Consider the following 144,179-nt stretch of genomic DNA (forward strand, 5'->3'; position numbering starts at 1 on the left):
AAGATGAATACTTTAAAAATGTGTACAGACATTGTAGTGATAGGTGTGTAAGCCACAAGAAAACTTGGACAGAACACAGCAACACTTACTTTCACAAAACCAGCAAAGCAACAGCAACAAACAACCACCTAAACAAACCCCACCAAAACTCCAACCACCATCAAAGCCACAGTTCTAAAACCAGAAAGTCATGTTTCAGAAAGGTAATACTAGTTTTGGGCAAAGTAATGGTAGGTTTCATTTATGGTTTCGAGCTACCAAAATAAGTAGAATAAGCTGTTGCGATTGCCTACCTATACAGGGAGGAAATAAACCACATCAGGATTAACAGGTACAGAATTTTCACCAGCTAATGCAAAATTTGTGCTGCAGGTTAAGAGCCAGAAAAATCCTTTGGCAAGTATTTCAGCGTAAATGTGCTGCCTTATTAATACAGTATTTTTTTACTAGTATTTATCTTCTTCTCTTGCTTCTCTCCATCCATACTTAATTTCTGTTTCTTGCTGTCCTGTTTTCTTTGATGTCTATTTTTCCCTAAAGCAGAGCTTCAGAATTATATCATGATCAGAAGGACATTCTAGGTAACTTGGGTGCATTTGTGACCGAGCTGGAAGAGTTCAGTTCTCTCTACTACCCAAAGGAGAGGGAAGTGAAAATTCAAACTGTACTCTTTTTTCCCAAGGGTTGGTGTGCTCTTTCTGTTACACAGAGTTGGAGCCGTTCTGCCAGCTGATTCCCACACATTTCTCATGAGGGCAGACCCTGGCACAGTGACTCTCCTGATCCTGCACTTAAAATGAATCACCAGCAGAGCAAACAGCTATGGAGGCAGCATGGATCCACAGCCCTGCTCCTTCATGTTGAATTCATCCAGCGTGGTAGGGCTTAAGCCAAGGATTTCACTTCAAAGAGTGACTTTAGCATCTGAATTAAAACACACTCTCAACAGTTTGTGCAACCACTTGGCTGCTGGCTCACCCAGGTGGCTTCCAAGGGGCAGAGCGCTGCTCCCGCCACATCTGGAGCAGCACAGCTGTCCTGCAGCCAAACCCTCCTGCTCGCAGGCGCCTCTCCAGTGCTCCAAGTGCAGCCAGGAGCCAAGGATAGGAGTACAAAGAGCAACAAACAACTGGACTTTTTCTTTTCATACCATCAGATTAGCAATAGGAAGTTCCGGCAATTTTTGGACAAGCTGCACCAGAAGTTTTCCTTGTGTTGGGAAGAAACTCTCTAACTCAATTTGGCTTTTTTAGTTTATAGCCTGACTGAAGCTCTGATGTTCACACAGGATGCAAGGAGGCACCTGCCCATCACCCAGCTGCAGTGGGATCCACAAACCCAACATTCACAAGAGTCTTTGGAAAATACATCCCAAATCCAGAGCTGGCCATAGGTGCAAGGCATTTTTAAAAGATCTCCCAACAAGAGCTTTGTAATTAGGAATTGCCGGAAATTACTCAGACATACTTTGAATTTTAATTTTCCCTCAGTTTCTAATTTAGCCAGAAGGAATCAATTAGTCCCCAGTTAGGAATCTCTACCATCTTTAAAACTTGGATGTTCACAGAGAGCAAATAGCTCTTCATGTAGAAGGTCCCAGCTGAAGGGTGTAAGTGGTGAACTGCATGGAATACCATTTATTTACACTGTTTTGGAAACACGGAAGGTTGAGCTGACCCTCCTATGATTCAAATCTGAGTTTACAGCGTCATTCATCATCTCAGAATGGGTTTGTTCCAGTCTCCTTGAACAAAACTATTTTCTCCTCACATTTGCTGCACAGAATTGGCTGAATTTCAATTCCAAGGTGTATTGTACGAAGAACGGTTTTGGAGTGAAAGATGTCAAACTGGCAAAAATTGAAAACTAGATTGAAATAAAATCTAATTCTTTTAATATAGAAAGTGTTTAGTTTTGCCTCTGTAATATAATTTAAAGTCACATAGCAATCGTGTTTCTTGGCTATGGAGGTAGGTTTCGTCTCTAGCTGGATGAAATAAAGGATTTTAATAAGAAATTATGCAAGGAATAAGTGGAACTTGTGTCACATACAGCAAGAAAATACTTTTCACCTCTGAGCACCGAATATTTGCTGGTGCCAGGGAGATCATTTGTAACAAACTTGCTGGGTGACCCCTGCTTGGTTTTGGTCGTGCGCTAAAACCCACCTTTTATTGTAGCAGGTAATCTTATCAATGACCTAACAAGAGTAGGGACCAAAAAGTCTCCCAGTGCTGTGATTCTGTTGAGCCTCCTTTAGCGTCTGGAAATGGTGAGGGGTGATGAGGGGGGACTGGGAGCACGAGCATCCTCCTGTCAGAAAAATGAGTCTTTCAACTTTTCCTTTCTCCTAGGCTTTCCGCTGCAGAGTCCAGCTGTAAAATCAGGAGCTGGAAGTGGCACTTCCCTCCCGCATTTTGGGCGGGCAGGAGGGGAGGTGGTCCAGCCGCACAATGACAGATTATGCAAATCCTCGCGGAGCATGGAATCAATCAGGGCGGTGGGAGAGGAATGCAGCTCATCTCCGAATTAGCCTCCGCCGTGGCTTCCTCGCGAAGCGTCCCCCGCCTCGGCCGGAATGACATCAGAGCAGCTCCGAGTCCTTGAAAGTCTGCGGGTTGATTAGCGGGAGGAATCGGCCGCTTCTGCCAATCACAGCCCCGCGAAGCCGCCTCGCTACTCCGGGAGATCCGCGGGAGAGGGTGGCTGACTCCGGTACACGGGAGCGCGGCGCGGCGCCGGCGGCAGGACCGCGAGCAGCTGCTCTTCGGGCGATTCAATAGTTCTCGCAGCCTTTCTGCTGGAGCCTGGCGGCTCCCCGGCGTAATCCCCGTGTCCAAGAAGGACGCTGCATTTTGAACGGTGTGCTGAGCAGAGGTTTGAATCATTCCAGCTGGCTGCTCGCTCTGAAAAGGACAGGCTGGGTATAAATGAGATGTGACTGTGCCGGTAGAGTTCAGTGGCTGGGGCTGGAGCAAGAGGAGCCTTCCTGGGATGCTGCTCAGACAGCTGCTGGCAATTGAAAACTCTCCTTAGTTTACCTGGAGCCCTATGAAGAGCTTTGAATAGCAGATGTCTCTTTGCTGCACACTAGGAAGAGAAATCCTTCTCTAGGTAAGCTATTGTTCAGCTTCTGAACCTCTTCTTCTGGGTATACATTCATACAGCCACATAGACAGTGCCTGTACTCAGGGCAGGTATAAATATCCACCAAGTGTGGATATTTTTGAGTGTGTCAAATGATCTGCCTGGAACCTATGCATAGTAAGTACTTCCGAAAGCTGCCTAGAGGCTGGCATTCCAAGGATTATTCGGAAGTTTGAGATAGTCTTTGCCACATTTGCATGCAAGTGCCCCCATGTAAAGGGATGTGCACCCTCCGATGGAAACAGCTGTCTGCCTAAATATGTGAAAGACCACAGAAGGTAGAGCATGGGAAGTTATGTGAGGGGGAAAGGAGGATACAGTTGCTTCTTCAGTCTACTCCACATCCTTTGCTTTTATTTGCTACCGTCTAACAAAGTTCAGCAGAACTACTGTACTAAAATGATATGGTGGAAGCTTTCCATGGAGATATATTAAATATGCACTATTTAAAGTAAGAGTAACTGTACTGTGCGGAAGCCAAAACCTACAGATCTGCTCTCTTCCAGCAGTTTGATAGCAAACAACATCTGTCAGCAACATTTTTTTTTAAACAGCATGATCATCCATAGAGTGGAAGCAAGGATTGTTAGAGGTAGTAAGAGGTAAATGAAGAAATCAGTGTGTGCTCTTCAGATCCTACAGAGCCGGAGTCTCCAGCAGCAGCCCAGCATTTTTATCCTGCAGCTGGCACAGAGGCTCCAAGTCACTGCTGCTGGGAATGAACACTCACAGGAAAATGCTTAGAGGTGAAGAAGTCTCTTCCTACAAGCACTGCACTGTTGTAACCACACATGCCTACGAAACCCCACACTCATGAAGTTCCCTTTTCCCCAGAGAATTTATCAGGCCATTTTTTACTAACTTCTGCAGCTCTCATTCACATTGCTTGAAGCCTCCCTCCCTCCCTCCATGTGAATAAATGCTGCAGAATCTGGCCTACCCCCTGTAGCAAGTTACTCTACCTTTCCTAGCTTCGAATGTTATCAGAGAACAAGATAAAAAGAGAAGTAACTCATTTTCACCCCATTTCTTCAGTAGTTTTAATCGTGATCCTCCTGCCATAAATGTTCAGCCTGTGGAAGGACAGCAGGATCTCCTTGTTCATAAAGTTTCAATAGTTGGCAACGTTTCCAGGTGCTCCCATCTTGCCCCATCCTGTCTGTACACTTTCCCCATGCACGTTTTCCCCTCCACCAAGCTGCACTGTCTGACTTGCTTTCGGAAATGCTGCTCTAAAGGAGGGGCTGGGGGTGGGGTGTGAACTGCCAAGTTGCATTTCACTAAGAAAATTCTTGACTTCGAGTTTTCTCCTGAATCTTATCAATTCAGATAATATGATCTGCTCAATTGGGTTAGATGTTCCTAATGACATTGCTCTGTGCAGAAGTTTAAGACTGTCTATTAGGTTTTGTGCCATTTCCCCAGAACTTGGCCGGGTTTTTTTGATTCATAATAGATGCCTAATGTCTGAAAGCCTCAGAATTGAAAGCAGGAGTATCTTAATGTCTTGTTGACACCACTCTCTTCTGTGAGGCTGGAGAAGCGCTCCTCTAACTTGCATTGTTTCAGAGTGAATCAAATTCAAAGGGTTGCAGTTAAGCAGAGAGTAGGATGCTTCAGTGACTGACCACTTACACACACACACATATATATATACCCCCACATATAAATCCCTTTCAGCCTGAACACCCTGTTAACTCACACCATCAAGTTCTGGAAGTCCTATGAAACATTATGGGTGTTAAGGGGTTGTGATACCTGTTCTATCACTCTTTGTAATGGCCGTGATCAGACTTAGCACCATGCAGGGATCATGAGCTGCTCTAGAGTTCAACTATCATATTCGGTATGAGTGGGATAAAAATATGCTAATAGTAAAGATGGGGTTTTTTAAGGTTTGCAGTACAGGAATTATCCCAGCAGTATAATGAGATACTTCAAGGAAAATGTGGCCATATATTGCAGACCCATGGCAATACTGAGCACAGAAAATGCTGATGAGTTACTATTAGTTGTGACTATGAGCTTTCAGTTAGATAAAAAAAAAAAATTGCATGTAACTATATGTCCCCAGAAAAAGATTCCTCATTTTTCTACGAGCAATAAAGGCAAGCATATAATGAACTTAAAAAAAAAAAAAAAAATTTTGTTCCAAATCATTCTAATTTAGCCCACGAACAATTTTGCTTTGATTGCCTCTATGACCACAGGGCTGGCTGAGCTTCAGCTGCATGCAAACACTGCTGTTTGCTTCCATCAAGTGTTTGGCCTTGCAAAGCTTCCATAATCAGAGAATCTAAGAACAGTTTGGGTTGGGAGGGACCTTAAAAAGTATCTAATTCCAACCCTTTTTCTGCAGCTTTATAGGTGCATCCAGAAACTGCTTTCCGTACCCACAAAATTGGCTTTTCTGAACAAATCAACCCCTGGGCTAAGAGCAGCAAAGCATTGCAAGCTAGGGCCTGGATGGCTGAAGGAAACCGGAATTGTGCAGAAAGCTGGACTTTGCCTGGGGAGTCATTTCAGGAACAGGGCACTGAGCTTAAGGTGAGCCGAGGGCTCTCCACGCTTTTCAAGGTGAGGGGAGCCTAGGTTGAAACCATTTCCAAGTGTTAAGGAGTACAGTGTGAGGTGGCAATTACCAGATCCCTTGTTCTCAGGCCTGGGATGCAGTTGAGGACCATTAGAGCAGGTTGAGGGGCTGGACTCTCAGGGAGAAGGAGGGTCTCTGTGTTGGAAATTGGGTGGAGTGTCAAAGAGTCCTGTCTCCCATTTTGAGACAGCCTGAAGAATGCCCATGTCACTGCAACAAGTCTCTTTCTCCCATTGAGATGTTAAAGCAAGGCCCCTCATGAAGGTAAGCCACCCAGAAGAGTGCTAGATAGAAATTCAGAATCAATTCTCCATCTGTGTCAACATGTAAATTAGGAAAATGGAGCTATTAAAAGCGTCGGGTGCTGGAAGAAAATGAAAATCGTACACGTCAATCCCAAACATTTATTACAACTACTGTCAGGAATAATTACAATGGAATCGGAATTTCTTCTGAAATTAACAGTTGCCATAGAAAAGTAATAATATTTTACCTAAACAGCGCTGCCACCAGAATTACACGGCAACAGCACACCAGTGTAGAGACCATGTCGGTATTTGATGAGGAAAACACATTGGCACCAGAAGCCATGGATGGCCATTTAAACTCAATTCTGAAAGGAACAGAGATGTATTTAAACCTATTTCCTTCCCTCTGGCTACAGAAGGGGTCACAACTGCTCTCCCCAAGTGGAGGCAGAGGGAAAAAATTCATCTTCCATCCTCGTCTGCAAGGGTGGGTTTACAGAGCCAGAGCAAATACAGAAGTAGAAGCCAAGGTAGGGTGGGTTTCCTTCAAGAGGAAGGAAGCAAAAATGAAGGGATTCCCTCTTTTTCCTTAGAAGCTGCTGAAATAAGAACTGTCCTTGGCTTACTTAGCCTGGCCAAGGGAGATCAGGCTGATGCCCCCCACAGCTACAGACTTTTACTAATGGCTGGGTTTTCATCCCCCATGTGTAAATATCATTACCAGACACAAACAGCAGAGAGAATAATGTGGACGGGCTCTTCCCTGAGCAGAGCTCTGCACAAAACCTCCCCTCCTGAAGGGCTGTCCACAGCTACTTATTCCAGCCCGCTCTCTGCCAGGCTCCAGTGAAGGGATTGCATTTAGCTTTTAGTGTATAAATAAGTGTTCTGATAAATAATTAATAGTAGCTGCTGGCCGTAAAAGAGGCGGCTGCTTGGAAAGTTAAAACAGTCTGTCATGAAATATGCACCCACCTCTGTGTTCTACTTTCAGGGGATGTTTTAGCCAACATCTTGTCCTTTTGCATGGGACCATATTGTGCAAAGAGGAGGCCAGAGCTCAAGTTCCAGACCCTCAGGGTATTCTTGAATTTTTTCTCTCTCACTGGGATATAGACGGCCCCCTAAACCCCCAGAGGGGAGGGTAGGCGGTCAGTGATTCGCAGAGAAGTTTCTGGAAAGGAGAGGAAAGTGCAGTGTTCTAGGCTTCTGGGTAAGATACAGAAATTAGACTTACTGATCACATTTGATTTTAAAGCCCTCATAGCTTCTTGGGTTTTTTTAGTTTAAACCAAAGCAGGGCCATCTGCTGGACTGCCTGCACTCTACCCACCTAAATAGCTGGAATAACTACAGGGCATTTTTATTTATTACTACTGTCTAGACTGTATTTGGATTGCAATTTTAAATGGCTTCACTATTCTACCCCCATACAGTCATGGGGTTTAGGGTGGAACTGTGCCTCAGCAGCCTGGTGAATGAATCACCTGCAGAAGGGCATGGTACTATTATTTGTACCTGAAAAATCACAGTTAAAGAGAATTTGGTGATATGCAATGTCCACATGGCAAGCAAAGTGAGCCATGCATGCCTCAAAACACCTGACAGACTCCCATCAGACTATTTTTCAATCAGCCTTGGAGCAAGCTCCATGTGCCTGCATCAGTCATTCTGCATACTCAGATTTTTAACTGAAGGACCTCCTAAAAGGCTTTCTTCTCCATGGAAAAAAATATTTGTGTTCAGGCAGAAAATTAAGTCTCTATGTATATGTTATCTAAAACTGAGCTTTATGGATTACAACATATGGTGTCAAATGATGAGACATAATTTTGTAAGCCCCTTCCATAACCCAGAAAGCCAGGCTGGATTTTCTCTTCCACAGTACACTCTGGAGATTCTTACTGAAAACCAAGTAGAGTTATGCACTCAGCCCCCAGGAGAGGACAGGAATGTAAAGGCAATTCCAGCCTGATTCAGGGGCAGTATGTTCAGAAAGACTGACAACCATTTGGATTTTTTTTATTCCACACTCTACCCCTTCAACAATAAGTTAATGCCTCAGTAGTTCAATAAACAGAGATTTTTCACGAAAGCAAGAGGTTAATCAAAGCCTCTCTATTTCATCACAGAGCTCTAATGGTATTAGTTCTAGTTCCAGTCTCTGAGCTCAGCGTGACTCAACAAAAAATCCCCTGAATTCCCAAGTAGGACTGTTATCCTACTAGTGGCATTTCCAAACTGAACTTTATCTAGATAAAACAAAGCATAGATCTTTCAAAAGGAAACATTTGTTTATATTTTGAACCAAGAGCAAAACAGTATCTATAGGTCACAGATGACACACCAGAAATCTCTAAAGAGATCTTTCATTTGGCTGACAAAGTGGCTTCTCTCAGAGAAACCCCATAAAACAGTGGCAGAAATAAACACAAAGGAATTTAACCAGGGTACAAAGAATAAGAAGAAAAAGGAAGCAAGCACAGCAAACACATTTGCCTGCACATGAAAGTATGAATTTTGCACTAGCTTTCCCAAAAGCATGCTTTGCAATATCCATGCTATACACATCTGAACCAAACATGAATCACCTTAGAACATTTTACAGCTAATGCCCATGTAAAGGTAGAAAAGACTAATATTCCCTCAACAAAGACAGGAAAAACGAAATGCTGAAAAAAATCAGTGGCCTCCAGAGGGCCAAACATGATGGTGGCAGAGACAGAAATCAAAGATTCTACTCCCTGCCTTATCTTCTCACCGTAAAGCATTTTTTCTCTTGACAGACAAACAGCATCCCTCCAGTCATTTCAAGGTAAGAATTTGAATTTGTGTTAATAATCTCGCATAAAACTTCCTCTGGCTTGTCTGCAATACTTAAATACCTTAAAATGAAAGTCTCTTGGGTATTGTAGTATTTTTGTTACATGACCAAATTTCTCTGTCTAGATTAGTTTTACTGACAGCAGCAATATGTGCAGCCATAACGGGTCCCCACAAAAAGCTCATCTTGCCTGTAAAGAACTGGTACTAAGACTCAAAATTTTCTTAAAGAACTGCCTAGAACCTAGTCTCGGCCTAAGACTAGGAACAGACAGGAGAAGTATTATAAACTTCCTGCTCCCGAACTGCCACGCAATAAAAGCAGTGATAAATGCAAGTATTTATGAGCAAGGTGGAAGCGACTGAATTTTCCCCTTTAGAAGCTGTTTGAAAGTCCAAGAAGCGCACACAAAAAAAAGAGGAGGCACACGTGGAGGGTCACCCTGGCTTCACTCGCTCCTTGCTTCACTTCGCTTGAAAGCCACTACTTGCCAAGCCCTGCCAGGCTGTCACCAGCACTGGTGGCTTGGATGGTGCTCCAGCCCACACATCTGCTCTGACCAGAAATTGGTGGGACCAAACTCTGTGTATTCTCCCTCTTTTTCTTCCAAATCCTCTCAAAGATAACAAAACCCTTCAGCCAGTGAGGACAAAGATGGGGAAATGGGACTCCAGCAGAAATTACTTAAAGAATAAATAAAGGGAAGCCATTATAATGAGAATCTAATGTATACAGAGCTTGGAAACTCTGTCTGACTGGCTGGAACCGGGCTTGAGCAAACTCAGAATAAACCTCTGTTTAAATTTCATGTGGCAAACGTGCTGTACTAAAGATTTAAGTACAAAGTCTTTGTTATCTGGGTTTAAATAGACTTCCTGTGCAGTAGCAATAGATCATTACTATGTGACAGCAGTAGTCCCTCTGAAATAAGTTAGTGGCCTCCTTTTAATTCCTAGCACAGATGTGACCACATCTGACTTTCTCACAAATAGTCCCTGTGACAGGATACAGACGGCACAAAACATGTTATTCAGTGAAATATATTGGCAGTGGTGTAAGAGTGGACACATTTTAATTATCTCACATGGTGGCAAACCTTTTTAGCTCCCAGAAATGCAATAGGACAACAGAAAGCGTGGGAAACAATTAAAAGAATTGTTAACAATTTAAAGAATCTACTAAAAAGAAGCATAGTGACCAAATAGTTTAGCTTCTAACAGGCTATCCCAGAGCCTAGGGCTGTATCTCTTTTTTTGTGTAAGAAACCTCCAAAAAGTTTTAATAATCATCCACTAAATCTGTAATCCTTGGTTAATTTTCAAAATCAATACAGAAAATCTGCAGTTATTTGGTTGCTAAAAGAACTACAAAAATGGGTTTTAGCAATTTTTTTTTAATGGCTTAGCTTGTCTATCCAATCAAACCGCATGTACAGAGCTTGGCTACTACATTGATTGACTTTAAGGAGTCCTACTTAGGGAGCCATTCTATTGCACAAATGTTGTCTCTCAGCTGAGTTCACAACACAAATCATTCTATTGGAACTGGAAAGCTAATTGACAGCCGTATGAAAGTGGAAAACAGTACCAGAATAGAGGGACTGTAATAAAACATCTGATACAGCATCTCACAAAAGTTTTATTTGAAGAGTTAAATGAATTCAAATTGGCTTCCATTGAAGCATTAAACTATGAATTGAAAAGTGATGAAGAGCCATTAACCAAGCGAGAGCAGGAGATTTGTTGCATCAAGTCAGGGGGAATGTTTTGTAGGCTGCCTCAGAGCACTGTGTAAAGCCTGCTTTTATTCCCCACCTTCATTCACAAGGACTGGGGCACTGACAGCGTGGTAATTTCACCTGCACTCTCCGTTAATCCCATCGGGAAAGCAAAGCAAGGACTCAGTCCTGCAGGTCACACACATCCCTGATCGCAGGCCCAGCTCCCTGCCATGACCTTTTGGCTCTGTCCTCATGGCCTTGGCAGTAAGCTGCTGACCTTCAGATCATCTCTCAACACCTTCTTTTCAGCCTTTTACTTTAATACACGTGCCATGAGGGTTGTGAACATCTGCTGAAGGGCATTACGCAAGAGCAAGGGGCTGTTGCTCCCAGCTCAGCCATGGGTCCCCAAGTGACCTTGGGAAAGTCAGGCTTGTACCCATTAATGCTATTTAGCTTTTTGAATTTTTGGTGAGTTACTGGTGAAAAGTGGTAGATCTTAATACCATCACTCGTGCTAGATGGACACATTTATTAGAAACTGCATTAAGAAGGTACTTTTAAAATTATATTATTTTAAGTCTGGCCACAGAATTTAAGGTATTTTGCCTGATGACATCAAAATACTATATATATGGTGATAATTTTGGTATCACCGCACAACATCTGGAGCTGCTCAGAGGGTGAGTGTGGTCACTAACACCTACCTGTTGTGATGGTGACTAGAGCCACTGTGTCAAGAAACAAGAAATACTTACATAGATTCTCTCTTGCATGGCTCTCATCAGGCCATACCTAAATTACTGATTTCCAGGAGCTTCCATGCCTGACACTCCAGAGAAACCACCAGTCAGCAATTTCTGAGGAGCTATTACAACTACTCGTTATGTTCAGAAGTACTGATGCGTTAGAGATCCATAAATTGTGCCATTTGGAGGAAGCCTCAGTGAAATACCCCAGATGGATATTTAGGGGGTTTTCTGGGTGGTCCAAATGACCGTGGGACTGTTGGAAGTTAATGGGTCAGAAGAAGGAAGCATTGAGGCTGAACATCAGGCAACACTCAGCAGAAGTGTGGTCTGGTTAAGTCTTAAAGCACATTTCTGCTAGGAGCTAAGCAACATGAAGTGTCACATGTGGGCTGGGGAACCAAAGGATGTGCATATGCATAGGTGTACACTTGTGTGAGAATATCCCGGCGTGTAAAACTCATCTCCAAATCACCCTCCAGCCACTGCTCCACCAGGGAGCCTTTTCACCAGTTCCTGAAATCATCTGGAAAAGTTTAAAGCCAAAGAGAAACAGAAGTCAGCAGGGTCAAACAGCTCCCTTCCAAGTATTGTTTCACGCTAAAATCACACCAGCTTTCATCAAATGCACAAGTTGAAGTATTTCAAACTCTTTGCTTTATATTCATTGATTATCGACTTCACCCTCTGGCATCATTTAGCTTTCTGAAATCACACAAGATTACATGTGCACTATAGACTTGATCAAATGGCTGAAAATACCGAAAAATTGGGGATTAATTTACACATGATTAGTCATTGAAAAGAAACAAAAGAGGTGAAAGTGCTGAGCAGCCTTTCCACTCAGAAATTATAAAATAGAAGTCAGAAGGTCTGCAATAGCCTTTATCAGCTGAGAGGCTGGCCTTATCCTAGGTAAAGAGTTTTCTAACACCTTGTGATGAGCTATGAGAAGCTGGTACCAACATCTCAAGCAAAGCCACATTTACAAACACAAAGCACATTGCAGCTTTGTTAAGTTTGGAAAAGAAAAAACCAGTTACTTTCAAAGAGGATCTAAGTTTTGTGAGCTCAGTCCAAAAATCTCCTGGAAACTTCTGTGAGAGTGAGAAAAGAAAAGTGCTCTTTTTTCTTTCTGCAGTGAATAGAAACGCTGAATTTTTGCTAATGGTCACCAGGAGTCATTTATCACTCAAATCAGTTTGCTTGTTTCTGTAATGAATGAGGAGTCACATGCAAGGAGCAGCAAGGCAGGTACCATGATTCATTGGGCTGCTAGTAAATGACAGGAGTCATACAAGCTTAGAAAGGAAAGAAAAGAGGAAAGGCTTTACATTAGGTTTTTAGCCTAAAGGGGAGTTTTATATATAGACAATAAAGACATTCTGACTTCTGATTTATTCTGGAGTAAGGAAGGGAAAGCTCTGTCCTGCCTCCAGGTGAATTACTCCCAGCAGTGCACTCTGGTGCAGACAGGAGATTAGCAATGGCCACACTGCTGGGGAACAACGAGGGTCCTGCTCCTCTGCTCGGCACTGTCAGCACTGGCACGCTCTGAACTCGCTGCAGACGTGAAGTCCATTAGCTCCATCCTCAGGGTGAATGAACACATCTGATGGCTTAATAGCAATACTTCTACTTTCCATAAGCTGAAGTAGCTCAGAGACCCTTTGCCTACCTATGATCAGAGGTAAGAGGAGCTCCCCAAGCCCACACACCAAGTCTGCCTGTTCAGGCATCAAGCCCTGGGGGAAGCTGTGCCCGTGGGAGCTGGCCCACGAGGGAGCCAGCTTTAATTCCTGATGCACAGTTAACACATGGCATTAATAAGGGGCTGTTTCTCTTCGCTGTCGTGCTATCAGTTTTAAATAGTCAAGTCTTAATCTCCCAATCAATCATCTTCAAAATCAGCACACTTTAGTCATCAATCAAATGCATTTCTGCGGGCAAGCAGGAAGTGTTATTTAGCAAGGAGGCAGCAATTTTTAAACCTCCATTTTTCTTCAGCTGCCTGAATTAAAGAAAAATTAAGAGTCCCTGCAGATGTCTCTGACATCACAACAGAGTTGTACTGCAGAGTTCTGCTCTTGCTGGGGAAAGGCCCCACATTGAGTAAACCAGCTGAACAGACCAGCTCTGGAAGAAAGTAACCTTGATTCCTTGACCAAATGTGCCCAACTTTGGGCTTTACCCCCTTGAAGTCAGTGAATGCTCAGCAGTGACCACAGGAACACAGGACCCTCAAACACCGGTTTCCAAAATGAAACTCCATTAGTAACACTAATTATGAAATATGGCCTATTTCCATGTTTTTCAAATTAATCTAGCACAGGAACTCTCCGAAGATAGTTGAATTTTGGAGGGAATATAAAGCTCTTGAACTTTAAGGAGGAGAGTTTCAAAGGCACAAATGGCACTTAACTTCCAATTATGCCTTGGAAAAAGTCCCACTAATGGCTAATATAGCTGATTTACTTTCATAACCTTTAATTACTTCACACCATTCTTTTTTTTTACTGAACAGTATAATCAGTTCAACAGAGCAGTTCAAACACAATGTGCAGACTAAAAAAGATCTGCTCCAATGCCGGGTTTCCTTATGCAAGTTTAAATTCTTTACCAATTCTGTATATTTAGAGATCGCAATAAGTGGGCATACTTGCATTTGGTTATAACATCTGCATACAACAGATAGTAGCTGGCATTAAATCTGATAATTAGTATTTTATCTGGATCAGATTTTACCAGTGTTATTTGGAGGAAATAGTTAGGGATGAAGACCATAGTTTCGTTTTGGCTGGTATAAAGTATGGGGATTCTCCTATTTTAATAATACAAGCTATAATGTCCGTGAAGTTTACTGTTTTGACAGCTTGCAATACCGGTACCCAGGACATCCAGCAAGACCAAACACTGAGTGGGAAATATGCAATTTTAGATCTCCTCACATGCTATTCCCTTGTGCCACAGGTGGAGGCTGAAACATTGGCTAAGCAATCCAGGGTGATCTAGAGGCACATTTCTTAGAGCAGAAGTCCTGGGTTTTATTTAATTTTAAACATAAGAGTCTTAATTAAGGTGTTTTACGTTCCCTGGGGATTTTCGATGCCTTCTGGCGGGAGCGTGGCCGCAGGCAGGGCTGTGTGCTGGGGAGCGCGGGGAGAGCAGGTGCTGCCTCGCAAAAGCGAGAAGCGATTGCCCTCTAGTGCCCAAAGCAAGCCGAGGCTGCACAGTCCGAGGAAGGGAAGTTCAAGATTTTTCCAAGTTACGTGCCTGTCTCGTGCTGACCGAGCAAGCCTTTTGCAATCAGCTGTTTGGGGGGGACACATCACCCAACCCTGAAGGCTGCCCCTCCCGCGGAGAGCAGGAGTCCTGATCTGATAAGCCCTCGGAGTCGGGCTGAGTGACTCATCAATGTCACCCAAACTCCAACACCGGCTCGCAGAGGATGCTTCACTTGATCCAGTGTTATCTTTTGAGGAAATCTTAATTGGAGGTTTAATAAGAAGTGAAATCCCAGCAAGCAGACAACGGCAGAACAAGGGAAGCACCAAAGCAGGGCAAGTACTCTTAAGATTATCAGGATGACTTCCATTTCCTAATGATAGCTGTGATTTCTTTTGTATTTCTTCTCTCGCACATAAGAAACGAGTAAATGCAGAAGAGGTTTATTATTACTATTTCTGTCCCCACTTCGTTCCCCTCTTGGCCAGTTGTGTGACACAGCAGGGTCACTGATGGAATAGCCCACAATCCAGGGGTATCCATCTCCTAGCAAGCTTCCAGCTGAGGAAGGTAAATCAGATAAGAGCTTGAACCTGGCAGAGCCACAAATGGCCTCAGAAACAACTCCCTCTCTCTAAATGCTTCTTACAAGCATTTTCCAATTTTAGGTGCAAAGCTTAAGATGAATGAATAGTTTGCAGAACAAAAGTCAAAAGTGCAATCTGAGTTAATGGAGGAGGACACATCAACTGATAAGTATCTGCCTGGAAAAAGCATTTCTTCCCTGCAGTTCCAAAATCATTCATAGTTTACTGTCTCGCGTTGTTCCAATAGACAAACAATATAAATAATTCAGAAAGATGTTAATTCCTACTTAAATCCATAGAGCAGCACAGGCTATTTATTTAGTTACCTTTAACTGCCTCTGAATCATACGGTTTACTGTTACCAATGGCAATTTTTCACCAATTTAGGCAGACCTGCCAGGAATTGTACAAGGGCTTCAGAGCAATGAGGTTTAAGCAGCTCGTACTTCATCCATACAGGGCCAGACCAGAGGCCCAGTGCTTTAGCTGGAGGTGTCATGGACCAGCACATGCACCAACTTGCCCACCTAGCACTAAAACAGCTCCCTTGAGGTACTTTTTCTGCTACATAGCACCTCCCATTGATCCCTGATGGAGGCAGAGCCATGCACAGCTGCAGCCTGCAGTTGTAGCAGCCTGCTCATTCACTTGGAATGTCCCCATAGAATCTTTATAGTTCCTAAAATGGACCATGAAGTACTGATTGCTCTGAGTGCAGAATGGAAAAGGGAAAGAAAGTCCTACAAATCTTTCCTCAAACTCCTGTCCTGTCTTTCACTTTGCTCACATTAGTTTCCCAGTCCAACACAGAATTTATCACTTACGCAATTTGAATTTGACATGGAATGTGGTCCCATATTTTACAAAGATTCACTTCGTCCTAATTTTGCCCCTACAATCTTCCATTGCTCCCATTTCCAATAGCAACAATGCATGTTAGATGAGAAATGCTGGTAAGTAGATGCACATCCTCAAAAAGCTATGTTCAGACTTCATTTCTGTACGCTAAGAACATGGGGGAGCTGTTTAATGCAGCTTACCTTAATGCACCGAGAAAGCAAGTGACACTGAGTGCTCCTCGAACTACTCAGAAACTTCCCTCTTTACTAAGATTACCAGTATCAATCACCGGCCTTATTAACGTGTGTTTTTAATTGCGTTATGGATTTTGTTTTACTTACTCTTCTTTTACTTCTTGTTGCAGATAATGTTAAGAGTCCTCTTCATTGATTATTGGCAGCTGCTGCATTCTGAGAAAACCTCTTTCAATTTATCTTTCCGGATCCTTTGACTTCCCACTCCAACAGCTTTACAACCTCCCCGACAGCTTCATAAATGCACTGCAATGGTCACATGAACATCTTGGAAGGGGAACCTCCGCAACTCCTCATTCCTATGGCACTGTAGGAAGAGCACCCGGAAAAGTGGCAAGTCCAGCAGGAGCTGGAAGCCCTGCAAAAGATGAATCTCATCGGGAAGCTACGCAGAAGCTTCCGAACTCTGGTCATTCTCCTGGCCACCTTCTGCTTGGCAAGTATTGTCATCTCTGCCTATTTCCTCTACACTGGCTACAAGCAGGAAATGGCCCTTGTGGAAACCACTGGACAAGCAGAGTGCGAGGACCTCAAACTTCTGCCCTACAGGTCTGCGGAGCTGAGAACACCGAAGCCAATTGATCCCTCTAGAACTGATCCCACTGTGCTCCTGTTTGTGGAAAGCCAGTACTCCCAGCTGGGGCAAGACATCATAGCCATCCTTGAGTCCAGCAAGTTTCAGTACCACATGGTCATTGCACCAGCTAAGGGGGACATTCCCCCTCTCACAGACAATGGGAGAGGGAAGTACACCATTGTTATATATGAGAATATTTTAAAGTACGTGTCCATGGACTCATGGAATAGAGAGCTTCTGGAAAAATACTGTGTGGAATACAGTGTTAGCATAATTGGTTTTCATAAAGCCAACGAGAACAGCTCCCCGAGTGTCAGAATGAAAGGGTTGCCATTACAGCTGTACAACAACGTGGCCCTCAGAGACTGCGTGGTAAACCCTCAGTCGCCCCTGCTGCGCATCACCAAAGCACCCAGGGTGGAGAAGGGCCCCCTGCCCGGCGAGGACTGGACAGTGTTCCAGTTTAACCATTCCACCTACCAGCCCGTGCTTCTGACTGAGCTGCAGCCCGCCAGGCCCACCCCCGCCACCCTGCCGAGGGCTGCTCTCTATGCAACCGTCATCCAAGACTTGGGCCTGCATGACGGCATCCAGAGAGTCCTCTTTGGAAACAACCTGACCTTCTGGCTCCACAAGCTCATCTTTATCGATGCCATCTCTTTCCTGTCGGGAAAGAAGCTCACGCTCTCCTTGGAGCGCTACATCCTCGTGGACATAGACGACATCTTTGTCGGGAAGGAGGGGACAAGGATGAACGTCAACGATGTGAAGGTAAGCGAGAACTGGGGGATACTATCCCAGACACGTGTATGTGCAAATGGGTGTATAAAAAGAGACAAAGCTTGTAAAAGCTGAAAAGCTCCTTTTCCTAGTAAAGGCTGAAAGTACACAAGTGCAGGCAGCAGATACATAAACCACAACCTGAGATTAAAAGCCATTTTGCCCACGTACATACAGAGATGCACATATGACTGTGTATATGTAGGGGCGTACACATGTATGTTGCACATATATATGTATATATAAAAAATACCTTTTAGAAGCCTTTTCCGTATTATTTCTCTCACTATTCCTGTGAAGTAGACAGAACAATACAAGATGGTTGCCTTTTTAAACCTCACCATCACTGAATTTAAAAAGAACAAAAAGAGCAAAAGGAAAAAAAAGAGCCTGAAGAAGTTACAGCCCCGATGTGACTTCTGCGAGTTAGCAGGATAATTTTTCATTACCAGACTAGTAGGTAAGCATTTAAAGTTACCAGTGACAGGGTGGAACCACAGCATGCACTCGAGCAAGTGACATAACCATCTGATAGAGTGAAAGGCCCACTGACTACTCACTGGGGGCTCTTCTACCCTTATTTTCCTGATCTGTACTATCCAGGGACACCATTAAATTTTTTCAGAGTAATTTTCAAAGATGTGTGCAACTTGGAAAGAATAGACAGAACTCAACAGCATGACAGTTATTTCTTGTCATTTTCCACATGTGGGAATCATAGTCAGAGATTAATTGAATCCCTAAGCATGCAATATCACATTATCCAGCCCTTTATTCTGGAGGGTTTTTCCTGTAAATACCCAATGCTTTCAAGAACAATAAGCAAGCCTTTTGTTTTTAAAGGCAGATTTCTATTTAATTTCTAAACCCTTATTTCCATTCCTACAATTTCTATATTCATTTGCCTCCTCATCCAGACCACTGAGGTATCCAAATACCCAGCAAAAGCAGTAGTCTCACATACAATTGAAACAATTTTGCACATCAGAACACCTGGGGTAATTCTATTAGCCAAACCAAGCGTATGAATGCTCATCAGGGCTGATTCTGAGCACCAGGCACTCCAAGCGCCTGGTGTCTTTGAGATCTCAGCACTGTGCACAAGCTCAGTGATCAAGTGCTCTCTCTCTGGAAATATATGGGAAAATGCTCCGAGAAAGGGCTTGTACACAAGAGGAAATTAACTCAAAAGGCAATTGTGAAACAAGTTTTTCAGCAATAGCTTCCCGCCTGCGCATTTTTGAGAGCATCCTTCTGATGTGGTTTGCTCCACTAAGGAAGCCTGTTACTAGTCCGCAGCAGTTCAAGAGCCCCCATCACCAGCAGAGGACTGTCCACACAGAGACATTTGGAGATTCAGAGCAGAGTTCTCACCAGCATCATCTCATTATGCAGGAAAAAACCCAAGTCACCTCCATTATTACCCAACGTTGCTAGGCAAACCTTTCCACCTGTGCTTGGCACAGCAGCCATGCTTCCATGCTTGTTATAGGAGACACAGCAGAAAACTCCACATCCAGGGGCTACAGTAGGAGCTGGATGCTGTTAAAAGCATTCAGCATTATTTTTGTGTGCTGCACACATTTATCCATCTGAAAACCAACCAGTCCACACTGCTCAATATCTAGGCAATAGCAAGGAAAAACATCTGCTAGGATTGAGACCTTGTTAATTTTTTTTTTTCAAGCGATGCATGGTAAGCCTTCTTTTATTCGTTATGCCTGAGCCAGGGTAGGAAGGGAAACTTTCATTCTTCCCACATTTCTCTAGTGCCAAATTAGCAGCCCGCTTTCACCACAAAAACACGAACAGCGCCACTCACAGGACAAATCCTCTCCTCACCTCACACAAGAAATCATGCCACAAACTAACCACGGGGAGAAATTGTCTGCAGGCACAGGCTCAGAACCAACCTTCCCCTCAAGCTCTCTTTCGGGGACAACAAAAAGTTTACCTCCCTTTTCAGGTGAATGTTTCACACATAAATCCACCCTGCAACTTGAACTCCCATAGATGCTTTGTCCTCAGCATCATGGATTTCATTTTGAACCAGTTACCCAGCATGGATTTGTTCCTCAGGGTATTTCACAAACACTTGCTACACAAATCAGTCCGTTCCTATGGCCTGGACATTCCCAGAATACAGTAACCCACAGAACAGAATCCTGCTAATGAACATAGCACCGAAAGCAGAGTGCACTTTGGTTAGTTTACAGAAAAGGATAATTACAGCCAGTTAGAGAACAATCTCCCAAGTCACTGAGGGAAAGAGGCAATTAAGAACCAGCGGACCTGGCTTCACCCCATAAGGCAGAGAAGCTCTGCTTGAGAGGCAAAAGTAACACCTACTCAGGAGGTTGGTGTTTCAGTGATGGCAAAGCATTGCCCTGCCTTTGGGAGGAGTGGCTGTGGCTGCTCATAGAGGGTTCACTTTGCAGAGATACAGGGACTCTCTGCTAGGCTCTCCAAAGGTGCCATACACACCCAAATCCCTTGGGAATGCTTTAGTACCCAGCGAGTCTTCTGGTAACAATATTAGCATGTAACAATAATATACCGAGTAAACCCATGCCTGTGTAATTACTTCTGCAACCCAAATGTTTTTATTCCCTCACAAAGCTGTTTCTCAATTAGGTGCTACAGGGATATATACAGTTTTATAAAGGGTGGCATCAGCTACAGAAACAGAGATTAGAGAACAGGGTTATTATGGGCTCTGTTTACCACGGAAGATCTCCTAGTCCCTGGTGTTAGAAGAGTTGTGCAAGGTCATGTCTGGCTAAGTAATTAACAGGAACTGAGCAGAGCCACAGAAAGCTGTTTTTCCAAGCTTTGTCGAGATCTATCTTGAGCCTAGCAAGCCTCTGCAAATGAATTTCTCCCTTTCCTGCCTGCCAATATATTATCTCAGTGCTTGATTTTAGAGGGCAAAAGAATTCATCAGTTCATTTGCAGAAACAGTGAATTTGTGTACTTATAAATGATACTGGTTCCCAGCCACCCAAGTCCAGTATCACTGGCATCAGTGATTTGGCAAAAAACTCCTGGAAATGTCTTGTTATGCTGTGTCTGGGAGTGCCATACAGAAAAAATACAAAGCTTTCACCTTTAGAGTTTGCTTTTAACTGAGCGCAGAGAGGGCTGCATTATCCAAACAAGGAGTAAGAACTTGCTGAAGTATTTCTATTTTTTCTGTTGCCATGGTATGAGCTAGTACAATATTTACTCACCCAGGAAGAGCTCCACACAGCCACCAGGGCTTCTCCGTCACCTTTCACAAATACACGTTCTATTGTTAACTCAAAAGCCCTGCAAGAGCACAGTGCAAGCTAGGGCATTTACTCTTTAATAAATAAAAGAAATAAAAAAGCCCTCCAAATAAAGCAAAAGGCATTAGCCTTTTGCTTTCTACCCTCCTCTTAGCTCTAGAATTTAGGCTGCAACACATGTTCTGGGTGGACTCGGGAACAACTTGTTTCGCTCTCTTCCCCCACTCTCTTTGCTGGAGCGGATAAGATTATCAAGGACAAATTGCTTGTCCCAGCACCACCATTTCCCACAGCCCCTTTCTCTAAAAGTTGTATTTTTCCTTTCAGTAGTCCCTCTAATTGTCACTATAGGGGTGGGAGCATCCTTGGGCTTTCTGAGCTACTCTAAAATGATGGAGCTGTGCTTGGCCATGTCCTTTGTTGTGTTACTGCTGACTGCAGGCCTTCCTTCTCCTTGCAGCCTGTCTGCGCTCCCCTCTGAGCTCCAGCCCACTTCCTTCAGTGGAAATAAGAATCACATTAGTCGCTGACATCTCCTCACTGCCACAGTCTGCACTTTGTCTTTGACCTTTGCCATCATTAAAATGCCTGGAACATGTAAAGCCTGTGATTTCTGGCTCATTTTAGTGTTTTAAAGCCAAGATTTCACGTTGGAGCTGCATCTTTCCTGGTGATTCCAACTTAAAAAGTACTGGCACAGCAGGAAGCTGAGCTCAACCACTCAATCTCTCCAGCACAGGATTATCCCTGAATTTTGTGCAAGGACAACTGCTTTCAGGTGGAACAACTGGGAGTGTCTGGGCCATATCGCCAGGCATGGCAGAATGGTCAGTCCTGAAATAAAACAGTCACCATGATACCCTTTTAATAATAATAAGCCCCTGCCAGGAAAGTAACCGCACCCATGGCCAGTCTAGGGAGAAGCTGAGTCCAGGAGATGTGTGAGCACAGGAATCCAGAGGAGACAGCCAAGCATTAGTCACTACAGGCTGGGTGACACTTCTGTCACCTTCTAAAGCACTTGAGAGTGACAGTGAAGAACACAATGAAGTGGAGTTCTGGAGCTCCCACTTTTGGATGGTCTTGAAGTCTTTAAAAATGAATTTAAAGAGCAGCTGAGAGGCATTACATGAAAACTTTAATAATCTTTTTAAAAATGGGAGTGCCTGCTCCATTCTGCTTCATCAGAGATGACAGTTCATTCAATATTTGCCTTGTTCGGGTCTCTTGACTCACCCAGTTCTTAGTAATTTGAGTGTTGAATACTGCTCAAGTGCCTTGTCAAGACACATCAGACAAAATGTTTCGTACTTATTTTGTTTCAATAGGGCCTGTTCTTTCATTCAGAATTTCTGTACCAATGTAGTTAAAAACCACAATTCCCTTGCCACCAACAAAACATGTATTCTTCTCCTTGGCAACCTGATGGATTGACTGTCTGTCTGAGTACCCTCCCTGAATTACAATAGATTTGGGGTTCTCTTGTCTGCCAGGTTCCCACTGAAGATTAGGTGGTCTTAACAGTGTTTTATACAGTCTTGCCAGAAAACAGATTCTGGTGGCTCAAATTTTCTACCTCTTGAATTTATTAAACAGTTATGTCCCAAGCAAGATTTTCCTGAATGTTTGAAAACTAACTCACATTTAAAAATATAGAAATGGCAGGTTTTTCAGGTCAAATTCAGAGATTTCTAGTGCTCACACATCCTGCGCCAAGCACCACTGACTTGTGACACGTTCTTCTTCTACACTTGCACTAATTTTCTGGATTGGTACTTATTTCTTGAATCCTTTCTCCAAAATAATTTTCAAGTCATAGGTTGCGTCATACTGGAGTGTATTTCCAGGATACACGTGGTACTCTATTTAATTTAGCTTCACTTAGGGAATCCATAGGATCCAAAAAACACATCTGCTTTACATCCACCCCTCAAGAGACCTGCATTAACCTGACCTTTAAAACAACGTGTATTAGTTAAAAAGGAGCTCTAACAGTTGCTTCTGGCACAGAAAACAGCACTCTGAAATGATGGAATAGCCTTGTAGAAGGGCCAGGCAGTGCAGACTGCAAGAGCAGTCATAATTATTGCCTTAAAAGCACTTGATGCAGCAATAAACACATTACCAGGAACCCATCTATAACACAGCTCCTTCAGGAGCAGTGTTACTTAAGTGACTTTAAATATGCCTTTGTCATCCAAATGGGAGCAGGAGGAACACTTAGAGCAAAAGCTCAATTTAGCACCGTTGGCATTATTCAAATGATGTGCAAGTGGCAGTGCTCAGGAAAAGGGTGGATACAGGGAGGGACGGACAAACAGGTGAGGAATAGAGAAATTCTCCAAGAGAAAAGGAGAAAATTGAGACTTCAATTATTTAGCAATAATTAACTAGGCATTTTCTGTCCAGCTCTGTATCATAATGCAGCATAAAACCAAATATTTGACTATGTCTGGCTTCAAATCCCTAGATAGATTTGTCTGTCCATGCACCCCTATAGCTTTATCTACGTATCCTCACACAAATTAAATCTTAGGGTCTTTGTCTTTTCTATGAATATTGCCGAAGATCCCTTCACTTGCTGCTTTTACTTCCAATATTCTACACCTCCACCTGTCTTCTTCCCATGGAGGCAGAATAATCCAAGGGTTTTTAGGTAAGCGTTACCAAACCCCAGCTTATGCAGAGGGCACAAGAAGAGTCCAGCAAGAGCTGCACCCCAAACACTGAGCATGGTGTCCCTCTAAAGTGCCAAATTACCTTTACTTTGAGATGGACACACTCTGCTAATTGTCATTCCTGAAAGTAAACATCACATGCCAGCAGGTGGGACTTCCAAACTGCTAAATCATCATCAGCAGGTTATGGTACCTCAGAACAGAATAACCCTCAAGCCACACCTCCTGCTCCTGAAAAAACTGCCTTTGGTCAACATCTGGGATGTGCCCATTGCTTCCTGTGAGCTGTGCATTCATCTGCAGGGACATTTAGGCATTCCCAAGGGGCTGCACAATCTTCATAAATGTCTCCTTTTCCTCTGGACATCTATAGAGTCCAAATACTGTTACAGACACATCAGAGCAAATGACCTTCTGAGTCCATCGTTCAACAGGAGTTAGGCATAGCTTGGGAGAGTTGGAATGAGGCATGGGTGGCTTTCAGCAGAGTTTGTTGGAGAAGAGTGCTCTGCATACTTAAATAAAAATTATTTTCGATGGCTATTTATTCATCTCTCAAAAAAAGAAAGTACAAAAATTGTTTTGCCTCATGGGGAATTCTAATATAAGCCTATTTGGTAATTTAAATATGTATTTTGTGTCAACAAAATTTCTAATGTTAAACATGGCAATTTATAGCTTAAACAGTCACACCATTTTATAGCTAATATCTTATAAAAGTTAAGAATTTCTCTCCAGAAATGTCAGGGAGAAAACAAAACAATTTTTATTTAATTCCATTAAGAATTTAGTTTTCAAAAATTTACAAGAAAATGAAAGGATAAGCTATTGACAATTTCCCACAAACCAATGTATTGGCTAATACACTCCGGGGCTTTCTGGGCAGCGTTTTTGTTCGTCAGGATTTGATTTAGTGCAACACATTGCCTGCATTGGAGTGTTCTGACCTCAAACTGCAGCATTTATCATTGATGAGGGGAGCATACAATAAGAAGCTCCCGTATTTCCAGTTGAGGCTGGCACAGAAGGCACCAAGGCAGCCTGACAGCTTCTGTAAGAAACTAAAGTTCTCCCTTTTAGAGTCCAGAGTTTGCCTTCTTTAGGAAATAAAGCCATGGATTAAGTGGTTTTTTCCCCTTCAGAAGCACAAATTATAAATATCCTTTTCCAAGCCATGACAATTTCTCTAAATATTTGTAAACCTTGCTCTCCTCTGTGTTTTTGTTCCTTCTGCTAATTACCAGCACTATTTTAGTCTGCTGTTCACATTTTTCTTCCAGACAGCACCCAAACACAAGTGGGATCTGTGGTGTGATACACACTCAGCTTCTCTAACACATGACATCCCTGCTATTTTTAACACTTCTGATTGAAAAAGGCTGAATCCCTTTTCTCAGAGTTTAATTTTTTTAATTGATGTAGTCATTTAATTGGCATTTTAGCACTTAGTTTTGAAAGCCCACAAACTAAATCTCTTAAAATTAATACCACCTTCACAATCCTTTCTGACCAAGGTATGGAAAAATGCAGAGGGTAGGATTTTAAGTTTTCCTTCCACCCTATTTGTTTAGCCATTTATCCTTACACTAAGTAAGTGGAAAATCCTTCTAAAATGGCAAAGTGGCAAGGCAGAGGAAAATGAAGTTTATATTCTTGTTACTTGATCAACTTGGATTGCACCAGTGAAACAGCTTCCTGTGGCAAAATGTTGATTTATGAAATGCAGAATGTTTCACGTGAATACGATTCAAACACAACTGTGTTTTGGCAGCTCATCTGCTGTGGCAGCCTAAAGGAAAAGGGGGCAGTTTGTAGAATATTAAAAAAAAAAAAAAATTCTAAAGATCATAATTAAATGTAGCTTTGGAATTGCTGATCTTCCAGAAATTAAAAAATGCAAATAACTCACACTTTGCTGACGACTTCTTTAATATGAGAATATCCCAGGAAATGGATATTTCAGGTTATTACTGCCTCTTCATTTTATGTAAAAGCCAGAATTATTAATGTAGTTTTTACATTACATATTAAATCTAAAATACCAACACTGAAGCAATTTCTACGAGCTGTCTCACTATTACACTTGAACTGCCTGGATTGAATCAGATTGAATTAAAGCCATGGGCTTCAGGACCTGTATGTTTTTCACCCCAAAACATCAGCTCTTCAGGTAAAAAGTGGTATAAAAAATGATGGAATTCACATTTCTGACAGGAGACTGTATTTGCCTGCCTTGCCCAAACCTCATGAAATATTGGCTCTTAAAGCTGTCACTGATTCTTGATAGCACAAGTGCTTTTTTGGAGACCCAGTTGTTTTAACAGGGCAAATCACGCGGGCAGCAGGTTGTACGTGGGGAAAAGCACCCTGGTGGAGAACAGGACAAGGGAAGGAGGCTCAAGGGATGAGGATCAAAGTGCTCTGTCCATTTTCCAGTAATATTTTAATCCCTGAGGGCTACAAAGACTGAAGACCTCCATTGTAATAATATTTACTGTAAGTTTTTCAGCAAATTAGCACAAATGTTTGGGAATTAATTGAATATACATGCATAAATAAGCATTAATCTATATGAATCTATAATTAATAGAGATTAAATACTCTATAACCGTATTAATTTAGGCATAAGTGTGAACTGCTGAGGCTATGCTCTGCATGGTCAATAGTAATAATAATGACCATAATAATAATAATAATAATGCATTACATTTTAAAAAGGTAGGTTAAATGCAGAATGTGAATTCTTTAATAAAAAAGCTCTGCATGTGTCTTCCTAGTAACTTATCCCGAGATTTATGTGCATCATAAACAAATATGTCTGTGGTATTATAAAGTGCAATTCCACTGTATTTGTTATTAGGAAAGGGAATACAGTTTCCCATATGCTTTCACTGTTATTTCTGCTGTAACTGGGAACAGGCTGCCAGTACATTATCAGGAAATAAGAGCTACCCATCCCTGCTGTAAATATTCTGAGGTGAGTGTTAAAGACCAGAGGGGATTTCAGGCTGGAAACCTGTGCCTGTAGATCCCCATGTCTGCAAAAGACTGGAAAGAGCCTGCTGTAGGACGGCTAAAACCAGCCTTCTTAAAGGCTTCTGCTCTTAAACTGCTCAAACCCACTGATACTCCACATACAGAAATACTCTGGGTTTAGTCATTTCAGTGGTGCCATCAGCCATGGGGTGTGCTGAACCCCTGCAGAGGAGAGAGGGGACAAAGAAGGGGGAATGCAGAGCCCACGGAAGAGCTTGAGGAGTAAGGAAGGTCTCCCACAGCGGAAAAATACCACCCAGCTTTCAGCTCTTTCTCATCTTACAGCTGCACATTATTTTCAGGATTGGGATGTACACCTTGTCCAACAGTCCTGTTTGGCTAGCAGAGCACTACCCAAGTAAAACCTGCCTCAGCAATTCAGTATTTGTGATTTTTGAACAGCTATTCCCATATAAAATAAAATTATTGCATTACCCCTTCAGCTGTGAGAGTAATAGAAGCTCTCACTTCAGAAATGAGTGGAAATTTAGTGTAACAACTGTAATTAAAAGCTTGATAGTTTGCTGAACATATTTTTCCCAGTTTAATGATCCAGTGTTACATGAATTCATGCTTTACGCTGCAAGTAGCTACAGCTTTGAATGGCAATATTGAGAGAGAAAAGAACAGCCTTTAATGATTAAGATTAAAAGCAACTAGATTTAAAAGTTAACTGCCTCAGTAATGCCACTTTCTGGCTGCCACCACAATGCATATGAATGGCTCTGAAATAGGAAACTGTTTTAAGCAAAACCCAAAACAAACCTTTCCCCCCAACCTTTCTGTGCTTCTTTTGTTTTTCGAGACAATGCTATGCAGGTATTTAATGTGCTGGTAGGATTGGCTCTCTCCCCTGTTCCCAAGTGCTAGAGACCTATTCACCATAAAGGTTCACAGGCAGTGTTCTCCTACATGTGAGAACAGAGAAAAGCCAGGAGCTTCAACTGTTATGAGACTTAGGAAAGGATCACAAACACCACAAACACTGATTTTTCACTGGATTGTTATTGTCAGCCATTATTACTCTTGGAGAACATACTGCTCCTCTAGGGTCTGGGCTGAACCCTCCACCAAGAACTAATCCCTGGGGAAGGCTCCATACACCACGGGAATGTGTTCTCATACGAATGGTAAGTTGGGGAAGGGAATGAGAAATTTCAAAATTATGTTCCCATTCTCTTCCAAGCAGCCAAGAAAACATGTTGTAAAAGACATCGGTAACCACTCCCTGACAAAAAGATGCTTGTTAGAAATGTTCTCTTTCTCTTCCACATAATTCACCTCGTGCACTCAAGCACAGCATTTGTCCTGTGTAATTTAGAAAATCCGGGATGAGGAGCTCAAGGAGAACACAAGCATTCCTTCCTAACAAGAAATACTGCGGGTGCACAGTGCTCAGGGAAATCCAGTACATTCCAACACCAAAAAAGGCTGTTTGTCAGAAGCAGTTTTAGAAGCCCTAGGGATAAGTCTTCCCTGTCAAGAATGATTTAGCAGCATCTAGAAAGAGATGAGCTCCATCAGACTGGAGCAAATTCACCCAAAGCCTCTTTTTCTCTCTGGTGGCTGAAATTGCCTCCCAGACTCCTGGTGACGGGGCAAGGGAGCAGCTACTCTCCTTGCTTCAGCGTCTTTTCCAGAGCCTGGTGAGCCAGGTTATCATCCTCTTCCCTGCTCAGGGAGCTTGGGACCAGCTGCCTTGCTGTGGGCACTTAGGCGAGGTTCAGCTGGCAAAGTCAGGTAGAAGGGCTTCCTGTTAGCAGAAGTTCCCTTCCTAGGAAGTTACTGAAAGGCTTCATCGCTTTGCCGCAATTACATTGGACCACTTGAATTTCTCGAGGGTGCAGGTTTGAGGTTTTTGCCAATCTCTAGTCCAGAGTGATCTGAGGAAGAGCAGTACTTCAGTTTTGCTCTGAGTGTAATTTTTCCCACTTTTTGGAAAGGTGTGGTGATACTTTTGAACCCGAAACATTTCCTTTGCCTGTTGGACTGATTTGTTCTCAATTTGACCTGAAATTACGTAGTTTTATGAAAAAGTAACCTACCGGAGCTTCTGAAATGCTTGATTTCAAATGTGTCAGCCACAGTTGGTGATCTGGATTGATTTTGTTGGACAACATACTGGCTTTTCATGTTTCTATTCAAGAGAATTGAGCAGAAACGCAACATGGGCATTGCCGTTTTGCTTTGGATCTTCCAGCTTCCTCCTCTGGACAGCTCACTATGCTGTCCTCATGCTGGGAAGGATAATAAAGCAGTGATAAGCAAGAGGATTTTCTGGGATGGAGGGATTTTAAACCTGTCCTCGAGGACAATAAAGGTTTTAGCTCCCTCTGCTCTGAACCTGAAGGAGCAGAGGGTGGCAGAAGCACTCTGATCTCTGGTGAAAGAGATGTGGTGTAAAGCAAGAAGAGTTGCCTTGCAATACCCTTTTCATTCCACAGAAACATCCAATTCTAGTTATCAAAACACTGAAGCAAGCTCCCTGGATAATGGAAGACAGCATTACAAAGAAGGAAGAAGGGTCAAAGAAGTTAAGCTCTGCCAGACAAGTATCAAACATCTCAAAAATATTAAAAAGCAACCCTTAATCCTAGTGGTTTTTAAAGCACATCCTTACTCATCAAGATTTTGCAAACTGAAGGTGTCACAATAACTGAGGAAAACAGTACTCCAGACTTCCCTGGTTTCTGATTTTTACGGAGAGGGTGGGCAATGGACAGACTTGCATAGGGAAAAAAACCCCCAAACCTATGGAGGCACCCTCTTAAAGCCACAAGATACATCCATCATTGTGCCAACACGCCCAGTCTGAAACCTGAAGGACAGACCTCTGTTCAGAATATATCACCTGCTCCAATCTCTCCTTTATGATTGAATGTGTGCTGAAAAAAAAAGCTTAATTTCCCACCAAAAAGCATATGCATCAGTTAGTTTTTAAGCAGTAAATTTAAAACAGGAATTTGAGATTGCTGGTAGGTGTTCAGAATTTTGAGATAAATGTCCATGATGAGAACTTTAAGCAAGCTTTATTTTTGTGACAAGTTATCCAAGTGATTGATTTCCAAGGGCAGTAAAGGGATGGAAGACAACTCTGATTAAACCTCAGTAGATCCAAAACCATAAATTAAAGAAGATAAATAAGGTAGCCTCCATTAGTCTAGCCTTTAAATAATTTATAGCAAGTGAGTACCCACCTGTAACAGGTTGTAGACTTTTTTTGTAATTCTTTCTTTTTGCTTAAGGAAGCAAGTCTGAAGCACCAAAGCACAAGAAAAAGAAAGAATATACAACTCAACCAAAATGCAGTTGTTGGTGTTACTTGTCTTTTACCCTATATTTGTATTGTGCCAAGGAGAGGGAGACTTTGATCCTTTTTTTTTCTTTTTGACATGGCCTAAACATGACCTGAGCTAACGCATGACCAAGTCTGGGTTTTTTGTCGGTGACATGCAGCACAATGACTGACACCAGCACTGTTTCCTGCAAACAGGATCATGATGGCTCAACATGCATTTCTTACTAACATACTATTTTAGACCTTGATGTGGCCCCTGTAAAGCCTCAAGATGGTTTTGCCTTTCAGTACTTATTTTAGGGGTTAATTTTGTGATTGATCAGAGCTGAGGTGGGGGTTCTGCCACTGCCTTTCGGGCCTCTTTTTTGATAGCTCTACAGTACAGTTGGAGGCAGGCAAACCTCACCTGCCTCGTGCAGATGTGGATATGGGGAAATATTGCACCTCTTCTGTATTTCATGGGGCTGGCCCCATGTGCTGGCCAGGCTGAACTGCAGCCGTAGGGAGCAGAGCCATTCAAATTAGAACAAGCATTCCTGATCATGTTGTTTCAAAAACTGGACCAATAATCCTTGATCTCCCGCTGGCAGATTGCCTTCGCCTGATTCCCCTGCCTGAAGAACCTTTCTTCAAGAGATTTCTTTTGCTGAAAATGCTTAAGCTTTTGAAAAGTCAGAACTGATAAGAAATAATCTCTAAGCCCCTTCACTGCTCTGCGCAAAGTGCCACCAGCTCCTGTCTCTGCTGCATGATCCTGCAGGGAGGGACCTGCTCAGCCCCGGGCTTGTGCCAGCCCCAGGCTTCTCCACAGCCCAGGGTATTGCCACCTGTGCTCAGCTTGGGCACATACTAATTTTTCCCTTTCCAGGATTTGTCAGCAGATTTGGTTAGTGTTCCCAGAAAATCCTTCCGAATCAGTAATGATTGATACTGGAGACCCTCAGTGCTTTGCCAAAGAGGCTGTAAATCTTCTCAGTGGGTAAGGCTGACACAGAGCAGCAATCACTGCTGGCAGGTGACCACTGCAGCCATTCCCTGCTCCTGCAGCTCCAGCAGCAGGTCCTGTGGATGCCCCCAGCCAAGCCTAATGCCTTCGATCTTCCCCAGAATGGGAAGCAATTGCCTTTACTCATCTGTGTGGTCCCAGTTAAAATAAACCCCGCTTTTTATTCATGCTCTTTATTTTCAGTTTATACTTTCTGCCCTGTTAGACTGCCCCCTTGCTCTTCATTTGAGCTTTTTGCTGCTAGATGCTCTAACAAGGCCAGGAGTTGCTTTTTCCAAGAAGAGAGACCGAATTATCGCCATGGATATTTTATGTATCTGTGCACCTACACATCTGTGGTTGGTCAAGGTGCTCTCACTGCTGGGGTATCTGTGTCACACTCAGCATCATCTCTCTTCTAATACTAAATCAAAAGCCACCTCCTGAGTTCACAGGGATGTTATTCACCACTTAGTCATGAGTGAGTGGTGAATTGGGTGCAGTATCAGCCCATTCATCTCCTTCAGCTGAAACTGGCTTAACCTCTGCTGGGACAGATGCACTCCTCTGGCTCAAATTAAATGCAGGTAGACTCCTCACAGTTTTCTGACTTCAAGACAGAGTTAAAAAACAGCAGCAGAAGTACATCTGATAAACTGGGTATTCCACTCATGGAGGAAAAATCTTTTTTTTCCTCTTTGCAATAAACATACTACACAAATATGTGCAAATCATCACTTTTTTTCTTGCTTCAAGAAACCCACCTATCGTGTCTGACCTCACACAAAGGCAGCTAACTCCAGGGAAATGCTGAACAGACTCAAGTAATAGCTCTACAATAAAAAATAGCTTTGCAGGCAGAGCTGGCTGTGTTCAGCCGCAGCCGAGAGCTCCCTATTAATTATTTATGTGGCACTGTGGATTAGCATGGCGCTTCACGGAAATAAATGCACAAGGAAATGCAGTCCCACCCCTTGTGAAGGCAGGGCCAAAGCCCTGCTTGCCCTGTTGGCTGTGCCCAGTGTTCTGCAGCCAGTACTGGGAGTGGCACCACTTGTGGGAAGGACTGGATGGAAAGTGTCTCTAGGTCTGTGAGGGTTGGCAGTTTCCCTCTGATCTAGCCCCTGAAGTTCCAGTCAGGTTTGGCATGGGGTATAGGGTGAGTGATTACAAAATTCCATCAAAGACTTGACTAACTCCAACCCCTAAACTCCTTTCAAACTCCAGCCAGTAAGTCAATAATGTGGATTCTTTCTGATTCCCACACTCTGGTATTATCTGCTATAAGCATGGGAAGTGGGCTGAAATCCTCACCACACAGAAATCATCAACTCGGCTTCACTGGGATAATAAATTCCTCACCAAGTTGAGCTTTAACAAGTGCAGATACAGCTGAGTTGATTGTCCCCCCTTATGACAGAAATTTATGCTCCAATCTGAAAACTGAAAATAAAGAATTTGGAATCCTGGTCTTGCAGTGACCCCATCAGTGATGTCAGGCTAGACATCACTTCTTTACTGACAGCTTTTCTGTCAGAAAAAAGCAGTGGCTAGTTATTTCACACCTTCCTCACAGTCACTACTATGATTATAACTACTTTGTGGTATTCCTATCAATTCCAATTCCACTGGCTTTGAAAATTGCCAAGACCACAGCAGGCTTAGCCCGATTTTTTTTTTTTTTTATCCTAGCATAGATTTCAGGGAGGGAGCAAGAGCGGGAAGAGGCAATCACAAAATCACATCCTGACAGCAGCTGCTTGCAGTGCAAAGAAACATTGCTGAAAGTACTCTTTGCTTTTTTTTCTTTCCCCAGCTGGAAATTTAGAGCAAAACTATAACTTTGTAGTTCTCCAACTTTCCACAGACCACCAGCAAATTGCTTCACAGAACAGCTTGGGAATGAACCTCAGGGCTATGTAGCTGCACAAGCATTAAGGACACGTGTTAGGGACAAAAATGAATAAATGCACTAAAAGACTTCTTAGTATTATAACAAGTATATGCCATAGAAGCCTGAGAAAACAATTTCGATTGGAAGGGGTTTCTGGAGGTGATCTAATCTAAGCCCCAGCTCAAAGCAGAGGTAATGTCAAAGTTAGGTATGTGCAAATATTTGCACATATTTCCTATCTACAGTATATATAAATAAGTAGTATTGTGTATCTAGTGAGCATATACATATTTTGTGCACACACACCAGAGAGCAGAAACCTGCAGCAGTGGAATCACTATCCAGCACTAGGATCTGCTCCCAAATGAATAATGACTTTGAGTAATGGCAAGTGAGCCTGTTTTTGACAAGATTCTCAGTCATATCCCTCAGAAAGTGATGGGACAGTGTAACCTCGGCCACGTACCCCTGGGATGCTGGGCACTGGTACGTCCTCCCATGCCAGAAGCACTTCCTCAAACGAGTCTGTGCAAGTAAAATAACTCGAGATGACAGCAAATTACAGATACACTGCAAAGCAGGAATATCTAGCTTCCCCTCCTTCCCCTGATCTCCCTACAGACTGAATGAAGAACTTACGTCCTTTCTCACTTGCCCCCCACACTGTGCATTCTTTTCAACAGGCTCTGTAGTAACTTGGGATGGTGTTTCCTTGGGCAGCTCTCCCTCATGGAATGCCCCAGAGGCTGGGTGCTCTGGGCACCACAACCACACAGATCCTGCCACAGAGACAGGAACCTCCAAGATCTGGATGTTTTGCTGCTTCCCAAAACTTACATTCACAGCACTGCCTCTGGAAGGTCACATGTATGAGCAGGAGCCCTAATTAAATGCCAGGCTTTCTGCTCCACACTGGAGTAATGTTGAGTCCTGCAAATCTTGTGTCCCTCCTGTGCTTTTCCTGATGCTCTCAGTTTCTGGGAATGTCCCTGAGATATCTGCAAGTGTCAGGAATTTGGTTCTGTTTTGCAGAAATAGTCTTTAGAGGTGTCATAAAGACATTTTGACAGCTGCAGTTTTCAAGCTGAACAATGTCTATGTTTCAGAGACTGTTAGCATTTTCCTCCACAACCAGATTTTAAGTTCTCACCAGCTGATCTCACAGACACTGGTCCTCTCTTTCCCAAGAACCCTTCCTGTCTCTAATGCTATTACCTGCTGTGGAAGCAGCATGAAAAGCACATGAAATATATATAGAGATATATATATAGGTTAATAGAATGCTAGGAGGACAAGGATCTGTGTATTAATTCCCATAATTAATCCTTTTTTGGTTTAACTGAAGTTTCAGGGATCACCGGTCCCTGTCTGTGCATTTGCACACACACAAACCCACGTCTGCCTGTACCATCTGTCTCCCTACAAACAGCCCCAATACTGAGCCCCAATATTTGCCTCACTTTCCTCAATAAGAAATACAAGATTCCGTTGTGTCGGCTCGATCCGGCTGGCATCTGTTCCTCCTCACCCCCAACACCGTTGCACATGCAGGGAAGGGCTCATGCTTTAGCAGCTCTGTTGATCCACACAGACCTTTGGGTGAGGAGGAAAGCCTCTTTAATTACTTTGGCTGACTTTCAGGTTCTGTTTTGCCTTAACAATGTCTTCAGAAATCCAGTACCGCGTTTTAGCGTTGTTGTCGCCTAGCTTAGATTTGGAGTTTCGTTCCCCAGAGAGACACCTTCTACCTCAGCCTGGCCAGCCCATGCTTGGCATCAAAATCAGGACAAGTCGTTCATTTTCCTTCTCTAAGGATTTGATAACCTCTACACTTCCCTTAGCCAGAGGTGTTTTGACCTTTAATTAAAAGGAAAATTTGTTGTCTTCCACTCAGAAGGCAGCAAATAATGAACTCATTAAAATGAGGTTACTGTTCAGGCCTTAGAGCAATAAGAGCCAAAGTCTCATTAGCAGCTAACAATCCAGAACACAGCACATAAATAAACCTAATATGGCAGAGCAAAATGCCTTGGTGTATTAAATTTGAGCAGAATCAAATGTTTACAGTCAATGATGTCTGGGGCATGAAGTTTTAATGTACTTAATGAAGGAAAGCAAATTGCTTCCTATTAGGCATGAAATGTTCCTGCAGAAATCGCCCCAAAAAGTTTATTATGTAAATGAAGGATAGAGTTATAATTAACAAGGACATAGAAGGAAAATACCACTTCTTCCTAATAGATGCACCAATTATGAAGAATAGAGACACGGCAGCTTCAAATCTACAAAAGGTAATTACATGGATTAATGTAAAAGGCTGCTGAACGCAATATAACGAAGAAACTGTATCTTGTGGGTGTCACAGAGAAGCCTCACTGGCAAAGCAAATAATCAATTAATAAAGTTAAATCTGTGAGTTTTGAGGGATTCCAGGCAATTAAGGGTTTGTATTTGAAAGAACAGCTTAGATTACCTTAAAAAAACCCCCAGTTTTTGCTTAGTCTGGCACAGTAACGTGCCTGTTCGTCCACGTGCAGTGTCCTCCATGGTTCTTTCCTTGGAAAGTGATAATTATTAAGTATGATCTATTTAACTGTCCAAAAATAAACACCTGTGGGTTCAACAGGGAATGCCGGTTGTATTTCCACAGGCATGCAGTGGGGACAGGGATGCGATAGGGACCACTGAGCCCACAGGGAAGGGAGGATTCCTGTGGAACAGGGGACAGCAGGCAGGACCAGGCAGAGTGGGAATAGTGTGGCACACGGCCTTGGGAAGAGAACAGTTTTCCAGCTGTTAAAATTCAATAGCCCTTCTCCATCCTGCAGAACCTTCCGAATAAAATAAAATAAATACCTTCTGCCTCACGTGCAAATCCCAGGAAGGTTTATGGCACTGGGTGCCAGGGATGTGCAGCCTCTCCACCCTTTCGTGAAAGACAGGGAAGGCAGACCCTAATCACCTAAAGAATTTTTTCATGTTAAGGGTGTGGAAGACATTACTTCCCTTCCCCCAAACAGACAAGCTGTGACAAAGTAAGTTTGGACTGGCCTAGCTGACAAGATCTTCTTAGTGTTAAAAAGAGAGGAGGTCATGACAACAAAATTTAGCAGCATATTATATAAATTAATATGCATATATGGAGATTGAAATGGCAAAAAAAAGTCTTTAGGACCAAGCCAAATCCAGTTTGAGCGACAGATTTGCCCTTTAGACAGAGGAAAATGCTTGACACACTGCAGGTTCCAGGATTTACATCTTAATCCTCGCTCTGTGTTTTTAATGAGACCTCTCTGGGCTGGAAGGCTCCTGCCTATCCTGCAGCTCTGTCATCTTAATTGAGATGTGAGGGGAGCAGGAGAGAGGAGCCCAGGTGATGAAATGATGTTTGTTTTGTGCCCCTTCTTGTGCTATATGTTAAGCGATGATAACTTCTCAAGATGTTCTTCCCTCAAAGGAAAATTAAATTGATTTTGCTCAGCCCATCAGTCTTTCTCAACATATCTAAAATGCTCTAGATAGTTTGGAAAACTACATTCTAAAATATAATGACTCAGATTCTATGCTTCTGACTTTAATGGTGTCAATTTAGTGCCAGTTTTTACCAGCTGGGGATTTTCCTCAGTGTCTCAGCTAACAGTGGTGTTCATCTCTGAGGTTTTACATTTTAGTGAACATTTACTTGTTATATATTATGTAAATATAGTCCCCCATGTGAAATTGTCACAGGATTGAAATAATCAACTTACTAAATGGCTGGCAAGATAGGCTGGAAACCACACAGCTACCTTAATATTTAATGCTAAAGCACAAGACTTACTGTCATAAGATTACTTTATTTCCTTTAGTAAGGAAAGGAATTTGCTTGGTGACTGTTGCAGCTGATAAACACTATCTCTGTTTTACATCTTCCTTGCCACACAATGTATTTTTCTCTTTAAAAAAACAAGGCAGTTGCACACTGCCTGAAAGTCTCCTGTATTACACTCACACACCTCAGATGCTGAAACCCTGGTTTCATCGTTTATCCTGCACTGGAGATACTTTTGGTTTATGGTCCCAGGCAGGGGTGCTGGTTGTTGCTTAAATTAGACCAAAGAACTATCTTCCTGCAACATTAAGTGAAATTATGACCATAAAAATTGTAATTTTTTCAAATGAAGGACAACATTAGCTGGACTGGGTGTGTGTGTGCAAACCACTGCAATCATTTTATCTTTGAACTCTGCAGGAACATGAAGGCCCAATCAATAGAAGTGTTATTAATAGATGATAGGAAGAGTTCTCTAGAGCCACATAATGGAGACATGGAAAATTGATGAAAACAGAGTTTATAACCCATTCAGCATTGGCAAGGCCAATAGGGAGATAAATGCACTCCCCATCTCACATGCACCTCACTCAAATTCCATGGGCTGGGGATCCAAAGCAGATCTGTGCACAAGGACCAGCTCTAGAAGCAGTGCAGAGCTAACAACCAATAAGTAAGCATAGATAGCTCACACAGGCTTAACCATTCTCTCTTTCCCTAGTAGCTGGAAATATGTCCAAAACAAAAATTGGACAAGTGGCCAAGACTACCTATTTCTGCTACAAGCAACACCCTTTCATTCCATTTCATTTACAGTGGCCTTATCTTAGCTTGGAGGAGAGAATAAAAATAAACATTAAATTAAAAATTCATTTATGACACGGACACTGCTTCTACCATAGGTCAGCACTGAAGCTTTGCTCATTGACACTTAAGCCTGAATTTGCTATTCAGACACAGCCCAAAATGTTCCAGCAGGTAAGTAAATCCCAACGTCTTCATGCCTGGATGGCGAGTAGTATTCCTAATTTTATTTTGGGTTTTAAGCACATGGTATCAAGCTTCACTAATAACCCAGAGCATGGGTGACTTAGTAATCAGTATATTGCTGCCTCTGAGTGGATGGATCTGAGTCCTACCATAGATCACTGCCCCGATGGATATATGCTGGGCCAAGCCACAGAACCATCACCTCCCTTGTGTACTTAGGCACCATCACTACCTTTTCTAGACCATCGAGCTCTGATGGAACAAATTAAGCTCTCTGTAATAGTCTTATAAAAACGGATGAGCCCGAAATAACATTAACTTTTCTAAATGCATCTTAATTTCTTATTTATTTCAGGCTTTACTAGAGACTCAAAATTTACTGCGCACTCAGGTTGCAAATTTTACCTTCAACCTTGGATTTTCAGGAAAATTTTACCACACAGGTAAGAAGGAACTTTGTGCTCTCAGGTAGCTGCAGTTAAATAGGTGACAGAATTTTAAACCTAGCTTTAAACATTCCCTTTCTAAATAACCCAGTGACTCAGTGGAGCAGTGGGAAATAAGTGTTCCACCATTTCAGTGTCTAATTCAGTGTACAAAGGGTAAAGACACACTATGGGTGAGCTGCTCAGGTACAACAAGGATACCCTTGGTGTTTTCCTGAAAGACGTGTGGTGGTAAATCTCAGGTTTATAAAGGAGGCAAAGTAGCTGCAGAGATCTCTCTAATTCCACAGGAGACAGGACAACATGGAAGACGGAGTAGGGTTTTTCGGTATGATGAAATATAAAAGATTGGGAAAATCATGTCTCAGAACCTCTGAGGAGGCAGAAGCATTTCAATGGGATGCATAAGATTTTGTTATGTCTGTGCAGGTAATCTGTCTCAGGGATCTGCAAATCAGGAGGGATGATAAAAGGAAAGCATAACGAAAAGGAATTTTTACCGAAACCCTGCCCTTTCCACACTCTGTGCAGTAACAAGCTGCACACTTGCACTGTGCTTCTGTGGAAGATGAGGCACTTCCACATCTGCTCCTCCTCCTCATGACTCCTTTCTCATTTTTGCTCCATTTCTCCACAGCACAACCCCCCCCCTTTTAAAAATTTTTTCTTTTCCTCCTCTTTTGCCTTCCCCATTGCTGCACCTTCACTCAGGCTTCCCTCTGCTGCCTCTGAGCCGTGCTGCTCCCTAGTACTGCTGAAGCAAGAAGAGACTCCCTGCAAGGGAGAACCTCCTGTCCTTCTTTCCAAACCCCATACCCTTCCCACCCCTGGAGACCAGCTCCAAAATCCTCAGCTGTCAGCCTATTCAGCCACACTCACTGAGTGATACCAGGGAAACTTATGGAGCAGAGGAGGAGGCAGCAAGAGGATGGGAGGGTGAGTTTAAAGCCTAGGAATGATGCAGTCTCTGCTTTTCTAGACCCTGAGGCAGCTGTGGAGTAAGGCAGGTCACCCTGGCAGAAGGGAGATGAGGAAGCCTCTGAGGAATGAGTAGAGAGAAGGCAACCAAAAGGATCTATTTGTATCACTGTCACTAAGTCCAGGCCGTTTTCCCTTTGTGCAAGCACTTAATGCTGAGCAACTGCTGCCCAGGAAACCTCATGGACTAAAGATACAGGCTGGAGAGCCTGGGGAAAATAAGAGGCAGAGAGAGATGGAATTACCTGCCTGGAGTCATATAACAAGGTAGTGGCAGACCTGTGGTCAGAGAGCAGCTCTGGAAACAGAACTACAGCGTTCTCCTCACTTCATCCTGACCTGCCTGTGTTGTTACTCCTTCTGGAGATAAATTGGACATGCGTGTAACACAGCAAAACAAACAAAAGCAGCTCGAGGCTCTGAGCTGCTCTAAAGCAGGAAGCTGCTTGGTTGTGGCCATCTCCAGAGCAGAGCTGGTATCAGTCATTCGTGTCCTCTATGAGGTAAGGTGATCCATGGAGTAGAGGAGATGGAGAAGGAGATGGTTTTCTTATTAATATTATGACATAGTGGGCAGTGGCTGGCAGAAAACATGCAGCCTTTGTGAAAAACCCACTCCCTGACCTGCCACTATTTTTCCTTCCTTCCTTCATCCCAACACCCTCCACATTGTCACAGGGTTTCTGATACAAGGCTGACCAATTTCAGAGTTGCTACTGCTGTAGAGAGAGAAAAGAGGAGGATGTGCACGTGTGTCCATCCTCCTAAGGCTCTCGAGGCTCCCCAAAACAGCTCAGAACTACTTCCCGAGGTGAAGCGTGCCCTTGGCTCCATTAAGGGCCTGGATGCAGCCGGGTTTTTAACGGAGCACTTCATTTATAGGGTGGGGATGGCCCTTTGGCGCCTCAGCTTAGTGGAAAGGTTTTGGCATACTCCCCACACAATATGCACTTTTTTGACTCATTATAAATAAAGCATGGAAAGGTGCTCTTTAATTACTGTACACGTGGCTTGCTGACCCACGGAGGCTTTTACTATCAGATATTCAATGTGTTTTATTAGTGCACTGCAGCTGCTGTGCCTTATTGACTTCCTTAGTGTGGGATTGTGCTTTCCTTTCCAAAACCTGGATCATTTTAAAACTACAGCAGGGAGATGAGTGTGGGGACGTGTTGGCAGATGAAACAGTTACATGTTTTCATGGAAAGATGCTGCTGACCCATTGGGTATTGCAGTACATCAGGACACATCACCTGGTAGACTCTGCACTGTATTAACACCATTAACAAAAAGAACGAGCAGACCCTGTTAGTTCTGCAACTTTTCACTTGCTCATGCTGCAGCAATTGAAATTAAGACAGCCTCAGAGTTTGTATATAAGATGCACAAGAATATTGGTAGTAGCTTCCAGTTTAGCTTCAGCTTTGAACTCCAAAGAGACTCTAAGTTATGGTTATAGTTTTAAAAATGGGATTAATTATTATGCACAAAAAACCTTTGAATTACTACCTGTGTAAAGTGCACCCTGCATCTCAAAGCAGACACATGCTCACCCTGTTTATAGGTTTTACGCATTTTTCAGATTTAAATGAAGAAAGCTACAGAAAGAATGTTGGTTGTAAAAGAAGTTAAAACCCCAAAATCCCTTGTTTAGCCCCCAATACTCTGAATAAGGGGTTGGGCAAAAAATATTTAAACAATATAAACAACCACCAAATGCTCCATTAAAACTTTGCATGAGTGTTCTTTGAAATAACACTACCTAAGAATTCATAAAACCAAACAACATTCTTTTCCAAGATTTGCAAGAAAAATTAACCTCATAAGCAATGCCACCACCTTAGGTTAAACTTCCAACCTTTCTGCCTCCCCCCTGGCATTACAGGATGGGGTTATACTTCTTTAAAATGGAAAGCATTATGCTTCATCTTGTTTAATTTTTGTTACATTAAAAGAAGTGCAAAGTTTGATTAGTTGTATATCTAAATTTACAGAGAAATTAGTAGGATTTATTTCAAGAACCACACTCTACTTCAAAAATTCATAAGGCACTAAATTATACTTTGACCTAAATCTACTCTGGTTGTAGTTCTTCATGTTTTTCAAACACTCACTTTTATCCTCTTCATCACTAACTTTGGCTTATCCTCAGTTGCCTCACAAATTCCATTTTCTCCCTCCTCTGTCCTATTTTGAAACCTGTGTTAAGTTTCTTCCCTTGCCTGTGCCTGAGTGACTGCAGGTGAAGCACATAGCCCAAAACCAAGCCAGCAGTCATTCCAAAAATGCAGGGCACAGAGGGAGCAGCCGTCAAGCCTTTCTTTTCAGTATGGAATTCCCTAGTAAACAGGGTTGTTTTCTTTTTCCAGTAGCACTCCCATCAGTGGGAGCAGCTTCCTTAGAACTTGCAGAGTGCTACAAAGAGGGGAGCAAGGGGACTCAGTGACTCTGGGAGAAAGTTACAAAGTACTGCTCTCCTTGTGTAGTGGCATTCTTCAAAAACCACTGCAGAAATGGAAAATAAAAGCCAAGAGCTGAAGTGCAGGCACTGAACAGGCATCTCTGGATGTTCCTGCCAAGTAAGCAGTGGCATCCGTGGAGCATTTGCTTCCAGTGAGTTTTGCAAAACATTAAAAGGCCTGTAAGAAGACAGGATTTCTATGTTTGCATCTGGAGACTGATTTTGGCAATTATTTCTTAGACTGAAGCAAAAAAAACCCCATTCAAATGGCAGAGAACACGGAGGAAAGCTTCTAAAAAACAAATGTTGTTGGGTAGTTTGAGGGTGAAGCTACTGGGATGTCACTTTGCCTTTCCAGGCTGGAAAAGCAGGGCAGACATGTGTCCACAGATGGTAGGAACAGCACTGTGTCCTTTCTCAAATGGAAGGTTTCCTTTGTTCCAGCCACACATCCTCACTTCTGCCTGAAGCAGATGCCCTTCACTAACACAGGAGGTTTTATTTGGTTTACTTTAGGATTAAATCTGACCAAAATTGAATACTGAACCCTAAGAAACATTTGGAAGCCTTTTGCCATTAGAGCTTCATGCTTTCCACCTAATTATATTTTGAAATTTGTTTCACACTTTACCAGAAATTATCAGATTTCAATTAACGAAGGCTAATAAAGTCGTAGTTACGAGGAGGATGGAGGGGTGGCATTGATAAGATTTCATTTTTATCCATATGTTGCCTTTAGAGAGAAAGTATTTTGTATTTAACAGGGACATTATTATGAGGACAAAATGGAAAATAACTGATATATACTGAACCTTTTCTTAATACTGATTGAAGTCTTCATTTGTCCAGCTTTCAAAAGACCTGGCAACCAGCATTAGTATTCCTGACACTGTTGTGTCACGTTAAATCCAAGCTGCCAGGTTATGGGCATGAAAAGATAGCGTGACATTAAATTAAAGCAAAGAGAGAAAACGTGGGGGGGGGGGGGGGTGGTTTTTCAGATCCCATATGTTAAAAAAAAATTCTTACTGCTTATATGTAACATTCCCATAGTTTATAAACATAACAGTAACACAGTGAGACACTCAGGCCAAAGACAGTAGGGTTTTTGGCAGCCTCTTCTGTGTTTAAAAAACAATTATGGGCCTTTTTCACTTTTCTAGTATCTCTTTTCTCCCTTTCTTCCCTCTGCAGGGACTGAGGAGGAGGATGAGGGCGATGACCTGCTGCTGAGATCTGTGGATGAGTTCTGGTGGTTTCCCCACATGTGGAGTCACATGCAGCCACACCTCTTCCACAATGAGTCCTCACTGGTGGAGCAGATGATCCTCAACAAAGAGTTTGCAATTGTGAGTAGAAGTTCCCAAGAGATTTACTAGGATGCCTTCACTACCATGGGCATGCTTTCTGCACTGGTTTTATGCTTGTCAATACAATACCTATATACTTCCTCAGGTATGCAAACAGAGGCAGTGAGGTTAGAAACTCACCTGAACCCAGCCTTTTTGTGACTCAAACGGAATTTGGTCTTAGCCTTTCCAGGCTTTCTGGAGAGAGAGCAGTCCTTCCCCAAGCATCCTGGCAAGACCATAGGGATCAGAATCAGTGAAAACACAGCAAATACCAGCTGGCATTCTAAGCTTTAAGAAGCAGTTTGTACACAGGTTACCACCTTCCTAAAGTCTGCTGCAAACATCCTCAGGAAGGCAGGGAGGAATTTGCAGTGAACCCTAAACCTTGTATATGGTTTGGTTTGGGAGAAATCTTGATGCTGACAGAGCCAACATGTGAAGCTACTGGATTTCACTGTGCCTTTTTTAAATGACCTGCTTGAAATATGCTCTTGATATAGCTAACCTCTTGCTAATATTGATAGATAATGGTGCTCTCCTTTTCCTCGTGCTCTTGACTTCCAAGAGCCATCCTCCCCACCTTGCCCACAGAGCTCACAGTACTTGTGCTATTTACAGCCCTTTCAGGGTAATTCTGCTGCCTTATTGAGCACGACAAAGAGAACCTGAAATCTATAACTGCTGGCTTTGGAAAAGGCACTGTGTGGTCTCTGGTGAGGCACAGAAATGCCAAGCAACCAGAGCCACTCACAGAAGCAGAGGGACACAGTGGGGCTTTCTCAGCTGCTTTGGGAACAGCAATCCCAGCCCTTCCCAGCTCCAAAAGGCCAGGCCCCTTCCTCCCATCCCTGACACGAGCCAAGGCACATCAGGACAAAGGCGGAGGCAGATGCCTGAACAAGCAGTTGGAAGCAATTTATTCTCTTGTTTATGAAAATATTTTCCTAACAACCTTTAAAGAAAATTAATTAAAAATGGCTTAACTGTTTACTCGTTATGCCAGACTTCCCCACTTCCCATCTCTTGCTTGGCAGGATGACTTCTTTTCCTTTCTACAGTTCTGCTTCTCTGTCAGCCTCATTTCTGGCACAGCCTGTTCATGCCTTTTGTGTAGCCTGGCCCAGAGACCCATACAGAGCTGAGATTTTAAATGCAAGAGTAATTTTTTAAACAATCCATATCTCAAGAATACACAGCCCCTTCATCTTTAAACTGACAGGGAAATTCTCCTAGTATTTTCAGGAAACATGAAGTCGTCCAGGTCAAGCCACCTTTGGGAGTAAAATCTATAGCACAGCCTGAAAACAGAGCTGGTAATGGAATCTGTTTGTAACTTCAACTCCAGAAAGATAAAGCCCGTGTCCTGAAGGGTAGAGACTCCTTAGGGTGCCTATAAATAAGGAGCTGATGTCAGTGAAAAGCTGCTGTTATTACACTTTTATTTCCTGCTAACACTTGGACAGGGGTTATATGAACCCTTTGACCTTGAATCTATATGAGCTGTACAATTTACTTAGGAGAACATTCCTTTTCAAAAGCCTTCCTCTGAAATTCTCTCTTGTGGGAGAAATTTATCTTCCCGATACGACAGCCTTCCTGATAGCTATCAGAGAGGTCCCAGCCATGACTTCAGAGTGGGTTTGATTCCTCCCTGGCTTTCTCATCCTCAGCATCATGTCTTATTTGAGAAAAAAACTCCCTGTTCTGCAGCTGCACTACTCCGAGCCCTCCAAGTTAAAGCAAACCTCTTTCCATTATTCTTTGATTTCACAATGTGGATCCAGATTTAAATTTGACATCTGGAACAATGCATAGAAGATTTGCTTGCTGTTACACGTTTTGTTTGTTGTCCACTATCTTTATTTAATATTATACTCAGGAGAACACAGCTTGATGCTGGTGCCATTTTCTCTTGCATTTCTCTTTTATTGACCACATCTCCCCACATCCTGTTTTGGCTGCAGATGGAGGTGATACCTTGTGTCAGCTTCTGCAAGGAAAGCTGCAGTAATTATTTGGAAGTGTGATCACATTAATTCTTCACCTAATACGCTATTTCTTTGTTCACTTTTTTTAAACATGGCTAAGAAAGTAACAGGGTCTTCAGGAAGGGAGAGCACATCATTATATCCAAGAACAATAGTCAAGGTGGCTTAAGATCCCAAATAACACACTGAAGTTCTGTGTATTAAGACCTGTTGGCTCCCCTGGCAGATAGATAAAAGCCTTGGCTCTGTTTCCTATGGCTTTATCCACACCTCCTAACAATGCTCTGTAAAATGGGAGCTTACAATTGCAGCTGCCTCAAACAGCTCTGTCACAACACACAGATTGAAATCAGGTATTTAAACAGTTCTGTACACACAGAACAAATTGCTAATTAGGTATCTAATAGCCTTGATTTCAGTGCAGATATAGACACCTCTGTACATGTGGGGCTTAGTAAAAATCAACAGCCTTCAAAGGATTCCCCTCCACATGCATTGCTTGTGAACCAGGGGAGTGCCTTCGACCAGAGCCCTCCAAATTGTTCTATCAATCACTGAGATATTTATCATTTCCACTGTTTCATGCCTACATGGTGAGAGGAAGAAACTCCCATCTTGCATAAATGTCATTGTCCCACCACTCTGGATCTGGCAGGCAGCAGGGGATGCTTGGCCTGGCAAACTCCCTATCCATGTGTACCTGAGTAACAGGCCCCACAGCTGCCCCATCCATAGTCCCATTCCCAAAGTCCTCACTGCCAAATCTCTCATTAACATTGAGATCCTCAGCCTCAGAGGAACAAGGGACAGAGATTTTAACTGCGGTAAAGTAAGTTGCAGGCTACCCAGAGCTTTGCTATCCCAGTGCTATCCTGTTTATGTAAATATGGATGGTGTGTTCCAGAGCCTGCCTAAGGAAATGGGAAACTACAATTATGTTGATTATCAGTTGGGTTTGAGTTGATTGTGTTTTGTGGTTTGCGTTTTTTCTTTATCAGACAATCCCAAAACCCTTTAAAGACACTAATCAACAAAACCTCAGATTAAATTTTACAAACAGATACTTCTTCAAGTATTATTCTCCTTGTTTATAGGCAATGCAATGGATAGAAAGAGAGACAAAAAATTGCTCAAGCAGAAGTCTCTGATAGCATATACTCCAAAAATCAAGCAAACCAAGTTTTCCCTGCCATCAATAACAAGATATTCCTCCTCTCCCTTTTGTACAGCCTTATCTGACAAAAACAAGTAGAATGCATCTAATCCAAAGCCTGTAGCTCTTTATTTCATCCCTTGATTTGTTTGCTCAGTGATTATCTTCTGTGCTCATTTGAGTACAGAGCCCAAAGCACAGTGGAGACAGGGCAAAAACTGTCACTGACTCTACAAGGCAGCTGTGAGCTGATAGGAAGAAGAAAGAAAGATATAAAACTAAATAAATCAATTGAGAACCTGTCTGGCAGCACTCCTTGGCTCCCACCTTCTGCTTATAACAAGCTGCAGATGCACATCAGCACTTCCTCTGCCTGGAACTCATGAGCTGCCCAAACCACAGATACACCATGAGCTTTTAATACACCAATTAAATACCAACAATATGAGGCCCAGTGACCACATAGCTAAGGCAAAGTATCTACATGTGATGAAAAGAGTCTAATTTGTCCCATTATTAATACCTGTTGTTAATGTGGGGAAGGAGAGATGCCCACTGGAGATTGCCTCTAAAAATGGGCTGTAAGTATAGGGATAACATCATCCTGTGCAGCAGGATGAGATTCATTCTGCCTCACCTTGTTTTCTCATGAAGTACTCATTTGCTGCATCACCGACTATCAGACAAAGCCAAAAGGTTTGACAAACTTAGCTGAGGTTGTATTTAGCTTTTTCATCTAATAAAAGCCTTCATACCTGCACTTTGACTGTGTGAAAAGATCTACATAAAATTTTTTAAATTAAATGTTCGCCTTCTTATTTTCTCTGACAATGGCCAATCATAGCTATTTTCCAAACTAAACAAAAAAGCACAAGTTTTGAAATGAAGAAAAAAGCCAATGTACATTTTGAATGAAAAATCAGGAAATTGTTCCTTAGAAGAGATAAGAAAATATGCTCAGTACAGGTATTTCTCATATCTTGACACACCAGTATACTTCTCCTTTAACACATGAGTTTTCACTCCCAAAGTAAGTCTAATTACAAAATGAGAGGAAAAGAAGAAAAGAGCAACAGAAAATTACTGCAAGGGGGCACACAGTATTTAATCTTCCCAGGTGAACTGCAAATAGAACTGCCCAAAGAAAATACAATTATTTGTTAGTTGTTTCTTCTTAAATCCATATTGGATATCTGAGTGCCTGATGTATCTGTGTGATGAACTATGTAGTGTGCAGGTTTTACTCAGAGGCCAATTTGCTTCTCTGTTGAGAACTCATAAAAGCTGCCTTATTTTATTTGTGAATGGCAGATGACCATTTCAGCATTCTGTTGCTATGGCAATTCCAGCATCAAATAGTAGGGAGATAAACAGGATCTTACGCGTATTCATCCAGATCCCCTCTTTGGGATATGTCATCCAGAGCAGTGCTCATCACCAGCCTCAGGGCACATTCACCTTACATCTCTGTTTCTGTGTACTCCCTTCCTCACATTTGGGGCAGGTTTGTGCATTCCAGCTGCGACAGGATGTTCAGGTTAACAGTTGGACAGACTGAGCATCACAGACCTCTCAGGCATGGCAGTAAATGGCCAGATTTAAAGAAATCTTTTGATACAGCTTTTTCCTTTTAACATGTCCGTGGCAAAAAAACCCACAAAACAAAACAGGGTGATTTACCATCTCTCATTATAGAGCTATCCCTCCTTCCACCCTTAAACTGACTCATGCCTCTCAAGTAGGTAACAGCATTAATAAGCTGAAATTATGTTTTGTTCTCAATAAATTACAAGAGAGTTTGGGTTTCTCTTCTACAAGAACAGTCAGTAACCTGAGATCTGTACTGTAAGGAATAGATAATTTTAAGTGGTTGCATTATGTGATGTAGGAATGAGTGTTCCCTACAGATTTAACTTAATTTTTGCTAATGAATCAAAATCCCTTCTTGTTTAAGTACTTGAGGATGCCCAGCAGAACCTGTTGTTCCTGGAATTAAAGGAATCAATGGATAATGTGGGCAAAAGGCAGGGCAAAAAAACCCATAAAATAATCTCGTATTTTAGCCTTTTCCCTCTGCACATCAGTTTTAAAGGAATAGAAAAGAGCTGATGTGCCCTGTAGTACTGGGAGCAAGATGAATTTGTGCCTTCAGAAGAGATTTTCAAGATAGCCTATAGATTATATTCATGAAGATGCACATATTTCCATATAGAAATGGAGCTAAATATAAGTATTTATAAAATGAAAAAGTAGTCCAAGCTATTTTTTATTACTACCTTAATACCATGGAAAAAAAAAAAGGAGGTTCAGAAGATATGAGGAATATTTATTTATTAAATTAGGAAGGAATCTTGCTCCTGTTCCAGAACTGGGAAACAAAATCCCATGTATGCCACTGCAACTTTTTTTTCCCCGTTTACTAGCTTAGTAAATAAGCAACATTGGTTCACTGGATTACCTTTAAAAAGAACCAGACAGGTAGGATGCATATTAAAATAGATGCAATACGTAACAGAACAGGAGGCAAATCTATTCCATGCAACAGCAGTGTAACACGATCCAGGAGGATTACTTCTCGCTGTAGTTGCCAAACTGTAATTCCAGTTCCCTCCTCCTCCCCCCATTTTCAGCTGCAATTAGTACAAGTCTAAGGCCAGCAACTTCTCCAGTGCCACTGTGTGCAGGAAAAAAGCTTTGAATAATTACATGGCTGGTTTTTTTGTATGTTCCTGACTCTCCCCATCCCTCTGGTGCACTGCAGGAGCACGGCATCCCGACTGGCATGGGCTACGCAGTGGCCCCGCACCACTCCGGGGTGTACCCGGTGCACATGCAGCTCTACGAGGCCTGGAAGAAGGTGTGGCACATCCGGGTGACCAGCACAGAAGAGTATCCACACCTGAAGCCTGCACGGTACAGACGGGGCTTCATCCACAATGGCATCATGGTACACTGCATTTCCATGTTCATAGCAATAGTACTGCAGGGACCCCAAAGGGGGCTGTTCTTACTGAGTGCCTCAAGTTTCCCAGCATCGTTAAAATTCCCTGGGATCGAAGAGTTGTAAGGATGCCAAAAGAGTGCATTTGTTAAGCAGTTTAAAGGAGGGGGAAAAAAACAAGGCACACAAATTCAGGCAACTGCAAGAGTATTCCTGAGAAACTAAATGTGCTCGTGGTCCCATCAGCTGCCAACCGAGTCATGGCTGCACTCTGTGAAATCATTAAACTGCCTAAGACCTGTGTTCCAAGCTCTGCTTCATCTTTATGCATGGCAGGATTAGAAATCCTTCACCTGGGAAGGTGAACGGGTGTAAGTAATCTCCTCCAGCACTTCTCTGAGGCTGAAGTTTCAGCTCTGCTCCTGAAATTCCCAGAGCCAGGACTGGGATACCTGCCTGGCTCTTCCAGTCCATGCGCTCGTGTGAGGAGAGAGAAAGCTCCTCCCATGTGCCTAAAAGTGCACAGAGGACAGGAGAACTGATCAAGTTCTTTGGCCTGTCCTACCAGCCAGCTGCACCCCTCTAGAGAGGGGAGACACAAAGATTGGGTGTGCTTAAGTGAAGTGACAAGTATTCCAAGGGTGGTTGAAAGTCCCAAAAGCAGATCTGATTATTGCCTGTGCATACCAAGCCAAAATTGTGATCCCTAAACAAGGCAGAGGGAGTGTCTCAAAACCAAATTCCTGCACAGAGTCCAATTACTGCTGGAACAGACTCAAAATCAGCGTTGTTTCTACACACGTATCCAGATGCTCTGCTAAATGTCAGTTTTGGTTGTTGTTTTATCTGAGTGAAAAAAAAAAACAAAAAACAACAAAAAACCCCCCTGAATTAAGGGAAACAAAAGTCCTTGCCCAGGTCGATTATGTCTCTGCAAAACCTGCAAGCTGCTGTTCTTTTGTTCCCAGGTGCTCCCTCGACAGACCTGTGGCCTTTTCACTCACACTATTTTTTACAAGGAATATCCTGGCGGTCCTCAGGAGCTGGACAAAAGTATCCGAGGAGGTGAACTCTTCCTCACCATTCTCCTGAATCCCGTAGGTACCTTCTTTTGCTCTTTTTCGGACATGCTCACTAACAGGAGGGAGCGAGGGAGGGGAGGAGATCAGTTTGGGAAATAAAAACCAGGACCACTTGCTCAGAGGTAATAAGCAGTTTAAGAAGAAAGGAGAAAAATGTCTTCTGCCAATTTCCACGAAAGCTGTACGTGCAACAATTTCCTGGGAAATGCATTAATTCCAGCTCCTTAGTGTTTCCCAGCCGGAAGCCCGGTCCCCCTGAGAGACTTGTCTGAGGCTGAAACCAACCTGTGAGGGTAGAAAAAGCGGGTCTTGTTCTTTTTTTCCCTTTTTCCACAAGCTTAGCTCCTCAGGCTCTCCTGATACAGCTCAATGGAAGCCCCAGGGCTCAGGCCTGATATCATTCCTCCACCACTGGCTCCTAAAAATAGGTTTTGAGCTGCTAAAAACCTGCCTGGTGCCATTTACAACAGCAGCCTAGAGGTGCAAGGAGGAAGGGAAAGAGCCAAAACCCCCCACATATCAATTATTTTTTCTTGCCATTGTCCTCCCTCCTTCCCATTCCACCCAAACAAGCTGCACTAGGCACAAGATAAATGTCTCTTGTCTTGCCAGGTGGCCTCGTTTTCAGTGAGTTTAAATTGCAGTACTCAGTGGCTCCTCTGCAGAGCTAAAGAAACTTCAGGTGGAGCTGACTCTCAAATCCAGGTCACTTTTATTTAGACAGCTAAATATAGATTTTCGGTATTATACAATTAGATGCTTGTGAGTGAAAATTTTGGCTGGGTAAGTAACAGTGTCTGAGTCAGATTCAGTGGGCTTAAAGAAATGGGACATTTCTATCAGGAATTTTTCTATACTGTACACATGACACATCATTTGAGAATATAATATATCCCTCTTCTTTATCCTGTCTCTCCATTACCTGCAGTTCTCTCAGGCTGGCTTTTCTTCCCATAGTTTCCTTAAGTGTAACTTGGAATTGACCCTGAGCTTTATCATCCTTTGATCAATGCCTGTGCATTTCTCACTCATGTGAAGATTTCCTCAGACTTGGGCAGTGCAGCAGCCTGCAGCACAGCATGTTCTTACCCCACAAGCAATGCTGAGAACAGCCCAAATTCCTCAGCCAATCTATGTCCCAATAACACGAGAGTGCCACAGATACTCATGGTGGTATTTGAAAAACCTTCAATAATCAACTGTTGATTAAACAATTTTTCAAGAGGTTTACAGAAACTCTGTCCCTTCCTCAGGTTGTGGTTAGCAATTTCAGCAAATGTATTACAAATAAGTATTAAGTTCAAATACCAGAAATGTTTGCGCTTCCATGAAGCAATACCACACAGATGGTTAAATCAGAAAGTTCCCAAGGGACACTGCACTGGAATAAAGTTTGCAGAGAGATTGTCAAGGGGATCTTCTGATGGAATTTTTTTTTAAATGGCTTCTGCTGCATACTCTGTGGCTCAGAGAGGTATTTTCACTTTCTAATTTATGAATCCTAAAGATGAGTCATGTCTGGCAGAGATGATTTAGTAGTAGGCAGAGGAGGGATAAATTCCGCCAAGACAGACAGAAATCAACTTCCTTTGAGTTTTAATGAGGGTTATAAGAATCCCAGGCAGACCTTTGCAGAATCCAGCTAAGGCAGCAGGCTGCTCAAGTCTGCAGTTTGGGGTACCTACTCTGTGCATAAACACTTCAAAGCAAAGCTCATTAAAGTTAGTGGGAAAGGCTCAGCAAACAGACGGGGCTTGAAATAAACCCAAACAGTGAAACTCTTTCAAAAGGTATCAATCCAGCTCCCCTCAGAAGGGTTTCCTTCATTTGGAGGCTTAGAGCAATAACAAGGAGCTTCAGATGTATGTGCAAATAAATAGAAATACAGTTTAGGGCAGAAGATGAAACATTATCTTCTTGGACTTTTGTTTTACTATTTCATACAAGTAAGAAAAATTTCAGTTGAAAGTTTCCTATCTCCCTTGCCAGGCCAAAGCAATCAGGGTTAAGTCATAATCATCTTGATGTTATTTACTATGTGATTTGACAAACATCAAAACCCAGTGAGTCACTAAATCTTAATTAGGACAGACCTCCCAAAAGCCATAGCATCAGCACTTGCGCAGCAGCAGCGAAAAGAGAGCAGCAAAACCACCACACTCACTAGAAAGAAGGGAACAGGAAAAAATGACATCTAAAACTTCAATCAACCAAAATGTAAAAAAACTTTACAAAACTGGTTTTGTGCCCAATAATTTTGATAGCAAAAGAAAACTTTTCCCAAGACTGAGATTCTTGTGACAGCATAAATGTCTCTATTAAGTGTAGTAAGACCTTAAGCCAAGAAAACACATTATTACTCAAAATAGTGCATTGCTACTCATGGTGTATCTTCAAAGCCAGAAATTTAATGCCAAAGAGCATCAGACAAGAAGAACACCATGTCCTTAACAGGAATATAACACTACCCAGCTATGTAAATATGTTAGAAAATTCTCTGGTTCTGATCAGCCTTGCGAAAAAATATTTAGATTTTCTGCAGGTGTGCAGCATTCCACAGCTCCGGCAGCTGAAACAAAGTCAACTTGAAACTCGTAAAAATTTACGTTCTGTTTAAAACCATTTTGAACAGCATCACGTCATCTTTTCTCTTCCTAAACCTTTCCAATTCTTTACAACTTTTTGCAATGTTTTGAGATGCTTTCAAAGATACTTTTTAACATTTGCTTCACTGGGTTATGCAAATAGAAAAAAAATTTATGGCATTTCAAGGAGTTCAACATTTCAGTCATTATCAGCCTTTTTAAAATTCTACCTATCATTATTTGCTTAGCTCAATTATGCTTTAGAATATCTTTTTCTTCTCACAGAATACATTCTTAAAATCTCCCTTCCTCATTGTTTCCTTCAGCACTGCTGTGCCACGTTCCTTTCCATTTAAACATCTTCCCATCAACTTCCCAGGCACTTCTGGTTTTGCCACACTCCATGGAGAAAGACAAGTTAACCAGCATTAAAACCAGCCTGCTTTAAGGTGCCTTTTTTTTTTTTTTTTTTTTGTAAAGGGAGTTTGGTGTGGAAGCTGTGGTGTGCCAAGGTATCTCCCAAGGCTCCCAGCATCTGCTGTCATGACCAAACACGGAGCAAGAGGTGGAATGAACAAACGGGATGAACAGAGCAAATCCCTCGCTTTGCTTCCAAATGTAACCCATGAAAATTCGGAATTTCAAAGACCGCATTTGTAACATACAGTCCCCAAAACTGAAACGCTTTCGGCAGGAAAAAAGAAAAAGCAAGTTTCTCACAGGAAAAGTTAGAGAACTCCATTGGAGTTGAAAGGTTTCAGGGGGATTTTCCACATCTGAATGTCAGGCTCCAAACAAAGTGGGTTCTCTGACCGCTGCCCTTCATTCAGTCTCCCGGGAAAAGCTGTGACATGTTTAATGCTTTTACAAACCGTTCTATTTATCACCTCTTCAGCATCCACAAGGTCTCCCACTATCTGTTTGATAGCTCCTCTCCTTTCCTCCCCTGCTCCACAGGCCATAAACAACAGCCATAAACGTTTAACAGCCAAGATAAGCTAATAAATACAGCCCTAAATATTATTGCCTCTACAAACAACAGCGAGAGAGTCATTTCTCCTAAAAAACCCACCTCTTTTAACCAGAGAGCTTTTTATTAAGCCAGCAAGTGACAGCACAAAAGGCACCTCAGTGGAACACTGCAGCAAAAATCGGTGCGTGGGGCTCTGAGGAGACCCAGCAGCACCCACTGGCTCGGTTGAGTTGTCAGTGAATTGGATTTATTTACCAACACGGTGCATTTTTTCCCATTACCTGGTCACCTTGAAAAGCGTTTGGATAACCCAGGATACTGCCTCCCCCTTTCCTGCAGCACCCTTCCTATTCTTCCTTTCTTTGCCTCCTTGTCACACAGCAATTTACCTGGGCTGACTCTTCCTCTCGCAGGACATTTTTGTTCTGTCTCCATTGTCTCCTTTTTAAAGTTCCACCATAAAAATGGGCACAAGTCATTTTTCTCTATATTTTTATATATATAACCCTCCCTAGTCTAGATTTACACCTGCCTCACCACATAGGATCTAGAGTCAGGCATACCCTGCACAACACTTGCCCACAAAACCAACAAAGTATCACGTACTTGCAACTGACAGATCAGGTTAAAAATGGAAAAGCAGCAGAAAAAGGGAGAAGTTAAACGCTTCTTCAGGCTTCTCTTCCCACTTCAATCAAACACCCGTAAGAAGCTTTAACCAGAGGTGAAACGTGGCAGATGAATTTCAGGAAGATTAGCTTCTTTTGCAGGAATTTGGTTGTCAAGAGCAAAATCAGACCTGTGATTGAAAGGTAACTTTGAACTCCCCTCAGCAGAAGCTACAGGCAGCCCATAACAATGCACATTATTATTCTAGCTCCCTCGGAAGTGGCATGGGACGTTTTTAATTCTGAAGGCCACTTAAAGGCATTTCCATTTTTAAACTCTCACCGTGACTAAAGGGTTATTGCTCGTTTCCAGCCTGTTAGATCGACATTCTCCACGTCCCGCATGTGCCACACTTGGAAGATTTTGTTCTTGTTTCCTGCTCTCGCTCATCACAGAGACAGAGGAGAATCACACGTTATTGCTTTGGAATATTAAAAGCAAATGCAGAGAGGGGTTAATTTATACCTTCCACTAGAGACTTGGGAATGTTATTATGAAACATCGTGAGTGTTGATAATATTTTTCTTTTTATTTGCTTTGTTTCTCTGAGCATAGCTGTAGAAGGAATAAAAAATAACCTTGGGCATTGTAGGAAATGTGCTGCAATCCAAAAGTAATTCACAGAGCAGTTCTGCTGAGGGCCCTGTGAGCTGAGCATCTCAGCACATTTTGGGGACAGGAAAAGCAGGCAGGCAACCTCCCCACTAAATAAATGTCAATATTTGTGGAGCTGCAATTATCAGGGTACAGCCCACAGGGAGAGACGTGTCCCTCTCCAACCCGACACGAGGGAAAGGTTCATTCTACCAAATTAAAAGGCAGTTTTGTTAACAAGTTACATCAGAATTTATCTTAATAGTGATAAACACACCAAATCAGCCCAACCTTCCTCATGTTTTTCAATCTTTTCCCCCCTTGGTAAATCATTATTTTTCCCCCTCATCCCACATGGCTACCCCAGCTGCACAGAGCTACTACAGGGAAATATTATCCCATGGAAACTCAAGCCTTCAGCAGCATATTTAGAAACTAATTAGCTTAAAACCCAGAGCATGAAGAAAACGTTTCAAGGATAGCACATCTCCTTTCCTTCTTTCATGACATTTTCCAGCTTTATGAAAGCTGATGCTCCACTCCACATATTTTGATATTTTACCAGAATTACTTCCCAGCAAGTTGGGTGGTGGCAGAAATAGCAATAAATGACTGCGTGTCAACAAGGGGCTTATTGGGGAAAGAGGGAAAGAATCTGTTACCTTCGTGCACACACCATGCAATAGTTTATTAAAGTGTCAGGAGCAAGCCTTTAAGGTGAAAGCAAGCTGACTCAGAATTCTCTGATTATTGAAAATGAATCCTTAATAGAAGTAAATGGACAAGAACAAAATTTCCTCGCTGTGCTCGCCATTCAAAATTAATTGGAAAGTGGATGATTTGAGAATATTATATCCTCTAGTGAACTGAAAATGCTGCATTTTTTTTCTCTGAAACCAAGAGTGGGGAATTAAATTAACTCTGAGGTTTGTTTGCTCAGAGTAGGCCACCAAACTGGATTAATTAATCATCATTTATGAACACTCTATAACCCAGGGCAGTCAGAAAACTGCTAAAATAGCAACATGACACTAGAACCATTATAAAAACAAATGATAAATTTCCTTCATCTCCAAGCTGTATCAACTTGCCAGGCATTTCTTTGCAGTTCAAAAGAAAATATCCTGGAGAAAACTCTTACTTAGTGTTTATAGGGGTGCTCAGAATAAACAGAATGATGATGTACACTTGTTCTGCAACTTCATGTGCTGTGCAGGGTCCTGGGCAGTCATTTCCATAGGAAATGCCAGGATTGCGTTTCCTTCCTCTGCCTGAAGACTACAGGGTGTTGTGTTAGGGATAAAAGACATCATTCATCTGATCATTCCAAACTCAGTTAGAAGCAGATCTTAATTTACCACATCTCTAAGGAGAAATGGCAGAGAATCTGTCATTTATGGGCATTAATCCAAACTAATCATCCTTTGGACTTCTTTTTGCCTGGATGTCCCTTGCCCTCCATAGCTCTGCTTCATGTTAAGCTTGACTTAAGCCAAACCCATTTCAACCTGCTTAATTTCCCGAACTTGAACTTGGGTTTATTCTTGAGTCTGAGCTGAATAGATTTATATATTTTTAGAGAGAGTTTATAGCCTAAGGAAGTCTTTTCAATGAGAAAACACAGATGGCAAGAAAAAAAATACCTATATCATGAATTTCACCAGAAAATGGAAATAACAAGAGGATTGAATTGCTGTAGACTTCTGCAAAGGCTTCCTGGGGCCCACAGATGTGAGTGGCAGCAGCGCATTTGGGCAGAATTTATTCAGCTTTGGCCACAATTAGCTGTGCTGCTGATCACTTACACAAGTGTGACAAATGAACAGACATAAAACATCCATTCAGATTTTCCACCCTCACGCAGCTACACACCAATTGCACAAATTCATCAAAAGCAGCAGTTACTTTTTCACAGGTTCTGAGCTCGTGTGCTAAGAGGAAAAAAAAACAAAATCCATTTTTTCTAATCGCAAGCTTTGAAAAATAATAGATATATTTGAAAAATAGTATTATTTGAAAATTAATGGATATATAACTAATATACGTAACTAATGGATTAGAACTTCCCAACCAATTTTCTTCATCTGGGACCCCACACATCTGTGGTGTCAAAAATGTGTATGACCTGGGAAACAGTGGCTGTGTTGGCATGTATTCATGACTTAGCCTTTGTTTTAGAAGCAAAACTTGGAGAGATAATAGAAAAAAAATAAAATATGAAACCTAGCAACTGTATTCTCAGAAGGAAAGGAACAAGGCACAGGATTGTTCTGTCAATACTAAGGAATTCATTTAATCCTGCCAACTAAACAATGGAAAAGTAGAAAGCGTTCCCGGGTAAATGAGAAACAATTTTGCTCTTCCAGTAGGGAATTTTAAAACAACATAGAGGCTCTGCAGCATTTCTACAGCTGTCCCAAGGCCACTTCCCACCAGTGATGGACAGCAGCTTCCACTCCCATCCTGGGAGCACTCGAGGTGGAGAGCAGACATGGTAACGAATATGGGCATGGGAAATAAAATGCCATTCAATGGTTTTGTTTCCCCTTCAATCAAAGACAAAAATGCTTCTGTCCAAACACTGACTTTGTTGCTTTCTTTAGAGATATTACATTTGGAAAATATTTGATTATCCTGTCAAAAACATTAAAGTATAAACAGATGTGCAGAGTGGAAAGGGAGTAAAAGTAAAAAAAACCAAAAAAAGGGCGATTTTTCAGGCACATAAATGATTTTGCTTCAGCAGCAGAAGGGTCATGAATATGAATAGCGCTGAATTCTAGAGAAACCATTTGTCATTATTAAAATTAGTGCTTTGTCAACACAAAACTCTCCCTCCCAGCTTCCTCTTAGCCACACAAACAGCTGCATTACGGGATTCATTATCAGGGAATGGGGCTCTGGCGGGACAAGCCTGTAATCCGTAATGGGAGGCTGCTCAGGGTGGGAAAGGGATGAGACACTCCAGACTGAAAGAGGCGGTGCTGTGGCCAGCCTGGCACGGAGCTGCTGGCGATTAGCACATGAAAATCTGGCAGGTCTGCATTCCTCAGCCGCGGCCTCCCATTTGCACAGCCAGGAATCCAAGGGGCTGCCATCCAGATCCCGTTCCGGGAGCCTGCGCTTGGAGCGGCCGCGCGGCAAAACTGAGAGCACAATGGAAAACCGCGGAGGAGCAAAATTCATTTCTGTGGGAGACGGGCGTGCGGGAGAGGAGCCGAGCAGTAAATGCACTTCCACATTGCCGCAAGAACACCACGGAGTGCCCGACACGCCTCTGTTATGCACAAGGCCCAGCTACAGCCCTTGCATTAATTCCTCCCTTCTTGCAAATCTTATTAAGAGGTGTAAAAGCAAGGCAAAAAGCTCCTAATACAGTAAGCATCAGTTTCCTCTCAGAAGAGCAGAATTCCCACATGAGACCCATCTCTGGCTCCTAGGCTTTCCAGCTATGGGCCAGGGCCAAACAACCAGCAGGAGGAAAGGACCTGAAAGGGAACATTGATCCTATTTAATTATGGAATAGCTGAGAGGATGAGGTGGAACACATTTATACCTAAGTTTGGTAATGGATGTTTTCATTGCAAGTGTTTGATCAATGAATAGGGAGAGTTTCAGATACGAACAGAAAGGAATCAGCCAATATTTTATTCCCAACACGGGATTGCCATCCTTGAGATTGTGTTGCACTTCAGCTGTGCCCTCCAAGGCAGGTGGCTAATCTTTGTCCAAAACCAAGTGCTTTTAGCTAAAGCTGTGCTAAGTTTGGCAATTACAGGGGGAAAAACCCTCTTTATTCTGCATTAACAGGGCTGTGCTTCCAGAACAAGCACACAAACTCTGAGTACCGAATGCAGTTTCAAGGCACTGGTTTTACATTCCAATATTTTTTAAAGAAGCCCTTTGTTTCTCTCTGCTACCTACTGGAGGTTTCATTTTCTGTGTAACACAAGCCTGCACATACAAACATTTCATATAGAGAAAACACTGTATATCTAAAGTCTGGATGTAAGTGGTGTTAAGTAGCCCTAGGAACAAGAACCAAATAGTGAAATGGTGTGATGGGCCTGCCATTAGTTTACAAACAATCTGATATCATCCATGCTCTAAGTATGAACAGTTAAAACCTATTGCCTTTAGTCTCAAGTGACTTGGAGGTAGAAGGCAAAGAACTAAATACAGTTTTATTCCATGAATAACGCATCATATCTGGGTTTTTTTCACTTCCAAAAAGACCAACAGGGCAAAAGAAGCCAAGAGAGATGTCCGAGATCTTTTGACTCCATAAAGAGTGATTAATTGGATCTTTTAAATTGGTTTGCAGCCTAATGAAACTCCTAAAATAAGCTAATACTCATCTCCTACAAGTAAATTTTAACATTAAAAACAATCTCATCCATTTTCAAGTGTAAACAAAGCACAAAGAGCACACAGATTTACTTGCTTACTTCATTTGCTGCAATAATATTAAATGTCATTGGCAGACCCTTTAGCACTTCTCAAACAAACGCTCCAGAGACGAGGTGATATTCTCCACCGACATTTCCTACAAGTCTTTTCCTTTTCATCACTTTAAAACAGTTTGCAGCAAGAACTTTTCACATTTACAGGAGTTGAACTGGTTGAAACTAGGAAGGTTCTGTTTGTGTTGGCTGAGTTTTTTTTTGTGAGGAGAGAATGATTTATTACCTTTCTTGTAAGTTTCTGGGGTAGTACATAGAGACATGCACCAAGTTTAGGGTAATTTTAAGATTCACTCTGTTTATGTCAAATACTTGGGGTCATAAAATGCACAGGCACTGGAATCCACCAAATCAATCCACAGAAAAAAAGAACTTGTACAGTTTCCAATCTCTGCTCAGCAGAAGCCCAGAGCAAAATAAAAGTGAAGAATAAATTACTTTTTGTGGCATGAAACGTGCACAATGCAAACCCACTGCAGAAGGGCCATGAGGGACACTTTCTCCTAAGCTCCATCTGTCTCCCCCTTTCAAAAGTACTAAAAGCCTTGTTAATAATTTAACAAGCTAATGGATGTGTTTTCAAACATCGGGGGCTGATGTTCAAAGAAGCACCACCTCAGCACAGCAAGACGGTGAGGGTTGGAAGCTAGTGGCTTCTTATCCCATGGTGTGCTAGGGACAACAGAGCAGGAGCCTGCTGGAGGGAAAGCTCTCTCTCCAGGTAGATCAGTGCTAACAACCTTCCTGAGACACACACAGAGGTATTTTAGAGCTTATCTCCAGCCTATCTAAGCCACACTCCAGGCTCCAAAGGCATGCTGCCCGAACACTGTCGCCCATGCCCGGGTTGTGTAAGGTGTCACTCAAACTACATTCAGCTGCCCTCCAGACACATTAATTTAATTAATTTTGAGTTTAAAAAAATCAAAATTCACTGACCTAAACATGACTCCTGTAGCAGCTTTCAAAGGAGGAAGTTGCACGTGCTCTCCTGCAACCTCTTCCCTGCTGCCTGCACATGACTTTACAATCTCCTTCCCATTCCTAATCATCCGAAGTGAGGCTCACCTGGACACAGCCAGCTCTCTGCAAAGCAAACCATTTCCCTGGCACTCAGGTGTCCTCACTGTTGATAGCTAATTTCTTCAGAATGAGGTGCTTCAGTCCCCCAAATCTGCCTGGTTTACACCCCCAGCCCTCCCTGCAGCTGTAATCAAATTCCACTATCAGTCCACCCTGTCTCAGGCCAATGCACTGACTAAAACAGCCAAGTGACAACATTCAGTTTGATGACATCTTCATAAAAGTAAATAATGACAATCTACAGGTAAACCAGCCGCAAAACTGAGTTTAATCACCTCGTGGAAAGAAAATGCTGCAAAATATATTTGTCACATTTTTGTTATAAACTCTCTTTATCCCTCTGAAGTAAATCATGAGATCTACAAAGCAGTGGCCACATAAAGGTTGATAAAAAGACAGAAGTTATTTCAGCTTTAAGGAGAAAAAAAAAAAGACGTACTTAGGTGAGACACCATCATTCCCAAAGCCTGGGAGTTTTCCTGTGTCAGAACTTATTCCCCTACTTACAGCCATGCTATTCTAAGCAAGCCAGCCAGCACTGGGGAGAGACAGCATATCAAAATTTTGGTGTGCCATGCCTGAAAGGCTCCTCTTGTCCCCAGATCAGCATCTTCATGACCCACCTGTCCAACTACGGGAACGACCGCCTGGGCCTGTACACCTTTGCCAACCTTGCCAGCTTTGTCAAGAGCTCCACAAACCTGAAACTGCAGACACTGCCCCCGGTGCAGCTGGCTCAGAAGTACTTCGAGCTCTTCCCCGAGCAGACAGACCCTATCTGGCAGGTAAAATCACATCCTCTTCCTCCTCCAGCTGCTCATTGGAATAAGCATATTTTCCTCTAAAAAGCCTATTTTATGAATGGGAATGTGATCTCAACAATGTAATTTCATGCTTACACGTACCGGGCTCTTCTCTTAACTGGAATACCATGAGCCACACTGTGCTTTTGGCTACACAGGCATAAATCCAGGGTGGCACCAAGGAAACCTGTGCAGTTATTTAGGGTTTACACTGGCAAAAAGGTGCAGAAATTTTCCCCTGTTATTTTTGGCCCAGCTACAAAGGAAGTATAAATCTATAATATTTCCACTGAGCTGCAGCAATTCCCATCAGTTAACGATTTCCTCCATTATATTTCATTAATTTTATTCACCAGCAAAGTGCATCCTCTGTTACCAGTCAACACTATGCAAAAGCAGCATCTGTATGATAACTGCTTTAAAGAGCAGCCAGTCCCAACCTCTTCTGCAGGGCCTTTTGTTCACAGGTTTTTATTTTGCATTCACAGGTAGTAGAAAGATAAGGAGATGAATAATATCCCGCATTTCTCTTTTGTCCTTCCCTTTTGCCCTTCCCTTTTGCGTTCTCACGTAAATTAAAATTGGCACTAAGCCCCGTGCATCTGAAACCATTCTGACAGCTCAAAAAGTAATGCCTCGAAGCTATTCAGAGGTTTCCATTTTAACCTCAAATGGAAACGTGATTAAATCAATGTTTCAATCTTTTTTTTCCCGCTTTCTTTTCCGTTTCTGCTAATGACTGAACCTAGTCCTCAGTCATTCAAAACCATTATATACACACTGTGGGATTTTACTACTCAGTGTAGGGCTCTGGCATTAGAGCATAACATTGAGACCCTGCAAAGATTTAGGATCCCACCAGTGTGATGTGCACAACCACCTTTTCTCCTTCAGAACCCGTGTGACGATAAACGACACAGGGATATTTGGTCCAGAGACAAAACTTGTGACCACCTACCCAAATTCCTGGTGATAGGACCCCAGAAAACAGGTAAGAAGCACAAGCAGAGCTTTAAAAAAGTTTCTACCAAGTCAAAGGTATTTTATTTTTTTTCTGTTTCCTAATGGCATCTCTTTTTGTTGTCATAGGAACAACAGCCCTTTATTTATTCCTTCTTATGCATCCTTCCATTATCAGCAATCTCCCCAGTCCAAAAACTTTTGAGGAAGTTCAATTCTTCAATGGCAACAACTACCACAAGGGAATTGACTGGTAAGAAGAATGACAAAACCAAGGTGTTCATTCTTAATACATGGAAAATCACAATGGAACAATTCCAGGAGCAGGTGTGACATCGCCTTAATTACTGGATGAATTGGTTATGCTTGGAATTACCAGACAGAAAGAGAATCTAATTGGTAATGATGGGACATGTAATCAAGCCCCTAATTTTGTTTAGATATTACAGGAAGAATTTTCTGAGTTTTCACACAAATGAATGCAACAGCTCTGTCATGATTTCTGTCTTCATGCTGAATAACATCTCTGTCTTGTCATCGCTGTAGGAGCACTGACTTACACTCTGTTCCTTCCAAAGTGGCTTTTCATGAAGTGAGGTTTGATTCATCTCTTCACGAGAATCCATCCAATCAATTTTAGATGGAAAAGACCATTCAAAGCCAAAATTCAAATCTTGCCTTCTGAAAGTGTCCAAAAGCAAAGATGTGTCAGTTCCAAAATGAAGAACTTCAACAATGTTAAATTTAAACAGTTTGACATTTAAATGTTGACATTAAATGTTGACATTTTGAAGCTTTTCCCATTTTTTTCTGCAGCTAAAACTGAACTCACTCCAAACTGGTGAAAGATATCCCTTTGACACTGAAGTTATTAGCAAAAATCCCATCCATCTCAGGAAAAACCTAATTACCAGACTTCATGAGGGCTTTAGCTATTACCAGCACCACCTAAGAGCCAAGATGCATTCCCATTATTCCAGTCTGGGCTGAGCTGAGAAATTCAATTTTGCTTCTTGAGAATTATGTCTGAAAATTCACCTTTTCACGCACCATGAAAATGGGAAGCATGGGGACATGACCCTTTTGTGCTGCTGCTAATTCTAACAAGTCTCTTCCCCTCCAAGGTACATGGATTTCTTCCCCACTCCTTCCAACATCACCACCGACCTCCTCTTTGAGAAAAGTGCCAACTATTTCCATTCTGAGGAAGCTCCCAAAAGAGCTGCTTCCCTCATCCCCAAGGCCAAGATCATCACCATCCTCATCGACCCGTCTGACCGCGCCTATTCCTGGTACCAGGTACGGCCTTTGCCTCAAGGAATGGACAGTGGGACCAGTGGCAGGGGATGATGGCCAGCATCAGTGGGATTCTGTGTCCTTGAGCAAGAAGTGGGAGCTACTGCACAGCGCTGGCACTGTGTGGAAGCAGGAGGATGCTGGATGCCAGTTTTTGCAGTTGGCACCTGTGACACCTGTGTCAGAAATGATGAAACTTCCCAGCACAGAGCTGCCACCAGCTGTAAACAAACAGTTTAATCTCAATTACAGCTGACAGGGCAGAAAGGGAGAGCAGTGCTCCTCACCCAGGGACCTACACAGGGAGAAGGAGCGTGGCCCAGCCAGGGAATCAGAGCTCCTGATGCTGAGGGTCTGGCACCACATCCCTTCCTCGAGTGTGTAAGCTCAGCAATGTGCAGGGGTGCACAAATGGACCCAGCGTCTCCAGCCGTTTCCAAGGAGTTATGAAGAGCTGTGTCTGGAGACGCTGGCTTTTTTCTCTCCTTGGAAATAAAAGCAAGGCTGTTGTTTTCCCCTGGAAACTTTCCCCTGGAAACTCTTCCTTGCCTTTTATTAAGCCCACACCCATCTGCAACAAAATCGGCACTATTTAAAACCTCTATTTTTAGAGAAATGTATAAGCATGCTTGTGAAATCTGGCGTAGGCGTACACATAAGGGAAACACTAAATGCAGTGTTAAAATAGACACAGATTAATAATGCTGGAATAAGCATGAAATACATCATTTCTGATGCTGCCAGGAAGTTCTGCAAGGAATAAAACATGGCCAGGGGCTGCAGTTTGCACCCTTGTAATATCTCATTGGCACCTTTACGACTGCCAAGGCAAAGTAGTAAAACAATGGCTCCTCACTCCCCAGGGAGAGCCTTGACTGAATGGTGTCCCCACCCTGCTTCCTTGGCCCCCATCCCCCTCCTACCTGGCAGAGGTGGCACTGAGGGGGAGCCGAGGGCTGCCGGCACAGCCCTCCTGGCAGCTCCCGGAAGATTTAAGGCTTAATCTTCAGCGTCCTTGTGAAACGTATTTCAATATCTCCCACCAGCACCAGCGCTCCCACGAGGACCCGGCTGCCCTGAAGTTCAACTTTTATGAAGTGATCACGTCCAGCCCCTGGGCGCCGTCGGAGATCCGGGCGCTGCAGAGGCGGTGCCTGACCCCCGGCTGGTACGCGCTGCACATCGAGAGGTGGCTCACGCACTTCCCTGCCTCACAGGTAATGGCCAGGCTGTGGCCCAAGAAACCTGCAGCTGCAGCATGAGACATTGTGGGAAGGTCTGAAGAATTCCTTTAGAAAATTCCAGGGCTTTTTCTAAAAAGAAATTTCATCCTGCTTCCCACTCGGTCCCTATCATAGAAAGCGTCACATTTATTTGATCCTGTTGTGGAATTGGCCTTTCTCAGGGCTAGAGCATAGATTCCTTCTTTTGCCCCCTCTTCTTTCAGATATTTTATTGAATTGTTTTTTATAACCTTTCCCATGAAAAATTTACCCAAACACATAGACCTAAAGAAGATTTCCATTGCTAAAGTAATAATACTAAAATAACCCAAAGCAAACATTTTAGTACCATAAAGTACATGCATGGGCACTCTTTATCCAAGGACATGGTCACAGGTCAGTTCATATCTGTACCTACTGTAAGAAAAAGTTGTAAAAGGCTGTATAATAAGTGAGCAAAGGAACAAGGATCCCCAGAGACTGCTCTGTGTGGGACAGAATTTTGCTGAAAGGAGGCAGAGCTGAGTGTTGCCTGCTTTGTCATGGATCCAGGGGAAAAAAAGAACTAGAAGCTCTGTCTTCTTGCACTCCTCCTTTTTTCTTTTTATACAGCCTCAGCTGTCCTACAGAGAGGACAAGCAGGTCAATCCCTTTTCCAGGAGAAGGGAGAAAATCTCAGTTAGTCATTTACTTCCTTCTTTCACCTCTGGCCTTTCTACTCTTTCATAAATGGGGTGGGAGTCCTGCCCAGAGCTGCTGAGCTTGCAGCAAGGGCAGTATTGCCCTGGGAGCAAACAGGCCACATCTCCTCATTGCCCACCTCATCTCAACTTAGTCCTCCAAAGGAGATGAGGATGTCCTGGCAAATTCTGAGCATGCAAAGTGTGCTGAGCATCCCATGCCCTGTTCCCTGGGCTCCTTCTCTGCCCTCACCTGGGGCTGCTGCCCTCTCTCCTCAAGATTTTCCACAGACACATCATAAACCGCAACAATATTTTACATTCTTTCCTTATCTCTTTTTCTCAGAATTCTCTGAGACTCAGGTTTGGTTTGGGAGGTTTAACTCCTGCACATGAACAAGGTGCCCACACAGAGTTACAAGGTGCCCACCTATGCAAATTCAACTCAATGAAGTAAAAAGTGAACCTAAGAAGTTCACCCATATGAGTGTTATTAGCACTGTACAAAGTCATGTGCTAATTTAAATCCAGGTTGCCACAGAAGTGAAATAATGCCATTACTTTGTTAACCTTGGTCCTGTTTCCAAGAAAGTGCCATATTTACCCCTGCAGTTGCTCATTATTGATGGACAGCAGCTGAGAAGTGACCCTGCTACTGTGATGGATGAAGTGCAGAAGTTTCTGGGAGTCTCTCCTCATTATAATTACTCCGAAGCCCTAACGTGAGTGTATTCCTCTTGTGTCTGCCCTGTGGGATCCCAGGCTACATCCCCTCCCACCAGGATTCCTTGATTATTAATTACAAACAGATGACACATCAGGACAACTATAATTTTGAAAAGCTTGGGGTTCTCTTCCCTCAGTCTCCAGGAGCTGAAGCCCGCTGAGTGTCAGGTGTGGAAAGTCTGGCTTAAGTGTTTTTATCATTCCCCTAGGAGCCTGATGGCAGAGGTTGGGTTAGAAGCACTCGTTCCCTAATCCCATTTCCTGTCTGGATTTCCATGTACGGTTGAGACTCCTGCAGGGGCAGGAGTGGGCTGAATTCCCCTCTCCCCTCTTAGTCCAGCAGAAAATTGTAAGAAGCTTTTGCCCTGAGCATTGTGTGAGGTGCATCATCTCCTTACAGCTCCAGCCCTGGGATATCTGTGGGCTGGGAAGCCTGGCACTGCAGCTGAGGCTTTTCCAAGTCCCCTGTGCAAGCAGAGAGCACGAGCCAGCACATGCAGTGGGAAGCAGAAGAGCCTCTACTTCACCTTCCCTGCAGGCTGGTCCTGAGGGAAAACACAACCACGGACTTTCCAGCTGCCCCACACTGCTCCTCTCTGCTCACAATTACCATTTAATGTTTCCTCTCCTGGGAGGGTTCAGCTTATTTATATCGTGGGTTCAAAGTAAGACTTCAGTGCTTAAGAAAGTTGGTCTGCCAAAACCTTTTTCTAGAGGAAATATTTTGGATTTCAGAATGCAATTTTTTAAGTCACTGGTTTCCTAAGCGGATGGAAGAGAGGAGGAGTCTGAGCACAGAGCTGAGCTACTGATGTTTGAACAACTCACAATTGCACATCTGCAGTGCCTTCTGCTGGGTTTTTAAAATACACACCCACAGACATACATCTTCCTTTCTGGAACTAAATTAAAGTCAGTGGAGTCGCACAGCAGGAAGAAATTTGGCCTCTCTACTGGTTTGGGCAGGAAAAATGGATTGTAAACAGATCCATAAAATTATGCACTCCCTGTTTAGAGGCATCAAGAATGCAAATGGGCTATGGAAGCACGCACTTCTGCATGGATTTGGGATGGAAGGGAAAAATGCATTAAAGTATGTAGCTGCTTTTTGTCCAAGGGGAAAAGATTGCATAGGATTGTTCCTAGTCATTACTGCCTAACAAGTGCACACCGCACATCTTTAAAGGTGTCAGGAAGCAGCCTGAGGACCCAGTCCTGTGAACAGCACTGAGCAACAAGTCCATCACCCTGAGTAATTATGTGAAAGTCTTGCAGGGGAGTAAAATCGACCGAGGCAGAAGGGAGGCGCTATCCAGAGCCATGGGAGGGGAGCAGAGGGGACCCAGAGGCGGGAGAGGCAGGGCTCGAGGAGAACACAAGATCAGAGGAGTGTGCTTAGGAAAATGTTTTCCCTTGGAGGGCTGCTACATTCTGTCAGAGAACAAGAGAAAAATCCTCGTGGTGGCATTGCTTGGCTCTTCCCTCGCAGGCGTTCCCTGCCTGTGGCATCAGGTACTGCCTTCCCAAAACCCTGCTTCTCCCCCAGGCTTAGTCTGCAGGGATGGGAAGACAACCAGGCCTCGAAAGGTTTCTGCTGACAGCTCTAAAACGCTCCCCTGTAACTTTAGCCTTAGGGCTATCACTATTTTTAAATAAATACTTCCACTGTGCCCAATTACGTTCACAGAAGCCCTGAGAGTTCCGTGATTTCTGAATGCAGAGGGTTGAATTCATCCTGAGCTGTCTCACCCTCTTTTCCCCTTCCCAAATTTGCACATCCTTTTCATAATATTCAACAAGCTCCTTCTGAGACAGAAATATTGTTTGGGGCATAGTTTTGCCGTTTCCCTTTTACCCAGCACACGATACTGCTGCTCCTCCTGGGAAATTAATGCAAGGCAGCTAAAGCACTTCACCATGCATGGAGCAGATGGGAAAGGCCAAAGCAGAAATGAATCTATCATCAATATACCCATTTAATCAATGATTTATTTGTTTTTAATTGATACAGCTACAGAGACAATTTAGGAAACAAAGGTCAGGCCTGCATTAATAGGCTGGGCAAGAAAAAATCCATGAAGAAGGTTCACCCTCCTCCTGGAATTCGTTCACTTCTGTACAGCAGCAAATTGCAGGTGCATCCGTGTTGTACGGACAGAGCCGGGGCAGAGAGGTGCTGTGTAACTAATTAACTCCATGTCCTGGCCCATTATCCTTCATCTTTTTCAAACATCTGCTGAGCAGCAGGAATGTGCAGCATTTGGATGTTTTATGCCTGCTGCAAGTCCCACAGCAATAAATTCCAAACTTAACGCCACGTGCTGTTCATTCCTCAGTGAGTGCGTGTTTCCAAGCCTTAATCTAAACCTCCTCTATCTCTGCATTTCAGACATCACAATCAAATTGCATGCTTCAGATAAGGCTGCTAAGACAGTGTTTATGCTACAATGCCATCTTAGGAACGAAAATGGTATTTAGATGCAGTGATAGGGAGCAGCCAACTTCTCAGGCGGGTTAAATCATCAGCACCCAACCAGCGCTTCCTTAGGAGGCCTGCAGATCAACACTTCACCCCGTGTGCTGGACAAGTAGAACAAACATTAGCCAGTGCAGGTAGAGCACAATGGGAAAAGCTTCCTGCCTTGAGCTACTTCCAAGGCAGATTTGTGGGAGAAAAATGAATCCCCAGAGTTCACACAGGAGAGGAAAGCTGTTTCCCACTCTGTCCTCAGAATTCCAGTCATCTCGAGAGATGCGTGCAGCAATAATTGTTGGCTAACACTGATGTCTCAGTAGCCAGGAGATGTTTCTGTAGCGAGGTCTTTTAAAAGATGTGATCCTCTATAGGTTTGACCCTCAGAAAGGCTTCTGGTGCCAGTTATTGGAAGGAGGGAAAACAAAGTGCCTGGGGAAAAGCAAAGGTCGGAAATACCCACCAATGGACCAAGAGGTAAGGGCTTTTCAGAAATTTATGGGAGCAGTTTTAATATTGACCCTAAATAAACGCACTTTTTATTTTTATTATTTGTTGTATTTTCACTGGGTTGATACTTCAAAAAATCAGAAACTTGAGCTTTGAAAGAGAGAGGATTAAGTGCCCCTGTGAGCGCCCTCTGTGGGGCTCAGATGCTCAGTGCAGAAATGCCCGCCGGGTGGGTTTCCTTTTACCCTGATCCTGGTTTGTTTTTCCCCCTTCCCAGTCTCGAGCATTTCTGTCGAGCTACTACAGAGACCACAACGTGGAGCTGTCCAAGCTGCTGCACAGGCTGGGGCAGCCCCTGCCCTCGTGGCTGAGGCAGGAGCTGCAGAAGGTCAGGTAGCACCGGCGGGGACCCCGGCCAGGCCCATTCCTGCCCCTCAGACCCCCCGCTCCTCCGGCTCACTCGGGATCGTCAGGACAGGACCTCATGGACACCGCTCTTCCCAGCAAAAACAAACCAACAAACCATAAGAGAAGAAAAAAAACCCAAATCCGACAACTGTTCGTATGCACGTGCTGACAGTGGAGTAGTGTCGACCCCTTTTGTCAGCTCCCAGGAAAGACCACGGAGCTACGTGGCATCCCCCTTTATCCAGACCAGGATCCGTGCGTAGCCTCGCTCCTCCCTTCGCCAGGAAGTACCAGAAACTATGTGTAGGACGGATTGACCTCGGATTGACAAATTGCAGTCTGTCAGGACACGGGCAAAGGATGGGAACATCTCTCACTGGACTGGGAGGTTGGTCATCCACTGGGCTTTTTCCACATTTGTTTTCAAATCCTTTTAAATTCCAGGCAGGCCATGAAAACAGGGCACTGCCAATAGCCTAATATTGACAGTTTTGTTTCTATTTGCAAAGCAGTGTTGTTGCTCTGAAGCCTTCAGACACTGGGTGAGTCATTTAGGGTCTCAGTCTGCAAGCTGTTGCAGAAAAATTACTTGAATCACCTTTTTTTTAATGCTTTGGACACAAACTACAGTCTGCTGAAGCACAAACTCTTTCTGTAGGCTTTTATGGAGTTGAAGGGACAAACACAGCAATTGTATATCCCATATACATGTATGACATATATATATCTTCATTCCCAAATATCTACCTGGTGTATCTCTAGATCAGACACACACTTAGTCTTAAATGCCTGCTTTTTGTGCCCACAGGGAAATGAAAGGGCTTTTTACCAAAAATGTTATATGAACTGTTCTTGGTTCTCAGAGCTGGGGGAGCAAGGTCAGCAAGGCTGGGCAGCAACTCGTTGTTTGTCCTGTATGGAGGTCGTTCCTCAAAATCTGGAAGTGGCAAATACATGTACTTGTGTGTAACATACAAACTCACACCCCCTTATCTTATAGCACTGATAACAGCACAGATGGCTGCAGTAAGGAGGGCTTTGGATAAGTAAGGCTTGGTCAGAGAAGAATATCTAAGTCGGCCACTTGATAGAATTATAGCTGTTAAAATGCATTAGAATTGGCTCAGCTTTAATTAAAAGAGGACTGCCTATCTTCTTGATTAAAAGCTAAACAAACATGACATTGGTTTCAGGAGTGTTTCAAGGAAATGAGACAAACACTATAAAATCCAGAAAATTATTTCTTGTTCTTAGCTTTTCATTTAGAAAGAAGTCTGTCTCTCCAGCTCTCAGCTCTGTAATGGCACCATGTCCTGAAAATACACCGGGTATTTTTACACCTCACTGTTACTTTTTGAGTTTGAATGGGCCTCACATTTCCCAGAGATCTCGTGTTCTATTGAAAAGTGACATTTGAATTGACTTCATTATGTGTCATAAAGATGAAATAACAGTATTTCCAAGTTTCATTCCCTCCACTTGTAACAGGACCCATCAGCACGGAATTTCCCTGGACCACCGTGTGACAGAGGAGCCTTTGTGAACTGTCTGTAAATGATCTCCGTTGCTTTTATGCCTTTTTATGTCGCTGGCCACACAGTTGCTGGGATTCTTACAGACCAGCAAAACAAAGGCAGCAAAAATGAAACAATTATTCATGGCGAGAGGGCTGTGGCTGGGAAAGATCATGCTGGTCCTTCTTTCCTGGTTGTAAGCCACAGGATTCCCATCCTTCACGTGCTGCAGGCTGGAAATCAGCAGGAGTTTTACACAGCAGGGGGGCTGCAGCTGCAGTTTGCTCCCATTCCCCTGGAAATGTGGATTCCAGGAGCCTCGCCACACTGGGGATACGACCCTGTGGGGCAGGCACAGGAGTCAGGGTCCATGGCAGCAGATTTGATGATTAAAGCAGGGCTGTGGCCCTCGGAAAGCCGAGCTCGCATAATTGAGGTTGTCTCTGAGCGAGAAGCAATCAGAACGGAATCCAAAACCCTCTAAATTATGCATTGACCTCTCAAGGTCTAAAATAAAGTTGTGGGATTAACTGCTCCGAGATGTTTTCTAATAAACCAAGTTTCCTCTCTGATAGGGGAGCAGGCTGCCGAGTGTCCCCAAAACAAATTAAAATGGCGGAATCAGAAATTCTTGGGGGAGGAAATGGTTGCGTAATGAAAGCGCTGATGGGTCCAGGCTCTCTGATGTGATAATAAGGGAGTGGGGATGTGCCCTGAATACAAAAGCAGGAGCTGGGTGTTTTCTCCTCTTCCTTCCCCCCCACTTCTTTCCCTCCCTGTTCTGAGCCAGGGAGATGGGAGATCTCTCATCCCCTGAACGATCAGCCTACAATAAATGGGGTGTGGGGTGCTCATTTCCCCTCTGCTGGGCCACCAGAAAGGGAGACATCAACCAGTCATTTAGTTCCCGTCAGTAGCAAATTGTGTTTATAATGGGCTTAAAATTGATGTTTCTAACAGGAATATGAGTGTGTGACATCTGTGTCAAACAGGCACAGCACAGGCACATGGATCAGCAATGACCACCTGTCATTGTACTTAATTTTATTGTACTTAAATAAGGCTGAGTTTGGGGTTTCTTTTTACATAACTCTATGGTCATGGGACAGGAATTTCCCCATCAGACAACATTTCTTACACTGTCTTTATTTCTCTTTTTATCCTTCCAGTTCATCCTTTTAGTGTGACTGCAAAGGTGTGGACCTTCCCACGGACTCGATTCCTCCATCACTCTCCTATCTAGAAAAGCTGCCAAAAAGAAATAAGGATTTGTAAGCGACACAGATTCTGAAGTGTCCAGTGCTCCAGTGACTGGATAACTTCTATGAGACGTCCTATGATTTCTGTAGTATTTCGGAACAAAGGACATCCTGTTGATAGAGCTGAGGAAAAACTTCACTGTCTTGCCCAAGCTCTTTTTTTTTTTTTTAATTTTTCTCTCCCCTCTTACGTGACAACAGCAAATCCAGTTGAACAAATACTTGTTGTTGAAGCAGAAGGAATCAAAATAAATTTTGATCACTCCAAGTATTTTTGTTGGGGGGGGGTGGTGTGGGAGGTCAAGGGCTGTATTTGCTGGAATTGTTTCAAATAACTGATGTGCACATGCCTGAATATCGGTTCTTCTCACTGCCGCAGAATAAACACTTCTGATGGTGTATTACAGAGAGCTTTGCTTCTTTCCTTAAGTCCTCTTTCCCATTTCCTGAGCCAAACCCTGCTCTTCAACAACCTCTGCCATGTCTTTCAAATCGTGCACCTTCCCAGCTCCTCCTGCCTCAGCATCTCCCCAAGGCTTCCACCTGCCCTCGGCACAGCGGCCCCGACCACGTGGGGTTTCCTGGTAGTGCCACTGACCTCCTCCTCCTCTTCCTCCCAAGCAGGGAACACGGATCCAGGCAAGTGTGACACTTCGGAGTTTGTCACACACATTTCTGGGCCTGCCCTCCCAAAGTTTTGCCTCCCTGCACCCCACAGGAGTGGGACGTGCAGCAGCCCCAAGCAAGCTCTTGCCCTAATTAAAAAAAAATTCCCTCTGCTCCATTTGAGGAATCTTAAAAAGCCCTGATTCCAGCTATTGCAAATTCCTCAAACTGTGCACTCAGAAGTATGAGACAGATTCCACACCCCTCCCCCCCAAAATCTCATAGTGCTTCTACTTTTTATTATAAAATATTCATTTGTTTTAATGATCTGTGTCAGAATGAGGTTAAATCATATCAGAGTCAGGGATTCTTTCTACAAACCTTACAGAATAGCAAATTCCACCTCGCTAGAGCTTGTCACTGAGCAAATTAGAAGTGACATTACAGATACCTCACTACAAGTTTTGGCTTTTTCTTCCACGTCAGCCACCAGACAAAATTTTCAAAGGTAGCTAAAATTTTCAAAGTATTTTAGGAGTCTAAATCTGTTTGTAAAAAAAAACCTAAAAAACTTGTAGGCCCTTAGAAACTAAAAATCAACTGGCTTTCCATCAGGCTTTCCAGGCCCAAGCAAGTTTCCTGCCTCAGACTTATTTAGTAAAACAATAGCAGAGTTCTTCCAAAAATTTATTACTTCCACAAAATTCATTAATCAGACTATTCCATCCCAGAACCTGGAAACCTGAAAGTACCAAACAAACTTTTGAAGTGATGTGTTTGTGTAAAGAGATTTTTCTACAGAGGAGAGGAGAGGAGAGGAGAGGAGAGGAGAGGAGAGGAGAGGAGAGGAGAGGAGAGGAGAGGAGAGGAGAGGAGAGGAGAGGAGAGGAGAGGAGAGGAGAGGAGAGGAGAGGAGAGGAGAGGAGAGGAGAGGAGAGGAGAGGAGAGGAGAGGAGAGGAGAGGAGAGGAGAGGAGAGGAGAGGAGAGATCTTTGTCAGGCCTGTAAATATCCAAATCCCAGTCAGAAACTGATTTATAGAATGGCAGAAATGAATTCTGCATATAATTTTTACTCCTATTTCCGCTCATGAGGAATTAAAGACTTCCCAGGAAACCAGATTGATATTTGCATTTCAGTTGGCTACAGCTGCTGGGTGGGGAGAAAAATGTTTAAAATATCTCAATAAAGCCATATCTGCCACTTTGGGTTTGCAAAGCTGTTTGTCCCGCTGCAGCTCACTCAAAGCAAACACGGGCCAGCTTTAGTGCTCCTATTTCTTTGGGAATGGGAACGTGACATGTTAATACACAAATCTGTCTCCATCACAGAAGGTCAGCTAGGTTTATGGGCTGGTAGTTAGACTCATCCTGGGGTTTTTGCAGAGGTTATTTTCAGCCAGGGGAAGGTCAGCAGTGGGTGGAGTGGGATTTCTCAATCTAAGTTGCGATTCCATAAAATGCTGTGGGGGTTGAGAAGTGTGGTTTATAATTTGAGAGATAATTGCATGCCATTCAATTGACTTTGTACTTGCTACTTCTCAGAGTCTGGTGAATGTTCTGCTGCCTTGCAGAACTTATCTGTAACACACATCCCCTGTTGGGTAATTTAGCTTCCCTTCAGAGGATGAGCTGAGCTTCAAGGAAGAGCTGGATGTACGAGGGGATGAGTTTATACAGAACTTGCTCTGAGGCAGATATTTATTTACAGGGTTTTTCTTTAATTCTGTGTGTGTGTGCTTCACTGCGTTTGCCTTGGCTGGGGAATCATCTCCGTATTAAATCTGCATGCTCTCCAAAGGCACACAATTCCCATCAGCATCGGTGACAATTAAATATTCTGGTGAAGGAGAGAATAAACCCACCAACAGAAAATGTTATTTAATGACATTGTAGCTGCAGCACATCTTCCTGCAGAGCTTTGTGTAATCATACCAAGTAAGCAAAGAGAAATTGTTCTGCAACGTGAAGCGTTTAAAATTTCATAAGCAATCTCATCTAAAAAAAAAAAAAAAAGCACAAAATCACCTTTTGAGTACCTTTTTATTTTAGGAGAAAGTTTTCTTTCTTAGATTTTGGGTTTTCTCTCTTCCTACATGAAGTACTGTAGCCTGCTTCCCCTCCATGCTACCCTGCTCACCCACACTCCTTGGGGCTACTTCTCATCATCAACATCTATTCATTCACCTGCAAATTCCAATCCCAACTGACTTTCTTCCTTGGCTAACTTCCGCTCCTTGCTTCCAGAGAGGAAAACTGCAGATCTCCCAAGCAAGCAGCACCCTTCATTTCCTAGACCATACATGCTTCAATTACTTTTAAGTTATCGCAGTTAATTAAGACAACTAGGAGTTGTTCTAGGAGTGTGCTGAGGATCTCCTTGATGTGGTTTTCCTGCATTATTCCCACAGTTTTCCCACTGTTCCAATGCCCAGAAGCCAGGCAGGGAAGCTCCTCAGTCATAAAGCACGGCAGAGCTGGATGGCACCGCGTGTAAATCTGCCGTCATTAGGTTGGGAGCTGCAGTTAAATTATAAATTGTCATCCTAAGTAGGAAGAACATTTTTATGGATCCTGGCTCACCCTCTGCAGACTTCAGCTATTTCCAGTAACTGCCACACAGAACACACTAAAATTTGTCAGCAGCTTGGAAAAGGAGAGTTGAGCCTGGAGACTTAATTCCCTTCAATCTTCTTAAAAGATATGATCCCATACCTTGGGACGAAAGCTTAGGCAGGTACAGGGAGGCAATCCAAAGCAGCCAGGACAATCAGAATGGACAAGACCTCGGCACAACACTAAAACTCATTTCTCCAAAGGTCAGATGCACACCCAGGATGCCACTTCTTTTATTTCCCTCCGTGTTAGAAATGTGGCAGAAGAAGAAACATTTGGAGGCTTGCCTGGATTGCTGTGGGAAGGTGTCGTGTCAGGGCTTTAACACAGACCACGTTGTCACATTCTTTCTAAAGCCCATCTCATGACAAGCAATTTTTTTCCCCTCCCACGTGGGACAAGCCGAGACACAACATTTTGACAGATGTGTTTTACACTGGTGACATCCTGCAGCAGTGTTCTGGCTCTGGTGTGCAAAACATCTGTAGAACAGAGAGATTTTACTACACAGGAGCCTGCTCGGCAGCTGAAGGTTTTAGTGTGGATCCTAAATCACCATTCCTGTAGTGCTGGAGATCCTTTTTTTCCCAAATAGCTCCATATTTTCATAAACCCCAAGTGCTTTTACTTAAGGCTTGGCACGCTCACAGAACAGATCCAACCACTAATCAAGCAACGAGGTGAATTGTGCAAGGTGGGTCAATGAGTGGGCTTAGAACAGAGGCAGGAATCAGGAAAATTCTGTAAATTAGAATGCATGTTTATAGGGAAATCCTTAAGAAGGAGAATTGTGTGTCCTCTTGGAAATCTCAGCTGTGCTTAGAAAATTTACACAAAGACTTCACTGCTTTTACAGCTCCGGCTTGTCTGACAACTCCAGCTCTTAGAAACTGTCAAAAGCACAGGCTGGGCAGTTCCTCCCCCTTCCCTCCACAGGCAGGTGCTGACACACCAGCACGGGGACATGTCCAAGCTGCTTCCATCCACATTCCTTCGTAAATGAGAAACTCATTTTTGCCCCCCTTCACAAAGACCACCTTGGAGAATCGAGCTCTGAGGGAATTATGCTCTGGAAGCATTTACCAACAGCCCACTCTGTGTGGGTTTTTTCCATAAAACATTATTTGACAAAATATTGAGTGCTAAAGTAGAAATATCCTTCACAGACTTGACTTTGCCATGGACCTATTTAATACTGGCACATTAAACACATTTTTATTTTACACATTAAAGAATAATCATTCTGGACTTTTAACAGTGACACAATGAAGACATTATAAAATTTGGTAATGTGCAATAAAACTGCTTTCATGAGTGCCCAACCTTAAGTACATCCATTTTCTGGTTTCCTTCCAGCGTTAGGTTTTGTGCTCTTGCACCTTCAATTACAGAGCTTTGTGCGCGTTTAAAACAACTGTTTAGCCCACAGATCATTCCCTTTCATTTTGGCTGCCTTTTCTGTTTGCTACCTGTTGATTAATGGCCTTAATGATTTATTCCTTCGCTGCTTTGTTGTTTTTCTGATGGAAGAGCTGAATTGTGGGGCAGCCACCCATCCTCCTGGGCAGAGGAAAACTCTGCAGTTCTGTGTGTCCGGATTACAGCGGGCTTTCCCATAAAGCAGGGGCTGAGCACTGCAGGGAAGCGTCTTCTGACACCTGAGGGGAAAGCTTGGAGATCCAGTTTGGCCCAGTCACCGCATTTGCTGCACTGCTGAGAAGTATCACTGCACTCAGAGATGTGTCGATGGAGAGGAGACCGTAAAGCCAGTGACAAATTATAGAAAATGGGGAACAGGAAATGAGTAACACATCCCCAAAGGAGAAGACACTTCTTTGGAGACAGAATTTTGTCTATGGAAAAGAAAGTCTGGGTTCCTAGCAAACCGTCTCAGGAAAACGAAGCCCATGAGATGCTCTTTAGGGTCCCTTCCAAGACAAACCAGTCCATGATCCTATGAATTGCCATGCAAAATCCAGCTGACCAACCTGACACCTGTGGCATTTCCCAAATTGAAAAGCACATTGCTTCCAGTCTCTCCTCACAGCACACAGGTTTCATGAACTTTGTCAGAGGGTTAAGCTTGTGTCTAATTTAAGACGCGACTACCATGTATTATTTTAGCAAGTGAGAGTAGGAGCAAATTGGCAGCAGCATGAAGAACGAGTCCTCATCCAAGAGAATTCAGTGGCACAGGGATTGGATACCCTGTCACAAGGGGTACTCCTGCAGGGCCTGGAGCACAGGAGCAATTGCCAGCTTTAAATACTAGGTGTTACTAAATGCTGGAGGAGTGCTGGAGGTACTTTCAGACACGAGCCAGCTGCTGGAAGCCAAACCAGCCTGGCACAGCTTCATCGGGAATTCCCACTGCTGGAGGAGCTCCTGGGGTCCACCACACCATCGCCCACAGACAGGAACCACCCTGGAGGTGCTGACCCACCTGACAGCTCACAGAGGGGGTTTTTTGGCTGCAGACTCCCTGGGAAAGCCAAAACTCCCCCCCCTTCCAGGCGTGGGGCCTGCACCATGTGCGCCGCACCACAATTAGCATGGTGAATCGCAGCATTGCTCCCCAGCTTCCCAAAATAATCAAAAGCCGTGGGAATCCAAATCTGATCTCAAAATGCTGCTCTGGAGCTGGAATCATTCAGGGTTTAAAAGCGTAATCCTATTACGGTGACAGAGTTTAAACACTTTCCCTTATCCACCAGAGCAAAGATGACAGCCAGCACAATGACCGGATCCCCACACCGGGCTGGAAACGCTTAGGAGGAGCCTCTGGAAAATCCAGCTGCATGCCTGTAGGTACAGCCAGGGCAGGGGAGGCTCATGTCTGGATCTGCACTTCCAGCACCACAGGAAGGAGAAAATAGGGACTGAAGGAGTAAATAGCGATCAAAGGAAAAATCTGCATTAATCTCAAAAATCCCAAATCGCCGCTTCAGGAATAAGGAGCATAATGCCCTAAAATCCTTTGGTTGATCCCAAGAAGCCAGGATGACTCAAGGGTCTTGAGTCATAGACCACACAGGCAAACCCGCTCTGCTGAATAGAGCTGCACGGAGCAAAGCTGAAATAAGGCGGTCAGTGCTCGGGAAATTCTAACAAATTTTCTCAACCGCTGGAGCAGAAAGTTACCAGAAAAGTTAGAGATGAATAACACAGACCTCAAAATCAGGTATTGTGCCTCAAAGCAACTGCCAAGTCAAAATTAAATCCTAGATACAATCATATATATATAGTGCCAAAAGCATATTCGCTTTGCTTCGTCTCCTCCCAGCATTTCGTGTTGGTGGGTAAAAACCCAAATTCATCACTATGAGAAAAGCATGGAATCAGAGAATCATTAAGGTTGGAAGAGACCTTTAAGATCATCAAGTCCAAACGCTACTATTAAAAGAAAAAGGGGAGGTGGGGAAAGCTTTGCCAAGACATTAGGTAAGGTTAGCCAAATTTAGCTAGAAATTAGCACACTATTCAACTTCTCCTCTCCTTGCACCTCTAAATATCTTGCAACTGTTTAACAGCAAATTCACAAAGTAACCTTGCGCTCAGTATTTCTTTAGGCAAGGGAAGAATGAAAAGTGGGATAAATAAATGTCTATATGAGAGATTAAAAATAAGATGCCTCCAGATGCAAAGTTCCCCAGTGTGTCAGCCTTCATTTCCCTACAGCCCTGCAGTGAAGGAGGCACTTTTAATTAAGTGCAAGACAAGTATGGAAAACTGAGTTGGAGAAACAAGGAGGAATAGGATTATTCTAATCCAATGTGACATAATTAAATGCAGGAATCAAAGGCTCTTAGAGGCACAGAACTTGTTAGAGCCTTGAAGTGGGTATTTGCACTTTACTCTGACGTGCTGCAGCCTCTTCACAAAAACAAAGCTTTTTCAGAAGGGATGAAATGGTGACGGAGACGTTCGTAAATCACTTGGAAAAAAGGCAAAATAAGCAAAGAAACCCCATGAAACAATGTTACAGCAAAAGGCTGTTCCTCAAAAACACCCAGCAAAACAAAAGCAAAAAAAAAGCCCTGGCAGCACTGATGGTGGCATTATTTTGAGATCCTTTTTCCCAATTGTGTCTTAATAATCTTCCAAGCTAGCAGTATCGGCTACCAGAAGGAAATCTGCCCTCTGCAAAGATGATTTCAGGGAATGCCTGGGGAACAGAGAACTTAGGTCATAAATAGGAAACTCATGAACTTGCAGGTGCATTTTGTGTCTGAGCTCGTTTTTTGTTTGGTTAGTTTGGGTGAGTCTGAAGTTGGGGGTAGGGGGGCAGAGTGATCTTAAATCAGGTTTCTGGCTCCTTCATGCTGCTGCTCTCCTCAGATAAGGCTCGTCACCCCGGGAGAGTGGGAATTTCTGGCTCTTTCATATCCATACTTTCTCCCTCTTCCCCGCCCCACCCCCCTTCAAAGCCATACCTGGCTGTTCCCAGCTGTCCCTCCGAGCGGCTTCACACAGGGCCGGAGGGTGACTTAAACCAGGGTTTCCCGCCTGCCCTGGGGGGGAGAACGATCTTAAGGAACGTGAGGAGAGTAATCACCAGCAAATCCTCAGGATCCTGTCGCTGGATTTGTCATGAAACACAGCGGGCGGCCCCTGCCAGATCGCTGTGGCTCAGGGATCTGCACTTCCCAGGGGATGATGCCCTGGAGCTCTCGAACTTCTCACAGGGGGTTAGTTTTTCCAGCACCAACCCCCCACTACGCCTCCCAAGATTAGCTACAATAACTACATTTAATTCCAGGTATCAAGCTGGAATATTCCACTTGTTTCACTCACATCCTTCACTTCTCACGGAGCTTCCCTGAAACGCGAGAGGCTCCTGCCGATGGAGACAATTCCAGCTTCTTCAGCGTAACTCAGGAGATAAACCAGGGACGGGTGTCCTTGAGGGGCAGCCTTTCTGGCTGCCTAATTCTGAAATATGCTGAGCACACCCGGCACTTGGAGTGGGAAAAGTTGTGCCAAGGCAAGGTCTCGACTGTTTGCAGGAATAAGGTTAAATCCCGGTGCTACGGAGCCTGTGGAACACAACTCCCACTTTCCATACCAATGAAAAGTAATCCAATTCAGTTTTTCAATAATTCAATACTAAACCAAATTCTGATTGGATTAATAGAATGATGTCAGGAGTTCTCTTTTAAGGGTTGGGGTTTGGGTTTTTTTGCTCTTTTGGCATCCTTTCCCTTTTAGCTGTCATCCTTGTTTTCTCTGCTCCCAAGATGGGAAAAGAGGACAAAAGGTCAGAAAAGAAATAGATTAGATTTTCCCACTGTCTAAAAGAATAAAAGAAGACCCAACATCCCCAAGGTCTTGCCATGTTGGGGTTTTTTTTTCAGCTTTTTAGAAGAGAGAAACAGAGAAGAAAACCAGGGCATTTCTTTCCTTTTAACAGGCTCAGAGACGGAGCGGGAACACACAAAAATTTATTGTCATCCCTTTCTGGGTAATCAATACACCTGAAGAAGCATTTCCTATCGATCCCTCATCTCTTGTATCCTTGTGCTGGCGTCAACACCACATCCAAGGATCCTGGGTGGTGTACAAACAGCAAATAAAAGGCAATGTGTCTGTTGTGATATATTGATTACTTGGCTGTAAAAACATTGGGGAAGAGTTATCCATGGGCACCTGTCTTTTATTGCTGTCAAAGGCACGGTGCTTTGGTTGGAAGCCCCTTTGATACTCACAGAGATCCAATATTTAGGGAAGACAGAGCTCTGGGAATAAATACTATGGCTCATTTTAGCTGCCTGAGTATCGCACAGATTTTTCTCTGGCAGGCTTTGTTTGGAGCATGAGGTATCGTCTGTCTCCCTCTGTGGAAAATCTCCTCTCCCCACACAGTGACAGTGACAGGATCGCTGAGGCACTCGGCTGATCTGCGACTACGGATGGGCACAGGGTGACAATCCAGTCTGACAATCCCTCAGCACTGGAGAGGAAGCCCCTCTCCCACTGCATCCCCACTCAAGTAAACATGGAGGTGACTCCGTGGCTGCTTGGACATGTGGATGTGGGCAAGGGAGGGACCACACCTGAATTCAGGTATTTAAACTGCCCTCCCTTCTCTGGGCTGGCCAGAGCCCTGCCCCCTAAAAATGAGAAACCACCAGGAATGTACCCATGACTACCAGAAAGAAAAGAGGGCAAAAACATCCCCAAAAGAGGACTTTTCCTCCACTCCCCTTCCCTGGGCCTCTCTCCTGGTAAAGCCTGCTCAGCTCTCTAGGAAGGCTGATGCAAAGGGGCCGTAACTCTTGTGTCCCACCTTTCAGAGCTTCAATACTCTCAGCAGCAAGGAACTGTGTCTTCTGCCCTAACTGAATTTATTCAGGTTCAGATGCATTTCCTTCCTTTTTTTTTTTTTTAATGAACTGGGTATTTTAACTCCATCTCATGTAAGATGAGAGTGGCAGCAGTAAGCAAAGCAGAAAAGCAGAGCTAAAGAGCCCCCTGCACCTTCTCCCGCCCCTGACACGATCGGGCACCCCGGGTGAGCAGCCCCACAGTGCCACCTTGCTCATTTATTTGGCAGCAGTTGAGGCAGCGCAGAGCTGGATCATTTCTCTCCTGACTCACACACATCACTTCCCATAACGTATAAATGCATTAAAAAAGGCGAAAACAATAAAACAAACCCCACCCCACTCCCCCAAAAGAGGTATTTTTCCACCATCCAGCCCTGGTGCAGACAATACACTTTCCCATCCCAGCCTAGGGAATTGGCTCCCTGGGCAGTGTTCCCAGGATTATAAAGCTCTCAGGTGCTGCCATCCACCTGCTTTCCCCCTGCTGACCTGTGAAAAGGGGAGAGGGCTAAAAGTACCCGGGGGACTCTCAGAGAGTTCTGAGAGTGGCATTTATACCCTCCTAAAATAAATAAATGTTCCAGGGGAGCAGGGCAGAGCTGCCATGGGCAGTTCATGCCCTAAAATATTACTAGGAGCAGCCTCTGCATTCTCCAGGTGTGAAATGTGCTGGTTTATGGACTTTCACCTCCCTCTAGCCTCAGAAACCTCCTGCCACCTGGCCCAAAAATCCATCACTATGCAGCTACAGGTGGTCACGTGCCACCCTTGGGGACAAACCTCACACCCAGCAATGCCTTTGTCCTTGTGCTGCACAGGAGCACAGCCAGGTGCTTATTGGAGCCAAAAAGGCCCAAAAGGTGACCAAAACTGGCTCTTCCCCACTCAAAAGCAATGAGCCACCCACACCACTCAGGCTGCAGAGCCGCTGCACGTCCCAGCATCTGTGAATCACTGACACACTGCTCGTACAGATGTTGGCAGCCAGTCCCATCCTAAGGTTAACTGCAACAATCTGTTCCTGCTCGGAGACCATGCAGCTCTTCTCAGCAAAATCAACCTGAAGGGCACAAAAAATGTGCCCAAATGTTTCCTGCTGAAAGATTGCTCCTAGTGGGAAGGTCAGTTCTCCAGGGCTGTGCTAGAGAAGAGAGAGAACTTTTTAATGCCCTTTCAAAAAAATTCCACAAGCAGGAAAGCCATACAATCTTGAAACTTGCTTAACAAAAGGCTGTTCCTGGATGATACAGCATTAAATGGGTGAACTTTGAGATAGTTAAAGAATATTAATATACATCCTGAGGACTACAGTTGTATCTATGCACTCCTTTCCTGCCCACAAATAAAGCAGCAAAGCTTGGGGGAAAAAAAATCTGGAAGAAAGCCAGAGAAATATTATGGCTAGGAGCTGCAATGCAAAGAAGATTCTTGGATAATGAATTAATTAGAATTAAATTACTGAATATAGGTTTTAATTTTTTTTTTTTTTAATTCCTTAATCTCAAAGCTGTCATAAAGCCTATGACACCGCAACGCTTGGAATACTTAAAAGCTGCCAAGGAGAGAACCTGCCTTTAATTTTTATGGATTAATTACGTGGTGCTAGGTAGGAGGCTTTGCTCTTGTAGGGCCACCTGCTAATCTCATTATAAAATGTCATGTACTGAGTCAGAAACTGTGATAAACTACCCAGTGATGCTGCACAGGTACGGAGAGTGTTTACAGAGCTGGTGTCAGATGTGGTTCTGCTCTTTACTCACCTCCTGACAGGCAGTGATGGGCACTTCGCCAGTGTGAGGAAAACAGGACCCCCACAGAGCCCCCTGAAACTCTGTTCACACCCCAAAATATGCACAAAACTGCATTTTTTACTGGAACACTGCAGCGCCTTTTGACATCAGCGCTAGGGTGAGATGGGGCAGTGCCGTGATCACTTCTGCCCTGCCCCGGCAAGAGGTCTGCCCAAATCCTCATAAATCCCAGCGACTCAGAGCAGACTGAGACTCTGAGTCACCCTCCCTGCCTCAGCTCCTGGCTCCTGCAGGCTGAGCAGACCGAGAATCTGCTGTTAAACCTCCCCTTTTGTCCTCCAGCAGAGTTAGCCAAAACCACAACCAGCATTTACCACACTCCTCCTCTCCTGGCACTCACCCAGTGAGAACTTCCTCGGGTTTGTTTGCTCTCTGATCCAGCAGAAGTTGAAGAGGGGCACCGAAAACAAAGTCACCTTTGTGGCACCTGTCAGCAGAGTTTTATTATTGTTTCCATCCCGATGGCTGTTGAGATAAAAGGAGGAGTTCTTTCAAATCACACAATGGATGTAATTTAATAAGTGATCAACACGGTGGTGCTGAGCAAAGAACTCGTACTGTTCCTTCTCCTCCCTCTCCTCTGTGGTCAAGTCATTTGTCTCTCATCCCTCACAATTCCCAGTGTTAATTCTTGTCTATGGCCAGGGAGCAAAGAGGAGATGCTGGGCAGAGCCACGTCCCCCTCGTACCTGCTGGGGCCACAGTGGATGGTTTAATGCCTACCTGAATCAGGAGCTCTTCTGGAAAACAAAGATCATTTTCTGGAAAAAAAAAAATTGAGGTTTGCACATTTATTTTCCTTCTAATTAATTAATATATCTCTTCTTTTATATATCTCTGCAATAAAAAAGTGCAGTGTCTGGCATCCTCCTGTGAGAAAGATGTCACGACCTGGTTTTTTAGCATCATCTGAGGCCTTTCACCCTCAGAAAGGAAACAACAAACCCCATTTTAGCCTCCTTACTGAAGGAAGCCAAGAGCTGACAGTTCAGCTGTACATATGAATCATAAGAGCAATCAGATGGAGACAAGCACCGGGAGATTTACAGCTGGAACAGCAGCATCCGTGCAGCCCCGGGGCTCCCGTTTCCCACCCCGATCCAAACACCATCTGCCTTGGCCAGAGCCTGGGAGAGCAGGGTGTCACCAGACATGTTCCTCTGTATCCTGCCACCTCATAAAGCACATCTGAAAGAGAGCTCCCTGAATTTCTCAGCGAGTTCCCTCAGTTTGGGGGTTTCACAGTGCAGATTTACTTTATCCAAAGCTGCTTTTGTCCCAAAGCCTCCACCACTGACAGATCCAGCATTGCCTACATTCCATAGTAACGCTTCAGCACTGGGAAAGTTACGAAGGTCTGAACATAACTGAACTATTGCCCAGCAAATCGGGGACTAAACCAAATGGCTGAGCTCCTGAGGTGCAAAGGTAACCTGTGTGGGACAGAGAGCAGCTGAGCACCACCATTCCAAGGCAACAGTGAAGAGCCTCCCATCCCTGCAGGACAGCAGCTGGATGTGACGATATTGTGAGAGATGGGTAGATTCTTCCCTGAACAGAAGCAACTACCTTGGCTTTTGCTGAGCAGACCCTGAGGAGGTCCCCTCACACCCCACATGAGACCGTTTGGGTTTTCAGATGGAAGCTGATGCCAAACCATAGAATCCTTGAATAGTTTGGATTGGAAGGGACCTTCAACACCATCCAGTGCCACCCCCTGCCATGGGCAGGGACACGTTCCACTATCCCAGGCTGCTCCAAGCCCTGTCCAACCTGGCCTTGGACACTTCCAGGGATCCAGGGGCAGCCACAGCTTCCCTGGGCAGCCTGTTCCAGGGCCTCAGCACCCTCACAGGGAGGAATGAAACAATGCAGCTCAGGATAGGGCTGGACATGTGACTTCTCTTCCCTTCTCCAGGGCCAGGCTCCCCACACGCTGTCCCGCAGCTCTGCTGGCTCCCAGTTGATGCCCTCAGGCTGCAGATGATTCCCATTCATGGCAATCTGCGGCAGGGCCAGTTTTGGAATGAGTTGGAGCACTGTAGTGCTTTGTTCTGTAAATGTTTGCCCGGCACACATCAGCCCCTTCGCTCCAGCACGCCGGGATAGCAATCTGCGTGGGAATGAAAGGGAAAGGGAGACAGGCTCTGCTGTACAGACGCACACAAAACTGCCAGAGCTTTGGATGCAGCCACTCGGAAGACATTGCGCCATTCCCCTGATTTATCTCATGTTGTTCCAGCCAGAGAAAATAAAACCCTAAATAATTCCATCATTTTTGATGTCCGGCCTTTTATGAATTCCAAGGGACATTTGTGGGAACGCTTCCCACTCAGCTTCTAATTTGATGGAGGTTATTTGAAACGTGTTGAATATTTTTTTCTCCCTTTACAGATAAAACAGCCCCTCCAGGAGGACGTGGAAATAAATAGCAAGCGAGGGAGATGAACGGGAAACCTTCACTCACAAGGTAAAGACAGGATTTTTGCACGCTATCGTTTTTTTCCCCTATGGAATGATGAGTTCTGCAGCAGGCATAAGTGCATGAGGAATATTCCTTGTTTAAATCCCTCTGTTAATTTAAGTCTTGGAGTCACGGGCTGGCAGATTTAACCTGCTTTGCTCCCTCACTCCGGCTGCAGAGACAATCCCCACAGGGACATAACGCCCGTGGCCTTGCCAGGTCTGAGCCATCCCCAGGATGGGATGAGCCGGAACAAAGCAGGAGAGTCCCTGGAGGAGACAAAGCACTGCTCTCTGTCGTGAGCACAGAGGCAATTTCAATCCCATTAGCTCCAGGAGACAGGACTTCTCCCGAGGCAATGGGAAGCGCTGCTCTAAAGGAGACAGACACACTTGGGACCATGGGGAATACAAGTCCTGGCTCTGGAGGGACACAACTATTCTGAAACGAGGGAAATGAGGCAGGGACACCTTCCAATAGACCAGTTTGCTCCAGGCCCCATCCAGCCTGGCCTTGGACACCTCCAGGGATGCTACAGCAAGAGCCCTGCCTGTAAAAGACCAAGGTTTAGGCAATGCTTGTGCTTCCTTTCTTTTCACTTCTCACTGTTAGGGCACCACATCCATGCAGATGATCATTCCCCAAAAACCTGGAGAAAGCACATCAAAGCATTTTGCACAGAATAATTAAATAAGCAAACTGGTGAAAGGGTTTCAATCCCTAATTCCCACAAAATCACTCGATGACAAGGGAATTTGCTTCCCTGAGCAGGTCCATTGTCTATTGATGGCGGGGACTTTGCAGCCACCCAGGAGGGTGCTGGCCACCACCCCAGCTCCCATGGCTCCTTCCTGGCTCTATCATCTTCCACACAGTGCTCCAAAGATGGACAAAGCACACGAATGGAACCTCACAACAGGGGGAATTTAAATACTGTATATATCCATGGGTTTTATAATTAAGGTGCTTCAGACAATGCACAAACAGTTATTCATTCTTTCCACCAAAGTTCAACAATTTGGTCAAAACCTGTGGTTTCAGGCACATTTTCTGCAGCACAACCCTCAGCTTACTCAGTATGACACTTCATTAGCATTGAATTCAAATGTAAAGATTGATTCTGATTAAATCTTCAGGGCACACAGGAAAAGGGAAAAACCAGTAACCTATGTTAAGCCCTTATTATCCCTTGATTTGAATAAGTTCTTAATATATTTAGTGAGCAATGGAGGAACATTTTAACAGAAATTTTTCCATCTGCTCTACTGGGAAGCAACAGCAATTAATTTTGAAAATATTTATAAATTTTGTTTTGCAATTACTCTGTGTTTTGGAACTATTTGTAAGCTACTAATTTCTGTAAATATTTATTTTTCAAAATAGCGATTTCTAAACGGATATTCCTAGAAATCACTATACATTAAGGGGAAAAAACTTACTTTTCCTCATTTGTGCAGCCACTCTTAAAAGAAAATCTCTTCAGAGAGGGAATCCCAGGATGGTTTGTGTTGGAAGGGACCTTCAAGACCATCTTGTTCCCACCCCCACCATGGGCAGGGACACCTTCCACTATCCCAGGTTGCTCCAGGCTCCATCCAACCCAGCCTTGGACACTTCCAGGGATGGGGCAGAGAGGGAATAACAGAGGCAGCTGCTTCCCTGTTTTTGCCCTGGGTCTCATCCCTGGGGCTGGTTAGGCCCTGTCCCATCCGCACAGTTCAGAACCTCCAATTCACAGGTTCACCACACTGTTCCCAATTCCCTCAGAGACAGGGAAGAAGGGAAAAGCCAAATTCAGAACCACTAGTCCTGTTCTGATATCTCCAGAAAAATATCCAGAATTTAGACGGTGATCTCATGGTGACTGCCCTTGTCGAGTTCAGAGGGAAGACCCCTGACTAACGAGGATAACGCACTGGGAAGTAGAGGAATTTCTGTTCACCCTAAGCCAACACCAAGGCTTCGCCCCAGGACGTGCAGCCCTGTGGGCCGCTCTGGGCACTTATGGAAGTATCCAGCAGGCTTTTGCCGTGGGCAGTGATGTTTGCTGTCAGGGCACTCCCGCTCCCATCCCGTTTATTCCAGGGGGATGCTTTGACAGGGTTTCATTATCCCCCGTGGGGCCCCTGACAAGCGAACAGGCTCTGAAGTGAGAGCAGTGGGAAGCATCCTGCAGCCCGGCTCCCTCACTCTCTCTGTGGTTCCCACTTCCAGGCACGCTGAGCCCTTGGCAGACTGTCATCTCTCTGTCACTGCTCTGTCAGCTGCCTCCGGGGAGCCGGGAATCAGACGGAAAGTACAGCTCTCACCAGCCAGCATCGGCATCGCCCTCCTCCTGCCTGACAGCAAATCCCCAGATCTTCCACGCGGGTTTATTATCCCTATCAGAGGTGTCTCTGTTGTGCAGGCAGTGATCCAGGGAGCAGGAGGGTTGCGGTGACACTCCAGAGGATGGTGGCAGGCTGGGGAATGAGCCGTGGGTCAGTGCACAGGGCACATTTGCCCTCGTCTGTACACAAACTTTGACTTTGGGCTTTGGCCACTTAATTTCTCTGCAAATAAAGCCACGGACTGATGGCACTATCCAGGTGTCAATCCCGACTGTCAAACAGCTAAAATCCCAGCACTGATCAGTGCTATGGGCTCCAAGGCCACACTGGATGGGGCTTGGAGCAACCTGGTCTAGTGGAAGGTGTCCCTGACCATGGCAGGGGGTTGGAATTGAATGAACGTTAAAATCCCTTCTAACCCAGACCATTCCAGGATTTTATGATCTTTCACGAACAAGCTTTTAGACCCTATTCCAGGAAAAAGAACTGCAAATATGAGCTCAGGCATGTAAATTTTCCCCACAAAGGTCCACACCTCCTGATGTTTTAACCACTCCTCCCCAAAACCATCAGGTACTCTGCCCCAAACAGACTGTGAAGCCCCCAGACCCCGCTGGAGCACAGATACGCACGGAGTGGCTGTGGAATGCGCTAAAGCAACAGGAAAATAGCTGCAATATCTGAAATTCCGGTCATCGTGGGAGACCTGCCAAAGCTCTCCGGCTCGGAACTCCCGCCCCATCCATCGTGAAGGCCTTGTGGCAGCACCTGTGGCAGATAAAAATCTCTGACAGCGCTTTACTTTTGAGAGTGCCATCCATCCCAAGCAAATGAACCTTTTCCTTACAATCCATCTGCTCCGGCTCCAGGATGTGGCAGAACACTTTGTAAATGGGGATGTGATGAAAATCATCTCCCACGGCGAAACTCCCCCGTTCCCTCGGCCACCAAGACCCCCAGGCTCCCCTTCCTTGAGCAGCACAAAATCTATGGGCTGTGTTTGGATTTATTTATGTGCCAACTGCCTTTCCCAATACACCTTGTGCAGGAGGAAGAATGATTGGAATGACTGCTGTAATTGAGGAGCACAGTCTATTCTACTTCTTTGTTATAATCAGGAATTCTGACAAATCATTTTTCCCCAAGCCTGTGGCTGGTAAAATGATTTAAGACATCAGGATTTCAGCCAAGCAGGGTAAGAAAGGCCTTTTCCCAGCTCGAAGCAATAGCCAGCACAGCCCCTCTGCACCGCTGTTTATTATACACCTCATTTACTCTGATCTACAGCTAATACTGAACCAAAGCTCAAAGCCTGTGAAAGTCACATTTTCCTACATGGGGAAGGCAAGTTTGGCTCGTCTGAAGCATGTCCTTCATCCCTACCCAGCATCATTCCACCTGGGCTATCCTTGCCTCCCTTCACTTAAAACTTTGGGTCTTGTATCATCTCTTCTCCAACCTACAGATCAAAAGGCTTGGAGTAGGATATTTCATATATTTGCCCTTCCTAAAGATGAAAAAGATGAACTACCTTCTGTGTAATTTGGATAACACCTGGATTTCTCCAAGGCTTTTCTCCAGCCACATCAGCTCCTGCACTCTTTAATCTCCTCCCTGTAACTTTTCCACGCTTTTTGTCTGTGCCACAGGGGATTTCTTACCTCTTTGTGCATCTTCATAAACCGGACGTGTCCGCAGCAGTGGAACTCCAGGAAACGCAAGGCAAAATGACAAGGCTGCAAACCCATGTGCCTAATTTCACAGTCCGGTTCCTCGACATGGAAGACAGCCCTGTCTCCCTCGTGCATCCTCCAGCCTCGCAGGCCTACGCTGTTCAGCAATTTATATTCACCAACCACCTGACACACCTTTTTACGGATTAAACTTCCAGCCTGGAGCCTATTAAAACATCAACAGACAATGCAAAAGTTACTAAAAGCTCTAAAACCTCCCTCTGTCACTGCAGGTAACCAGCATCCTGTAACAGGGGTTTAATATACACAGACAGTACCTGCACCTGAAACATTTGGATTCACTTTGGAAGGGTGAGGATTTGGGGAATACCTCCACTGGAAGCAGCTGCAGCAGGGGAATCCAGTCCCCTGTGTTTCCTCTACCTGTTCTATCCTCTCCCAGATGCCACCATGGCCCTGAAGCTTTGCAGCTCCTGCCTTTGCAGTTTTTCTAACAAGCTAAATCCTGCTGCGCTTGGAAGCCAGCCCCTGGAGCTTCAGGCTATGCCCAGGATGTGTTTTCATCTCCTTTGCAATAATTGTTCCTATATATAAGCAGTCAAATAGCACGCTCTGGTACAGGTAAATATCCCACTGTACAAATGAAGCCTGAAGCAAAAAGCATTGCTAGAACAAACCACATATTTACAAACAAAACCAGGAGCAAATGGGTCCTGGGGGGAATCACAGGAATCATCCCACAATATACTGCACTGATACGGCAGGATTGTATATGGCTTAAATGGAAATAGGAAGTTGGATTTCAAACCCTTCACTTCTCTGAGGGGCTGATTCCTCTCTGCTGCTGAAAAAATACCTGAGGTGCTCAAGCTATAAAACCTGGAGTGCCTTTCCCCCCATTTGTGGATTGAAATGCATTCGAAATCTCAGAAGAATCATTCCCATGAGAAGCAAGGTCAAGCCAAGCAGAATTCCTATTCAACCTTTCAAGCACTAACTTGGTTTTTAATTTCTTTTTTAAGCTATTGCAGAATCCATTTGGGTTGAAGACAGATGTCACAGCAAAGCCATTAAACAATGCCAAGGATGCTCTGAGCAACCTCCAAAGTTGCCTTGAGGAGGTCAGGGTGCTAATTCATCAGGAACAACATTATTTGTGATATCCGCTGACTTCTGCTCTGTGACTCATTCGCACCTTTCCTGAGTTAGGGATACACTGAGAAAAGGAATACACTGAAATCTTGAACTAGCAACTATCCTCCAGTACTTAGTAACAGATTATGTAATTTATTCCATATAATCTATGCTAATCTTGAAAGGGAAAATGTATGGAGAAAATTTGCTCATTTCCCACCCAGGAAGGCGGGAAATTCCTCCATTAAAAAACCAGGGGCTTAAAAACATTCCCACCTTTGAGAGAGAGGATGCAGCAGAATCAAGGGGTAAGACATGACCCTGCAGACTTTAAAATTATCCCTACCTAAGGTCACCCTTGTTTGGCAAGACTGAGATGAGAGAAACTGGTGCCTTGGGGTTATGTGCGCATGCATGGCCGTTACTCCCACATCCAAAATAAATCCCTGCCTGCCCATCCTGGCTATAATTTTATATCACATTTCCCTGCCATCACTGACTCCTTTCACAGCTGCATTTACATCCAGCTTTTCTTTCCCTCAGATTTAAAGCTGCAGAGCAGCAGCAGATTAGGGAAACAAGGCCCGTCCTCGGGACAATGCAGGGGCTGCAATTTCATCCCTGGGATGAGGCTGCTCCACTTGAATCCTGCCTTTGTGCTGGGGGCACCAACGGGAACCTCTCCCCGATCCCTGAATCACTCCCACCTTGTATTCAGTTACAGACGGCACTCAGCACCGTCCAGCTCCTTGCAACATCCACATCTCCGAGGGAAGGAAAGGCAGGACAGGGCTGGAGCAGGATCCACCCAGAGCTGCACCTGTGTCATTTAGTCCCCCAACCTCCACTTCGGCAGCAGTGGCACCGTTCAAGCCTGCAATTAGTATTTGCCAGGGAGATGCCTTGTGAAAAAATCACCATTCCCCATTCTCCTAAGGAAAAATAAATATTACCCTTCTCTTTCCCCAGCCTTCAATCCCAAAGCCCGGCATATTAATGGCCGTGACTTTTGCTCCTGACAGCGGAGGCCTGGTTTTTCCCTCAGAGCCTTGCACAACCCAGGAGATGCAAATAGGGGAAATCCGTGGGAAAACACATGTCCCAAACCTCAGGGATCCTTTGGGAGAATGGCAACACGTGGAAGACTCCATTTGATTTATCATATATATATCAAGGAAAGGGGACAAGGAAAAGGATACTGCAGAAGGGCTCAAATCCCACTGCATTATCTAATAATAATTATAATCTAGAACACAGAACATCCAATAAAACCCCTTCCCAGGGAGGCAGCTCCAGTTCTCTGGGAGATGCCGACAATGTCGCTGTGCTTCCCTTCTTTTGTTGCTTTTTTTGGGGGGGGTGGGAGGGTATTTGTTTGTTGATATGGGTTTTTTGAAGGTCGCAGAGCCGCAAGAGGCAGCAAAAAAACACTTTTCCCAAGGAGCGGGATGCTCCTTCCCGGCTTGCCGCGATCGCGACGCCAGGTGGCAGCGCAGCCCCAGCCACGGACTGCAGCGGGAACAAGGGGCGGATTGGAAAACAGGAGGAAAAAAAGATGAAAAGGGGAAAAAGCGGTGGATGCCTAATAGGCTGTCCTACAGGAAAAGCAGCCCTGCTGCGGGAATAGCTTCAGTGGGATGCTTCAGCTTCTAGACCTGGGAAAAAGCAGCCCAAGGTGCCAAAGGGCTGGCACAGAGGACATGGATACGTGGACACAGATGTAGAATGCTGACACATGTACAGGGATGCATACATTTGTTATTCTGCCTCGACCCCTCAAAAAACCAAAAATCATCTTATTTCTAGTCAGAAACGCATATTAATGTAAATTTCAAATAATGCCATAAACTGGGATTTTGGGATCTCAAACATCAGTCAGGCTGAGCAGCAGATTTTGGTTTGGTTTACGCCTTTTAAAATGCGATTTAAAAGCAAAATAGCACATTTGCTGAGGAAAGCCATCCTTTGAAACAGACAGAGAGAAGCAAAGGTGACGCTGGGAAACACAGGGCTATTTCCAAGCCCAGAAATGCCCAGAAGTAAAGTGGAAAGGGTTTTCCAGTCTGCATGGGAGGCAGGAGGGGCTGGCTGCAAGTTTATCAAGCTCCAGGGTGAAACTAAGAAGCATTTTCTTCCTGTAATACAATCAGAAAGCTACCAGTCTAAATCACAGAATGAATCATGGATCTACTGAACAGTTTGGGTGGGAAGAGACCATAAAGCCCATCTGATTCCAACCCCTGCCATGGGGCAGGGACACCTTCCACTAGACCAAGTTGCTCCAAGCCTCATCCAACCCGGGCTTGGACACGTCCATATTCTCCTAGCCAACTTCTACCCTTCCCTTTTTGCCTCACAGAATAACTCTTTGGCTAAAACCACTTCCCAGGCCCTTTCTGCTGTGTAACCACAGCTCCTCCCAGCCTTTGTCTGTCGGCAGGACTGAATGAGCTGGGAATTGGCCTCTCCTTCCCTGAAATTGATACCTTCAGTGTCAACAAACCGAGAGCAAGGCAGAGAGCAAAGAGCAGCACTTGAACGACTGAGTGCTGGAGCAGCCTGTCCAGAGAGGGGCTGGGAAGTCTCCTTCCCTGGGGATATTCAAAGCCATCTGGACATAATGCTCTGGGGAGGGGAATTCCTGCCGAGCAAGGATTTTTCTGGGAGGTGGCTGTGTCTTCATAGTTCTCACAGAGTGAAGCAAAGCACTAGGAAAAAAATGCAAATAAAGGCAGCGAGGAGAGTGAGGGGGCAGCAATGCTCCAGTAGTTGTAGGAATATTGGTGTTCAGCTCAACTGAACTGCCCCTAAAATGTCAATAAGAACTGTACTGGCTCGCCTTGCATGACTGGTCTCTTGCCATGGATAATAAACTCTCACAGCACACCTGACACACCTTTCCATGGCCCTGCACTGGGCAGGGACTGCTCAGTGCTCTCACACAGCTCCACCCCTGAGAACCAATTGTTCTCCACCGGGAAGTTTCTGAACCATGCAGATACGGGAGGCTGAAGGAACTCTCCCTTGGCACCCAGCCTTTCCATGGACACTGAAGAGGGGTGACAACCTGGCCTACATTTTACACAGGTCGTGGTGGTTCAGGTAATTCAGCCTCAAATATAGTTCCAACTGAGTTTGTAGGCTAAAGGCTTGAGAAATCAGCCTTAAAAGAGTGACCAGAATTACACACTGCTTAAATCCCTCCAGCCTCAACAGTGATATTTTAACTTAGCCTGAACAGCTGGCCTCTGGTTGCCACCCACACAGCTCCTTTATTCCCCTCTCCCATACTGGGATATAGATCATGTTCCCAGTTGTGGTGTGAGAAAAGGGACCTCCCATCCCAGCACCCCAACCTTGAGGGCTCCTGCACGGCCCAGGGCACCTGCCTTCTCCTGCATCCCAGCCAGGAGCAGAAGGGAAGGATGCGAGAGCAGGAGATGAAGGGCATCCATGAGGAGCCCCTACACAGAACACCCACAGTCACCGAGCATGTGGTAGGAATAGTCCTTCCTGTCCCGGAGCAGAATGGGGAAAACTGAGAGCACTAAAGACTGAACCATGAAATAGCCTGGCCAGAGGAAGGCCACAGGGGGTACCTTTTGGGGAGGGCAATGACCTGGAAAAGGTGCAAGGACACGGCAGGAGCATGAGGCAGAGTGGACAGCCAGCACCATGGGGGGACAGCCCGGACACGAGCTCCTGAGAACTTCCACAAACACATTCCTCATGCCATAGGATGGATAAATAAAGGAGAAGGTCACACACTTGCCCTTCCTTCCTCACCCTCAAGAATTCCCTCTGTGTCTTCTCTCCTACAGCAACTCTGTGTGCCCTCACCAGGGAAGCCACTCAGGTGGACATGTGGTGGCTCCTGTGACGCAAATAAGAGTTTCCAGCTTTCCCAACCTTTCCTCCCACACCCAGGGAAAGCAAGACTGCCCAGAAACTGTCCATAACAACACATCTGGTGAAATGGTTTGGGTCTGTGGAATATTTCCTGAAGATACAGGAATGATCTAAGAAACTAGTAGCAAGGAAATTGGTCATGGGTCTGGGAATGATAACCTGTCCTAAAGTTGCTCTTGTATTATTTGATCAACGATGACAATTTGTTACTTCCAAAAAGTTGTTTTACTTGTAATGTTACTTTAACCTTCTTAAATAAAAGTTATTCTTAAATACCCCCCTTCCCTTTAATTTCATACAGCAATCTCATCAGGCTCCCATGGATAGGCTGGAATGTTTCCTACTGTTACCTTGAGATGCTCTTCTCTTTACATCCACTAAATGTACACTTAGAACACAAAACCCAAAGAAAAATAAAATTAAAGAAGCCAATGAATCTTTCAGGAATCCCAAGTGTCCCACACAGGTGTGGATTCGTTTGCCTTTTTGGGAAAAGCATGGATTCTCAGAGTCCTGCCCCTCATTACACGTCACTCCTTACCCCCTGGTTTCTTCACTGCTCCGTCTGCTTTGTGAGGCCGCTCTGAAAGAGACAAACAAACAGGGAATGACCTCGGGTTTATTCCCATGGGGTTATTTTTAACCTGGATCTTCTCACCGGGTTTGTGGTGCAGCTCCACAAAAAGGAGATGAGTCTGCAAAAACAAGGAGCCATTTGCAGTCCACGGCAGGAGGAGTGGCCAGCAGGAGTGAGTCCTTAAAAAAGAATGGATAAATCTCTTGTACCTGAGTAACACGAGCAATGGGATCAAGGAAAAAAACTGTTCCCTTTGCTGTACCCAACCATCAATCGCACTCCAAGTTCTTATCACTTCATCTAAAAAACCAAACTGTAGCATTTTTTTCTGATTAAAGTAATGCAGATTTTAATTCATGCATCTCCTTGTCACGCTTTTCTCAGTACCACCAAAAGACCCAACAGGGCCCCTTTTCCCAGACCAGAGGCTGCAGAGCCAAAACCAACAAAAAGGAAAAGCTAAATAAACATTTCTTTCATCAAGAAGCTCATAGGTGAGGCTTGAAGCGTTGAAAGGTCTTATCTGCAGCGAAATCGAATGCCCAAACTAAATCTCAGCTTGGAAACATTCCCTGGGGTGAGGCTGCCTCCACCCGTGAGCCAACAGAGCTGAGGCAGGACATAAGGGATACACAGGAGCTTTCCATACCAGAACTGGGATGGAGCTATTGGAACAGCTTCTGGCAGAGTTACAGGGTCCCCAGGTGAGTTATCCTGGAAAGCAGAACCAGGAGGGCAGGAAAATGCCAAGGGGGCTTTGGGAAAGTGGCAAATCAACACCTGGCACATTCAGAAACTACACAGAGTAAAAATGCTGCTGGGAAAGGCTGATGCACCAAAAGGGGAAGATTCAGAAACATTTAGAGAAAGGCATAAAAGCATAGAAAAACAGGGCACAACAGAGGAGAGCATCTTACAAATACAGGCAAATGTGTTAATTCCTTATAGAACTCTCTTTTCTCTACATATCTATTCGCTGTCTCTATTAAGTTTTCCTCAGTGGGCATCTCCTGGAGCTGAAAACTCTTATCCTTGCTCTAAATCTCACAGGAGGAGAAGATGGGAAATTATTCAAAGCCTCTATGTGAGATTATCACGTGACTGCTGCTTCATTTCAAGACGCAAACGAGTTGTTTGTGTTTGGAATGAGAACAACTTCTTCCCATCAGGCTGTCACAGGAACTCAGTGCATCTTTTTGCAGTGAGCTTGGAAAATGACCAGGTGAGCTTTGGGGAGCACAAAGAACAGAGAGACGTCCATGAGGATGCTGAACATTTCTATGCCAACTGCAGCTCATGTCCAACCAGCCCCTTAATTCCAAGCATCCTCCTGACCTTTGCCCCTTCTAGTTTAAAACACCTGCTCTAATTCTGCATTGTCCTGTAACAGCAGCACACACAAACACAAAAAATGCTGCTTGTATCTCTCCCAGGTTAATCATTACACTGCACAGCCCACTCGGTGCAACACTGTGTCAGGAGTAATGGGACAAGGAATTCTTCCTTATGTCCAAAGAAACATCTCATTTTCACCTCCAGCCCTCTGGGATTTCCCAATCCCAGCTTCACCCATTTGTTTTCCAAAATTCAAGATTCTCTATAAAGGAGAGCACTGTCTATATTTATGTGTATGTGAGCTACACTACTCATAAGTAACCTCCCCACTTTATGACATCTAGCAAGACTTTTTTCCCTAACAGGCTATAACTGTAGATACTAAATTAAAATTTTGACAGTTAGCTTGTCCTAAGTGATTCTTAAATACATAGGAAGCTAATAAAACATTTATAATAATATAAAACTCTGGTAAAATTTGATCACTACGTGACAGAATCACGGGGGGAACAAGAAGAACAGGTGCACAGTAAAACAACTCTGTCTCCATTACTACCATTACAGAGATGTACAAATTGAGATTATTTTAGTCTCTTAGTCTGGAATAAAAGTGTCTACAGGTGTTCCCTCCATTAAGAGTATTTGGCTGCCAAACATCTTGGTGCTCATCTGCAAAAGTCAGAGTCTCTGTTGTTTCTTTCCTTAGTAACCATTCCCCACCAGCTCTTCCACCCATTATTTCATTAAAATATAATTATACCAACATTAGAGAGTCAATTAACGTTCTGAGCAGGGCAATTGTGCGCTGTAAGTCAGTGCTTCTGTTTTGCACAGACCAGCGCTCCTAACCCCGTGGAAGGCTGGTGTTTGTGCCTCAAAAACCCATCTGACACACTTGAATCCTTCAATCCCAGCCCATGCTGTTCTTTTAAGGAGCAATTCCTAAATCAGCTCAGTAACAACCCAAGGAAGGTTTGGTATTCTTGATCTGTTCATTTCCTTAACTACTGCATAGTACCTCAATAATATAAGCCCCATGTACCTAAACAAGTGGCTGAGTCTATCCTCTACTCTAAGAGTAAATTGCGAAATAGGAATTTCCAAGACTTCCCTAAATACTGTTCAACCTTCCATCCCCTCAATATATGAGGAATACAATCTTTTCTATCCAATTTTTGTTCCATTACCAGGAATCCAAAACATTGTGTGTTTCGTTATTTTACAGTGAAATGACATTCAACATTTGCTGGCTTTCGAGAAAACACACACATCTGTAAATAAATCAGGTTTGTAACTTTTAAAAGGTGTCATTATCATTAGGACAAGTAAGGCTCAACTGTGGTATTTTCCAACCAGTGGCAGAGCACTGTCTTAGAAGATGAATTCAGTTTCTTTTAGGTGTCTTCTCTGTTCAGCGCATGATAACTAATATTGATCAGAGGGGTGACTAAAGCCCCAGACCCAGTACTGGGATGCAGTCCGGAGGTAAACACGTATTTTTAAACACTTCTTAAAATGTTTCTTCAGCCATCTGGCTGATTTCAACACTGGCTGGGCACCAACAGCAATCACTGCTAGATTCTGTGTCTGAAACACAGGAACAATCTGCTTGCTGTGGCAGAGAGGGGATTGAGATAACTACAGTAACAGCTCATGCTTGAACTTAGAAGAAAGTTGAAACACAACAGGTATTTCTAGAGATGAGGTGGATCAGACTCATCAGGAATTTGGCAATACAATTAACGCAGCAGCTGCCTCTTCTTGCAAAAGAATTGCAGCATGTTTGTACCTACAGAGACTACTCAAGAAATCCATCATCTCATCTAACGTGACTGTGAAAAACCTTTCAGCCCTGCTTTTGAAGTGATGCATTTACCACGTACAGGAAAACAACAAAACAAAAACCACTGTGCCAGGTATGTCCACCAACTGCAAAAAATTTGAAATCTCATTAAGAAACCTAACTAAGAAGTCTAACTAACCATTTTACATTTCAACTGAATCAAAGCTCCTACAGGAAATCGATCTACACTCACAAAAAATAGCAATATTTTTGATTTCAAATACATATCATGCACCACGGTAAATACTGAGAAGAAAAACTCTGTGTATCCTAATAAGCAACCACATTTATATACACGCACACGGTGGGTACTTTGAGGCAACCAGCATTCAATTGAACAAAAACATACTTCCAACAACAGCATTTCTCTATTAAATCCATGTTTATTGCTTAAGTTTTATCACAGTGGAGATTAAATTATGCTTAATCATCCGGTCAGTGCTTTTGTACCTTCTTTAATGCCAAAAGACCCCCACATTTTAAACCAAGTCATTCATACACTCTAAGTCTTCTCACCATCCCACCATTCATCACCTCTGTGTGCTCCTGTAGTTGCCATGGGCTGTAAGATTGTAAAAAGGTATAGCTAAGAGGCTTATATTTATAATACCATTTTTTTCTTCAAGTATTCAGAGAGCAGCACAAGTAGCTGCCCTACGTATTAGAAACATATCTGCACTGTTATTTATTGCTGTAGGACCGAGGTTCCTGATGGAATGGTGGTGAAATTTTGCATCACTGTGTATGAAGATGAGCTCAGCATCCCGTCATCACCCCAACTCCTCCCATGTTAGTGAGCGACAACAAGGCAAAACGGGCTTCCCTCCTTTCTCTTTCAGCCACGGGACCTCGAACTACAAATAAATAAAGCGTAGACTCACAACGTGTGTAGTGCAAATTCCAAGTAAACAGAATGACATGGAAAGAAAACTCATAGTTGCCAACTTTGGTTCAGCAGGGCAGCAATGATTCCACGCCCGGCATTCCCGCCCTCGGAGCACACACCACCGCCAGCGTCCCGTGTCGGCGACAATGATTGAAGGAGATTTTTGGAGGCAGGGGGACTCGGGGCCACCTCTGCACGCCGGGTGGCCAGGCCTCACCCCACACATCCCACCAGCCCCAGGCAGGACAGCTGGACACCGCCCACGGCGCGGAATTCCTATTGGCAACTACGTGGAACATGGATTGCATGGCCCAGACTAATAGAAGGTAATATTTCTGTTTTTCCAGATACAACCATTGAAAGAGAACATCTACAACATTGCGACTCAGAAAGAACTTAATGAGAATTAACAGGAAAGACACTCATCTCTGGGGACACAGGGGGAGTGCTGTGTGGGGGTCATTCCGTTTAAACAAACCCCAAGGAGCAGTTTGAGTCTGCACAGCTCTGGGCCATTACAAAACATTCTGCACTAAGCACAGGGCTAGGTTTTCGTAAGTTGTTGGTTTTGGATTTTTTTTTTTGTTGCCATTGTTTCACTTATTTTTCTTAATTATGTAAATCTGCTTCCCACACAGCCGTATTTGGAACTGAAATAAGACTCCCTAATATTTTTGTGGCATAAATTCTGTATGTAGAGAAAAGTGACAAATAAAATTTTGTCTCAATTAAAATTAGGACATACTGTAGACTTGCTCAGGACCCTTTTCTCTAAAGTACTGGTAGCGAGCAGAAGAGTCATGCAGCTTTATCAGTAAAACGAGTACATATTTTTGCCATTTTTCTTCAGTGCTCATTAAGATTTTTTTTTTTTTTAACGTCTGTGTTCTCAGTCCACAACTTGCTGTTTCTTGCAAAAAGACTGGGGGAAATAATTTATGTTTTAAACAGCGTTCTTACACAACAGGTTGAACCTTCAACAAAGGAAACACAGAACTAGCACTAGAGAGTTCTATCAGCTAAAGAATATTAAAAGAATAAAAAAATAAAAGGAGAACACCTCTGCAAATAAAAGGAAACCTCTCTGCATTTGGGACACACACATTGACCTTTTAAAAACTGAAAATTCATAAATATGGTCATTGTATAGAACTTTAGAGAATTAAGGCTTCTAAAAACTTTAGTGCCAAAATAACCTCTCTGCATCAGTATTAAGAATAAAGTATTTTCCATTTTAGGTTGTGCTTGCCTTTTTTTTTTTTTTTTAAAAGGCTGCTCTTAGTTCCATAGAATTTTGTCACATAATATTACATACTGAAGGGGAGTGTTAGAACTGCTTATTGACGTTTTAAGTAGTTGTTAGACTAAGTTACAGCGATAAAATTTGATTACTGATCTGATTCGTTACTACTTTACATGGGGCTGTTGGCTCATTTCACCTTTTTTTCATGCTTAATGTGGCCATTTCTTCTATACTTGCCATTGGGGATCCCGTTCTGGCAGTGTCCATTAACAGCACTATGTTTGTCATTTGACCAGAGATGTTTGCTCTGCTTGCAGATTAATTTTGTCATCCCGGCCAAAACATAGTATAGTAAGGCAGCACCCACTAGTAGGACCAAGGCAATATCCAGTAAGAAATACTGAAACAGGGAGATGCTGTAAACAGCAGCACGTAGATGCTGGGCTCCGTTGTGGCGCAGGATGTAATTGATCCAGTACACAGTCCGGTTCACAGGGTGCCCAGGCTGGTCCTTGTGGATCTCCGACAGCCTCTGCGCCCGCTGCCGGTAGCTGGGGGGAGGCAAGCAAACAAGAAGAAAGGAAAAGCGGTCATCTCACGTTATTGTGCAACTGAATTACTGGAGAAACGCACAACAGCGAGAAACCTGGCCTTGATTTTGCAATAAACCATTTCCACCCAGGTCCGGAGTTTCGCCCAAAACTCTTTGTTTTTCACCCCGGCAGCTGATCCTGTCAAATTCTTCCTCTCCTGCCTGCAGGGTCGACAGGTTATTTACACAGGACTTGCCTTTACACCAAGGATAATTGCACAAGGGAAAGGTGATGAAACTGATGTTATCAAGGTCGCTATCAACATTCCTCCCCTCTGCCGCTCGCTCCTGACAGGATTCTCCTTTCTCAGAAAGACTCAGTTCCCATGAAAGCAAGAAGCATCAACTGCACTAACTAGGGTTAGCCCAATACAATATATTGCCAGCTAACCCTACTTTTAATGTGGAGATGACAGGTATTACTGGCCGGAAAAGGAAAATAACACTTTAAATATTACTATTTTATAATAAAATCACAGAACTTAGAGTCACTCTTTCTGAATACCTCCCCATTTTAGCTACAACCCAAACTATGTACACGTATCTTGCTCCAGGCCCTGCAGGTAGCACGACAGCCAGACTGCTCATGTGGAGTAATCAAGACAGACACAAAGGTCTGCAATATGGAGTAAGTCAGGACAGGTTTGTCTCCATAACCTCTGTGCCCTCCATATGGCAAATACTATAAAGAGCAAGTGAGACAACTCAGTTCTGGTGCTGAGCAATGAGCCCAGCACCCATACAGAAACTTCAGCCATTGGGTAATCTTGGGAAATGGGACAAACATCCAGACTTGCCTCAGCTGTAGACACAAATAACGAAACGCAGGTTGTTTCCACCGCACAAAGGTTTCGTACCCACATTTAATGCACAAACAATCGCTCATTCCATACCTGGGATCATTAATAACTTTTACTAGGGCTTCATACAGTTCGCTCTCAGTCATGGTCTTCCAGTTCAGCAGTATTCCCATGCCTTTGGCCTGCACACGGGTCATGGTATCGTAGTGGTCTCCAAAGAGGGGAATGCCCACCACCGGGACCCCGTGGTACATGGTTTCAAAAATGCTGTTCAAGCCTCCGTGACTGAGGAATGCTTTAATGTTAGAGTGACCTGGAACCACAAGAGGCATGAAGGTTACAAAATGCACTTCTATCTCCTTTATATTAAGTTACTGAAGCACCCAGGTACAACTTTATCGCTATGTTTCTACGGCTGCAACTCGGGCAGGTAAAAGTGACTGCGGCTTGTTCTGAAGCTCTCCCTAAACCCCCTCTGCTGAAATTCCTCATGCATTAAATCATTTCCTTATACACTGAGAGGGAGCAGCCAAAGCAAAGAAAATTCTCCTGTGTATGAGTCGTGTAAAATGATTAATGGAGTGATTAATATGCATTGCCTACTCCCGAGTAGCTGCAGGTGGTGACTCCAGCAGGTTTAGCAGTACACGTGAGTGAGGGGGAGCACGGTTTTGTACGAAATACAACTTTTTAAATGGCAGGACAACTGATGTCACACCCTCCCCTAAAGCTTCACATGCCTTACTTGAGGTTAGTAAGACATGACAATCAGAGCAACAGCCTCATGTAATGGAAAAAGCAGCCTGCCTCAGAGCAATCCTGTAACCAAAACAAATCTACCTGCTTTAGGAGTCGTCTGCCTAACCACTATGTTATGGGAAATTCTCCAGCTCACACGCACACACACAGATGCTTAATGCACTCATCAGCTCCCATCAGAGCTGTTTTGGGAACACATTATCATCCAGGTCTCCCAGAAACAGTCAAATATTCTGCGGCCTCTCAGATCTGCAAGGGGCTTAGGTACCCTTTGACAGGGAAGGAGAAGAAAAATAAAATATCAGGTTTCATCCCCCCCTGAGAACCTGGAGCACCTCAGTTCAACAGAAAGATTATCAGCTTGCAACACGCGCCCAAGTTCTGGTAGAGCTTTCTTGGACAAAAGTAGCTGTATAAAACAGTATTTACAGACTCCTAAAGCTTATTCTGATGCTATGTGAACATAGCTCAGTTTTATGACTCCTCCTTGAACAGTGTTTGAACTTGAGGAAAACATGACATTCTTATCAAAGAAAGACAATTAACAGAGAGGTGTTCAATTCTGTCTTCAGATCCTAATTTAATATTCTTGCCCCATGACTTCCATGACAGAAGTTATCCTGGCTTTATAATAACTGCTAATTCAGTAGAATATTTTTGAAAGAACAAACTGAACTCAAGTGAGAATAAGCACTAAAGAATGGAAACAGATACTCACCAAGGAGGTCATTTTGTGGTAACCATTCGATCAGCTTGGTATTGTTGCCTAAATTCCTCGGTTTGTTTCCTGAAAACCTAAACCAGTAACATCAAATGGAAACAGTTACCAAACCCTCCAAAATGACCACTAAAGGGCAGTACTGTTTGGTTCATTAGAGAGCATTGAAACTGTATCTTCAGAAAGAATCACCTATAAATTCCAATTAAGCAAGACATACATCGTTACAACTGGCTTATACTTCTGTATGTTGAAAAAAGACTAAGATACTCATGCTAAGTTACATAAAAGCAGATAACTGTGTTACTGGTTTGTCCTCCCTAACCAGATGGGCACAAAGAGCTACAATAATCCCTGGATTTAGCATTGTGACATAAGACCGCCAAGCAGTACTCACCACATTTCTGTCCAACACACAGGTCCTTGATCTGAGGAACAAAATCAAACCCCACATCCCCAAAAAACTCCAAGTTACATCTGACTGATGAACAAATACCTAAATTTTAACAGAAGGCTTCAAATGAAATTGTTGGGTTGGCATTAAAAAAAAAAAAAACTATCCTCAAGAAAAATCCTCTCCATTTATTTACTACAAAAAGGGGATGCTTCCTAAAGATAAATATTCCAGGGAAAACAACAAAAGGAGACAAGAAAAGCAGTAAGATAAATTGGGATTACTAATTAGAAGCCAAGCAGCGTTGTGGGGCTCATAAGAAAACAGTAACTATCCCAAACAAAAACTGATGCAACCTTCAGAACAGCTTCAGTGCCAAAGCCTGGAAAATTCCCATTTTCCTGTTCATTAGTGGGGTTTGCTCCTTGAACTACACACAGCAGGGAGGACACGGTGGGGAACAGGCCACCAAGACTGTTAATACAACTCCAAGAGCGTGGCAGGGTTTTGAGACACCCACATGAAATATAAGACACTGATTATCTGGAAAAAAAATGGTTCACATGAACTCCAGCAAATTATATCAGCAATGCTTAACGTGAAGCAGAGCTGACTAAACAGTTTTTGGATTTTTACAGGGAGTTGAGAGCACCACTCAAGACATTTTTAGAACTGAGAATGCTTTTTACTGATTCTGAATCCTGAAAATTTCTCTTCCTTCAGTTTCTCACAGAAGGACAAGCAAATGGGAAAATCAGTAATGAAAGCCTGTGCTTACACATAAAAGAAGAAAGGGGGCCTAAAAAAGAGAAAAAGGGGGAAGACGACAGAAAACGGAAGATTTTCATCATCAGGATTCATTCTTGAGCCCTGGGGTAGTTTCTTCATCCAAAATAGGGACAGTATGTCCTAAATGTTATAATCTTAGCCTGTTTTCACTGTCCCCAATCCTTCCAAGGATATAAACTCAGCCTAGGAGTGTAACCCGTGCCTTATTCTGCCACAACAATAACTGCTTCTCCTTGTTACCAGAATATTGCAATATTTTCATGCCGAGAGTTTTTCAGGAGTGTCATATCATCTGTGCCACCTAGGTAATCTCAATTCCAGCTTCTGCAACTCCAGCAGGAAACAAGCATGCTCCAACCCATGCCAAGTTCCTCCAAAACTGCCCTTACCTCCAGATAACCCTCTGGGGCAGCCTGGCCAGGGCATGTGCCAACTTATTGGCGATGTCTTCCGACAGGTATTTCACTCCAGCGCCGAAGGAGACGAGGACAAAACCGTTCTCGTGAGCACCGTTCACCCACGCCTGGAGATCCTGTGGGAAGCAAAGTTGACATTGAGCACTGCAGAGGTCAAGCACAGGAACAGTAAGGAAAGACTGCTTCGAAAGGGCAGTTATCGGTAACTTTGTTGCTTCAGAAGCCAAGTTTCACAAATCCCAAACATTCTAGAACAATGAACACACCAAGAACAATGGCTGATGATTCAGAATCCAGGGCACAGGCCACGAACAGCAAAACCCTTCCGTGTTGGTTTAGCTTCAGTATTAACTGCCAGTGGCTTAAGACAACTTGTCCCTCCTTAATTGATCAGTTGACATCCATTCACAAGTTAACAGGCTGCGTTTTAACCCAGCACAGCATAAATAGATCCATCTCAGAGTATCAGCTTGGAAGCCCTGCACAGGAGAAGCATGAACAAAGCCTGGGACTCAGCTGTGTCATTTCCAGCCTTTAGGAAAGCTTCAAAAGCCTTGCTTTGTTTTCATTTATATAAAAAGAATAAACAACTTGAAAGAAGCCAGAGCTTCCATAAACACTCTCAGTTTCTACTGCTCAAGGAGTAAAGAAAATGTACCCTTTACTTTTTAAAGCATAGATTTAAATTCTGGGTTTTTCCTAACACAACTGCTGGCAATGGAAACAAAAACAAAAAAATCCTACCACTGGCATACCAGTCAGATGAAGAGTATCTTCTGTTTCTCGGGATACGGTTTAATTCTGGTCTTGTCATATTTAAGCACAAGCCTGCTCAACACCCGTAAAGCAATAGGAAATGAGCAAAGAGAAAATGAAGAGCCATGCTCACAATGCGCCTCTTGTCCTGGTAATAAATAGGAGGGCAGACAGTAATGGAGTAATGCCGCGCTATCGTATCCGAGCACAAAATCTAGCACGTGGCACTGGGGGTTGTGCACTGCCCTCTGGAATAAAGCAAAAAAGATTTCCATTTTCTTTAAAATCCACAGTTCGTCCTTTTCCAGTGCACTCTTTTCCTTTTTTTTATTCATGTGAAGGGAGAGGGAGCAAGCAAAGGAGGGGAAGCAGCTGTGACCCGCCTCGAAGCTGAATCATTTATTAGGGGCTGAACTTCTGACACAAAAGTTTCCAAGTGGTTTTGTGATTTATTTAAAGCTCATCCTTGAATCTTACTTCAGGACCCAAGGCATACTGCAAAGGTCGTCATATTATAGTCACTGTAGTGCTTCAACTAGTTACATCTTGAAGTACTTCCCATAAGCTATTTAAAGCTAAAGAGAGAACTTTTTGTGGGCTCTAGGACAAACCATTCTGAAAAGCCCAAAATTCACAGGCCCTGGTCTTCACAGGGCACTCACCCAGCCAGAGGGGCAGATTCCTGGAGGTTTCCAGAGTGCCTTCTTGATGACACCTCCCCGATAGAGGTGCTCAGGAAGCCACAAACAAGATATTTGTGCTGGCTCTCAAATATACAAACGTGGCAGACCTTGTCTGGGATGCAAAGGTCCAGGCAGCCTTGCCTGCAGTGACCACAAGATGGAGTTCAGGATACTGAGGCAACATGGCAGACAACAGCAGCATCTCCTGGGCTTCAAGAGAGCCAATTCCAGCCTCTTCAGAGACCTGCTTGGAAGAATACCACAGGGGACAAATCTACAAAGACAGGCTCAGGAGAGCTGGTTGATGTTCCAGCACCACTTCCTCCAAGCTCAAGCATGGTCCATGCTGATGAGCAGGAAGCTAGCAAAGGTAGCAGGGAAGATAAAAAAAGACTCCTGGGTAAGACTCAGATTTAAAAAGAAAAAGCACATATGAGTCAGGAACAGGGACAGGCAGACTATCCACACATTGCCTGAGCTTGCAGGGACGGGGTTTGGAAAGTCAAACCTCAACAGGACAAGGGACCTGGTGCCAAAAAGCTCAAGGTGCTTCCTGCTTTCTTCATTTTAGACTTTATTGGTATGGCCTTTCGCAATCCCAGGCCCTCAGACCAGAGGGAAAGACTAAATAAACTGGACTAAATAGACTACTTATATGACAGGATGCACCCAGAAATGCCAGGTGTCTGGAAACTGGTGTGGAGTGGTTGGGGAAATGGGGTGACTAGCCAGTGCCACTTGTGTTTTTATAGAGGAGAATCCACGGAATGGGCTATTCAGCCTCAACTTGATCCCTGGAAAGTGATGGAGAATAATCCTGGATCATCCTGGCATCAGAAGGTCCTACCTGTGACTACTCCTCCTTGGCCAGACACATGGTTTCTGCTACTGGAGATGAGTCTGTTCTCGCTGAGAACTGGCTCCCAAGGCCAGCTCCCAAGGCCCACTGCTCCTCTGTGCTTAATGAGAAATTCTGTGAGACTTCACAGATCTGATGTATTCACACAGTAACAATTGTACTTCATTATGTAAGCATGGAGGAGATATAAATATTTCCTTATAATGGAATTTCTAAAACAGCATTCAAAAAATCCCCATGTATAAAATATAGCTGCTAAGTACATAGAATTTTATGTAGAGGAACACACAAAAAAAAAAAGGAACTTCACTGTATCACCTACAGACTTTTGTGTTTTGTTGTGCAACAGCAAAGCAACCTGCTCTGTGTTATTATTGTGGTTTCATAGCCAAGCCTCTTTAATCCTTCCCTTTGAAGGTAATCCCACTGCTTCAGTGGGACATAACATGGACAAAGGCGAATTTAAAATCTTGACAGGCAAGACAAGATCCTGCCATCAGGCTCAAAGCATGGGATTTGTTTGTCATATTAAACGGGACTGTATTTTAAAAATAACTGGAATACAAAACACGATCGTTTGTATCAACAGAACCTTAATATCCAGATCAGAGCTGAATGATACCTGGCCAAAGCAGAAGCAGAGGAAGCTGATCTTGTCTTTTGAGTTTCTTTTAGAGCGCTAAATTAGAAAGACTGTAATTAATTCCTCAGACAGGGTTAAAACTGCCCAGTGCCAACCTCAGGAAAATGCAGAGAGTCTGATCTCACCTTGCTGTATTTTCACATCAACTGAAAGGTTCTTTCCTACCCCAGATTTTACTTATGCTTTACATGGTGCTGTTAGCAAGAGGAATTACTTACCTGCCTTCTGACCTGCAGCCCCTTTCCAATCTGCTCCCCCAGTGGGGTGCTGGACATCACTACAGTGCACGGGCTGCAGAAAATCAGCTACAGACTTGTAACAACAAGGGTTCTTCCTGCAAACATCTGTGTCATTCCTGGCATAACACAGCCTTGATTAAATGGGATCTCTAAAAATGTAGGGAGTTGGGTAAAAATTAGGCAACGGAAAACAGGGAACTTTCACTGCCTCCTCGTAGAGCTCCCGGAGTTTGTGATCTGGATGAGTCCATTATTCTCAGGTTCCTTAAACTTAATTATAATTATTTCTGTGACAGCTTTTTAGCACAGAATTTCTAAACAGAACATCAAGTGAAACTGAATCCAAGAGAGTGGCATTCCCAGGCCTTGGATTTTAAGACCAATCTGAATGACCTGGTACAATTAGCCAGGCCATGGCACGACGCCTCAATATTTTCTTGTACTTTGCCTGTTCTTTGTGTAGTATACAAGGTATAGTCGTGATACCCACAGCAGATAAAGAGCAGGCTGTGCTCTTGGCACATCTCGGAAAGGGACTGAACACTTCAACAGCGCCATGACTCCGTCTATGTACGTCCTTTAATTCTTACATGGACAGTCCTAATGCTCACAAAAGAGAGGATTGGAGCAATGCTCACAGAACCTGAACATTAGAAAACACACACTGATGCCACAGGACAATTTCGTTTGCCTACCATTTCAGCAGCCTTCAGCCACTTTGCCACCTTTCCACTCTCTAGGGCCGTAGTAGCCCAAACAGCCCCCACAGCAGCCTCAGTGAACGGCCACCCACTAAAAACCCTCACAGACACCCAAGCTCATCCCCTATGAACTCACCCCTTGCTTCCCCTTAAATCCACTTACACTTTTGACCTCCAGCACATTCTGCCCTGGCGATCTAATTACGCTCTGTATGAAAAGGCACTGAGTCAGGATGAGTCATTAGAGCTGCCCTCATTAAAATCAACATTCCCTGATCGGGCACCACTTCGCAGCTCCTCGCTTGCAGCACAGCGACCTCCTTTTGCCCACTTCAAAGAATTTTCAGGTTTCCTGTCAACTCAGGATGATTTTCTTATAACACAAGGAAAGGAAATTACCATTTTGAAAGTCTAACCTATAGGAAAAAAAAAATCGGGGGAGGGAGCTTGTTACATGATGAGCTGCTTTGAGCCTTCCTCAAATTCTGGTTTGAACTTGAACCAAGCACAGAACTGAGAAGTTAATTCAAGCTTAACATACACATCATTAAGACACACTTGTTCAAATGGCTCTCTCTTTCAGCGGCTAGAAGAAAGCACCTAATCCTTTCCATCACCCCTAAATGTAAGTAATTTTCAGTTTTTCTTTAAACAGAGGCAAAGGCTTTTCTTTCTAAATCCTAGCACAGCCAAGGGACAACATTGCCTCGTTGAGGCTGCACTGCCTACTTGACAAACCTAGCAGTGACTTAGAAAGAGAGATCTGGCTTTTCCCTTCCAAACCAGCAATCAAACCTTAAGGAACTATAATCCCCAAACCTCGATGAACTTCACAGCAAAACTTCCAGCAGGAATTCTAATAAAGCATTAGATCAGACGCTCACAGAGCTCATGTACATCACACGCACTAAAAGTAGTGTGGGCCTGGCAAATCTAAGACAGCACATTCACATTCTGAACTGAATTGTGAACGACATTTTCTAGATCAATTTTGTGTTTCCTCCAGTTACAGCTTTACATACATTCATAATAAAGTATCACCTAATACATATATTATAACTAACTCAAATTGTCACTTAAATGGTTTAAAAAAATAATAAATAATGCAAGTATCACCTAATGCCTATATTATCTATCATTTTCACCGAAGTTATTTTAAAAAATAATAAACAATGCATTCTAATGTATGAAAAACTTAAAGGACCTCTAATTAGAACACGGCGCCCAACCCTGCCAGGTCTCCGCTTGTTTCCATGTAAGTTCCGTGCAAATTCATGTCCTTTGGGAGAAATAGTACAGGACTCTGTGCTTGCATAGGGAGAAGAAGCGCTTATTGATCTGTGCTGTACTATAGGAGCGAGGGGGGAGGAAAAAAGAAATAAAATCCATCTTTTGACCAATGTGAGACAGGAATGCCATTGTGCCAGCCCCACTGTGTGGGCTTTGTTCTGCCTGGTTTTCTAATTAGCCATTCTCTGCAGGCCCCGGTGCTGAACACACAGCTGTGAGCAGGGAGTGAGGGCCCAGCTGGCAGTAACCAGTGGTGCCTAATACTGAGCTTTGTTTCAGATAAACAAAGTGCACAAATACAAACATAACCGGGTGTAATATCCGAAGCTTTCCCTGTTCAGCTGCTCGATTCAAATGCCCAATAGCACCAATGCCTGTTCTTTGAATATGGTTGCAAACCACCCTTTCCCCAAGGCAGAGCACAGGCATCCTCTGCAACTTCTCCTACAAAATGCTGCTTAGAGCAAACAAAACCAGATCTACTTTAAAATAAGAAGCCATCTTTAGAAAGGAGATACTCACTGATAAACAGAAAGGCATAGAGACCATTATCAGTGTCCAAACATTTCTGCTGTCCTCTAAATAGTACTTCTCTCACGTGACATATTTAAATTCTGCATTAAAACATTTTTATTTCAGATTTTACTAACATAACGTATCAGAACCCGTGGTCTAAGGTCATACAGGTACCCTTATACAACCTTCACTATCACAAAACAAACAGGACCATATCACATAACCTAAAAGTTATAAAAACCCATCATTCCACAGCAAACCCAGAGAAACTATCACTTCAGGCAAAGTAAGCTGCTTGTATTTACTTGCCATGAATTTTTAAGTGAGTCTAGAACCAAAAATAGGAGATTTTATTTGCTCAGGGCAGCAAAGGACACAGAACATCACAGTGAACGCCGAGGGCTGAGGCAGAGGATGGAGTCAGCCTCCCTGACTCCACACATCCAGCTACTTCTGCTGGCTCCGCATCACCCGGCACCTTGGTCACACTCCGAAGGTTATTTTCCACTGACTGAATTCCTGTTTTTTAAAAACAACGGCTACCCGGCAAAAGTGATTCTCCCATTTTATCAGGGCTTGGTCCTTTCCATATAATCTGTCTTAATTAAGTTCTCAGTTCAATTAAGAGCAGCCACACAGCTCCCACTGAGGACAGGATCCTCACGAGCCCCCATTTCCCTCTGCATTAATAAAAAGGTAATTGTTCTCTTCCCTGGGCTTTATTAACGAGACCTACCATACAAAAAGTGCATGCAGTTAATATACACACTATTTTTTTCATGTAATTCATATTGCCACAGAGTAAGGTAACTCCAAAAACGATACCTTGGGCCCATTAAAGAAGCATACTCAGATTATGGCATTAGACTAAATCCCTGTTTTCTTGCTGGCTAAAGCCACTCTACCAGTTGGGAAACAAACTCTAAAGATCTGAACCGTTTCCTATCAGAACCCCAAGCAGTACCAGGTACAGTCACCACATATTAACCTAACAATGCTGTTAAGTTTTTCAATACGAGACACAGATTCAGCCCTGCTGAAATACAGATGACTTTTTCCATTCACATTTCTCACTAATTATTTGATGTTTATATATATACACTGTGTATCTGCCTTCTCAAAATACAGTGGGTATACATTAAAAAAAAAGTCTTTAAAGCCTTACAAAACTTTCCAGTGCCTAAAACGTTGTATTTTCTTATCCCTGATTCTACTGCCTTTTCCCATTTAACATCCAACAGGGACAGAGCATTTAAGTCCATTTAACTTTAGAGAGGAATAAAATTCACACTTAACCAGAGTAAGGAAATGCAGTCCCCCAAGCCCTTGTCTTTGCTCCCATACCTGAGCCCCCTCTAGAGCTGCAGGCATATCCAGTGAAGCTCCTGGAACACGCTCTCCCAGAGCTAGAGGTCAACCAGCAAAGTGCCACGCAAGGACCTCCCTGATGCAAAAATCCATTACTCACCAGACCTCTGGCAAGCACCCTGGGAAAGCAACCTTGCCTTTCAAATGAATGGGAGGAGTGCAAAACAAGGAGCTTGCCCTTCAGGAGAGGTTATTAAAATCACTGCAGAGAGTAGCAGGTGTAGCAGAGGGATCCTCAAATCCAGGGTTCCAATTAAAAACCTTGCTGGCATTACCCCACAGGCAGCATTCTGTTAAAAAATACCCAAAAATCCACCCTCCTAAGCATGAACTTGCACACATGCACAGGAAAGTTCATGATTATCAAACAAATGCAAACCAAGGTTTTACCAACCCTCCTATAGTCTCAGTAGCTCCTTATGGAGCAAAAAACTCTACAGGAGTAAAGAAAAAACACTATTAAGAACGGAGACTAGTTTTACTTACTCTGTCTACAGAACACGGGGTCAAATTAAATTACAGATAATGCAGTTAAGAAGAAAATGGACAAGAAGATACATTTTAAAAACAGACCTCTGTATTACAGATACTGACATATACCTCACCCATAAATACACATGATAATCTCATTTAGGTGGGAAATTTTGTCTGTCATTGTCCTAGTATGACACCTGTGCTCTGTGGATGGTAGGAGATAGAATTCTAACCTGCAGCTTTAAGTCTTTTAATCTAATAACTGCAAGTTCTTCTTGATTTTCCTCTTCAGATAAAATAGCTTTTCTTTCTTCCTGGAGTTTACCCTCTCCCTTCTCTTTTTTTAAAGATCTACAAATACATGTAAAGTGTATATATATAAAATACCCATATATTTTTATATTATATTTATGTAAACAAGCCATCAGACATCACCATTCCTATGAAAAGCCTAAGATCAGCTGGCTTCTGAGACCCGCACCCTTGACTCCGACTCCCCTTGGTCATGGTTAACGGCAGAACACGCCGCCTGCAGAATTCCCCCTGTGAACAGCCTGGGAAGGTTCAGGCAGACGCCTCCTCACAAAACCCTTGCTCCAGACAGCTCATCTCCCAAAGCAAGATATTAGCCATAAAAAAATTATCCACTTCACCTTCAAGCAACTAGGACATCTGAAAAGCTGTCTTGATTAAAGACTTCTTTCTCCAAGTCAGTAATATTAATAATTAGGCTTGCTGCTTGCAAATGTTGAGTTTTGAGCACATTCCAACTTCCCAAAGCATAGGAACATGGTAGCCAAAATCAAGGATGTTCCAAATACCCCAGGAAAAAAGAATGCCCTTTGAAATCAATTCCTATCTTATGTTTTACGCTATAAATGGAGAAACATGGGAAGAACACTAGGTCATTATTTCTCCTCTGCAGAGGTCATTCCTCAGAATTTGGAAGTGATGCTCAGTTAAACCACTGCATGTTATCAAAGTGAATAAATCTTGTTAGTTTGTGTGTTCCAATAGGAACATGATAAATTAGAATATTTAAAACCACAAAGCCTGTTTACAGTAGTAGCTTATTAAGGTTGGGGTTTTTTCTGTAAGTAACTTCTGTTGCTTTTAGCTTTCACCATCTGACCTATCCAACATGTAAGGTCTCTAACTTTCATTTTCCATTCCCAATACAAACAACTGCTTGAAGTCAACAAATAACCACCCTGCACAGTAATCCATGAACCAAGTAAACTTGCTTTTTGATGGACAGCACAGGCTTGCTGAAGGTTGGGTGCCGCTTTGTCAGCTCATAGGATGCCAGCTTTATGTCTGGCATGTGCACCTGGAGGACCTACCTTCCTCAAGTTTAACTGGAGATACTTAACCAGGCTCCAAAATCAGCCCCGTGCCCTTCTCCCTGTGTCTTGCGTTAAACAGGCAGATGCTGAGTCACATTTCTCCTCAAATTTAAAATGCAGCAGTACAGCATGGTTCACCAGCCCTGTCCTACTGGAGCAGCTGAGACTGGAGACTACAGTTTTAGGACTGTGGGTACCTGGAGAGCTCCGGCAACGCTTCCCTGTGGATCAAAACATCAAATTCTGAGGGGGAAGAAGCTTTATCTAAAATATATTTCAGAGCCAAAATACACAATCATACAGTTCAGTACAGAATTTACACAGTGCTGCATCACCTCCATCATCCTTAAAAGACTTCTTTCCTCCCCAGCTGACAATCACATGCATTTTAGAATAGCTCTACAATTGCTTCACATCACCAGACACTTACTGTCCAAACTATTCCCCGGACTTCAAAAATAATACTAAAATGATAGTGCTACGCCATGCGCAAAAATCTACCGCTACAGTCTGCAAGAGCTGATGTGTCCTTGAATCCGAACGAAGGAGAAAAGCCAGGTTTAAGGAATAAAACATCTCTTGATTCTTCCACCTCATTTTCAACATAAATATCAGTATCAGCTAACACGCCTAGTAAACATACAACTGTCAGCAAGGCTCAGGGGGGCAAAAAATCCCCAAAAACCAAAAAACCCAAACACTTTCTAGTGAAGATACTTCAAAGCCACCAATTTGCTACATGGACTTCTATCTGTATAATAACAAGCTCAGATAAGAGATATCCGGGGAGAAGCGAGGAAGTTCCTGCAATTATCTGTTGACAGCTGTGGCTGAAAGGACAACTTATTACTCCAAAATAAGAACATCCTCCTCTGCAGCATAAATTTACTCAGGGACTGAGTATTTCCCAAGGCAGCTGCTTGTAGCACCCCTCAGCTTCCTGCCCTGATTCAGGGACATATCTTATCAGGCTGATTAATGCCTAGTACGCATCAACCTGGTCACAAGGTACAAAATGCCAGAGCAGAGGTTTCCCTGTTGTTGCTTAAAAAGGGGTTCCTTTAAAAAGCCAGCTCCATTCAGATCCCTCTGGGAAACGGTAGTGAGCAAGAGGCAGAGGAACCGTTGATTTTCCTAATGGCCAATGACAGTTATCTGGAAAATACTGCCAGGGAACACTATATCCTTGATAGTTTAAGTCACAGATGACCTCAAGGACTCAATAGCCAGTCTGTCTCTAGCTTTTCATCTTTCAAGGCTAATTCGGTTCACACTGTCCTCTATATTAATTCAACATACAGTTTTATGAGTTAAGTACACAAATCCTGGACTCTGTACCCATCACCCAGAAGTGAATAAAATTTGACATGCACATGGGATAGTCACGTCCTTGTCTTTTACTGCGCAGCACAGCACACTTTATGCAAGAAGTACCTTCTAAACTCAGTTTAACCAGTGAAAATGTCACCCTGGCTCTCACAGAGGACAAATGGAATTGCCTACGCAGAGCTTCGCAAAGCAACCATCAGCCCTCCACCACGGCAGAGCAGACTGACAGGGCATGCTCGGCTTCATCGGACCTCAGCAGGGATCGGAACGGGGAATGTGCCATCCCCAGGCATTGCAGCCACTGCCTGCACAGGTAAGGCTGACCCTGCCATGCTAAGGAGGGAGCCGCAAGGCACCGCAAGGAGCCGGGCAGAGCGGTGACCTCCAAAGGACCCGCTGCTCCCCCCGCTGGCTCCCCCTCCTTGGCACGCCGATCACTGCGACTTCCCGAGGGACACTGCGCCAAGCGAAGACCGACACCGGGGCACTGCCGGGGAGGGAGAGCAGGGAGGAGGATCGGAGCCTTCCCGAGGCATCTGGGCAAGCTGCAATCCAAAGACACGCTGGCGGTTTGTGTGCCACAGCCGGGGGCTGCAGCGTAATTGCTACAGAGCTCAGCAGCAGCTAAAAACCATGCTTGACACAAGCTAACTGCAAGATCAGCAGGGAGGATGTGCCCCAGGATCGAAATATTAATGCAGATGGAACAGCAAAGCTGGGTCAGTTTATGTGTGCATATAAATATAAAATATATTAACACAGATGACCAGAAAAGCTGGGTCAGGTTTGTTTCCCCTCCACATACACTGTAACATGCCATGAATATTCAGCACCCACTGCTACGTGCTACCTTTATAGCTGTGGTTTTCTAACTTCTCTTTCAAGAAGTTCAAGGAACAGGTGAAGAATCTGAGCAGCCACAAAACAGAGCTACCCCATCCCCTAGAATGAAAGAATGGCCACCCTGTAACAACTTAAAATATCTTGACATTTATCTCCTCATTGACTGCTTAATTGTTACTATCTGCCGCTTAAGATGCTACTTTTGAACAGAAAGCTAGAATTTAACTTATGTGTAGGCATCCTATTATGGTTAAACAATTTGCTTATTTTTGGGGGAGGAGGAGGGGAGAAGGAAAAAACTGTTGACGACACAGGGGTGCCACTACTGAGGTACGCAGGCAGTCTGATCAGGCATATTGGACTTGAAAGAGCACCCCTGATCTTTTTTCCTAATACCTCTCTAGCACACAAAGTGGACTAAGCTACTTCTTAGCAGTTTTGGTGAATTCAAGAGACCTGAAACACTTGTAATAACAGCTTTAGCGGGCAAATTCTAGTTACTGTGTCCAGCTACACACTCCCCTTTTCTAATCATGGTCCCTGGACAATAACATTACTTGAGAGAGCCCCTGAAGCATCACCAATTCCAGCCCAGTGCAGGAACATGAACTATCTCTGCTTCTGGCTCACCTTAATGCACCAAACTAGAAGCTGCAGAAAATAAATTAGCCAAGGCTGCTGCCTTGGAGATGCAGCAAGAGCAGAGAAGAGCCACAGCACTCGCTATCTGCACTCACAGTTTTCACCTGCCAGGACAGAGGGTCATTTGTGAATTTCATCCAACTGCTCAGCAAACAAACTGATTGCCCAATAATTTACCTACAATACACACCACAGGGATATGTGTAACAGCTTAGGCACGGACAAAATACAGGATAAAAGATGTACATGCTCACTTGGTGCCTCTCTCACATTCAGTGAAAACTTGTGCTTCGAGCACTAAGAATGAATTGCCTGATACAACAGAAAATAATTAAGTAATGTCTCAGCTCACAAATAATTACAGGTAGTTTCTTTCCCTGTAATAAACACTTGCCACCACAAAATCGACCTACAGGTCTGTTTAAAGGCCTCTATCACTCCTGTTACACCAAACATCAAAAGACACTAAACAGACAACGGTAACCTATTGCCCAAATTGATTGCACAAATACCTTTTTTCTCTTACAGAAAAAGAAAACATCAGTCTGGAAAATGAAGAAAAAACTCAATCCAGCCAGCAAAGTTTTCCTGGCGGGAATAAGGATGAACTTTTAGACAACCCAAGGGGACTTTTAGTCTGCTTTCTTAGGATAGCTGACCCTTCCTTACTACAAATACTGATGCACACATGGAAAGAACCAGTTAGAAGCACCACTGCTACGGTCATACAAAAAGCAAAAGCTGAAAGAGGCATTTTAGATTGAGCACCGCAGGTCTACCTACACCTTTTTATCATCCAGCCAAAAGCATCCATTAACAATCACCTCCAATTCAAGATCTATTTGTTTATGCACACACAAACAGAAGTGTAAATGACATGGTTTTCTGTGAGATGGTTCTGCCTATCACACACCACTGTATTGCTCAACAGGCATTCTTAGGTGTAACATATCAAAGATCACTGAAGTAATCAAACTTAATAATTAATCTGTACAGCCAGGATTTCTGGAGTCAGTCCAGTCACTACCACTGTTTCAGTCTGAAGTTCATACCTGACGGCCTGCACGTGCACAGTAAAAATTCAACTCTGAGCGCAGCCATAGTGTCACGTATGCCAACTCTTATCTCCATTTGTCACTCTGTACAGTTTTTTCATGCTTATATACTCATAGTCTTAAAGACACTATCAAACCTAAGGGAGGCATAAAAACAAATACCATAAAGACACCAATACCATGAAATTACCTAATATACCCTACCAGCAGGCTTCCTTAAGCATGAACAGTATTCATCCATTCGCCCTTGTTCCCATTTTAAACTATGTTTGGTTAGAAGCTACTGACGTGATTTCCAAGACAGAGTGCACTGTCTTTCACCGCTAGCGCACCATTAAGCATCTCACTCAAAAGCAAAATACTTCCTGCATCCACAAAAGATTCATTTTGTTGAATTTGTGACCAGTAGGTCCCCTCATCACCACATGAAGTGACTTCCAGGGTATATTTCACCAAGCAGCAACACAACAGGTCCCATCTGAAAAATCACTGCTTAAAAAGTGTCATTCATCACATGAGGTCAAGCAGAAACCACAGAAATTACTGCAAAACTCAGCAAACCTTACTTCTGGCAGAGGGCTGGCCGGCTTCGTTAGGATTCCTCCCACATAAACAACATTGGGTAGCGTAGGTCTCGGAAACTCCAGTGCTACATCAGTACAAAGCATCCACAGGCTGGATCCATGGACCAAGTCATACATGGACCTTTCTGGAAGAACCTTGTGTTTCTGCATTATCCTTTCATATTTTGGCAGAACCAAAAAACTAACTCCAAATCTTGAAATAAGATAAACGACAGTATTTTTAATCCTCTCAAACAGGTTCATGTGATCTGTGAGTAGCGAGTTAAATTCTGGAACATAGGACAGGGGAGCTGGAGCACCCACTTCTGCTGGATACCAGAGGCCAGTGGAAAACACAGCGTATTTAACCCCTAAAAGATGGGCTATAACAAATCCACACATCTCATTGGGATCTACCAGGAGCAGGTCAAATTTTTCCTGTTTGAGGGCACGCATGAGGTTTCGGTTGCCAACGATCATGTCGCAGTTCTTGGAGTAGTGGTCCAGGATATCAAACAGTTCGAGGGCAGTCAGTCTCCCCGAGAAGATACTCCTCATCTTGGACTGGAGGAAATCATCCGAGGTGCTGCTGTTAAAGATCCCTGGGTAGCGCTGAAGTCTGTAGTGATTAGATGGAGGAATCTCTCTGCCCTCAGAGAGGAGAAACACTGTCTGGTGACCTTGGTCATGCAAGGCTGAGGCCACAGTCTTGAAAATATAAAGATGGCTTTCAAACATAATTGGCGGCACAACAACAATTTTGGCAGCCCTCGCTATCCCGACAGCACTCCACAGGAGAATGAAGGCTGGAGCGTACGGCTTCATAGCTGAAAGGAGAAATAAGAGCATTACATCACAGACAACAGGACTACAGTTTGCAGTTTAAGCACACCACGCTTTTGTTAGCATGGTTATGAGCATTCCCACTACAAGGTCTTGTCTGATAGCTGCCCACAGGCTTCAAGTCGTCCTCCTTCAAGCTGCAGTTCTCTACTCTGATTTTAGCATAACATTTCTGGGGTTTTGTTTTCACATAAGCTAACGGGATAGAGAAGATAGAGGGCTTTTGTCCTACTAAAAGGACACATAAATTCATGCCACGTTTTTCTTTATGCTGATCAGACACATGGGAGTTGAAAGCCAAAAATCAGGCAGGAAGATGCTACCATTGAATAAGAAACAACTTTGAACTACCAAAAATGACACTCTGCTTACAAGAACAAGTGTAATAAAAGGAGTAAGTACTGCACACATGAACATTGCAACTTCCACTGAAGCACTTTAACAGGTACTTGATTCTGAATCTACTTAAATCGGCACTTAAACACCCACTTGAACACCAGCTCTACCTATGCTGAAAACCCCACTGCCATCCTAAATGCACAGTTCCTGACAGCAGCACACTGCTGAGCAGAGGGAAAACACCTTTTACACGTGGTTTGGTGATTTAAAATGCTGTATGCAGCAAAAGAAAGCAAAGTGCCTTCGAAGCACAGTGAGGACATGTCAGAAACCCCTCAGTCACCATCACCCTCCTAGGACAGAGAAATGAGTACAAGCCAAACCAAACAATCTGCTCTTTCCTCATGCCAAACCAATCCACGTGGATGCCTGAGTCTGTTGCAGTGTCCTTTATAAATAAGAACAACAGATAACACTGCTACTCAGTCCTTGTTATCTCCCTACAATATAGTCATATAACCTTCCTACAACAGATTGCTCAGGACTTTTTTTCAGTTAATGTTACATAGGTTACCAGCTCACAAATGGAGCATCTCATATTTTATATAGCTATTTATAAATTCCTACATTCCTATACACTTACTATGTAATAAGTTTAAGGAGCTTTTTGAGTTGTATTACCCTATAGCAAGTTTTCTGAAGGACGTCCCTTTCAGGTAGTTGTAGACAGCAATTAGGTCTCCCCTGAGCTTCTTTTTCTCCAAGTTCAACACTCCCAGCTCCCTTGGTTACTTCTCACAGGACTTAATTCTCCAGATCCTTTACCAGCTTCACTGCCTTTGTCAGGATGTGCTCCAGCAACCTCCATATTTTTCATGAGGTGAGAGACCCAGAACTGGACACAGCACTCGAGGTGTGGTCTCAAAGTGCCAAGTACAGAGGGAGAATCACTGCCCTGGCCCATGCTCAGTTATCCTGAACAGGACCCTGCTAGAGGATAACACTCCTTAGCTAAGAGAGGTGTTAGAAAAAAGTAAGTAAAAAATGGCTTGCCAATGAAACATCCAAGAAAAATGATAAATCAAACTTGGAAAAGTCCCATTTTTGATTCCACCTCCCCATGCTAGAAGCATTCCCATGGTATTGAGTTACTGCTCCTGTCAACAAGGGCAACATTAGAAAACCATGAATGGAGGTGCAGGACTGGGAAACTCAGTTATGTTTCTATCAGCAGCAGAAGTCAAAGGTTACAGGAGCCTAAGGGCTGATCATGATGCAATATGTTGCCACAGGCCAGCTCTACTTCCATCTCCTGATCCGAGGCCTAGAGCACAGCACAGAAGATACAATCCTCAGCCCTAAGGCATATTTTCCATAGCTGGGGTGACACACATGCCACCAAAAGCCATGGGAACTACAGCTATCCTTCCCTAGGATGCTGACAGTGTTTCCCCACTGCCTCCTCTCCCCACACTTACCTGGCAGCCAAGTTTTAAACGGGAATCACATAGGACATTCTACTCCTTGCAAAGGTATTACAAATACTAACAAGAAAAGCTGGCAATATAACCAAAACCATTTACCAAACATTATTTTTTATCCTCTTGCAGTGTATCAGTGACATGAGATGACAACGCACTTCCCTGGCAGTCTATCCCTTGTGGTACCTTTAGAACTGGTAAAACAATAATCACTTCTCCAAAAACTATTATGCAACTCCCCTTTTCCACATAAGTACCTTCCATGGGAGCTGGAAAATATATGTACAGGACCTGCCAAGCTATAGAGATATTAAACACATGACACTATTAGAAAAATGCCGATTAAGTGACATTTTTACTGGCAAAAATTGCATTAACCTTCTATGGAACTTCTGGCAGGAACCTGCAGCCTCATCATTTCATGCCCTGGCCAGACAGAAGCAGGGAGCTCAGGTTAGAATTTAGTAGGAACAAGGGCAATAGGTAACAGCATTCTGTAAGCCAATTAATCATGAGCACAATTCCCATTTGGCAGACTGGGACTGGGGAACAGGTGGGTGCCCAGGGCCATCAGCAAGGCATCAACACACAACCACCCAAGCACAGCTCCAGGCTCTCTCCCAGACACTCCGCCACTCCAACTGCCCTCAGCAATGAGCTCCCCCCGCACCACGGGTATTGCCACCGGGACAGACTTGCCTATTCCAGTGGCAATTTCTGATTCAGCTCATACCCAAAAGCAGCAAGCAGTACCCAGGCACAGGAGGCATTCCAAGGGTCAGGAAAACGCCACGGTGGTGCTCAGCTGGGAGCCAGCTAATTTCAACTAGAGCTCAGGGATTCTTCCTACTAACTCCCAGTCACACTCCGGCAGTAAACTCCCAGAACAAATCACTTGCCAAAATAAATAAAAAGGATCAATGTCCAATGCAATTGCTTTTCATTTCTGCACGCCAGGAGCATGAAAAAGAATGATCAGGTGTCCTGACAGAAAAGAGGAAAGAAAAGCCCTGAGACAGAATGATACATTTCTCCAGGATAGTTAACAATATAAAACTATTCTGTACCTCTATCTTAAGTACTTCTTCTTAGGATTTGCCTTCGTTAAGTAAGACTGTTTCGGCGTCTGAGCTGGCATGTAACATCCTTTTGTCACAGAGGGTGAAAAGGAAAATTCAAGTTTGCTAAAATTTAAAAAACCCCCAAAACATAACATAACCCCCAACCAAACAACATTCATAAAATGATCACTGAATTGAAGCCATTCCTTTCAGCCAAAAAAGCCCTAAAAATGAGGATACGGAGAAGAACCAGATGCCGAGTAGCTTTATAGTAGTGAAACCTGATTGTAAAGAGCTGATTGTAAAGAGGTCTCGTATTGGAGCACAGCAAGAAAAAGTCAAAGACATACCAAGAAGTTAAATATTAAACCTACTCCAACAGCTACTCAAAGTTAATGACCTATAGTGGGGGTTTTCAAATGAAAGAGAAAGCATGAGTTTTAAAGCATTACAGAAAACCAAGCACACTCCTGACAGTCAGACTGTTGGAGAGATGCTTTCAGCTGACCAAAACACTTCTAAGTCATGGTGGTTTTTTTTTTTAGGAAGTATTTTTCCATTCACCCAGAAGGACCAAGCAGGACCTACAACAAGAAGCGTGACTACACAGAAAATAATGACTTTCAGAAGAAAAAAATAGGAGAGAGGATCCTTCCCCCCTTCTTCACAAAGCTCTGACACTTGAAGGTTGGACAATGTGGAAATAAACTGAATGACATTGAAATAAGTGTAGTGCCAGTTGGCTTTTATAATAATAATTTAAACATTAAAATCTAATGTAATTTATATAAACACCAATCTTAAATTATTTTAGATAAATTCCAATTAATAATTGGTGTAACTGTCAATTACAGTCCTGGAACACGTACCCAAGATTACATGTAGATTTGCTGCCAATCCTTAATAATCTGCTAATCACTGCTAATAGAACTTTCTGGCACGTTTGAGGGTTTTTTCTGCTTTACATCACTGGCTGCCTACCTTCTATTTCTGAAACTCCGAAATAGCTATTTTCAAGCCACCAATACCATTGTCCATGTTTTCCTCCATTGTAGAGAAATCTAGAGCAGAAGAGCCTCTCAATCATCTCCATCCAGCACAGCCTGAATGCAAACTGCTCCCATGTTTATCACTACTCAAAAGATGAAACAGTTCTTAGGCACTCACACAAAAGGATATAAAAAGTCCTTTTTATTCACTAACACTCCTGATTTCTAAAGCAGCAAAGGAAGTTTTACAGAGCTGGAGTTAAGCGATGCAATTTGCTTTTTTAAGTTCCTCATTTCCTTTCATCCTTTCTTTAAATTTGCTAACGTTTGTTGAGTTTACCTGGGCAGTTTGAGCGGGACTTCTGCCAGGAAAGGTGCCCTTCATTCCAAACAGCAGTGCTCTTCTGAGAGCAAAGGAGCAATCTCTGAGCTGCTGATCACTCTCACCTTACCCAAAGGGCTCAAATTACTCATTACAATTTCACAGAGACAGCACAGGTTAAAGGATCGGGCTGCCACCTCTGCAAGCCCAAGTCTGGGAGCTAATCAGTAATGAAATTACTATGCCCAAAAGGAAAACTAATGTGCGCATCACAGGAATATTATTTTTTTTTAAAGGGGAAAAGTGGGATTTTCATGCATTTCAGCAAACTGTGTGTACTACAAACTGCCACAGTTGTGGCACTAACATGCAGATTTATTCCTTCATCTCGGTCTCAGTATTGTTCCCCTCCCTTTACTACAGCTCATTACAAAAAACTCAGCGTTTTAGAAGAAAGAACGCAAACTCTGCTCTTGGGGCTGTAAACTCTCCAAAACTTCGTATTAGTGGCTGAACCAATGAGACCAAAAAGGCAGAAACAAATAAAAAATATTCTTTTTGTATTTTTTAAAGGAAGACGTATTTCATCTGCAACTAAACTTATATTAAAAGTTGCAAATCTGATGCAGTTTCCACATAGGTAGAGGGACCTTGAGCAGTTTTGACTTATGTACAGCAACCACCCATGCCAGGCTCCAGAGCCAGTTGCTTTTCTCCCACTAAGGCAAATGTGACCTCTGTTATCCCACCTGTTTGTGCCTCCACCTGAGGTCAAAAACTGGAACCATGAATAGGGCAGTGTCATGTCAGGAACCAATCCCACCCTACCATGTCCAACTTCAGCTTTCACCACAGATGAACACAGACAGTGTGTTTATTTCTCTTAAGATCAGAGGTACTGTAGCTGTAGGAAGAGACACGTGGTTGAAAGCACAGCAAGAGAAAGGATGAGGGAAGTTGAAGAACAACTGGTCGTGGAGAGCACTACAAACTGCCTCTGGGAACAAACCAAAAAACCACCACAAGCAGCTGCTGACTATGGTTTACTACTGCCCTTAATAGAAAGGAAGCATTAAAACAGGGAAAGAAATGACAAGTGATCTCAGATTGTTACCTGACATTACCCAATTCACTGCCACTCCAGCCCTGCCCACTCAAAACCCCATTGACACCAACTTACTTCACGTGCAATTCTGTTTGGTTTAGCTACTGAAAACAGGTTTACAGGTAAAACATGGTACCCAGCCTCCAGAGGCTTGTGAGCACCTCAGTTATACAAATACAGAGCCAAGCCCTATAACCCAGGTTGCATGACCAAAGGCCCCGTAAACAAAGCCTTTTATCAAGCCCAAGATAGCCAGGAATGACTCACAGAAGGCACTTGCAGTTAAGTGTAATGCTGAAAGACAAAGAAAATATTTCAAGACAAAGGGTTTCACCAATACTGAGTACAGGATTATTCTATGCTAAGAGAATACATACACTTATCCCAAATCTTAGCTGTGTCAGCCACATACATGCAGTTGACATTAAAGACAAAGTATATACACATGCACACAAACATGAATGAAGTGCATTGATTCAAAACTGTGGAGGAGTGACCAAAGGAAAACTCCTTCCTTCTACACATTCTTCAAGATAGCTCTAATTTTCCACATTCCCCCAAAACATTTTAAGATTTAACAGCAGCTCACATCAGCATTTTTTTGCCAAGCACCCAGAAACGCTACCTATGTGAGGAAACGCACTGACCAAATTATGTCTGACAGTGAATCTCAGAAAATAATTTTATCATGGAGACAGGAATTTTTAATTAGTGGCATAACAGATGACAGTAAGGAAGACCACAATCTTCAATCTTGAAGTGCAACTTGCCTCCTAACCTCTTTAAGCTGGGAATTGTAAAACATGTTCTTAACCCATAATACTGTTTGCTGTGCTGTACATAATCCACAGGCAATCCAAAATACTACTCCATAATCCTTTAGGAGCATTACAGTAAATCAGGCCCACAAACTGACTTCAGGCACCAAACTGCAGTTTAAGATTAGGAAGCAGCTGGCACTAAGCAACCCACGTGCTGAAAAGCAAGAAACCCATCAGAAATGCGGGAACATGCAAAGCTGCAGAGCAACAAACCAGGAAATTATCTGGGAAGAGACTCTGCTAACAGGTATTGTACAACCTTTGGATCTATGTCCTTAAGTTTTCCCTATCACACATCCTGTTACTAATTGCTGAGGCACAGTGTGTGCTGTGATTGCTATACTGTGTTGCAACGTTTTAGATGAGTACTGTGATTTGGCTTTCAACCACAGGCTCCTTTTCCAACTAAATGAATAAACTAAGAAATTAGCAAGACACGTGTATCAACAAGAGCAGGCTTTTGCATTTGCTTTGTACAGGCTCCCAAAAAACATCTATCCAATGACTGAAGCATTTCAATGAGTACAAAAACTCTTTTGTCTGTGGATGAGATGTAAGATTTATAGGCATTACAATGTCACTGCAATCCTCTATCAGACTTACTGTGTCAGCTATGCAAACAGCAAAGGTGCTATTAAGAGGGAGTCAAAAGGATATGCAATTTAGGAAACCACTTTTAGTGACAACTTACCGTACGTGCAACAGGTTTTATCAAACACTGAAGGGTTTTACCTAAGCTTTTGTACTCAACCGTGGTAGAAAAAGGGTTTTAGAAATCCTCACTCCACAGGTAGGCAGAAGAGGCACTTGATCAAAATACAGGTTTTCCACTTCATACACAAAATATTTTCAGTAGGCATGCTAGTAGACAGATCTTTCAGAAGTTACATGGGACTACAATTCACGTGCAAGGCATTCTGTCCCAGTTAAGATGACTTTATAGCAAGTGGTCAAAGTATAACACTCCTGGTAACACTTTGGCACTGGCTTTCAGAAAGAAGCGCTCCAGGAATCTTCATGGTTATGGAATACTGTCCCAAACTTCTGAAAAGACTTATCATATCTAAAAAGATTAACTATTTACAAATATTATCTTTATGAAGTGATTATATTCTAAAACTACTTTGGATTTCCAAATCTATTACTAGTAATAATTTGATCTTTTAATCAAGTCCCTTATAAATCCAAGCAACGCCTGCATGCTTTGGGGTCATAATGCTGCAGTTCTGACTTGATCAGCCAAGATCTGATTTACCTGAGAGTAAAGGATTTAAGTCTAATTCAATATTTTCATAACATGAACTAAGTTACAACAAGGCAAAGGCACCTTCCACCCCTTAACTACATTCCTTAACACTCTATGCACTAAAACTGAGCAAATAATATGCAGTAAAAAAATATAAACTTTATTGAAGGTCAGTATTGTACAAGTACCCATTTTCTAAGTTCAGCCCAAGTGACTGCATGGAAGTGAGTTCCATCAAGATTTTAAAACCTGTGAAACATTAACCTCTGTAGACCTACCAGGTAGGGTAGTCAAAACAAATCAAAATACATTCTTGACGCATTTTAATAACCCAAATAAAAGCAAATAGAGCAAGAACAGCCAGTCCTTTTTGTTCTGTTTTGCACTGGGCATCTCAAACTGGGCATTTCTAGATCCCTATAATTTGTGATACTTTACACAGTGAGGATTAACAAAGCCAATAGCTTACACATTGCTCCAAAACCTGTGTGCCTTCCACCGAGGGCAACCTGACGCCATGTGCCAGCAGCTCGGATTTCTCCGCATTGGCGCTCTCCATTATGCAGCTCTGTTCCTTGTTGCCCATGGTTATCCCACCCCCAGCACCTTGGAAAGACAACTGCTGACTGCACACAGCGAAGAGCCATCTGTCTGCAAGCGAGACACACATATTCCTTGTGGAGAGACTTGTCTGCTTCATCCAACACAATGTGAGAACCTTTCCTGACAAATTTCACGTCTTCCTTCACAGCTACCGGCAACTCACACAAGACACGGTATTTTGGCAACAACATTCAAGTCCCTTGATAAAGTCCCCTCAGCTCCTGGAGACCTTTCTTTCAAGTACCCAGACCTGAAACCATAAGCTTCTTGACAGGCCATTTTGCACCAGAAAGAACCAGAAATATTGCTGTGACATCCAGGGCTGGGGGTAGTAACAGAGAGAAGCCAACAGGTTACTCCACCTTTCCTGGGGACACCAGTGCTGGTGAAGATGAGTGGCCCTGCTCCTGCTGTGTGACCACAGTGCCCTAAAGAGCTCAGGAACAGAATAACTCACGACAGGACTAAGTGCTGAAAATAAAAGGAAACCTTCTACCTGCAGAGAGCATGAGACACAAGTGCCACAGCAGCTGATGGAGACAAAGATGCCTCCACTGAAAGGTCAAAGCTGCCCCTGAAGTCTTTGCTCTCACACTGGCATCAAAAGACAGGCTGAAATAGTGGCTGAATGAAGAGCAAAAAAGAAAGAAAAAAGGAGAAAAAAAGAAAAAAACCTGACTCTGATTTTCAACACTTTAATTAGCAACTGCATCTCCTTTGATAAAATGACCCTCTGAAGAAGGGGCTGGAGGAAATTGCAGTGCACTTTGTCGTGAGCTTAATTCATTGGTGCCTGTAGTTATATGCTACCATCACCCAAGCATGAATTTTCCCTCACGAACAAGCCTCAGGACCTGAAACAACACTAGTTTTAAACTTAAACCCACTTGACTGGGACTTTCTTTTAACTTCAATAATTATTGGGGGGATGCTTTGCCTTTCACTCCAACTGGCTTCAGCTTGGTACAAGCTCTCCCTGGTCACGCCATCACATGACACCCAGAAGCACTCAATGAATTTCTTTGTTCTGTTTCTGACTTCATCCTATAGCAAATAAGCACATTTTAACAAGCCACACAATCACAAAGGAAGCTATCACAGGTTTGTTTCTGCAGTGGGAAATACAACTTGGAATAAAGTAAAAATACTTGGTTTCATCATGCTCTGCTCTTATTCAGCTCAATTAAAATAACTGCAGCAACACCACACATGCCAAAACCATTCAGCTTATTCAGTCTGTTAATTAATAGCTGCTGTTTTGAAATTTACAGGTTGGTTTCCCTCAAATTCAGTTGTTGTCTGTTGCTTTCAGACCTGTATTTTGGAGCGCCTGCTTTGAAGTATCTCCTAGTAGAATCTGGGCCTAGAATAAGGATAAAAGCAGCATAACAGCTTTCCTACACAGTTTAATCCTGAGATTCTGATTTTAAGAGCAAGACCACATCACTTACCAGAGCTACAAGGGACAGAAATCAACTTGGGAATCTTCTGAAAGGTGCAAAATGCACTCCAGTAAGGGTTGGGGCTTTTTTTTTTTTCTTGTAGCTGTATAAAAATTTTTAAATACACATAAGCTTCCTGTGAATTTCCAGCACCAGTAGTTGACTAAGACTAGAGCATAATTCCAGAAAGGAATGGTCTAAAGACAGGGTTTGTAGATTTTCAAAGACAGTCCAAGACTTAAGTACAATCTGTTAATTCCCAAATATTAGGGAAAAGAGAAAATAAATTCAAAGGCTACAGAAGATCAAGACGAAGACGGCTCCCATCTCCAAGACCACAATTTCCAGAATGATCTGGGTGTAAAACCAAAATAAATGAACAATAAACCATCCACACACACCCCAAGTGGTTCTACACATGCACATGTCTGTTCCTACCCACCAAAATGGATATGAATAAATAATAATTAATACTTCCCAGGTATTCCTCCACTTCTGGAAAGCAAATTAACTTTCTGAACATGAACACTAAGTCTCTGATGGCGGTTTATAACAAAAATAACTTTACAGCTTACTGCTGTAGTTCAGTTACTTCATTAGTAAGCAGTTTAAGGCAAGACTGATTGTCTAATACAAGTATAGTCTGAGATAAAATAATGTGGAATACTCCAATCTTCAAGTGTACTTTGATGAAAACAACGCTAATTGATAAACAAGCAAAATAATTACCAAAGTGTCATGAAGCACAGTAACGAATGATTTATCATTATGAGTGGTTAAGGAAAGATGCCAGCTTTACTCCTGTATTTTACACAGTCAGATCTGTTTTTCAAGATTCTCAACTTGAAAAAAAAAAATTCAGATAATCATCAACTGTCCTTGGGCAAGTTTCCACACAAGCCCTCACAGGATTTACACCAACAGCTCCCATTTACTTTTAGCCCCACAATTCTTGGATGCTCCAAGCACTAGGCTGGCCTATCCAGACATGTTACTGAAATACACATGGGAATTTTCCACTTTGCACTGCTGGGAAGCAAAATGTGTGCGGACAACACTTCACACAAGCGTTTTAAGCTCGATTACTTATGATAAAATTTTGTGCCCAGGGACCAAACACCACAGGCATCACCACACACCCCTCAAAGCTCAGTTTCAGGAAATAACATTCTTCTAAGGACCAGCAAGGCTTGATCAGGGGTGTAATTCTCGAACAAAGCTTTCTTGGCATCTACATTGCATTGGGGTACAGGTTTCAACTGAACTGTGGTGACTTTGGATAATGCCAAACCCAGCTCTCCAGTGACAGCAACCTTCTAGTCAAGAACACTCCTGAGAAGGATACTGCTACAAGGTCTGCCTCAGCACACCGCGCTATTGAAAAGAAGCGCTTTTGAGCAGACGTTTGCATTATGGTAAATTGGCAGAAGTGGCTTCCCAAGCAAACCTACAAAACAAATATTTAGCTCCTTGCAAACAGCACCTATGCTCTCTAACCCTAACTATCTCATTTTAAAAATCCCTAGTACTTATAAATCTGAAGCAGATACTACATAAAGTACTACCACAGCTGCTGGGGCTGCTCATGGCAGTGGGCTCTGCAGCCACACTTCCCACCTCACCTCACCAGCAAGCTGTGCATCTTGTGCTGAAAGCCATATCCTGGGTAAATTCCTGTTCCTCACCCAGATTTCATTCAGAGAGAGATGCGCCTTTCGCCTCATTTGCGGTGTAAGCCAGAAAACACCTCACCTTGCCCCAAATTTGAGTATTTTTCAGTTGAAACATTAAATTGGGAAGATAACAATGATGTCCTGGAAATAAAGCTAAGGGCAACACATGAGTACTGGCCATGTGTTTTCTTGAGTCCTTTTTGTTTCTCTTTTTTGTTTGCTTTGTGCTGGGGTTTATGGTTTGTTTTTTTTTTTTTAAGCTAATACTTAATTTTTGTTGAAAATTTTTGCAATACTTTTTAAAAAGTGTATTTCATGAATTGGTCTTCTTGGCATGAAAGCACCTTATTCATTTGACTTAAGTAACTTTCAAATTGGATGGGGGCCATGGGAAAACAACCCAACAAAATCAAATACAATATATGTAACTGCATTTTAATCTAAGTCCTGGATGTCTAAATTTAATGTTTGCAGGTTTTGTTACACTTATGCACTCCATCTTCTGGCATAACAAATAAATTAAATACCTTTTATGATTTCTCTAATGGAGTATAGTCTTGAATTAAGAAATTTGGAAGGTCCTCCAACCTCTACATTGACACTGTTACCTCCTTCTAAATACACTGAGACACAGCCTTAATATTTTAATTTTTTTAAAGCATGCTGTTTCTGCAGGGCATCAAGGCTCATTTCCAGCTCAGCTCAGAATCAGAAGCTGACTCAAGACTTCCCATTAACTCTCCCTTTAGTTACTGAGTAAGAAGGGAAAACAGTCTTAAGTTGCTTATTTTTTGTGAAGCTGAACCATCCATTCATAGGAGGAAAGAACAGCACAGAGCAAAGAAAGCTATGCTTGTTTCTCTACACAAATAAAATTACAGGCATGACAACCGTGCTGTTTAAGAGAAATGGTCATAACAAACTGGTTTATAACCACAGTTTTGGCTATAGACCATTTAAATGCTTATTTTTTACAAGGAATATCAGGACCTCACACCCTGAGCATTTTAACATACATACACCCAAGTGCCATAAAACATCAAAAATAATTCATCAAAGGGTTCAAGAAACCTTATGTCATAAGCCTTGGAAATTGCCTCCAAGCATAGCTGTCCTGGGGGAAGGACAGAGAATTCTATTAAAGGCTTCTAGGGTATTTTACTTCCTGGAAAACAAGAAGAGGAGCCCTCTACAATACCTATTCACAAACACTTGGAGCTGTATCAGGATGACAGTTTTCAGCCCAAAGATACTTTCTAAAACAACAATAAGAGGTCAAACCATGCTGAAATTTTTGTGAGGACAAAAATACCAACAAAGGAGGTGAATGATGTCAAATGCTTCTCATGTATCAGCATTTCTCAAACACAGTTCTGTTCTCTTCACAAATATGACTTTGAAATAATCAAACAGAAATAAAAATATTTGTTGAAAGTCTAGATCTGGAAGAAAAAAAGGTATTTCATTTGCTAAGCATCTCGTGAATTTGGTCTCACCACAAACAACCCAATAGGCTTTAATACTGCAGTGGGATTTCTCTTGTAAGTAAAAGACAGGGCACTTGACCAATAAGGAATAAACCCTGTACTATTCTAAAGGGAGCAACCTGGTTAAAACAGTCATGTGGACAAAAAGCACTTCAAAGAGCCCAAAGTGGAAAAAACCCCAAAAAAGTGGGCATGTGCACTAAACACTCAGCAATTTAAGTCAGAACTAATCTATCTCATGTTCAAGAAAGTCAATTATAAAATAACCAAGTCAGGACAGACGTTGTTACACTTACAAATATAATTACTGCAGAACATTTTTCAAGTAGTAGGAAGTGTACTCCAGCAAATCATACCCTCTGTGCCCTCACAACAGGTACAGAGAAGGCCATACACAAAGCTATGCCAGTAAGGCACAACAGCTGGTAGCCATTCACCAAGATGAAATTGTCACCAATTCAATCCACCAAAACCAATCCACTGCTTCATGACCACTTACTCAGCAAGTCACTTTTCTCCAATCCACTCGCACGGGCAAGGAGAGGACTCAGAGCTCAGGTGACACCACCCTGCACAGAAGAAGGATGCAGGATCATTTCAGATGTCCTCTCCTCCAGCCCTGTTAAGCCCCCGGGTTTCTCCTCCCAAATCCTGCTTTAGAACAACACAACTGTTTAGAAGCACCCTAAGAAAATAAAACTTAGCGTTTACAAAACATCGACATGATTCTCACCTCAGAGTCTCAATATTTAACAGATACATCACAAAACAAATATTTTCTTCTCTCATGTTCTATAAACAGCTTCTGTTAACACGAAGCATGCAAAAAAAAAAAAAAAAAAAAACAAAGCAAAAATAACTCAAGTATTTTGTGCTAAGTACTCATTTCCTTGTATTTCAACTGAAATATTTTCACAACAGCATGAAAACTATCTCGCAGCACAAGACTCCAGCACAAACTGGAGTCTTTTGGAAAAGAAAAGCCACTGCAGTATCCAGTGTTCAGCCGGGAGCAAGGACCAAAACCAAGGAACAAAACCAAGGAAATGCGAAGCAAAGGTTAATTGCACACTACGTAGTGTCGGTGCTTTAAAACTAGCTCAGCTAAAATAACTAAGTGACCTTGCACGATAATTGCTTGGAAAAGCAGGCAGGCAGCTTCAGATTGCAAATGTTAACTGAGAATATGTTCGTAATAAAAGTCTGGAAATAAGTGGTATCATGTAAATGATGCCATAAATTAAGCCATTTGGTCGTAACATTAAAAAAAACCAAAAAACCACCAAACCAAAAATACTCATTTCAAGATGTTTGCTTTGGGGGAGGAGACCTTCAAGGATGCCTACTACTGGAGTTACTCTCTGCTGTCCATCCCCAGGGAACTCTGATGAGCATGCAAAACGGGCTGCGCAATTCCCAATGATCCCCTGTTGTTCCACGGCCAGGGCTCAGACGAGGAGGTAGACGGTAAAAGACAAGATGCCACTTGACCTCCGCTTAAACACCGCAACTTCAGCGATGTGTCGCCTGAAAAGTTCACGCTTGACCGTTTTCCTCCTTTTTGAGCCCAACCGGGAAGCGCAGTAGCACTTATGCAACGCTGTTCCTTCAGAGGCGGCTGGGATGTGGAAACTCGGAGAATATCCAGGGAGGTCACTGCATCCCAGGCGCGCTGGGAGTCATCCCAGGTCTAAGATGTCCCTCACACCACGTCCCCAAGCTGGCAGCCGGGTGGCAACCCAACACGGGGGCCTCTGCGCCCACACACCACGGTGTTACCCCCGCTGACAACACCGCGGGCCGGCTGTCGGCGACACCAAGTAGTTAAAGGGGAGCCGCCAAAAGAAGCCAGAATTCGGTGTCCGAAAAGCGGCGGCTTCCCGCGCCCCGCCGCTCCCGCCCTCAGCGCCCCGCGCGCGCCAAGCACCGCGAGCGCGCCTCCCCTCAGGGCTGCGGAGCCGCCGCTGAGGGACCCCCGGGCGGGTGGGCGCCCCCTCAGCCTTCCTGCCCCCTCTTCCCTCGCGGCGCTCAACCTCCCCCAAGGAGCAACGCCGGCACCTGCCGGGCTTCTCCGCACTCACCGCTGCGGCGCCGGACGACGACCACGCCAGAGCCCGCCTGGTGAGCGCCCGCCCGCCCGCCGCGCCACACAGGTACCGTGCGCGCCGCCCCTGGGCCCCTCTTCTCTCCCCGCCCGAGCGCCCCTCACGAAAAGGGCGGGAAGGGACGCGTCCTTCTGACGCCCCTCAGGACATGGCGCTCCCCCACATTCCCCCAGCTCCCTCCTCAGGTCACACCGTCCCCTCCCTCGGAGACACCGCATCGACGCGGCTCCCCTGCGGCTCCTTCCCCACTTCTATGGCTCTTCCCCTCAGCCCTCCGGCTCTCACCCCCACTCCCATGGCTCTTCCCCTCAGCCCTACGGCTCTCACCCCCACTTCCATGGCTCTTCCCCTCAGCCCTCCGGCTCTCACCCCCACTTCCATGGCTCTTCCCCTCAGCCCTCCGGCTCTCACCCCCCCCCCTTCAATGGCTCTCCCTCCTCTCGCTCCACTAGACCCTCCACCGCGGCCGCCCGGGGGCTTCCCCTTGCGTTGCGGGAGGAAAGAGGGAGAGGGTAGGCTGGAACAAGCAGCGAGATGGAACGAGAGCCCTCCTCCACCTCCACACCCGGACCCTCTGCCCCGCGCCGCAGCCGGGAGCGCCTGGCCCCCCTCGGTACCGCCGAGGCCCCTCACCGCTCTCCCTTCAGGGCCGCTCCTCCGCGTCGCTGCCTCTGGTAAGGAGCCGACGACCGCAGCTCCGCTCGGGGCTCTTGTCCTTCAGCCGGGTCCGCCCGGCCCGGGCTGCGGCGCTGCTGCGGCGCCGGGAGCGCCGGGCCCGCCGGTGCCTCCGCCCGGGCTCTGCTGCACCTGCTGCGGGGCTGGGCTGCCCTGCGAGCAGAGGAGGCTCCCTCGCTCCGTCCTCACTCAACTTCTCATCACTCCGGGCTGCCCCCGCTCCGCCCCACCGCATGCACCGGCGCTACCGCTCGCCCCCGGCTCCGGGGAAAGGCTCGGCTGCCCTCCCGCCCCATGCACTGCCCCGCTACCGGGACGGCGGGCAGCTCCCGGCACAGGGCAGGTCTCCTGTGCCCGCCTCTGGCGGGAGGGACCGGAACCGCCTCCGCCAATCAGCCCCGGCGCAGCTGCTTTTCGGTTCCAGCCCCGTGCCGTAGGCAGGGACACCTGGTCCCATGGACCGCGTTGCTGTAAGCCAAGTCCCAAGCGCTTCGCTAGTTAACTGCCGACTAAACAGTGTAGTTATCCCGCCCTCTCTCACCCGGCAGACTTTAAACACAGACGCTAAATCTCCAGTTGGTTTTGTGTGTGTGTGGTTTGGGTGGATGTAGATTTGTTTTGGTTTTTATTTTCTGTTATTCATTTATTATTTGCCAGTGATACATCAAAATTTAGTAAAACTGTAGTCTCATAGCTGACAGACAGTAAAGTCCTTTGAAAGAACAAGATTTGGCCCCTCACCTCTCATACGCTCTAACGTCTAAACTTTCCCTGTTTCTTTTAACTTACAAGTTTGCTGGAGTTTTTGCAATGAGCTTTAAAGGACAGCAATTCTCAGATTATCTTTTTGATTTGACAGATCAAGTTACTCCTTTAAGAAAAGTGAAGGTTTAAGTTTCGTCAGACAAAACAAAAAAGTTAATGAAATCGGAATGATAGGTTAATGAAATGGCATGATAAGAAAAATTAACATGAGCTTTAAATTGATCTCCATTCTAGTCAAGACGGCTTGCAAAAGAAAATGAAACTTTACTTTCATTCAAATCAATCCAATTTATTTGGGACATAAAATTTTTCTTTATATTTGTTATAGAGCTTTTTAAGAGCTCTTTTGTTTCTCACATAAAGAACAAATCATTAAAGTTTCTCAAACCTCATGCCCCTTTTAATGTCCAGTTAACATTAAATCATGTGGTAAACTTTCATGGGTGGTACTGAAATCCTACAAGGCAGTGGTGGCCCTTGGCGTATGGTAAATATTGAGCTCTGAAAATGAAGTTCTCAAGTCAAATATCCCCAAATCAACTATATTCACTCTATTTTGTTGAAAAGTTTAGTTACTTGTAGGCAAAATAAATTCCAATTTATATTAGGTAAGAACTGAATAAATTCAGTTCCTCTGCATATCCAAATGACATTCTTATTCCAGTGGCAACCAATTTAGTAAATCCAAAACCAGGAGAACCATTCCTAAGGCATAACCATGGGCATAAGTCTGGATTTGAAGCAAGTGTAGATTTTGTTCAGACCTTCCTGAGCTGTGCTGGGATCACCTGCAGGTTTATCAGTGTTGCTTTGGTTTCTTGGGTAGCAGCTTTAATAAAGCTGTTCTCGCTGTGAAAGTGGCAATCGGTGCAGTTACCTGGGGAATTCAGTTACAATTATTTACCAGACCTTGGCAAAAAATTAAAGGTTTCTTCATGGAATGTTGCACTGAAAATGTTTCACAGTGGTGGTAGTACTTTGAATTTAATTACTGTGTGCTGTATCATACTAACTCAGGAATGCATGTTATTTCTAAAAGCTTTTGCATTATCCCACACACACTTTACCTTTCCTGTCAGCAGGTCAGACATGCTGGATTTCCTCACTGTTCTGCCTTCCCAGTTTCCTATCTTGAGCAGATGAGAATAGGTCAGACACAATATTTTATTGAAAATTAATGTGTTCAAGAGTTAATGATTTTCTCATAGAATCCTACATTTGTTGTAAGGGCATCTTTCCTTGGTGCCAATACTTCAACTCTAGGTATATGTACATCATATTGTCCTGTCTTTGCCTGTTATGGTTACATGCTATTGCAAAATTGATTTTATTTCCAACTCCAGATATGCCTATAATTTTGTACTTCACCATTTTGTAGTTCTTTCAAAGTAAATATAAGGCATTCTTTATTAGCTAAGCTATTATTATAACTCTAAGATGTATAAGGTATACAGCCAAACACTGAAACAGGGATTTTTTTGTTCTCCAGTAAATTCCAGATCCTAACAAAGAAATTCTGCATTGCAAAAATTTTAGAGTCTTAGAATTTGAAATTGTGATAAGGAAATCAGATTCAAATAAAATAATAAAAGTTCACAAAATGCTATAAATATGAAGCATTCTTAATTTTTGTTAAAATTTTAGAGAGCTAATAAACATTTCAGAAGTGGTTTTGAAGAACCTTCTATTGTTGTCCAAAGGGACACCTTCACACTATTTTTCAGGAGAGGAATTTAATTAATTTGCTTTTAAGTTGGACAGTGATGTCATCAAAGTTATTTTTACTGGCTGAGGAACAAGAAACACCTCTTGACGTGACATGTTTTTCCAAGGTTGTAGAGTGCCTTCCACCAACAGAATGAAGTGAGAACTTTATTCTGTTGGATTAAGACAACTGTTCCCTGTTGTGTTTTCTTCCTGGCAGAGTTTTTATCATGTTCATAAGAATAAAGAAATACTACGCTGTTAACTCCAGATTTGCGATTCTGCAAATCTAGTTAATTGAACTGGACAATACGTGTAAGTTCTATTGAAGATTATGTCTGTTGGGCTTTTCTACTGATTTGCACGGGTCTTCTGACCAAAGAGGAAGGAATTTCTCCAGTAGATTTCTGGATCATGATGATTCAGTAAGTTCAGTAAGTGGTTTTTCCTCAGCCTTGATTGTTTTGGCTATACATGCACGTACCTCAAGAGTTTTTACAGAGCAAAGTGCGAGTATCACCTTCCTTATAACTCAGATTCCAAGACAGCGTTCGCTGCTTTTGCATCCTAATTGACATGCAGTCACAAGCAGCCAAACGAATTTATTTAAATAGGGTTTGTAGTTCTTTAGCCTTCCAATATGCCAAAAGGAATTGATCATCTGAATTGCATAGTACTGAATTTAACTGCAGTGTTACCAGACAACCAGCACTTCTAGATCTGCTTGCCATGTCTTTGGAACTTGCTCACAGACCCTCATAAAAGCAAGAAAAATGTACAAACGAATCTGCCTTTGCTGTAGGCAACTGTTGGCCTTCTTATCTCACGGGAGTGACACTAACGCACAAGTTCATTCTGCCCGTATGGGTGAGTCCCAGCACTGCGCGTTACAGCTCTAAGTGGTGCTTCCCAACAGAGAACTACAGAGTGATCACCCTACGCTTTGTGGCTCGTGTAACTGTGAGATGGTAGTTTCTAGTTAACTGATGTGTGTTTTCGTGGCACCAGACAGTTTTTCTCCTAGATGAGAAATCTCTGATGTGCCTGCAGTTGTTCTTTCAGTGTAGCCTGTGTGATTATAAGACAGAATGTTCTATTTCCTGGGGCAAAAATTTTAACAAAGGAGGAAGGACACTTTTATGGACAAATTTAGGTGACACCTCATCTCTTATCATTCCTTGTCTGGCAGTACTGTAACTTTCTGCGGAGATTTGTTGACCATGGGGTCAGAACACTTGAATGTAGAAAAATGTTAAAACCATAAATCCCACTTCACTGTGCCTTGTTGTAAGGGACATTCTGTGGTTAGAGAAGGCACAGGGAGGAGCACTTAAATTGTTTGAGGGGATCAAGCAGTGCTCTCATGAGGAGAGACTAAAGAAGGTGGAACTCTTCTGTCTGGAAAGGGAATAGCTGAGAGAGGATTTGGTCAAGATCTGCAAAACCGTGAAGGCCGTAGAGATGACAGCTACACAGCTGCTATTCACTAGAAGCTGTGATTCAAGAACAGGTGACAGTAAGTGCAGGGAGCACCAAAGCAGGTTAAAGAGATGAAAGGAAGCTCTTAATGAAAAACAGCTGACCTTGATTTCCTTTATTACCCCGGAAAGTTAAAAATGCAGGCTGGTTAAGCAAGGTTTGTAAGGGTGCGAGCAGTTTTCTGGGTAAGAGTGCTATAAATTAGCTCTGATGGTAGTGTTTGGCCCTGCTACTGTGCAAATACAATAACTGAGCATTCTGAGTGAGTAATAAGGGAGTTGGTTATCAGAAGGGGTTATACTGTCTTTCAAGGATGTTTTCTTTTCCACTGTTTGAAAGTGAAGAGTGGTCTAAAGAATTTTGTTAACCCTTAGGGTGTTTCTGGTGTCGAGAACTCCAACTTAGAGAGTAGAGAAACTTATTAAGTGCTTTTTTTTTTGTTTTTGTTTTGTTCGTTTTGTATTGCTTTAAGTAGAATTCTGCATGTGAAATGTTGTCAGAAAAGTAAAAGCCTCTTCCTGAGTGGTTTTCTTGTTAGTAAGTGGAGGTCATGTGTTTTTACAGAAGTTGGTTCTGGAGACTTAGGCTGTATTTATCCTTGAGAGTTTTAAAGTTCTAGGGTAATGTTGAAACACATATAGGCAGGAGAAGTTAGGTATAGTGTAGGTACTTGTCAGGTGAGTAGAGTTTTGTTTGCTATTTGTTTTAGTGACTTTCTGTTAATTTGGTTTTTTTCTACACTTAATGGTCTTTCAGTGAAGTAGGTTCAAAACCTGTGTGACTCTGTATCATTCCCGCGTTTTAATATTGTTCCTCTCCAATTACGCAGTCGCTTCTTGAGTTGTGTGGTAACACGTTCCTTGGTGTGCCTTTGAAAAGGAATATAGAAATAACAAGATGAATGTTTATGTTCGCGCTTCAAAGAAAATTGCTTTAAATTCAATTTCATGAGATTAGTCATTAAGTTTGTAAGAAACCTGCATGTGAAAACGTTGCCTTTTCTATTGCAGTTAAAAAAGTTTGCACACATAGTTGGCTGTTTTATGGGTTTTTGGTATCTTAGACAAATAATGTTATGTGTAACTATCCTCATCTCTCTTCAAAGAGAATAGCTGTGACTTTGTTTCTTTAAACTTGAGGAAAACAGCATAAGACAGGTATTGGTGGTAGTCTTTTTTCAGTTTAAAATACCACCTGGTATTCAAAGTCTGTTGTATGCTGGAGGTTGCTTATTTAATTAGTTCATTCAGACAGGAAGAGGTAATTACGGAAGGCTACTAGAGTACTATTGTTTTAGGAAGCAAAAAAACCCCCTATAATACCAAAGCTTGGCATTATACTAACTTTATACCTAGCTCTTGCAAGAGGCTTTTTCAGGCACCACTGACACTATGTACATGTTTTAACAAGTAGTGAGTTCCAAATCTGGCTGCCAAGAGAGCAAACTAATCCAGCAAGATGCTTGATTGTGTTCTGGTTTTACACTTCCTTCCAAGTGGTTTCAGGAAGTACTGCTTAGTTTTGCATTTACAATTCTAGCTTAAATTATCCATGACAGTAATCTATAGGGTTGTTTTTTTCTTTGTATAAGCAGAAAAGGTTAGTTGGTATGTAATAAGTAAGATAACTAATACTGCTGGATACTCTACTAAAATGTGTTGCTGTTTGACCGAAAGGAAAAAAGAGCAATAAAACAAACAAATGTATTGCTCCAGCATATTGTATTGTTTTTGGTTCTTGCACCATTACTCATAGATAAGAGTTCTTGCCACACCTATTGAGAAAACACCAAGTGTCAAAGCTCTGTGCATCTTGTTTGCTCTCCTTAGCCCGTCTGGGAAGCAACAGTAATGAACAGAGTGAGTGTGTAGCACCTCAAAAGGGTTTCAAGGGAATAGTTAAATGAACTGAGATCTAGTTGGTAATTCCATATTGACACAAGTGATAGGCGTGTGATATGGTGTGTGTGCATTTGCTTTTCTGTTTTATAAGCTATTATAGGAGTCTTCATAGCCTTGGCTGTAGAGCAGTAAAAGCTTGACAAAATTGTAGTTATGAACCTCCTGTAAATGAAATTCTGCACTTCCCCTGTGTCTCGTGCAGTTGGCTCCTTTTCTCTTTTTCCTTCTTTTTTTTTTTTTTCCTTCTCCTGTTGTCAAGCCCTCTTGGGCTTGGTGTGTTGAAGTCTTTATAGTCAAAGATGACAATAAGCAGTAGTTTGAAAACATTTGTTAAATAGTATTAAGAGTTTGCCAAAAAGAAATCATGTCCTTCTTTCATTAGATGTCTTGTCTCCTCAGGTGGTGCCAGTCTCTACTTGGTAAACTAATCATGGCTATAACTTGTTCTACCATTTCCATTTGTCAGAAAACTACTCTGATTTTAAGATGAACATGATGGGTCTGTAAAAGACATTGCAGAACTGAGTTCCTGCAATAGTTAGTAGTCCCAGCCCAGGAGGTCCTTTTCAATCCTGAATTGCTGGTCAGATATTTATTGGAAGTGAGAGATTAAAAACCAGAACAGGGCTTTCCAGGCTTCTTTTTGGGATGTTTGCAAGGGGTACAGGAGAACAGATCCTGAGTTCAAGCTCTAGTGCTAGGTGATTAATAAAAATACACTTATATACAAAGCTGGGAGGGGTAGGGGACAGTGACTCCTAGCAACTGGTAGGCTGCGAAGTAACCCGGTAACATTGTGAATCCAGTCTTCGCTGGAAATCAAGTATGGCCACTGCTGTGAGTCCAGAGAGGGGAGAGAATATGGTGTTCCAAGTGCCACAAGTGTATCTCAGCTGTGCAATGCTTTGGAAAGCCAGGAACTTCTAGTACTGAATTATTGCACAGCTGTGGGCCCTCACCAACAGTGCTGGTTCATCTTGTTGTAACTCTGCTTTTGGGTGTGATGGGGAAGCATGCCAAAGTCACTTTGTGTACCTACCACATGCCAAGAAGTTGTTTCCCAATGTTTGGGCAGCCATCACTACATCCTCATGCCAGATCTCCGAAACAAGTTCCTCACTTGTACGTCTGTGTGTTTCATTTTGCAAGCGTTACGGTAGACTCTGAGAATGTCAAACTGAAATTGCTGCTGTCCACTGCTTCCCATGTCAGAGGACCTCTTTGTGCTTCAGCTGGAGAAGCAGGCTTCCCAGGAACTTGTCCCATTTTTTTCGTCAGTCTTTACAGTAACAAACTTTCATCTTTAGGCATTCCTGTCTGTCTTATGAACTATTTTCCCTTGTCTATGCTTTTAAGCAGCCCCAGTAATAAAAGCGTTCTGTCACACTGTCTTTTGAATGCTGCGGAAGCCTTTTTTCCTTAGGTATCGCTTCTTCTGCTTGGATTGAAGAAATGAATCTGTACTCCGCAATTCCACCTTCAAAGTCTGTTTGAGACCACAGCCTTTTGCAACTGAAGCTGTATCTTGGTTTTATAGCTACACCTTTTAGAATACCTGCTGGGATCATTTTACGTTGTCCCTTTTGTGGCTTTACCATTTGCTACTAGTTTTATCTGTTTTTAAAGAGTATGTCTGGTACTGTTTCCTCCAATGTTAAGTTCTTCCTTGCTGTTTCAACTATTTCATGCCGTCTTTGTGCTTAAGGCGACCAGAAAGCTTGGAGGCCTGAAAGTGTAGAATGAATCACTAAGGGCAGGCAATCTGTTTTGGAAGAGAGAACAAATTGAAAGTAATTTTCTCTCCAAAGTACTCTCATTAATTTAGTTTTCAGTGTAGCCTTTCTTCTTCCCTTTTAGTTAGAAGATGAACTAAATACCAAGAGAAGGATGGGAAAGATGCTTCTAAGAATGTCAGGAACCCATTTCCATTTCTCTCAAAACTAGGGGAAAGGATAGCCTTAACAAATTGGAGCTCCAAGAAGCTAAAAAGCAATTTTTAATTATAAGTGTAGATACTAGAAATCTATTGGTGTGCCATGTCATACCCCGGTGCCATACTTGTTTCTTTCAAGTCAGAGGTCTCAAATGAGTCATTATATGTATATCTGTCGAAGTTCTTCATGGGTTTCTTATGTACTAACTTTGAAACTTTTCATCCATTTAACAATTTAGATGTAATTCTGAATAATGCAATGCATTAAATAGAACAAGGGAAATATTTTTAAACAAGTAGCAAGTTTGTACAGAATATCAGCAACCTGACTTACACAAACTCTAGGAAGCTGGTTTTAAACAATTGCAGAAAAAAACAACTAATAGTTTGCAATATTGAAAATCTGTTCTCTCCTTTTCAAATAAGCATTCTGTCTGGTTTTATTTTCCAGGACTCTTTTCTTCTTTTCTCCTCTTGGAGGGAGAAGTTGCCTTGTATTAATTCTCTATTTTCTTTGCACAGTCTTTTCGTTAATACATTCTCAGCTCACTGGCTTGTGTCCTGTATCTATGGATATCTATGAAACCCCATCTGTGCTTACCACCAAGTACACCAAAATTGGATGGGGATAACATAATTGCAGACAGATGTGTTGGCTCGAACTTGTGACGTCGGGGAGAAGCAGATGCTGTTTCTCAATACAGAAATCTTCCATCTATCTGCAGCCCGGTGTTGATATCATCACATAATGATGTGTTTCCTGTGTTTGTCATCTCATATCCATGATCTTCTTCTGCAGGACCTTGTCCTTTACTCAGCCCTCAGTGATTTAATGGAAGCTATTATCTGTTGCTGAGTATGTTCATAAGAAAACCCTCTGGGAACACTGAATAATACATCAAATGTTTTGCTAAGGGAACCTGGGTCTTACTTAATATCAAGAGTGTGTTAAATATATGCAAGAGCATGAAAATATTTGGAGCAGTGACCTGTTACACTTTGATTTGTCCCATTATCCTATTTACATGACAACTCTAGTTGTAATGACTGAACTGCAGCTGATCAAAAGTATGTTTAGGGAAGAAAAAAGTCTGCTCTTTCATGATTAACCTCTCTTCCTATGCTGTAGTTTTACCAGCAATTTTGGAAGGTTGGTTCTTTTATTGATAAGGCATAGCAAAGCTTAATCCGTTTGCAATGTAATTATTTCCTTTTTTTTGTGGTGCAAATTTTTGGGGGTTTTTATATTTTTCTGTATGTGATTATTAACTGAGACTTGGCAACTGATTGAGACTTTTGTTATTGTGTGTTGTAAATGGAGAAGTGTATTAAAATCCATTACAGGACTGTCATATATAGATTTGAATATCTGGGAGCCTCAATCAATCTTCCTTCTGAAGAAGAGGTGTCTGCTGCTTAAGGTTGCCCCTGTAGAAATTTTGGAACATGGTTTTGGAGATTGTTACCGGATACGGTTACTCCAGATACAGACATCCCTGAGCATGGGAATCCTAAAATAACACAGGTTGGAAGCTATGTCTGGAGGTCTAATCCCATCCCTGCCCAGGACTGGTCATACTAGTTTTTGGTGCT

The 144,179-nt window shown here is 43.4% G+C and overlaps 2 protein-coding genes and 1 long non-coding RNA gene across 7 annotated transcripts; 1 reads left to right on the forward strand and 2 right to left on the reverse strand.

Moving 5' to 3' along the window:
* Positions 1-2,380: 2,380 nt before the first annotated feature.
* Positions 2,381-72,471, forward strand: NDST4 (N-deacetylase and N-sulfotransferase 4). Its single transcript, XM_032108249.1, has 15 exons — positions 2,381-3,114; positions 16,298-17,535; positions 37,861-37,948; positions 42,585-42,739; positions 48,645-48,830; positions 49,793-49,921; positions 60,876-61,058; positions 61,971-62,067; positions 62,166-62,289; positions 63,161-63,335; positions 64,379-64,549; positions 65,848-65,957; positions 68,809-68,911; positions 69,162-69,680; positions 71,976-72,471. Exons 2-14 carry the CDS (start codon positions 16,555-16,557, stop codon positions 69,279-69,281), a joined length of 2,622 nt encoding a protein of 873 aa, XP_031964140.1. The 5' UTR covers positions 2,381-3,114; positions 16,298-16,554; the 3' UTR covers positions 69,282-69,680; positions 71,976-72,471.
* On the reverse strand, positions 71,819-85,165 carry LOC116443753. Its single transcript, XR_004240046.1, has 2 exons — positions 83,763-85,165; positions 71,819-72,054 (listed from the first exon to the last, which is right to left on the reverse strand). It is a non-coding gene; the product is annotated as an uncharacterized LOC116443753 (long non-coding RNA).
* Positions 85,166-99,071: 13,906 nt separating this feature from the next.
* Positions 99,072-135,303, reverse strand: UGT8 (UDP glycosyltransferase 8). Of its 5 annotated transcripts, XM_032108252.1 has the most exons (7): positions 134,763-135,127; positions 132,524-132,593; positions 118,616-119,439; positions 105,279-105,421; positions 103,707-103,783; positions 102,323-102,542; positions 99,072-101,388 (listed from the first exon to the last, which is right to left on the reverse strand). In XM_032108252.1, the coding sequence occupies exons 3-7, from the start codon at positions 119,435-119,437 to the stop codon at positions 101,025-101,027; spliced, it is 1,626 nt and encodes a 541-aa protein (XP_031964143.1). In that variant the 5' UTR covers positions 119,438-119,439; positions 132,524-132,593; positions 134,763-135,127; the 3' UTR covers positions 99,072-101,024. The 5 variants fall into 5 exon arrangements, with proteins under 5 accessions (XP_031964143.1, XP_031964142.1, XP_031964145.1 ...); XM_032108251.1 differs by lacking the exon at positions 132,524-132,593 and having other exon boundaries at positions 134,763-135,303; XM_032108254.1 differs by lacking the exons at positions 132,524-132,593; positions 134,763-135,127 and adding an exon at positions 134,106-134,181.
* Positions 135,304-144,179: the final 8,876 nt, after the last annotated feature.

Source organism: Corvus moneduloides, chromosome 5 (genome assembly GCF_009650955.1).
Source record: "Corvus moneduloides isolate bCorMon1 chromosome 5, bCorMon1.pri, whole genome shotgun sequence".
Taxonomy (NCBI): Eukaryota; Metazoa; Chordata; class Aves; order Passeriformes; family Corvidae; genus Corvus; species Corvus moneduloides.

Excerpts from the sequence above, each read along its gene's own strand:
- NDST4 (XM_032108249.1), top strand. The coding sequence starts at position 16,555 with ATGAATCTCATCGGGAAGCTACGCAGAAGCTTCCGAACTCTGGTCATT. Across the intron at positions 61,059-61,970 it reads AGACAGACCCTATCTGGCAG|AACCCGTGTGACGATAAACG; the intron begins GTAAAATCACAT and ends TTTCTCCTTCAG. Across the intron at positions 64,550-65,847 it reads CGCACTTCCCTGCCTCACAG|TTGCTCATTATTGATGGACA; the intron begins GTAATGGCCAGG and ends TTACCCCTGCAG.
- UGT8 (XM_032108250.1), bottom strand. The coding sequence starts at position 122,045 with ATGCCTCCTGTGCCTGGGTACTGCTTGCTGCTTTTGG. Across the intron at positions 119,440-122,008 it reads GTACTGCTTGCTGCTTTTGG|CTATGAAGCCGTACGCTCCA; the intron begins GTATGAGCTGAA and ends TTCTCCTTTCAG. Across the intron at positions 105,422-118,615 it reads CGGCCAGCCCTCTGCCAGAA|GATCTCCAGGCGTGGGTGAA; the intron begins GTAAGGTTTGCT and ends TGCTTCCCACAG.